The 144,179-nt window shown below is 41.3% G+C and overlaps 5 protein-coding genes across 23 annotated transcripts in view; 3 read left to right on the forward strand and 2 right to left on the reverse strand.

The window, feature by feature from the left end:
• Positions 1-10,355: 10,355 nt before the first annotated feature.
• eda2r (ectodysplasin A2 receptor) lies at positions 10,356-27,672 on the forward strand. 3 transcript variants are annotated; one of them, XM_064350443.1, is made up of 9 exons: positions 10,356-10,521; positions 13,640-13,739; positions 14,397-14,575; positions 14,861-14,949; positions 20,506-20,670; positions 20,862-20,972; positions 21,134-21,654; positions 22,361-22,409; positions 26,900-27,672. In XM_064350443.1, exons 2-9 carry the CDS (start codon positions 13,656-13,658, stop codon positions 27,190-27,192), a joined length of 1,491 nt encoding a protein of 496 aa, XP_064206513.1. In that variant the 5' UTR covers positions 10,356-10,521; positions 13,640-13,655; the 3' UTR covers positions 27,193-27,672. The 3 variants fall into 3 exon arrangements, with proteins under 3 accessions (XP_064206513.1, XP_064206511.1, XP_064206512.1); XM_064350441.1 differs by lacking the exon at positions 10,356-10,521 and adding an exon at positions 10,694-10,852; XM_064350442.1 differs by lacking the exon at positions 10,356-10,521 and adding an exon at positions 10,713-10,880.
• A 5,985-nt stretch (positions 27,673-33,657) lies between these two features.
• LOC135262968 (ras-related protein Rab-39B-like) lies at positions 33,658-40,603 on the reverse strand. 3 transcript variants are annotated; one of them, XM_064350446.1, is made up of 4 exons: positions 40,395-40,603; positions 40,201-40,285; positions 38,689-38,915; positions 33,658-37,333 (listed from the first exon to the last, which is right to left on the reverse strand). In XM_064350446.1, exons 3-4 carry the CDS (start codon positions 38,901-38,903, stop codon positions 36,907-36,909), a joined length of 642 nt encoding a protein of 213 aa, XP_064206516.1. In that variant the 5' UTR covers positions 38,904-38,915; positions 40,201-40,285; positions 40,395-40,603; the 3' UTR covers positions 33,658-36,906. The 3 variants fall into 3 exon arrangements, with proteins under 3 accessions (XP_064206516.1, XP_064206515.1, XP_064206517.1); XM_064350445.1 differs by having other exon boundaries at positions 40,201-40,603; XM_064350447.1 differs by lacking the exons at positions 40,201-40,285; positions 40,395-40,603 and adding an exon at positions 39,200-40,181.
• A 598-nt stretch (positions 40,604-41,201) lies between these two features.
• On the forward strand, positions 41,202-45,944 carry LOC135262967 (ras-related protein Rab-38-like). The gene is made up of 3 exons (XM_064350444.1): positions 41,202-42,025; positions 43,004-43,284; positions 44,615-45,944. The coding sequence occupies exons 1-3, from the start codon at positions 41,833-41,835 to the stop codon at positions 44,780-44,782; spliced, it is 642 nt and encodes a 213-aa protein (XP_064206514.1). The 5' UTR covers positions 41,202-41,832; the 3' UTR covers positions 44,783-45,944.
• Positions 45,945-49,297: 3,353 nt separating this feature from the next.
• Positions 49,298-95,091, forward strand: LOC135262971 (phosphatidylinositol-binding clathrin assembly protein-like). Of its 7 annotated transcripts, none has more exons than XM_064350459.1 (20): positions 49,298-50,805; positions 62,953-63,095; positions 66,201-66,276; positions 66,396-66,498; positions 66,698-66,791; positions 67,786-67,897; positions 68,673-68,779; positions 71,159-71,200; positions 72,989-73,074; positions 73,431-73,554; positions 76,858-76,985; positions 78,428-78,528; positions 79,105-79,209; positions 80,620-80,736; positions 85,085-85,115; positions 85,275-85,437; positions 86,121-86,144; positions 88,915-88,971; positions 89,378-89,494; positions 90,571-95,091. In XM_064350459.1, the coding sequence occupies exons 1-20, from the start codon at positions 50,676-50,678 to the stop codon at positions 90,583-90,585; spliced, it is 1,875 nt and encodes a 624-aa protein (XP_064206529.1). In that variant the 5' UTR covers positions 49,298-50,675; the 3' UTR covers positions 90,586-95,091. The 7 variants fall into 7 exon arrangements, with proteins under 7 accessions (XP_064206529.1, XP_064206527.1, XP_064206531.1 ...); XM_064350457.1 differs by having other exon boundaries at positions 49,299-50,805; positions 80,605-80,736; XM_064350461.1 differs by having other exon boundaries at positions 49,301-50,805; positions 80,605-80,736; positions 85,302-85,437.
• Positions 95,092-97,708: 2,617 nt separating this feature from the next.
• Positions 97,709-144,179, reverse strand: part of LOC135262970 (diacylglycerol kinase delta-like) — a 54,613-nt gene continuing 8,142 nt past the window's right edge. For 4 of the 9 annotated variants that reach the window (XM_064350451.1, XM_064350449.1, XM_064350450.1 and 1 more), the window contains 28 exons: positions 118,713-118,823; positions 118,453-118,533; positions 118,222-118,326; positions 117,599-117,722; positions 117,096-117,202; positions 115,996-116,121; positions 114,797-114,899; positions 114,397-114,556; positions 113,803-113,911; positions 113,356-113,495; positions 111,959-112,043; positions 111,634-111,725; positions 111,273-111,372; positions 110,436-110,652; positions 110,154-110,252; positions 109,881-109,968; positions 109,429-109,536; positions 108,943-109,039; positions 108,502-108,609; positions 108,300-108,413; positions 107,736-107,870; positions 107,188-107,351; positions 106,893-107,007; positions 105,414-105,503; positions 103,739-103,858; positions 103,273-103,390; positions 101,963-102,093; positions 97,709-101,429 (listed from right to left, as the gene is read on the reverse strand). In XM_064350451.1, the coding sequence (XP_064206521.1) occupies positions 101,355-101,429; positions 101,963-102,093; positions 103,273-103,390; positions 103,739-103,858; positions 105,414-105,503; positions 106,893-107,007; positions 107,188-107,351; positions 107,736-107,870; positions 108,300-108,413; positions 108,502-108,609; positions 108,943-109,039; positions 109,429-109,536; positions 109,881-109,968; positions 110,154-110,252; positions 110,436-110,652; positions 111,273-111,372; positions 111,634-111,725; positions 111,959-112,043; positions 113,356-113,495; positions 113,803-113,911; positions 114,397-114,556; positions 114,797-114,899; positions 115,996-116,121; positions 117,096-117,202; positions 117,599-117,722; positions 118,222-118,326; positions 118,453-118,533; positions 118,713-118,823 (3,222 nt within the window). In that variant the 3' untranslated portion in view covers positions 97,709-101,354. Of the gene's footprint in view, positions 101,430-101,962; positions 102,094-102,563; positions 103,391-103,738; positions 103,859-105,413; positions 105,504-106,892; positions 107,008-107,187; positions 107,352-107,735; positions 107,871-108,299; positions 108,414-108,501; positions 108,610-108,942; positions 109,040-109,428; positions 109,537-109,880; positions 109,969-110,153; positions 110,253-110,435; positions 110,653-111,272; positions 111,373-111,633; positions 111,726-111,958; positions 112,044-113,355; positions 113,496-113,802; positions 113,912-114,396; positions 114,557-114,796; positions 114,900-115,995; positions 116,122-117,095; positions 117,203-117,598; positions 117,723-118,221; positions 118,327-118,452; positions 118,534-118,712; positions 118,824-144,179 lie in introns of all 9 variants that reach the window. The other 5 variants (XM_064350452.1, XM_064350454.1, XR_010332363.1 and 2 more) reach the window with 5 other exon arrangements.

The following is a 144,179-nucleotide window of genomic DNA, read 5'->3' on the forward strand; positions in this document are numbered from 1 at the left end:
GAAATACAGATTACACTTTTAGGTTTTAAGGGCTGTTCCTATTCACAGAAAGCTGCCAATTAATGTTTTTTTTTTTTTTGAAAAAAATTAAAGGCAGTATCAGATGTATCCTTTGCGAAAGTTGGATTCACAAATTTTAGCAATGACCATACAAAATGTCAGTTTCCATTAAACCAATGGTTTTCCTCAGAAGGTGGTTTACAAGTGTAGCGAATCAGTTATGCAGTCTAGTTACAGTATGTCCAAGAAAGAATTCATTATAATTGTAATATGCATTTGAGTAATAGGTTGGATGTTTTGATACTCCAAGAGCTTTCCATACTTTAACAAACATAATATTAGCCTTAACCAGCGAACTGTGTCAATATACTGTAGGAGGGCTCAATTGCGCAAGATAAATTATTGTCAATTTTTAATTTTGAAAAATAGTCATTATTCATTTTACTGAACAAAGTGGCTTGAGAGTGTTAGAGATTGCTTAAAAATGTGTTATTTTTTAAGCTCTCTGTAAGTCTAGTGCAAGCTGGTGTAGGCCTAAACTCTCCTGTGTGAGGTACAACACATAATGACACTATTTGGTTAAGTGATGTAGTAGCACATTGACTTTCCCAGAAGTGCAACTCACTGTGTTCATATACAACACTGTTGTCAACCCCAAAGTCAAGGTTAGAGTTCTTTGTGTACTGAATAGACTGAATATTGTCTCTTTACTGGAAATTTTCCTATACTGTGGCAAAGAGCATATGTTACATTAGATACAGAGAACGTGTCCATCCTACATGAAAGTAGAAATTATCAAAAGCATGCATAATACTTGTGGACATCTCAAGGAAAGTCCTGCATAGGTCACTGCTTTGTACTTTGATTTGCTTGTCGTAACACACTCCTCACAGCCACCAAACAGCACCAGGTTGCTGGAACTTCAAAAAAAGTTGGCAAAAAAGTGAAAAGACTTCAAACAGCATTATCATCCTCTCATTTCTGGAGGCAGTGCACTGGCCCATGCATTCTTAGAAATGTGAGCAGAGAGTCAGTTCTTCCCTTCACTCAGCAGTCCACCTGCTGAGCAGACATAATTGCCTCTCCTGAGGATTATATAAGTGCCACAGTTGTTGCCGGCAGACTGCAGGCATGCCATTAACCACAAGTGTCATTGTTGTATGAAGAGCGGAGGAATGTGTTGCTAAACCTTCTAAACTCCCTTTCCTCGGGCAAAGTTATGGCTGATTATTCATTTCCCATTGACCACTGTCAGACCTGGAATGTTAAGAAAGTAATCCAGATTGCAGAGTGCATCACTTTATGAAGACCAAGTGCCTGAGCTAAAGGTGCCAGTTAGGACCCCTGTTTGCTTGTTTGATTGAGTGTAGCTATAATCTTGCGCAGGTCAACCGCAGTCATAAAGTACATACGTGACTCCAACATACATGCTGATGTCAACAAAGTGCTATTTTTTGTGAGCACGGTAAATTAACAAAACAGGACTACTGGACCTGTTGCATGTAATTGATCATCTATGCTCACTGTGCAGTTGACACCTCTTAAATTGGCGCAATGTGAACAAATACAATGTGAATGCTTAGCTGCTGAAAGAATGGGAGTGTCAGTTGTCTTATTGTATTTCCTTGTTCGGCAATGTAATAAACAGTTCTGAGCACATGCTGAGTAAATGGTCACTAAGTAAACGGCGAATTAATCTGCTCCTTGCATTATTCCTTCACTGCACAGAAATGACTTAAATGGACGTCTTAAAGTCTTAAAAATTAAATGACATAAATTGAATAGAAGTTACTACTGATTTTTTGCTCAACCATTGAAAAATGGAAAGATCCAAGCCTTTCCCAAACTTTCCCATGAGGACACAATACAGAGCTCACATTTAAGGCTATAAACATAAACAGAAAATGTCACCTAGCCAACTACCCCTCACTTAGACAACCTACCAAAATATGGATTAAAATGCAATGAAAACAGTATTGAAAGCTGGAATGTAGATATATGTTTTTTTTTCATGCATTTTTAATGGATCACTTTAGCGGCAACATGAGAACAGAAAAGGAACAATTGACTATAATTACTGTCCTGCATAAATACAGCAATAATAATAGCTCTAAAGGTGTAAAGTGCCATCTGGTTTTTGAGTTGTTTAGTCAGCCAAAGGTTTCCATGGTTACCTTAGATACCTTAGATAAAATCTTTTCAAGGAGAAATGAAATGTCATAGAGTGTCTTTCAATTTCAATTTGTTTTTGTAGTTGATTGTGTTTTTATTATTAGGGATCAAATAAACCAGTACAGATAGTAGTTGTTAGTGTAAACTATAGGTTGTTATATGTTACTTTGAACAAACAATGAATTTACTGAAAGAATTTGTGCATGCTGAACATAATACTTTACTGAATGTAATTCATTGAAAAATACTATGTTAACTGTTGAATGAGGCAAAAAAGCCCAGTATTTACAACAACGATAGATCCTTTTTATAAAACCAGAGTGATTTCTTGGGTCCATAGTTTCCATGGTTACCTGAGATTTACAAATGCTTGTTGAATGAAGCTGGACCAGTTTTTTTTTTTTTTTTTTCAAATAAGGGAATGGAAATGATTCATTGTGTCATTTCAGTCTCATCTTAATTGACAACCTCATAGACAGTATTCAGCAAAATAATTTAAAGCTATAAATTATGCAAAACAAAAATATGGAAAAGGTAGGTAAAGAAATGCAAAGTGCAACATTTTTAAAGTAATTTCTTCAGTCATAACAAATTCAACACGTTTCTCCCATCCTCTGCTCCCGCTATTTGGAGTACGCTTTAACACACACACACACACACACACACACACACACATCTCTCTCCTCTTGTTCATCACACATGCATCACATTGGTGGTTTGTGTGAGTAGGGACTACACACAAATTAGTTGCATTTCACACCCGTGTCATGTAGTCTTCAGTTTACTCAAGGTCTCATAGGCATGTTTGTTTGCTAAGTGAATCCTATCACGGTTTTCAGAGGATGCATTCGTTTCCCACAAGGGAAACTTATTTGACTGCCAAGGATGCGCATACAGACTGACACCCTTCTCCAGCATTCCGTGTATGAGCTATTGGCTACAATATATCAGCGCAAATTGGCGCCTGCTTTCAGGAATTGGAAAAATTCTCATGCAAAGAGAGGAGTCACAATTAATGCAGGGTTTAGTAAATTAGACAGAATATTTAATTGGGCCAATTTACATAATCCCCACCCTGTTTTAGCACCTTCGCTCCAGGTATACATATGCATGAACACATTTAACTGTGCATCAAAAAGAAAGTCACAGAGTGATGTAATCCCCGCAACATAATCCTAATAGTGATTTTGCCCCATTGTGACCTTTTAGTAAATTCACCGTAGATATTGCAACCTTGTAGCAACTGCTTTTGCGTCAGAAAAGCAGTCGCAGTCCTTTAATAAATATGGCCCTGAGATCTCAGAAAAAATATTTAGGGAAAAATACAGTTAATCAGGAATGTTGGGTGCATCACATTAGTCTGGACAATCAAATCATTATTCTGTTACAACACTTGTTTGAAACCCAAGTAAATGTCAGAATATTCTGACGTGCAGAAATCTGCAGTGTTGGTCTCCTATACTTTTCACCTGGTAAAAAAAAAAAATATCCCATTTTCAGGCCTCTAAAACCCCCCACCCCTCTAAGAGCATGATGTTCTGTGCATCCATTCTACAGTGATATTAAAAATAAATGTATCGTAACATTTATTTTGTGATATATTGCCATTGTAATCTAGTTATGTGATTTATATAATTTAAAAAATGTATGTATATCAGGCAGATATTCTTAAATAAACTTTCTTTGTTAATGGGTTTTGATGACACTTAATAGCTCTCTGCTCTCTACTCAGCTATCTGCTTTCTACTAATGGCTCTCTGCTTTCTACTCAGTATTACTGATATGTTTTTTAGGCATGTACTAGAACCTGTTTACACGCATTATGGGAAAAGTACTCAGTAAACTATATATGTTCCTGCAAAAATACAATCCTTTTACCATGTTCCTGTATTCACTATATTGTAGGGCCATATACTAAGTCATATAAACGTCTTAATTCAATCCCAAAACCTCTGGTAAAACCCCAATTGTGAAGTAAAACTCCATCTAACCTGCTTTTCCTGGTCAGGAAGGGCACCCCATGGTCGCAAGAAGGCCATCCCAGCATGCACTGGGCGAGAGGCAGGAACACACCCCTTACAGGTCGCCAGGGCACACCATTCACTCATGCACTCACACCTAAGGGAAATTAAGACTCTCCAATTAACCTAATTGGACCATGGGAGGAAACCAGAGTGTGCGGAGGAAACCCACAGGAACATGGGGAAAACATGCAAATTCCAGGCAGAAAGGCCCCAGGCTTAGATTCAAACCAAGGACCTTCTTGCTGAGAGGCAACAGTGTTACCCACTGCACCAGAGCGCTGCCCTCCATTGTGAAGTGTACAAGAGAAAGTGGTAATTACCAATTATTATCAATACTTACGTCCTCCCAATCGCGTTTCCCTGGATGGACATTCAAAGGGCTTTTTTCCAATTTTCATGACTTGCTAATCAAGTTGCCATCTAGAAGTTGGCACTCAACTCACACTCTTGGCACATTTTCTTAAGAATTTCTAAGCCTTTGAATGCTCCTACACATCCCTACTGGCCAACTAGTTGAATCAGTGCAATTTACCAATTTTTGTAGTGAGCCCATTGCACATTCAGGAAGAAAATAGCTGTGCAATTGCAATTACTCCCCAACTTGGCCCTGGATTCATTCAGACACAAGACTGGCAGAAGCCCAACAGAACTCAGCCATGCTAACATGTGAATAGATCAGGCACTGTATCTGAGTATGTATTCTTTCAGTTTGTCTCTATATAGTCTGGACGAACGCATGTACTTTCCGAAAAGGGAGGCGCTGGGAGCTAGCGGCGGCTTCCCTATTGGTTCCCTATTTGCTAAAAACAGAATTATGGACAAATTCGAAGAAGATTTTAATTCTGTTATATCACAGACTTGCCAAATACATGGCGTGACTTTGTTGAAGGACCTTCAGCGCGTGTGTTTGGATACGTTGTTATCGAACAGAGATGTACTCGCTTGCTTGCCTACAGGATTTAGCAAAAGTTTAATTTTTCAAGCGTGGCCTACGGTATGCAGTCTGCTATCAAATAAATACATATTATATTGAATATAAAAATATTCTATATTGAATAATAAGTTGTTATTATGGTTTTTCCACAGAAAATGTTCAATAAACTACTGAAACTGGCTTAGTAGCATCTCTACACCTTTACCCTCATTGAGATTGGCAGAATTTATGAATATGAAAATTGGTAACACTTGAAACTGTGGTCCTGTGATATATAGTAGGCATGACATTCAGATTCAAAATCAGTTTATTCGCAAAACCCATCAACTTGTGCATGACGTTCTGGAAGCAGTCATCTGTATACTGAAATTACACTCATTTTTGTTTTAGAATGGACTCCTTTGGTAAGGAGTGGAACAAAGTTCCGACTTTGGGATTACAACTGTGCAGTCTCCCATGTTCAACACAGTAACTGATACAACAATGTCACTTAACTAGATATCTTTCTGTGCTTTAAGTTTACCACATTGATTTTCATATCTTTGCATAGTGGACCATGATAGGTTCGACATACTCGTGATGACGCAAATTTTGCTCATATCTGCACATTTTCAGCTTAGATTTCAGGGTCGTACGGAGAAACTCTCCATATACAGTGGAAGAATGCAAAAACGGTGCTCTGGTGACAAGTTCTACACAAAAATCTATATATGTGTGAAAGTCATTCCTCCAAGAAGAGTTAACCATTAAATGCATGTTTTTGAGTGGAGGGACTCTTTAAAGATAATAAATGTTCCTTGATAAGAAGGAGAACTACAGTACATGTTTGGATACCATCTGTTTGCAACAACCACCTCTTGGACCACCTGTGAACCTCATCCACCATCAGAATTTTTATGTTTTTTTTGGATATTTTTTTGTGTATTTGTTTTTTTTTTCTTAAAATTGTCCCACCAAAACTAATTTTGACAAAGAAGAAGAAACCGTGCTGATCTGGAGGCAGTGCTGATCGATCCTGTACAGTCATTTTTCTCTCAACCGATGATGAACTGCCTTGGTCGATGTGTTGCATTTTGTTTCTGTTTTCATGGTTTGCTTTATACATACACCACTACACCAACACAACATACACTAGGTTAGGGTACAAAGCTTTAGCCATAGTTTCTAGCCTTAATAAGAGGTCTAGCTTTTGGATTATAGCTACATGGTAGGCCATATTTACTCAGAGCCTGTATGTGTGTGGATCATAACAATCAATCGAATCCAACCTGTGCAAGTGCTGACTGTGGCCAGGAGCCCCACAGCGGCAGTGCATAACTCAATTAATCAATCAATCAAATCTTATTTATATAGTGTATTTCAAAGCAATTGTCACAATACGCTTCACAGACAACCCTGGCCTAAACCCCCACAGGAGCAAGCCTAAAGCAACGAAAAACTCCCTGTGGAAGATGGGAAGATACCTCAGAAGGAACTAGGCTCAAGAGGGAAACCCATCCTCCTCTGGTCGGCTCAGGGTGCCGACTGTTGACCAACATGGTCACTCAGTCAATGTTTACATCGTTCAAATTGGCATCACATCGTTCAGGGATTTGGAGGGAAACAGTCCGTAGGGATATAGTATTGTTTATTGCTTGAGCGACTTCGGCAGGCAGTCCGGGCATCTGTGGCTAGCTGTCTCTGCACACATGTATGAATGGGTCTCCCCCATGGGTCTCGATTCTTTTTCATTTTAAAAACGCAATTATTTTAAGCCCAAATATTTAGGAAAGTCGTGGAAGGAAGAGAATATAACATTTATGGCATTGCAGTAATTTCAATTACAAAGTCCCCAAAGCGTGATAGCATGGCTCTGGCCTATCGAGTGTTAAAGAAAACTCTCACTCCTGTCTCTCTGCTGGTGTGCATGTGTGTTTCCAATAGAGAAACTTGAGATAGGAAAAAATATCAGAAAACAAATAATATTGGCCAAATTCGGGAGGAGAAACCATTGGAGAACACATTTTTCAAGTGTTGCCGAATATGGTATTTGTATTTGTCACCATCACTAATGCCTATGTACACAAGTATACAAAAGACAGACAATTGTTCACGTGTTGCATTCATTTGAATTTGGTTCATTTTGATTTTACATATCAAATTCATTTGGATTTTGATTCATTTTGAATGAATGCATTTGAATGTATCAATGGTGTTACAATTTAACAGCTGTATTCTGCACTTGTCGTGGTTTCCAGCAAAGCGATCCAAAAATCATCCAAGGCACGAGACTTTGCTCATCAGGACTCCACTTAAAACACTTCACTATACTGGCTGTCCATGATGTTGTGACAGAAGTGATGGGTCTCAATCATTTTCTAATTTTCTTCAGCAAATTATACTTCTTGTATCAAGCAGTCCGGACAAACCAGAGGGAAATGACACACTGTGTGGGAAAAATTAGCCAGCAGGTATAACGCCCAGTGAAAGATCCATGAAGGTTGTGTGGGAGAACTACAGTGTTCAACAAGAACATTTTTCGAATGCCTCTGCTGATGAGAGGGTTTCACGAGAACTCGATGACCTCACCTCAAGGCAATTTGTGAAAAACTGAGGGCTCATGTACGACGCACTGGTCAAATTGAGCAACCTCTCTCGCTATTGTCAAAAACAACAAACTCTTCCAGGTGCAGACAAGCTGCTTGCCCGACGAATCCCCATATTTGAGCTGATGGTGCATACCACTGGCTGCCATTGGGGGGAGGGGGGGGGGGGGCAGACAGAGGTCATTGACTTCTAGCTAGTTTTTTAAAGATGATGCATTTGATTTGTTCGTGTCATCATTGTACTGTGACCAAGTAAAACTCTGGAACATCAAAAAAGTTACTGTGCATGGTAAAAAAAGAAGAAGCAGTGGCGCAAGGTAGTTTGGATGAACCCCAGAGCAAGATTTTTTTTTACGGGTCCCCTCTCACCCTCATGCAAACATGAGCATACACAGCACCATTAGGCCTAGATATCTTACAGTGCATAATGTGTTTGGTTGTATGACGTAGCCAATTGGGAAAGTAGGTCAAGTTAGGCATCAGAACCATGAACAGGTCTCAGCCTGGACAGTGCTGGGCTGCAGGTTGGTCAATACGTTAACAAACAGTCACCGGAACGCACACCACAAGTAGCTAGGCCAATAGCTTACTTAGGCCTACGCTACACATCAGACAAAAAAGCATAATTGGGCACAATGGCTCACTTGTTGTAGTCTAGGCTATGATTTCTGTAGGCTAAAATAATTATTTATAGATTTCCCAACAGCCATAACCTGCATGAGGTTTACCCATTCTAGCTAGCTAAAATTCACCTTACCATAAAATCTACCAGTTACCGCCTTGACACTTTTGCTCTCTTCAAAATCTCAAAAGCTGCAGGGGGCAATACAGTGCCTTCGCTAGCCCATGAAATGCTCAATCTTTGGAATATTTTACATCAAAACCAACTAAAATTGTTTTTCGGCTATGCTGGCACGTCAGAAAGTAGCCTATAGCCAGTCTATCCTACCCGATACTGCTCTTCGGGTAGTTGTTGATTAATTTTAATTTTAAACAGAGCTCTGGTGTTGCGACTGTGACAGACAATGTCATAACAACCGCAGTGTCCTACACACCTCACCAAAGGTTATCGGACGATGTTCCACACGAGAACGCACGAAACAGACTTACACCAGCAATGTGTATAAAACAGCCCAGCTCCTTCTGTAAACAGTGATAGACAGATCACTGGTGAAGTCCAAATGCTGTACTCTCACTCCTGGCCTGATGAAGTGGACATTCAGTATGGTGACAGGGATGTCAGGCACCTTTGTGAAGTCTTCAAAATCGATGGTACGGACAGCATCAGAGGATTACCTGAGTAGGCAACATGAACAAAGATGCACAAACACCAACTGGCAATGAGATGCTTTTACGTGCAACTAAAACAATTGCAGTATCCACACATGTATACCATTAGCCATCACGCAAACCTTATATTTAAAAAGTAATCGCCCAACACTGGAAAAATCCAATTCCATCAACTACGTGAGGTCTTGGCTGGCTAAAGGTCATCACACTGGCAACGAGACTGCTAGCCACGCTCTGATGCTACATGCCAAGATGAATCGTCTGTTTTGAGCAGGTAACTTAGGCTAGAAATTTGATTTAAAAATGACTAATTGTGAATAATTGTTAAGTTTATTTGATTTTAGTCTAAATGTTAATGTTTAAATCAAAATACATATATACATACATAATAACATATAATAAATACTAATATAAATATCTGGTCCTTGGGCAAAATGTAGGTTTTAGTTTTAAAAATTAATTGTGGGACTAGGCCACACAGTTTTTTTTTTTTTTTTTTGCCAGTGAATCAAGAACTTCTGTGAAGGGGAGAATGAGGGACACAGCACTGCACCCGAGAGGATACCTTATCCTCTAATGTTGCCTTTTGTCTCACACTGTTCTGCAGTGGAGATAGTTAGTAGTCCATGCTCCATTTTGAGTTGTGCTGTCATAATGTTGGTTATTCTCAAAACGTTATTTGATCATTTTGATGGGATTTTGTGGCATTTTATTTTTCAAATGACCAAATGTTTTAATGAAACATTATGTAATATAGTTTACATGAAATTATTTTACATAAAAGTTCAAATAAAAAAGATGTGCACTGCGTTTTATTTATTTATTTATTTCAAGTTTGCATGTTTTACGGGTCATCATTGAGCAGACCGTTAAAACAAAAAAAAATGTCAACATTTCAAAAAGTGAGTGCCTGCACTTATTTTAACCCAATTCAAGAACTGCCACACCATAATCTGCTACACTAAAAAATGTAATTTAGGATAAACATTTAATTCATTTAAACGAATTATTTCTTAGTTATTTCTTTAATTAGTTCATATGCGTACCAATGCAAGGACACTTCTCAGGGATAGAAAATCCACGAATCCCTCAAGCCAATTTAAACCAAATATACAGTAAATCTGTTGCTCCACCCTGCATGAAGCTGTTTGTCCATACATGAAAATAGAGGACGTCTGTCTATTTGAAAAATGAAGTGGTGCACAAAGGACATTTAGAGTTCAGCCATTTAAAATTGTAAGATTGTTTCAACAAGCCTACGACACATCGTAATAACTGAAAGTACATCGTCATGTAACAATTTTGATGCAGAACCTTGCACGGTTTACCTTCGGTTGACATGCGCACTTGCAACGGGGTTAAGGATCTACGTGGAAAGATTGCCCTATTATTGCACAGTGTTGCATCAATTTGTTCTTGTTAAGTACTACTGCGCTTATCCTTTCACGTTTGCAAATGTACCCCATGTAGCCTATTGCTGACAAAAGCTGAATCAGAGACGGACCGATTAGCAGAGGTAAAACAAACATTTTCTCGTTAAACCCAGCATACTTTAAACATGTCATGTTACTTAATATTTGTATTTTGGACATCGTTACATTTCCCAGAGTGGTTATTTGAAATTATGCAGAGCTTGCTGAGCCAGTCTCAACCATAATAGTGAATACTCATTTGTTAGTATCGCGCATCATTTCGTTCTGTAGAATAGAACAGTGATGGTGCCTCGGCTTTGAGTCTACGGCAGTCTGATAAAGGCATGCCTGGGCATGCATGAACAGTGCAGAGGACTTGAGTCTATTTTGGAAGACGCAGAAGTGGGTCCAGATTATAACGACGCAAACACTTTTGTATGTATCGTCGAGCATATGAGTCAAGGTACTGTACTGAATTTAACGGAAAATATTATTAAAGATGTGAGTTTAGTTGACAGTGGTGGGAGGCGACTTGGATGACTAATTATGATTAGTCATTCGCCCGGCCAGTTCTGTGAAGGAGGGCATGAACCTAAAAGGAGCAAAACTTTATTTTTTTCCCGAACCTTAATGTAGACACAGTGATGCCATGTTTTGCTCCGTCATACTTTGATACTGAATTTAAGATTAAGAGGTTTAAGTTTTATACATTTAATAAGATATTAAATTCTGTGGGCATGGCTTACAATTCAGAGTTAAGGTAGTGTAGGTAGTGAAATGTCTGTTATGTGGTTGTTTTTTTTATTTTATTTTTTCAAAGCAATAGCAGAATTGTAAAGCTAAGTCCGTGTAAGTCCGTTGCGATGTTTTTGCCACGATTGTTTTTATTGTTATTGCTGTATTTGTTGTAGTTTGTGATGATTAGCGTGCTGATGATGATACTGTATTTAGTGGTGATGACGATTATAATTTAATTCCTACTCAATTTTATTTTATTTATCATTTACTATACATCTTTATGAAGGTCAGATGCAATACACAAGACAATTTAGAATGAGTATTTTTGAGCATCAAGCCTTTCAGTGTGTGGACCATAGTTTACCTTTCTGCCTACCACGTGGAAGGCATGTGTGGCAGCGCTCCTATGGTAGAGTAGTCTTCTGCTCGACATTTGAGATGTGTTTTAATATGATCCCCTTTGCAAGGCCCTTCCAGTTCTATTAGTAAAGGCAAACACTGAATTATGCCTGAAATATGTTTGACGTATTGGCAGTGATTTAAAATGAAAGAAGCTTCCAAACATACCCTATTTAGTCTTCAAATATATCTATAAAGGCAAGTACATTTGAAATTACATTTTGTATTTTGCTTATCAATATGTAAATTAAAGGGACATTTAATGTTTATAACCTTTCCTTTAAATACTAATCAGTAAATATTTGGTGAACAGAATTCAGTATCCATCCACTTCACTATAAAAGTGAGATATGGCCTACATTTCAGTTCAGAAATACATCTGAGTATGCTTATGAATGCAGAATAATATTAGCAGTTTTTTGTGCATGTATTTTTTGGATTGCAAAACAGGAAAACACAACACATCTGTTTTTGCAATATGTCAAAATATAGTGTATTATTATTATGCTATGTGGGTTTTTCTCCGTCTGTTTCAGTCTTTGGGGTGAGTGAGGTAGCAGTAGTGTCATTCTGGGTTGTAATTAGGGTTGTTTTGGTACAAAGATCGTAGTCGCTACTTCATCGCCTGAGGTCACATAAACAGGAATCCTATGCTGTATGTATGTTGCTTTAGATATTTTAGGAAAAATACTTTCAGAATCCATGCATTTTTGCATTGTTGTCTTTTAGTCAAAGCCATTCCCTAAGTTGTATAGCCATGGAATGGCATCACATGCATTGTGAAATGTGGCATGTACACTGCATGTAGAAGCAACTCTGCAAGCCTGTGTGTATTTACATGGTGCATTTGTTTCACATTTATTGTTGTGCACATTGCAATCGGGTCATTTTTTTGATAGCTGCATTTTGCTTCAATTTTGTGGAAGACCTTGGGATTTGAAGAGCAGTGACTGAAGTGGTTAACATTTTGTAATTGTAATTAGCCTATATATTTTTCGTGATGTATCAGTATCGTCTTTCATTTCATTTGAATGTTAGTATTTGGAGGCCTGTCAATTTTTTTTCCTCCAATCATTTTCAGTCCCGCCCAAATTTGGAATGTCCAATTCACAAACTGTGTACAAGCATTCTCATATACGGCAGTCTCTTCTGAAACACGCGCCTGCCAGCCAACTACTTCTTTTCACGGCGTAACCGCAAGTCGTGCTTGTGCAGAGCAGCGTAGGAGACCCATACATACACATGCACAGAGAGAGCCAGCCATGGGTGTACAGACAGGCCAGCAGGACTCACTCGAGCAAAGACAAATGCTATATCCCTACCCACTGCATCCCTCCCATATCTCGCTTGCTAAAAGTGATGCACGCCACTTTTACCTAGTGAGCTACCCAGCAGCCTGAGACATGTCAATGTTTAACAGATTTCACTTAGGAATCAATTTTGTTTGCATCGGCTACAAAATCTATGTAAGGGGAGGCCTATAATCATAACTGCTGTTGTCTGCAGCCCATCAAAATTTATTGCAAAAGTATTTGCATCGTTGCCAAGTAGTACATGTTTCCAAACTACACCAGCCTTTCAACCAGCCAACACCCATTCCCATGGATTTCCCATGGACCCATGTACTACTCATTTCTCTAAAACGTCCTAAAGTAGCGTTCCTGTCGACAAACTTAAATATATTGCATTCAGCTTTTTGCCGTCTGGAAATGCTGCATATCACGTATCTGGATGCTCTCAATTTTACTTTTTTAAAAATGAAAGGAAAGATTTGGAATTAAGAGAACATTTATTCATTTTATGGCAAATGTATGTTTATAAACAGTTGAAGGCCTTTCAGCAAGATGAAAAGATAGGCCAGAAGGATAAAACCATGGTTCAGTTTACTTATGCTGCACCCAGGCTTGCTCCCAGTCCACACTGAATCCACTTCTGGTCCACTGCCATTTCAATAAGTTGCCATGTAGCAAATCACAAAGTTTTATTGTGATTAGTGACTAGATGTAAACCTGGTGTTGATTGCCTTTGGCTGTTAGACTCAGATGTTCCATTAAATAAAATTCATGATGTGGTCATCTTCTACAGGTTCTTAACTATTGCCATGGATTGTTCAGTAAACCAGTATTACTACAAAGGTGAGTGCCACCTTTGCCAGCAATGCGGACCTGGGCAAGAATTGTCTGAGGTGAGTATTATTTGGGAAAACACATTGAAAACAACTAGGCCCTAATTCCCGCTAATTCTCCCTACAGCCACACAACAAGCCTGTTCATTTTTTAAGTAGGAGGTTAGGAGGAGGTTGTCATGGACAGACTAGTAATCAGTAATACACCGAGCACAGCTTTGCTATGAGAGAGGTTTTTCTTGCAGACCAGCAGTGAAGAGAAGGAATTCTCATTACTGTATAAAGAGTTTTTTTTTTTTTTTACTGTGACTAGCTCATTCAAAAAACATTTGGCTGGCTGAAAACGTTGTTCCAAGTTCACACAAGCAGACTTGGCAGAGGTGCTGTGGAACTTGCATTGGCTGCAAAGGAGACCTCCCTGCCAAGGGAGGTAGCCCGTGACCTGAAATAACCCTGGAACCCAGTTTCTTTCTTTTTTTTCAGTTGGAAGCGGCAACTGAAAGCAGGTCAAATTACAAACCTCCAGTGTTTGCACAGCCTGATCTGTGCTCTGAACTATATCTCTGATAGAATATATGATAATGAAAAATGACAGAAAGGAGTATGTCTGCCTAATGGCAGTAGAAGTTTAGAAAGTATTGCATGAAGTTAAAAAATAAAAATTTGAAAATTTCGACCTTGCATTTTCTGTTATCTTAATTACCTGTTTCTTCCCAGGACTGTGGTTATGGAAGTGGAAGGGATGCTTACTGCACCTCATGCAATGCAAAGTCATACAAAGAGGAATGGGGCCACCACAGCTGCAGACTCTGCCAGTCCTGCAAATGGGTTAACAGGCATGAGAAGTTTCCCTGTACCACCAAGAGCAATGCAGTCTGCGGAGACTGTTTACCGGGGTATGTCTTCCTTTACAGGTCTCTCTTGCAAAATGTATTTGAATCTCAATGAGACAAATCTGGTTCAGTCAAGTTTACATAAAAATACAGCCCGTGACTGATTTACCTTAAATATGTGTTTTTGTTGAAGTTCTGTATGTGAGTGAGATTTGAGATATGCGCAGCATTGTCAATGTAGGTTAGTGACAGATAAAAGAATGAATATTGAAAATCTAAAAATGGAAACCTGAAAAAATGTTTAAAATATTGCTACTCAGTCCCTTATTTTTTTAAATCTAATTACAGGTTCTACAGCAAAACTAGGATAGATGGTTTGCATGATTTGGAATGCATGCCCTGTGGACTATCATCAGCCAATGAGCAACAATGCATCCGTAAGTTGTAGAAAACCAGCCCGACCACTTTGTGTATCAAATCAGCTTTGTGTGACAACTTGCATAAAAGTGAAAAATCCGCAGCAGCTCACATTCTTATCTGAATCAGAAGGTAATTATCGGGGAGTTTTAAATACAGAGCCTTTTGGAGTCTGTCAAAACAGGATCTCATCAAACCGCTTTACACCAAATTTTTATTAGGATAAAATATAGGCCCTATATACAGACAAGTTGGAGTCTAGAACACAAACAAAAAACCCCACAAAAACATCAAACACAAGAAAAAACCAAGCCCCCCCTGCAATCCCCGCCCAACACACGCCCCCTTCCCAGTATCCTCCTCTGTACCAACAACACAGTGTGATTGACAGTGTTGTGCATTATCATGATACATGTCATCAAGCTCCTACTGATTGTGATGTTCTCTAATAAATGTGTTTAACATGATTGTACTAATGTAAGCCAACATAGCAAGAAAATCATATACATATACAACCTTATATACACACACACGTATATATGCACAGATGAGTGAAAAATTAAAGGAAATACCTGAATAAATGCATGAATGGAGAAACAACAAATGTGGATGTTTGCATGCAGTTTTGCTGCGTGATTCAGTTAAGCAATTAACATCCTATCATGCTCTTGTGGCATGTATAAAAATGCCGAGCAGGCCCAGTTGCCCTCAATTTTGGATCAAGATGGCGAGAGGAAAAGATCTAAGAGATGAGGAAAAAAGAGATGTGGAAAAAAGTGACATGGTCAGGGCGAGTGCATTTCTGGCGTACACCAAGAGAACGGTACAGGCCTGAATGCATGACCCCTACAGTGAGGGGGGTCCGATGGCTCTGTTATGCTGTGGGGAGCATTTTCCTGGCATGCTTTGGGTTCACTTGTCCCGTTGGATTGAAGGGTCACTGCAAATCAATACAAATGTTTCATCACCTTTATCCTATGATGAAACATTTATATCCTGATGCGAGTGGTCTCTTCCAGTATGACAATGTCCCCATCCACAGGGCACTTGGGGTCACTGAATGGTTTGATGAGTATGAAAATGATGAGAATCATGTGCTATGGCCTTCGCAGTCACCAGAATTCAATTGAACACCTATGGGAGATTTTGTACCGACATGTTGACAGGGCTGTCCACCACCATCATCCAAACACCAAATGAGGGAATATCTTTTGGAAGAATTGCATTCCATCCCTCCGGTAGAGTTCCAGAGACTTGTAGAGTCTATGCCAAGGCACATTGAAGCTGTTCTGGCAGCTTGTGGTGGCCCAAGGCCTTACTTAGACACTTTATATTAGTTTGACCTTTAATTTGTCATCTGTCTGTATGCACCTGTAGTTGCCTGGGGACATAAAAAGCAGCTGGGGAATGATTTGGTGAAAACCTAGCTAGCGTCCATGATGTGAGATGCGTAATCATAACAAAGTTGCGATGCATGATTAGGTGATCTGGGTTTCTGGAGACAAGTCGGATGTTGGACCAAACCCTTAACCAGTTAATATTAGCAATACTTAGATCACTGCTCCAGATTCTGTAAACTGCCAGCTGTTGTGAGATTGTTTGAGTGAGTAATGAGACAATACCAAATTGAGTGCCAGACATATAAATTCTATGGATATGATGGCTGTCAATATTAGAGCCCCAGGGACCCCCATAGGTATTAAGAGCAGCTTTATAAATAAAAGAATGTGGTTCCAGATAAATTATATGATACTTTTGGATTATGGATGGCTCTTGAATTTATCTTGTATAACATCCAGTAGGACATTGATACCTTTTTCTGACCAGTGTGGGAAAAATACTGGCTTACAACCCACTGTAATTGTATAATTATTGTGAACAGATGAACGATGAAGATGATATTTCTTGGGAGATTCGGAAATTTTCTCAATGGGCCACGACCATTATTATTAACTGAAAAACAATAGGGCCAAATTTAGACAAACAGAACTTGTGTGGGATGCTGGAATAGACAATGTCTTGTAGTCGATGAGGTGTGACTCTGTCCTATAGAGCACCATTCAGTGTGAGATTTAGGATTGAGCTGTCTAGTCAATGCTCGCATGGTGCAGGACCAGAAATAAAATTCTAAATCAGGTCATTTTGCCCCCCCCCCCCCGTGTTTTTTGAGCATTGAAGTGTGGAAAGATTAATTTGTAGGGGTTTAATATTCCAAATTAATTTAGTGATTGTGGAGTGAAATATATTCCAGCGGCCTTCTATATGCAAAAAGCGTACCAAGCACTTACTACAACATGCAAGTACAGTAGGCTATGTGTACCTCAAAGGCTGCCTTGGCTAACTCAATTCAGACAAGCTAGTGCCAGCAGCAAGTTAGCCAAGCTGTTCCTCATTTAAAATTGCTTTATGTACCAGCTAACATATAGCTAACATTTGCTGTAGTACACAACTCTGCTTACAACTTTGCTACGCGTCATTACAAGAGAGACTAGTGCAGGAAACTTTAAATGAGGAACGACTCTGCTAACTTGTTGCTGGTGCTGGACGTTTTTTGTTCACTTTTATATTTTAAGTAGGCTACCCAGATAGCAAGCAACTCCATGCTGGATTTGTGCCAATTCTGCCCGCAAGGGATCAGTGACAGGGCTTTTCCTGGCTCAAAATAGGGTTTAGGTGGTGACTTTGTGTGACAGCAACTGCGGTCGGTCTGGGTTTACTGTCACCGTCAACTCACATCGTCTACCTATGTTAAGCTACATTTAGACTGTAAAGTTCTGGTGTGACAAAAATAAAAAATTGGAACAATTAAAATATTTATAGGTTTATATATTGTAAGTGCCAGAATTAGGGGACATATAGCCTATACTAAACGGTTGACACATTTGTAAGAGTGTCATTCTACAGAAATAGTGGTATTTGTAATTGTAATATGTCTTGAAACAAATTTTATTTTTGTCACTAAAAATTTAGGATACAATTTTAATTAACCTTTTAACTTAATGAGTCCACAGAAATGCCAGCTTACTATATTTTAATTTGTTTTTATACATTCACTGAAATAATTCTTGCACCATCCTTTTTGTCACTGGTGTTATTTGTATCCTATACAGTATCAGAATTTTATTTCTTTGTAAGGGGCACTAAGAGGGCACCCTTGTCTAGTGCCCCTAGAGATGGAGAAAGTGGTTCCGGTCATGACTGGCAGTAGGATTGGAGTAAAGCAATTTTATCGTGGAAATGAATCAAGGACAGAAGTCATTGCATTTAAGGACCTGCTAGGGATATAGTCCTTCAAGGCCTTCTTTTTATCAAGAGATAAAGCAATGCATGGAGAAGCGTTACTGGTTGCACCTTCAAGGATATTTCATAGTCGGTGGACATTATCAGAGGTCTGATCGTAGTGTACTGATAGTAAGTTATGATAGTAAGTGTATCATATATGGATCATGTCTCCTGGCTAGAACTTTAGAAAATAATTTTATTTCAGAATTTAGGAGTGATAGAGGATGATAGCTGGACCAAGTCATGGGGGCCTTATATTTTTTAAATTTAAATGAATATAGCTGTATTTGTGTGGCTAGAGAAGGAACCTCAAATGAGAGCTGAATCATATCCAGTAACAAAGGCCCTAAGTACAGCCAGAATGTGACAAAAACTTCAAGGGGGATTCCATCAGGATGTGGTAATTTTTCCCTGTCTTCATGGATTTCATGGCTTCTTTGAGCTTTGCAATTGTAATGGGTGTTATCTAACAGATCTGCGAATGCTTGAGGGATTCCTGGGAGATAAACATTGGAAAGGATAGTTGTGCATCTTTTATAATCTGAAGAGGAATCTGAACTACATACTTAGGAATAAAAGTCAGAAAAAGCAGCTGAAATGGCAGCAGGGTCAACCAAGGAGTCATCTTCAATGCAAGAAAAGTTTGATAGGTTTTAATTCATGTGTAGTTTTTAGCTAAAACCCAACTAGGGCGGGAGCCATTATAATAGAAAATTGTAATGTGATTTGTGTATCATAAATTCAGCTCTGTATCTCAATTAGGACTGTCAAAATTGGCCAAAAATGGATGTTTGAATATTTCTTTTAACGAACACATACGTTTAAATATATTTGAATAACAATCTTAAATTTATTACATGCCAGAATTTGACCACCTCTCAGGCTGTTTTAATTGTATGTTACGGCCACAAGATGGCATAACTTGCACAGGCACACTTCATTCGAATGTAAACATGAACATTTGAAAAAAATATATATGAACATTCAAGATGGCTGAGCAGGTGCTAAAATGTGAGATTTATTTTTTGTTTAACACAACCCAAGTTGAAAGGAAGACAGCTGCAATGAAGATATGCTGCATTTTTTTCTTTCACATTCAAATGTTAATTTTCACACTCAATTTTTTAATAATTCGAATACCATTGGAATATCAAGCCATCATTTGACAGTCCTAATCTCAATTGAGAGTTTAGTTCCAACCTTATTATCTCTCTTGTAATAGTTGTGTGGAAGGGGCATTGCATCACAAGGAGAGATAATTTATTATCAGTTCTTTGATTTTCTGTTAACATCTTTTTATTTAGGTAGGAAGCAACGCTAATTGAGAAAGATCTGATAAAAGCTTGAACTGCCTCCCATAGCACTCTCGGGTCATTGACTGAACCTTTATTGAAAACTGAATTCTGCCAGTTGAACATTCATTTGTACATTGAATTGTTCATTCTGTTACAGCAAAGTATTAGAGCACCAGCTGGCTGCTCTTGGTTTCTCTAGTGAGAGGTGGATTTTGGAAAGAACGTTATTATGAATGTTATTAAGAGGTACTTGGAGATGTAGCGAATTGTGGACTTTCCCAGCAAGATCTTTGGATGAAAATATTGTAAATTCTCGAGAAAGCTGGCATGCAGAATAAAAATCCCTAAGCAAAGGATTAATCAAGTGCCAAGTATCAGTAACAGTGACATCAAAGGCTCATCTATGTAAGGACAAAGAAGTAGGTCGCTGTTCTCTTTGTTCATTCAGACGTGTTTTATCCAATTGATGTTCCCTACAAGTGCGTTTCAAAAGAGCAGTGATTAGCATGGAGTGCTCGTGCTTCCTTAAGTTGAGAAAGCTCAAACTGTAACCAGTGAAGGTGATGTTCCATACGAGGAAAATGTTCTCTGGAGCTCGTCCCAACTCGGGAAAAAATGTTTCTCAAAAGCATTGTCGATTGGAGTGGTAAATGCCTTGGGTGTTCCCATAGTTGACGTGGCTGCCACAGTAGTTTGGTCCCACGTGGATAAAAACTCCTTGGGAAAGCTCAAATAGAGGAGCCTATAATCTTAGGTTGATGATCAGGTGAATGGAAAAGTATTTAGAATGAAATAACTTAGGGAGGTACGAGAGAGGGAAACACTGTGTGACCTTCTTGCGCAGAGCACACCAAATTGTAACTACTTACAAATGTGCTTACTGAATATTATTTTTGCATATGTGTCATTTTCTCAAGGCGTGTTGTGATTGAATGATAATTTTTCAGGCCAGATCTAAGGGCAGCCTTCAGAGTAAATGATAATCAAACTGTTTTTCAGGAAGCAGAGGAGAGGGAGTGCAGAAAGTCTGGAGCACCCAAGCTCCACCACAGGGGATCGCTGCAGCTGGAATTATTGGCGGAGCTCTGGTTGCTGTGGCGATTGCCGTTTCTGTCCTCTTGTTTGTGTACTGCAGACGTACCTCACTGAAAAAATTGTTTGAAGGTACCCTTCTCTTTCCTCAGTGAAATGTCTCTTTTCTTTGGCTTCTTTGCAATTTATATACAGCGTTTTGAAATATAAATGTCTGCTCTGTTCCTGTGCTTGATTAAAAGGTCTACATTATGACGTAGAGTTGGTCTTAAAAGTGCAGTATACTTTCACCTTGTTTAATGATGATGTATGTTTTCTGACAGCATGTGCTGTGTCAAAAAAATGCAGCCCCTGTGAACATTATCAGGCTACAGTTACTACTGGGATTGGGGATACTGTGATCCTGAACCTGGAGAAGGAAGTACAGGTCTCAAGTAGGTAACATAACTGTACCTCACCCAACTTGCATTGTATTTTCTAAATGTGTGAATTTGCATCAGAAACTGTTGGAATGTCTTTTTGCTGATAACCTAGAAATTCTTTCTTTAGTATTTTGTTGTCAGTGTCTAGAGTGCATATGCTTTCTGTCCCACAGGTCCGTGTGAAGGCTTGACTTCTGTGGACTCACCGACCAGCCTCAGGACCTGTCTCAAGGCTCATGCCTTTCCTGGATCCATGGTGACAACCTCTGAACTCCAACCCTGCTACCTCAGTAGCTTCTCCGAGACCCAGCCTCTGATGAGATGTTCCACCTGTAGCAACTGCTTCTTGGGGTGGGTCTCTCAGAGGTCGTCTAGCTCTGCAAACAGCGGAGAATACCTTGTGGAGCCATCCCCCGTCTCATTTGATGAAGCCAACCTTTACTGTGCCTCTGAACAGAAGGAGAGGCACCAGCACGCACCGGTCGAGTGCACAGAGCTAGACATTCATAGCTCTTTCCTTCCTGATGGCAAAGCTGCGAGTGTTGAAATTAAAGCATCAACAGAGGTGGCTGAAGACTCCACCCAAAATATGTCAGTGGAGCAACTGAACAGCCCATCTGTCTGCCCCTTGCAAAACACCAACAGCTGCTTGAATGGCAATCAACAATTCTGCAGCAGCAGATGCAGCAATACGGTAATAGGACAGCACTTTTCAAGGCTGGAAACAAATCGGCCATTTTCTGTCACCTGTTGCTTTTAAAATGGTGTCCATTCATTGAACATTGAATCAAATGTCTAGTGTGACCTAGCTGTAATACAGCTTTTCCACATTTTGGAATGTAGAAACAGAGTATATGTTTCAGGTTCTTAACTGGATTAAGATTCTCTTTGCAGATGTTAAAACTAAGACCTCAATTTCTGAGGGTCATGGAGGGTCAACTGTTTATACACTGCTCAATTTTACACTGCGCTCTAATGCCATGCCTTCTGTTAAGGCCAATTATGTATTAATTTAATGATTTGAGTTTTGAGTCCTTTACCTGTTGTTACTCCCACACACCATCTTCTGCATAACCTCACCACGCCTAACATTGTATTCTGAAGTGAATACCAATGTCCCAGTGCATTTCAATGATAAGAAACATTACACTTAAATATTGAAGCGTTACCCCATATTGACAAGGTGAGTGCACCTCCAAGTAGCACTGATTAACTTGAACAGGAGAAAGGTGTTTTGGATTTTAAACTTATAAATATCAACACCCAAGGGTCTAATCACATAGTTTGAATCTGAAATGTTAGATTTTGTTTATTTCATTTTACCTTAATATATAATACCATAATATTCAATTAACAAATTTATTTTGTGTATTACAGATTACATTCCTTTGTGTTCACAGGTGTCCAGTCTCCTGAGTTTGATGAAGAAGTGTTGTAGTCTAATGCAAGGTATGTTTCTGGCTGTTGCTAATGTTTAATTCCATTTCTGTGTATGTGTGGATCAACTATATAACTAAGAGAAACCATTTAGCTATTAATTTTCTATTTTAGCTTTAAAATTTTGTAAAATGCCTTCGGCCAAGATTTCAAGATTTATGTTCTGAAGAACCCTTACAATTTTAATTCAGATGAAACGGATATCCCGACATACAATGATCCCGACTGCTAAATACTCAATAGCCTGGATTCAGTCAGCAGTTGTATGTAGTATTTTCATGAATTTTTGAATTTTTCATTGCTGAACTCACTAAAACTAAACTTATTAAAAAAGACAATAAAACAAGGACATCGGATATCACACCTGTTGAATGAATCCAGGGTGGCACAGTGGCGCAGTGGGTTGCCCCCAGCTGAGGCCTGTCTGTGGGGAGTTTGCATGTTCACTCTGTGTTTCCTGACAACTCTGGTTCTGCCCACAGTCCAAAGACGTTCTGGTTAGGTTCATAGGACAGTTTAAATTGCCCCTAGGTGTGAGTGTGTGAGTGAATGGTGTGTGTGCCCTGCAGTGGACTGCCAAACTGTCCATCTGGCCAGCCTCTTGCCGGTGCATGCTGGGATAGGCTCCAGCACCTCCTGTGACCCTGACCAGGAATAAGCGGGTATAGATAATGGATGGATAGATGACTGAATCCAGACTGTTTATTAAAAATTTCACAAGCATCAGTAAAGAAAAAACACATTGAATACATCAAACAATAGTCTAAATGATACTTACAGAAAAGGCATAACGAAGCCATGGGCTGGGTATTTCCAGATTACATTTCAATATTCCTTGTCTACCTGAATTTAACAATAAAATTATTGACCTTTTACATTCAGCTTTACTACACTTGGCAAATGTATCTTTATAACAGTGAGCTAATCAGTGATAATAAAATGGAAAAAAGTCCAGGTCTGGAGGTCAAATTAGCTCAAATGTCATGTAAGTCATTCATTAAGTTTCATTTCAGTCTTCCTCAATGCACCACTTCAAATTAAATAACATTAATCAGCCAATGCAAAGGAATAGTTCCTGCTGTAAAATTTAAAATTGTATCATTGCTTGGAATTGAGGCAGTTGAACTTTTCCAATCTGGATAGAGATTCTGCTTCAACTGCCTCCTGGCAGCATTGTAACAGTTAGCCTCTGCTTTGAAAGTGCACATGTGAAACTGCAAAATATGAATGGGTAATTTTTATGAATCCAAAAGTGAATTTCTCTGTGAAATCAAAGTGATGTGATTGGCTGTGTTTGAATTTTGAAGGTCAAACTAAAATCCAGTAAAGCTCTGAACGTTGTGGAGAGGGTAGATCTTGTTTACCTTAGCGTGGCACTCAGAGGCTTAAGTACAGCCAAGTGGCCATGATGTAGCTAGCAGAACATGCCCTGTTCTACTCAAATTACATCTCTCCCTAGGGTACCACTTAGTCGCTCTGATGTTGCTAAATATTTTTTTTTTGAAATTGAAATATATTGAAATGAGTTTGGAGGGGTGAAAAGGGAGTATGTAGTGCAATTACGGAAATGAGATGAGCACCTTGGTCTGTGCTCAGGAGCGCAGTAGGAAATTGACACCTTCTTAAACCGCACGCAGTGTAATGGGGTGCCAAGTGGTAGTGGTGTGAAGATGAGTGCCCCTAGAGAGCTGCCATTCATCTTAGGTGCTAATTTCTGATCCCTTTGCAATCAGTGTTTATTGATATTCTACCTGCATGTATTTTTAATGTCCCTGAAGAAAATGGTTTGGATTAGGGTATTATTTTTACAAATATTTTTTTTTCCCTCTGTGGCTGCTTTGTTTCTTGTATTTATCATGTCATATAGTACATGCTTCATTTCCTATGCTTTCAGAAATATCAGCAACCAAACAAAGAAAGGCAACCACCTCTGCTCACTTTGAAAAAATGTTTTACAGACGAAGAGAAACCTAGCAGCAATACCGTATTGTGATTTCTATGGTTAGAATAGTGATTTTTGTGTTTAGAATGGCAGAAGTTTCTTTTAATTCAACTGTGTAGTGTATGATGTACCCAGTCTGTATACCTGTGGGTTGCAAAACAAAAAAGACAAATTGTCTGGAGGGCTGTTAACACATTAGAACAAATATTTTTTACGGGACAGTATGACAGCAAAATTTTCAGATGCATTTAATTAGCATAATTTTGGCCTTTTGGAGTAGTGAAAATGACTGAATGGAAAATGAGTTTACTGTTGTCCTTGTTTTTCTTTGTTCAGAGTATTTGTAACAGCTTGATCACCCATTTAGTGGGGATTGGTGAGCATGTGCAATTTAATGGACTTAACAATTGACCATGAAAATAATCGCATAACTTTGATAGGAGCTGATAATGAGGATAGTTAAAGCATGTATTGAACATGTTTCAGAGTTGTAAGGTTTTATTTAAGAATAGTACACCCATGTGAAAATGACCTTTATAAATGCTCTGGGAGAAAGGGTTAAGGAACGTTGTAATTTTGTTTTCATCTGTTTGTGTCATATTTTAGATTTGTTGCTTACTGAACTGAAATATCCAGGATGTCTGTCCCTATCATTTAGCATTCTCACTTCCATAACTCTTGAATATCAAATTTTCATTTCCTGTAAAACTTAATTGATGGGCAGATTATTGATGTGCTTTTTGAATCTATGAGCATGCAGGAACAGCCGACCATGGGAAAAGGGGGCACTTCATTTCATAGAAAGAAACACTGTTTTATGTTATTTACTCTTAGTGTGAAGCTATTGTGTCCTTTATGAGATCATTCTTTCCTACAATTTAAAACAATAAAGTTCCCTGCAGCTTCTTGTTGTATAGATACACTTCCTTTTAAGACTTAACAAAATATCTAGTCATTGGCTTTTGAGGCATTTCCTTTATTCCAGTCAATCTGCTGAACTATTTATGTGCACAGTAAAAAGTAAAAAAGCAGCTTTTGTAGTTTTCCATTCTGCACTGCTGTGTCACAAGATTTTTCTTCATCTTGGCCAGAAGTGTGGTCAGGCCTACAGCGCGTCACTGTTCTGCAGGCTACAACAGGGAGGAGACGATCACTCTGCTGAAACAGCATAATTGTAGGCTTTATGGTTTTAATTAGCCTAATGGAGAGAAGAAAAATGAAATATGCAAGCTGAAGCGTTCCTTAGGGCTGCTGTCTGATAATGCACTTAAAATGCAGCCACTGCTCTTTATGAAAAACCTTGAACAGGCATAATAATCACACACAGGACCCCTGTTGACCTGATGTCTAATAGCTACCATCTCAACGTTTATTGGTGACTGAATTAACCCACTTTTTAAGGTATAACTGTTATTGTGCATTACCTCAGATTGCATGTGTTTCAAAGGTCGGTTGTTTGCAAAAAAGTAAAATGGCACAGTGTCAAGAGGCCATCACACAGGGAACACAGGGAACTCACACAAGCTGTGTTCTGTGTTGGCTTATACTTTTGTTGTTGAATTTTCTCTGTGTAATTAAGGTACCAAATAGATATATGTGCAAAATGTTCATCATAAACGTAAAGAAGTTGTTAGTTTTCTTAGAGCAACTTTTAATGATTATACAATGTAATGATTTATAATTATATGTATAGAAAAGCAAATTGATATTGCATAAATCAATTTATGGGGAGGCCAGAAGATGCTTCAGAACTTATGCCACGCAGGTTTTGAACTGTGTGTAATGGGATATTGGACCATTCCTCAAGAATGAGAAACAAAATTTAAAGTTGCCACAGGCTTGCGGTGTTTAAAAACTATCCTGTTGTTGATGAGCTTTGACTTGAAACCACCGTTCGTTTTTGCCGGTGCAGTTTATTCAGTTTTGGCATATGGTGTAAGAATTTTCAACACTGTTCCCCATGTCACATTTTTCCATTTTGGTCTCTGGTGTGTCTGCTATTTGGCCATTGACTATTTGGCCCCTTGGGAACACTCTTTTGTTTGCTTCATGTTGCTTTGGAAACTGGCATATCAAAATGCTGATTGTCAGACGTTGTTTGTAGCTGATACCTACTGCTATTTGGCATTCACCTGGTTATGACTCACCTGTATGGCTACCTTTGTAATTGTGATTTAGTTACTTCAAAGCTCAAGTCCTTTTTTATTTGGGGTTTCTCTTTTTTCAAAACCCGTTTCAACATGCGGTTTATTCGCTGTCTAAACAAATCACTGTAAAGGAAGTGACATATCTGGATTATGGTAATTGAATGCTGTGTACCTTGTCATGTCTGGCGTATGAATAAAGTGAAGGGGATTTTCAGTGCTTCAATTTTTACAGCATTTCTAGAATGAACATGGTGGCTTTGTCAGCTCAGAAATTAGATGTAATAGTTATTAAATTGCTCTAATGAGTTCCGTCATTTGTTACTTTTGCCAGTCTGAAGGTTTGAGTCAATCTTCTCCCAAAATTCCTTGCTCTGTGTAAGTTGTGTAACATTCATTAGTTTTTTCTTTTTCAGGGGTCCACCTTGGAAGACTGCCTCATGCACTCATTGAGTCTCTGGCCTTGAAACTGAACCCGGCATTTCCTGGGGTTAAGAACTACCAGCAGGTAGCACTGGAATTGGGTGTCCCGCTGGAGGTGCTGCAGAACCTCCGAGGATTTGAGCATGTTTTCCAGTACCTCTCCTCCTGCACGTTGCACACGGTGCCTGACCTCCTCAACACCTTCCACCACCTGCAGAGGTTCGACGCCTTGCTTCTGCTCTGTGAATATGCCTCCATGAGCCAGCTCACAGCTTGCTCACACTAATTGCCAACAGTGGCAAAGGGCTATAAAAGTGTTTTTAAAAGTTTTTATACATATAAAAGAAGGCAAACTTGAAACTACAGGATTTGACTTGAGGATTTCAGGGACAGCAGATGAAAATGTATTTTTTATTGTAATTTCTCTTTGCGTTCTTTGATATAAAAGTATTTTATTATACTTGTTTTACATATGCTAATATGAATACAACATATGGGGCAAAAAAGGAATACTTTCTTATGGGACAGTTTTTGTGATGTTACCGATATGTAAATTGAACCCGTACGTGTTTTAAAAATGAGTTCTCTAAAATAATCAATTTCATTTAATTTGGCAGAAGTTGATGTGTTTGTTAGTGGAACTTATTTTGTTAGTCTACTGTGAAGTAGGAAAGGTCTGATCACATTTTGGGGTTTTATTTTGAGATCACAATGTTCGGTGTCCTCTAAACAGTATTGTTCTGTCATTAAATGAAAATGTTCACAAGATTGTCCCACTTGAGTTTTATTATCACCTCTCATAGGGGAGAAACTGAACACAATTTTTCTAAGTTAACCAAATGTTTAAATATGAAGTGGAAAAGTTCAAGAATGAACTTTTCTGGGTACTATATTTATTTACTTCATACTACATTAGGGTCACAGACATACTTCTCTTTGCCAAATTTTATATGTGGTTAAAGTCTAGAAATGTACAAAATCTGGCATATTTATCATGATGGGTATGTGTTCATTCTGAACTTGAAAAGAGGAAACCATATTTTTGTTCCATTCTGAAAATTACGTTTTTAATTCATGAGTAGTCGATGATTCTTGTTGGTTTTAGTCTAAATTAATTACACAGAAGGCAACTGAAATGTTATAATTAAACAATATTAGGTGACATTTTGAAACTTTGACATTTTGAAACTTTAATAAACATAATTTCACTCATACAAAATTAGTGTTTGTTTAGCCTTTTCAGTGCAGAATAAAACTAGACAATTTAATTCCACTCTTACCCTGATGTCTAATTCACTGACAGTGCTGTGTAATTTATTTTTATATTATGCAGCACCATACCTTTATCATCTTTTATTTTGGGATATGTAGTTAATGGCAAGGGCTCCTATTGAAAAATCAAAATATATTTTAGCGTGTTAAGTACGTATATAATCTTTGCACTTGTATGACTTGGAAAGTACCCATTTCGCTGTGTTCAATACATTTAGGAAATCTTTTCACCTGTATAGACTAAGACAGTTCATAAACACACCATCATTACAGTGTTATAGCAACTCCAGCATTATTATTTTAAAGCATATTAAAACAACTACAGCATTTCAACAAATACAATGTCACTACAACTACAGTGTTATGATACCTACTAGTCCACTACAGGAAGATTTCATCAGTCATGTGGAGACCATGGCCGTGACCGAATCAGCAGGCTTGCCTACTATTGAGTATACAAGTTGTATGAAACTTGTATACTCAGTAATATGCACTGATTCAGACACATGTTTGTTCTATAAATATCATGGAGTTTACATTTCAGCTAATCAGTGATGTGACTGTTTAGTGGGCTGCCAATCAGAAGTTAGCTTGAAGTGAATATCCATGCAGTACAAGCAGAATCTCCCTCTCATGAGATTTACATCAAATTAAAAATGTTCCTGTTCACACATTTATGAAAGGTAAGTATACATCTTTATCTTGAGGCTTGAAATGCTAGAATAAAGTACCGTGCAAGTCTTGAGAAAATTTGTAAAAGTATATCCTAATTTAATTTTTGTTCATTGTACAGTTTTGTTCATTGTGAAATAACTTGTATACTGTACATGCAATAAAAGCAAGGCAAGGCAAGTTTATTTATATAGCATTTCATTTCATACAACAATGGCAATTCAAAGTGGTTCAAAAATAAAAATACAGAACAAATACAGAAACTTTTCCTACTTAAATGCAATGTTAAGTAGAAAAATTTGGAAGAAATTTTATAATTAAATAAGTGTCAGTAAAATTTTAAAGAGGGAGGACACCAGTCACCTAAAATAATGAGGTGTTGAAGTTTCAATTTTTGAAAAAATGCAGCCCTCTTGTGTTCTTTTAGTGTAGCCTCCAAGTAAGGAGTTTGAATTTCCCAGTTTGTGTAGATGCTCATATATTCTCGTGCAAGTATAAATTAAATTACTTTTAAATAAGCAATAAAAATGCAATTGTGTTATGAAGTTTCTTGTGCGTCAATGTTTGTGCACAGTGTTTTTTCATAAATGAAGCCCCGTGCTTCATAACTTGAGGGTTTTGGTCTCACGTTACCATGAAATGTGTTTCCTTGATTAACAGTATGTGCAGAAAAAACCTCTGTTCATGCATTATAGGGCATTTTCATTTAGTCTTACAACTATTCCACCCTTCTGTTACAATTATACCGACTAGGTCATATGAATGTAACATTGGACTGCTTGTACTTTGATTTAAATTGTATCTGACTCGCTTAAGTTATGAATGTACAGTAATTGCTAATGACTTCTGACATGTCAAAGCTGTATGAAGTAAAATTTCATAGTGCTAGGCCAAATATTTTCCGAATAAAAGAACAAAATCTGAAAACTCAACTGTTACATTTATGGTGACTCTCCACTACTCTAACATGCTGACAATATGCAAATGGAAACGCTGATCTTGTACTGGGGAAAAAAAAACACTTTTCGTCGATGTTAAAAAACAGATGCAATTATCTTGCCGCAGTGGCCACCAGCTCTGATAAATCACCTCTAGCGGATGATATGAATCCATTTCCATTCTCTCCTCCCTTATGATCTAACATCAGAGCGCCCTAAAATACATATGCATTAACCCAAACGCTCAAATTTTAGGGATGCTGCATTTCTTTCATTTTCGTAGTGCAGACCTCTGGTGTGTCACCTTAGTAAATATTTAAAAATGTGATTCGCCTCATTAGCGTCTATAAAAGCCCTGCAAATCCTTAGTAAATAATGCCCTTAGCAAGCCTCAATAACTTTCATGTATAGCCTATTCAGTTACCAATCATCATACACTAATTGACTTTATCAGGCACACACACCATATACACTATATGACCAAAAGTATCTGGACACCCCTTGGTGTGGGGCTGTTTTTCATGGCTTGGGCAAGGCCCCATAGTTCAAGTGAAGGAAAATCTTAATGCTACACCATGGAATCACATTCTAGATGATTCTGTGCTTCTCCAACGGTTTAAGGAAGGCTATTTCCTGTTTCAAAATGACGATGCCACCAGGCACATAGTGAGGTCCATATAGAAAGTGTTTTATCGAGAATGGTGTGGATGAACTTGAATGTAAAACCAACTGAGCCAGGCCTAATCACCCAATCAGTGTCTGACCTCACATATGCTCTTCTGGCCGAATGGAAGCAAATCCCTACAGCAATGCTTCAACATCTAGTATAAAGCCTTCCCAGAAGAGTGGAGGTTTTTATAGCTGTAAAGGGTGGACCAACTCCATATTAATGCCAATAATTTTGGATGAGATGTTGGATGCCAGGTGTCCATATACTTTTGGCCATGTAGTGTACTTATAGTATAATTATATAATTATAAGTCATGCTAACGTAAACCTTTTTCAAATAGGATGGTATAACACCCACAGCAGTTTTATGACTGACAATTTCCACAGTGGAGCTTTTCCCCTTGTTGTCTTTCCAGGAAAAAATAAAAAATAAATGATTCCACAAATTAAACAGACATTAGAAGTGTTAAGAATGAAGAAGAAGGTTAGGAATACACTGGTGATTTCTGTTACTGTTAATCGGTCTTACCTGTATTTATGTTCTAATTTAAAAAAGAACTTTTTATTCCTCCCTGTACTTCATTCCTAGGAAACCACATATCCCATGGAGACACAGTTATAACTGGCAGACGACTTGCAAGTCAAAGCCTCTATACCACCCACAGACAATGTTTGCTTATGGCTTGGGTTAAATTCAGTGGAAATGGTCCACAGGCCAGCAGAACTTTCTCTGGAGTAGCAGACTTTGTTGAAATACAATTTCCTTTTTTCTTTAAGGAGAGCGGGATGGTCTGCCCTCCTTTTGTGTGTTTTTCTTCATGCAGACAGGTAAAATGGAGAGAGAGAGCAGAAGGGACTGCAGCTGAGAAAGTGTCGTGGCAGGGGATTGAACCCCTGGCCATGCAAGAGGGCTTGCATATGGCTTGAAAAGACTGCATCACATGTTTTTACATTTTTCCTTTCGTTATTTTTCACTGAACCTAAACAGTCCAGAAATTATTAAGCAAAACATATTTTATACCTGAGACATTTATTGATGAGCAAACAGCAGTCTCTTGTGGCTGGCACTGGAATAACACCACCAACTTGGAAGAGTTTTCATTTCCGTTGGTAAGTCCAGTTTCCTGTGTTTGAAATGAATTTGTTTAGGGGAGCAGTTCCAATGTGAGCCAAGCATTGATGTTTCTCTTGGTTAGCAATGGTTCCTTGCTACTCACCCATAAATCCCTTTTCTGTCCAGTCTCTTTCTTTTTGTGGAGTCATGACCACCGACCTTAGCTGAGGTTAGAGAGGCCTGGAGTTATTTGGATGTTCTTTTGGGATCTTTTGTGACTTCCTAGATGAGTTATTGCTCCACCCTTGGAGAAATATTGGCAGGCCAGCCACTCCTGGGCAGATTCACCACTGTTCCAAGTGTTCTCTATTTGGAGATAATGGCTCTTACTATGGTTTGGTGGAGTCCCAGAGCCTTATAAATGGTTTTGTAACAGACTGATATATTTCAACATTTTTTTTTCTCATTTCCAAATCTTTGAATTTAGTTTGATTGTGGCGTACTGTGCTGGTAGAAACTTTGTGGTGGCTACTTTACTCTGTTTAATATGAGTAAATTAGGGGGGAATTACTTTTTAACATGGGTGATATGGATCTTTGATCATGTTTTATTAAATACATGAAATAATCATTTATATTTATGTTTTGTGTCAGGCTTTGTTTGTCTGATTTTACATTTTGTCTAAAGATGTGAAACAATTCAATGTGACAAATATGCAATTATAGAGGAAATCAGGAAAGGGGATAATACTTTTTCACTTGGACACTGGGAGACTCATCTATGTTTTTAGCAAATGTGATACTGGAATATGATATAGATGACACAGCACCTTCTGGACACCAACCTTAGATCTGCCTCCCAAAGCCAGCTTTTCAATATTGACATATCTTTGGCATTTGATGTGGTTTGATGTGGAAGGGGCATGATTGAGGTTAATTAAAATGGATTGCTTGTCATGGCAATGGAAACTGCAGCTGTTTTCTTTAATCAAAAAAGCAAAGTTGTCCTTTTACTGAATTCCTTCTGTATCTGTTACATTAATAGCCATGTTATAGTTTTTTTTATTTTATTATTGTTAACCATCTTAGGTATATCCACAGGGTCAGTGAACAGACATTTTAACCAGCTTTGGTACTGTATATCCACAGGGTCATTGCACAGTCTGTTCAAGCTTTTAGCATATTATTGTTACATTGTCATGATTTTTCACATTTTGTGCCATGCTAAATTAAGGCAAGCAAGTACACATCACAGAGGCTTTCCAAACACATCACGCTGGGTTCTCTCAAGCAGGCCCTTTATGTAGCTGTACTAGTTGCTTGATTAATGTCAGGTGTGCTCAGTTATCAGGCATGCTATTGTCTCCACTTATAGAGAGTGGATATAGAAGTATTTTTGTAGCAAAATTACAAAATTTGCTCTAGTTGATTTGATTTGAATTACTGAGTTGACTTAGTAGAAGTTTGAATCTGTCATTGCGAGTATTCTCACATTAATTTACACTCTTGTGAATCCGTTCTACAGATTTGGGAGACCATTTACAGATTTGTGAGTCCATTCTACAGGTTTGGAAAACCATTTAAATATTTGTGAATCCATTCTACATATTTGTGAAATCCATTTACAGATGTGAAATCCATTCTACTGATTTGTGACTTTTGCTACAACAATACCTCCATCGTGGAGCCCGCATGTGCAGATTGTCAAGAGTGGTGTTTGAGTCAGATGTTGGGGCGACATAGCTCAGGAGGTAAGACCGATTGTCTGGCAGTCAGAGGGTTGCCGGTTCAAACCCCGCCCTGGGCGTGTCGAAGTGTCCTTGAGCAAGACACCTAACCCCTAACTGCTCTGGCGAATGAGAAGCATCAATTGTAAAGCGCTTTGGATAAAAGCGCTATATAAATGCAGTCCATTTACCATTTACCAGATGTTCAATACATTAGAAGGGGGGAGTTCATGGCTAGTTTAGAGACTTTGGAGAATATTAGTTCTAAAGTATTTGAAGTAATTATACAATTGATATTTCAAATCTGCGTTAATTTCTTTAAAATAGTATTTGAATCAATCATTGGAATTATACCAATTATTTCAAATGAATGTTTTGTTCTATTAACCATTTATTTAAAAATACCTCACATAAAAGGAATTGGTCTTCCCAGTTTATTTGCAAATAACTGAAATACATAAAACAATATTTTACATGGAAATTATTTGATGCGGGTCTGTATTTGGCCCAGGTCTGGACCTCAGTGGGGTGGGTTATGGTTTCCAGGTAGATCTATATGAAGATATCAGTCACAGAAGTCCTTTAAATGTTGTGTTTGTTGGTTTCCATCTTATTTCAGTACACTGCTGCTGAACTGGATTAAATGCAAGAAGAGTAACTGACGTGTGGGACACGTCAATGCTGGCGGATGTCACTTCGATAATGCTGAGACTTCCATACTGATTAAACTGAGACAGACTTTTTTTTTGCCAGCATCCACATCCCCCGCCGCTCACCCTTAACCGGAACCTGAGAATGTTGGATGGATGAGTGTCTGGCTTGACTATTGGCCATGAAGAAGCTTGTTGGGTTTCACTTGGAATGAAAAGTAAATGTAACAATGATCCAATGCATAGATAACTTGGCTCTTCAATATAACCATAAACCACCTACTTGTGGGACATTGAGGGCCACAGAGTAACCTCTATCTCTTTATTTATGTGTTGAAGGAATTGGCATATCAATGATTTTCAGGGGGTGATGATTAAAATTTGGGAGAAGACATGTCATGGACCGGTTTGGCCTTTCTCCCAATGATCCCAAAAAGGCAATACTATAAGAAGTGCAACATTTGAATATGTTAAGAAGTAAATGCTCTGTCTTAAGAACCCTCTGTTACTTAAAGTTGAGGCCAAAAAAACTATGATGTGAAATTTGTTAAAAGAGATATAAAATAAAACAAATCATCACACTGAATTATGTCTGTCTTTCAAGTAAGCCTGTTTCCTTGCTCCCCTTGCACAATACAAACTCTGCACTTTAGACTTCAAAACTTAAAATGAGAGTTTAAGAATAAACTGACCCATAAGCAGATTCTGATACAGTGCTTTTACATGACAAGTGTGTCCATTTAAGCAGGAATCACCTACCCACAGCAGATTCACTTCACAGCTGATTTAATCAACTGTAGTATTGCATTACCTTTCTTCACTGTGCATTAGGTAATTAATGGCATTGTTCACCATACAAATGAGTGTTCCTCATTTTCTTCATTATCTTACTTTGAGAAATGTCTTTGGGTGTATTTTTTCCATCAAAAAGGATCCACAAGGTCACATTTAAAAATCAATTAAAGTCTACGAATGACAAAATACCCAGCCACAGTTATGCTTTTTGAAATATAAAAAAATAAATTAAATAAAATAAATAACATATTCCGTTATTAGCCAAATGTAGTCATTCAGAGGCTGTATGTGTAGTTACAACATATCCATAATGATTTAACCTCTTCAGTTTATCTTGTTTTCATGTGAAATTGCTAACCAGCTAAAGTGGCTAAGCGCTCAAGACACATTTGTCAAGGTTAAAAAAAATTATAAAATTCCTTTATACATAAGGAGTACTGCCCCTTTAAAGCAAAGAGTTTAGATCAACTAATTTTGATTATAAGTAAGAAACTGTAGAAAACAGGAAAGGAACAAGCTGCTAAACAGTGATCCTTATTTACATTGCAGTAAAATGAAAACCATCCAAAACAACTTTCAGACACTTAACCATTTAAATACACATTTCAGGCTCCCATTTCAAAATTTCAAGCCCACTGCTTGTCACACATTTAAACCTGACAGAAAATACATTGCATGCAAACAGAAAACCAACACATCATAATTTAGAGAATCAAATAATACCACTGAATTATCAACCACGTCATTCTCATAGACAAGTAAAAAGGTTTAATTGTCAGTAGTTAACAAGTTTCACCGCTGCAGAGATGATTTAGGTCCATATGAGACACAATTTAAGTGGAGGATCTCCAGAACCAGAAATGGATTGGAAACCACTGTCCAAAACACTGTGAGTTGCTTTCTCAGGTTGTGCGTCCTAGTCAGAGACTTAATGGCTTATGTAGCCATTCTACTTTTAAGTCTTACGTCAATCCAAGTAAAAGCCCTTGTAATACTGCAAGGGGACTGGAAAATTCCAAGATGGGACTGGCCTGCCAAGCATTCGAAAGCTTTGATTAACAAGCAGGAAATTTCTGATCAGTAAATGAGTGGATTAGGCACAGAGACAGGCGCCAAGCAGACACGCTGAGGTACAGGTCATACACAGGTAAGAACAGTTCCGAGCTGAGAATGAAATGGTGCCACAACAGTGGTTTCGCTGCCGAATGTGAACCACAATATAAAAATAAGTAAAATAAAGTATATGTAACTAAAAAAGGTGTTATCTCAGCAAGCAACACAGCATAACACAGTTTCTACTTTAAAGCTACGTCATTGCATCTCATGTAGCACAGGGTGGTAATATTGACCTAGGAATGTCATGAAAAAAACCATCAGACAAAAGAAGAGACACAAAAATCTTAAATGTCAAAAACCTTTAAAAACTTCAAGGATTTTCAGCAATTCAGAAAAAAGAATGGCTCCACTGATTCAACAGCAAGGCCATGCTTTATGTTGCCCAACTCAACCTGCTCATTTATATCACTGATGATAAAGCTGATTACCTTTATCATCACTAATATAGATAAATGCCTCATATCCGTTTGAGACGTCATAGATTTATGAGTAATGTAGTGTTTCACAGTGCATTCTTCTTCCTTTCCCTATCAGGGTGGTCATGGAGAAGCAGTTCACTTGATTTGATACTGTGCATTTTCCTGGTGTGTGGATATCTTTGTACCTTACAAGAAACAGATATGCTACCAATTGTGTCTCTTGTCAGTTTCCATATGATGCATTCCCTGCAAAACTATACACAGAAGAACTGAAACAACTGATCCAGGCCAGTTTCTGTCTGGGAGAACTCTAGAACTCTCCTCAGACACTGTTTGCATTTATGAGCTGTAGATGCAGGCTTGAGTGATGTATATGTATACAATCGGGGGGGGGCAACTGAAATGAGGCGTATGAGAGGATAATGTGGGTCTATGAAGCAAGTTCTTCAACTCCTCTGAATGATAGGGACAGAGAAGTTTGAGGAGAAAAGGAAAGACCACACGGCCAATGAACTGGTGAAAATGGTGGTTTGGCTTAACCAGGATTGACGAGGACTTAGTGGAGGAAGGCAGAGGCAGGGTAGCAGCAAACAGGGCTGGGATTTGGGGAAGTGAGGGGAAATGAGGTAGGGCGAGGTAGAGGGATGGAGACATAGGGCAGAATCCGAATGACAGCTTTGCAGGGCGACTCAGCAGAGGCACCGGCGGTCACTCTTGGTGACCTCCTCGGAGGAGTGCACCACGTTGGGGATGAAGCCGCTCTTCACCCCCTCCCAGCCCTCTTGGATGGTGATGTCCCCGGACTTGACCAGCTCAAAGATGTCCCGCGTCAGTTCTGTAAAGGCCTTCTCGACGTTGATGGCGTCTCGGGCCGAAGTTTCCACGTAACGCATGCCGTAGGCCCCCGCCAGCTTCTCCGCCTCCTGCTGGCTGACCTGCCGCTGGGCCTCCAGGTCGCACTTGTGGCCCACCAGCAGGAAGACGATGCTGTGTGGCTGCACGTGGCTGCGCGCCTCCTCCAGCCACTCGTGAATGTTCTGGAAGGAGCGGCGGTTAGTGATGTCGAACAGCAGCAGACCGCCCACTGAATTACGGTAATAGGCTCTGGTGATAGACCTGGGAATGCGAGGCCAGACGGAAGGGAAAGGTAAAAGGAGAGATAAAGAAGGAGAAGATGTGAGGTAAGAAAGAACAGACAGACAAAAAAGAAAAAGAAGGCAAATCAAGAGGTTGTACAAAGATCAAGTGGAGTGAGAATTTAGATGGTAAAAATGTGAGGAAAGAAGCCAAGAGGGAGAAAGATGGGTGGAAAATGAGAGGATGAGTAAAGAGAGTCAAATAAATGAGAAACTGTGTGCATTGCTATGCTATTCAAAATAGGTATTTAGGAAGTATTGTTAGCATTAGACAGGTCAGATGGGTTCAGTTTGCAACATTGCTTGAACTGAAGGCACATTATCTCAAATAATCACAAAAGATTTCAGCCAATACTTGTAAAAGTAGTCCTTGTAAAACAATGTTGTGCTTGTTTTTAAAGTACATGTGTATTAAATAAATTTGGGATGTTAATTCAGGTTTATAACCTGGTGGAGCTGGCCAGGTTGCACTTGAAGGTGAGAGAAGACCACCCAAATTTTGGGAATGTGCTTTGCTAATAAACCAACAGCCTATTACTCTTCTGATACAGCAAAAGCTGATGTTGGTGGCCCTCCATTTGGACACAATTTCAGACCAGGAAATTATTCACTGGTACATCAGTAAACTCATATGCTGCCTGAAACTGCCAAGACTCAAAGAAAGTGCTTTTACTGAAAGGATTTTTCAGCCAATTTCAGATGGTTTCAGATGGTCTAGAGCTGGAAAGTCAGGGATCCAGACTATAAGAAAAATAACTGGAAATATGTTACTAAATCCAGGGAAACTAAAAATGTAATAATTTTCATCCCCTACTGGTCTTTTCTTGACAGCTAGGGCATATCATTAATAAACGTGTATTCTTCTCTTGAATACAATATAGGCTATTGTATAGGAAGGATTTTCCCCAAATCTTTACAATGTGTTTGGGTGCCAAAGTATAACTGCAAATTATCCTAACTCTGTTGCTCATGTGAGAGGGGAGCTTTGTGTACTTTTCATGCAAAGGCTATTCTGTATTCAAGAGAGATGAATGAATGCTAACTCTTATGATTGTCTGGAAGAAACAATAACAATCTCACAGAAAATAACCCTTATGTTCTAACTTTTTTTACACTATGCAAATGCACCTTTGCCCATGCTCATGTGCCTTTGGTTAATATTTTACAGGCTCATGACTGCCCCCACCCTCTAAAACACATGGAAAGAGACACTTGAAAGCAGTGTATTGTGATATAATAACTGTAATATAATAGCTGTTCTGTATAGTGGCATCTCCAAGAATAGGTTAATCAGTTCATCCAGGTCTCCCTGTCCAAATGCATATCACACTGTACCTGAAGCGCTCCTGTCCAGCAGTGTCCCAGATCTGAAGTTTGATACGCTTCCCGGGCTCTATTTCCACCAGGCGCGAAAAGAAATCAACCCCCACTGTGGGGTCAGACACCTGTGCGAAGCGCCCCTCTGTGAACCTCCGGATCAAGCAGGATTTCCCCACTGTTGAGTCGCCAATAACGATCAATCGGAACTGGTACAGCCATATCGCTTCCATGTCTCCCTGTGTCTGACAAAACACATATAAAGAGCGCTGATGATCCAACCTGCCTCTGGATTAGGACAGCTACACATTACTGTCTCCCTCCTGCAATGTTCTCCTGAGAATGGTGCATGTGAATTTAAGATTAGCTGGAAACAGAATTAGAGAATGGAGAAATGTGGTCTCTAGCTGTTAACGCTTCCCCCAAACAATGAGACACCAGAGGTAAAGTGATAACATTTGTTTTTACTACGTGCCCTATATAGCCAGCATGAGGTCACAAGGGAGAGTAAAGGAATAAAGATGCATACCTTTCAGTGCAATACACTAGGCCTACTGTCTCTCATTACTTGATCCTTGTTTCCTTTATTTCTTTGAGACCTTTGGTGATTTTGACATTTTTTCACTATCCTCAGGTTATTACAGATTAAGTTGTTGCATTTGCATGCAGACCCAGGTAAAAATAAGAATTTTTGTGATAAAGTTTAATGCAGCTCTTTACAAAATCTCTCTCTCTTTCTCTCTATCCTAATAACATGCAAATAAAATTATATTCTATTTGCCATGTTTGTAAAAAATTATTATAATAAGTCAATTTAAGTTCATTAAATTCATTATTGAAACTTTTTGCAATGCTTTCATATTTTTCAATCCATTGTTCATCTCCCATATGGCATAGAAGACTAATCCGCCTCCTCTCCCACCAATTTAAGCACAGCCCTGTTCGACTATGCAAACACATAGCCTACTCGGCTTCCAAATGAACACTGGTTCTGTTCCATTGTCTAATCATAGCGACTAACTAGCCAGCTACACGCAGACTGTGTATTCACTGTGCAGTGTATTTTGTAAAAAAAAATAATTCGTTCATGAGTTATTAAATCCTTTTTTCCCTCGTATCACATAAACTCCCAAGGTCAGTTGGCCACCATTTTGCAAACACCTAAAGTATCCTGTTTCAGTCGCTGCAGCATTCATTATTGGTTCTGTGTTTTTAACATTTACAAATGAATACTGTCCGTTACATCAATAACTGTTCCTAACAAAAACGAAAAGATAAAAAGTTCACGATAAAAAGAAATATGCTACTACATTAAACAACTGGCAATACGAGCCAAAACTATGTTATGTAAATAGAATGACTTTAAACATTTTTAGGTTTTCCGGAACGCCGTGAACACAAAAATCAGGACACAGCAGAGGCCTATCGGTAGCCAAATTGCCATACATACAGACCACCTTAACATATGCAAACCACATTACAAAGAATTAAATTCAGTAATTAGTCTTGAAAAAATGATTTTGCGATTACCGGTTTTTGAATAAGCTTCTCAGAGCTTGAAAATCACAAAGTCCATGGTTCTGAAGAATCCTTTCCCTCGGAAATGCGCACCGACCTAGCGATCCCAGCACAAGCATATAAACTCATTCAAATACCATTTGCCATGGAAATTGCCACCTATACTACTATTCTTTATTGCGAAGACTGAAAGCAACAAACCCTACCGTTTCGCCTATACATCCCCGTGTATTTATGCATCAATGTCCTAATAAATTATTGTTTTATGTCTATGGATCGGTGTGGAGATAAAATATTCCACTGCCTTAACGCTGGTTGCATTGTTTTTAAAATTCCGGACCATTTCATTCAATCATTTAAAAACGGCGAAATATTTCGGAAATCACTGATGAAATGGCAGCAGCAACAGCATCATATATAGCCTGACTCATCCCGCATCAGCACCATTACCGTAAGACCCACAATAGCAGCGCATTATTTTTGACTCCAGAGTAATTATCTTTTAATTTATCCGTGCCATATGATTAACTTCTAATGGACTTTTAGGCTATAATGTGCGAATTAAACCAATACATTCATACTATTTTAATACGTTACTGTTGGGCTTTTCTTGGCTTTCATTCAGTTCGCTAATCTGTACGCTATCTTACACTCTAAGAAAAGGGTACCATATAGCACCCATAATAACTCTTTTTTATAAGAGTGTATGTAGGCCAAAGGCCTAAAATATAATTGTATGCATTAAATGCTTTTCGTGCGTGACAACTTCTTAAAGGTGCTTGCTTAGGATATCGTTAGTAGACCATGTAGGTGTACAGCTTAGCGTGTATAAATGTCACAACTCAATTGAAAGTGGAATAACTAAGGCGAGTCATTTGAATGTATTACGATATACACTGGGATTGTAACATTCTGTATCATCGGTGGAACCGGATGGGAAAACTCAAAGTCCCATCCCGCAAAGTCCCAGCCTACGAAAATGGGTGTGGTCGTGGTAATAGTGAAATTCCTGTCGATGACAGCTGCTTGGTCCTAGTGATCATGACTTAGCCGCAAGAAGCTGTACTGAAACGACGTTAGGAAGTTCAGAATGAAGTAAGCTATTAGCGAATCTTTTTGGCGATTCTTTTATGTAAGTTGTCCTTGTGGCAACATATGTGTAAGGACTATGATTGAAAACGAAAACGAGTGCAGACAACTTGTGTAGGCTACTGCTGTGACGGCGAATCTATATTTTAGCAAAAATGTTGAATAGTTACTTCGAACCAGTGCTGAATTTAAAAAGTGAACTTACATACTAGAAAGAAACCGCACGAGATACTTTCTTTTAACTTAACTATTCGTTTTGGAGGCAAATTTGGCTTACAAATAAGTTGCGCGTTTTTAGTGTTTTTTCATTAAAATGTTTTTACAATGCAGGATGACTATCAGCAGAACACTGGCGATGCATGTGTGGAAATAAAGCGTTGTAAAATATGCCCACCTATAAAGCCGTTAGCAAATTAATTTACAACAAATTAAAAGAAAAACGCCGACCATATAACGGAAATATATCGAGGAAACAATTGATGTTTGTGCTGAAGCAATGTAAATGAGTATATTTGTATAGGCAGATTTTTTAAGGCAGTTTTGCAGACAGGAGTCATGCAGCAGGAGCACTTGTTCAAGGTTCTCGTGATCGGGGACCTTGGAGTCGGTAAGACTTCAATAATCAAGCGCTATGTCCACCAAATCTTCTCTCAACACTATCGTGCTACCATTGGAGTCGACTTTGCGTTAAAAGTCTTAAACTGGGATCATCAAACCGTCATCCGCCTACAGCTGTGGGACATCGCTGGTATGTGCACTGAGCCATTCTTTTTCGGGATTGTTATACTTGCAGTCAGAAAGTCGTAGTTATACATTTGTTGAGACTTGTTGAAATATCTCCATTTATCAATGTTGCCACTGTAGTATTGCTGAAATTTGAAAGGGAAAATTAGAAATGTTTTTTTAAATGTTTTCTAATCTAGAAATGGTGTCATGATTATAGTGCCATGAAAAAACTTTTGAATTCAAGCTTTGACAGTTTGTTCAACTAATTTAAAAGTATTCAGCCAGTTGATCAGATTAAAGGAAATGGGTGCTGCATGTGACAATCTAAAGTATGATGAAGTGGCCTAAAGTGCTATTGATGAAGCAGTTTTCACTGTGACCTTCTTCATCAATCTATCCCATTTGTAATTGTTGATTATTTCACACTTAAAATGTGTTTTCCTAACTGTTAGGACAGATTAAATGGTGGCGGTATTATTTCAATTGTGCAATCTTATAGAAGTTATGTAATGCAATTTTTGTACAATAGTCTAATAACTTGTGTGTGCATGCATCTGCACACATGTTATTCCATTGCTTTAAAAGTCAGGATTGTTATGGCTATATGGTAAAAGACTTTATCTTTTACCCTCATTCTATTTTGCCTTCTTCCCTTCTTACATCTTATGTGTTTCTCTTCTCTTTCTTTCTTCTGAGTACCTTCAGTTGCTGTTGGAATGTGTGTCTTGTGTTAATCTCAGCTGGTCTCATGCTCATATTAGTGTCACATGAGCAAGAGCTTTAGTGCCAGGAGTCTTTCTCCCCTCTCCCTCGTGCTCACATGAGGACGCTCAGACACAGGCGTATACACACATACGTACTCACACAAATCTGCAGGCATTCACAGACAAATTGCATCATTCTTAGCAGTTTAGTAAGGAGAGAAGTTTGAGGGAATAGCACAAAAGAACACTTGACCTAGCTGACCCCCTTACTGCCTTCCTCTATTTGTCTGTTCCAGGACAAGAACGCTATGGAAACATGACGCGGGTGTATTACCGCGAGGCGGTGGGTGCACTCGTGGTGTTCGACGTGACACGTGCCTCCACCTTTGAGGCGGTGCTCAAGTGGAAGGATGATCTCGACACCAAGGTCACCCTGGGCAATGGCAGACCTGTCCCTGCTGTGCTCTTGGCCAATAAGTCTGACCAATCACGCGAAGGCCTGTGCTCACAGCTGCCCAAGCTGGACACATTTTGCAGGGATAATGGCTTTGTGGGCTGGTTCGAGACCTCTGCTAAGGTGAGGGTAGAAGCAGTGATGGAGGTTAACGAGAAGGGGAGGTAGAGGAAGGAGTGGATGTATATCTTTACCTTTTATCAGAAGTCTACAAGACTTCCATCAGTAATGGAAATGGGAATCTTACAAGCAAATTCTGAATTCTCCTTGATCTTGTCTAGATACACAACAGTAATGTTACAAAGCATGGCACTTCTTGCCATTAAATGTAAGAATGTACGAGAGCCTATGACCTTGAGGTTAGGGTATTTTATAAGATATGTGCCTCAGTGAGCCTGAGAGAGTTTTCAGCCTTACTTTTACTGCACTAGAGTCTGTTTCCCTCCCCTGAGGTCATCCTGCTTCCTCCAGTGGGTGAAGGCAAGGGTTATTCTTAGCTGCGTCCAAACATGCCCTTCTGCTACACCCACTTGATATTTTAGTAGGAGTCTGCTTTTCGCGCAAGCTGAGATTTCACTAGATAGAGGAGTAGTATGGCCTGATTTCTTAAAGCCTGTATGTAATTCTGCTGTGCTCCTTTGTATCTGTGTGTACAGTTTGTTTGTGTGTGTGTGTGTGTGTGTGGGTGGGTAGATGAATGCTTTTGTGGGTTCAGATAGAACTAATCTGTGGAATGTAAACAGGACTTTCGCATTTCCTTGCTAAATGGCTCCACCTTCCCCAGATGGGTTGCACTTAAGAGCCAACATCTTGTGATATGCTCACGCTGGGTTGCTTTGTGATGTGAATTTAGAGGAGTCGGTGCCAGCTTTTATGTGAATATTGGTTATCTGCCCACAGATCATTCCCTGAGCAGTTTCTTGATGCTCTGCTGCCTTTCAGCAGGGGAGCAGGGGAAAGTTAACACACAAATATGTAATGTTTGGGTGCTGGTACTTGATATGTATCTATCACACACATCAGAAAGTGCTGTCAGAGCTGCTGTACTGAGAGTTGAATAATTACTACATCATGTCCTCCTCACAGGTCTCCTCTAATGAAATGCACCAGAGGGTGTGAGAGCTGACAGTGTATGTGTGGGGAGGGGACAGCAGGAATGTGCTTTGACTAAATTTAAGAGGTGGCATCCTGACTGAAAGTAGAAGTTTCCTGGACTAGAAAACCATTGAAAGGCTGAGGGGTAGTTTCTGGGGGAACTACGCTGGACCTTCTGAAGTATTGCTTGCACACATATTTTCTGTTGACCAATATGGAATCTTCCAGAAATTATTATCTTTCAGCTTTAGCACTGCATATTGTTGTAGGTTTAATAAGCATGGCCACTTTTTCTTTCCTGTCTGTTCCCTGACATTCATTGCTCTCCTCGACCCCACCTTCCCTCTGTCTCTCTCAGGAGAACACAAACATTGACGCCGCAGCCAGGTGTCTGGTGGAGAACATCTTGGCGAACGAAGAGAGCGCAGGCGTGGACTCGGACCCTGATGTTCTGGTCCTCCCTGGCCTCAATAACAACACCAAAGAGCGGGGTCATTCTGGCTGTGGCACCTGCCCCAAGTTCTAACCACAGGAGAGGAGTGACTTGGGAAGGGCATGCAAAATGGGTGACAGTGGGAAAGAACGCAAAAGAAAAGTTGAGATGGGGAGAGGGAGAGCGAAAGAATGCAAATGCTTGAGTGTATGTGCGTGCTTGAAAGTTCTGTGCTTTCATTATGTAGATTGTTAAACACTGTATAGCTGTATCTTTTCTGTCAAATGTAAAAACAAATGGCAATCACTGAGATTTTAAAAAGAGAATACGTGGGACAAGCAAAGATGGATTAGACCGGAGCTTTCTGTTGCCATGGTAATACTGGCTGACAGTTGCTATTACATCTTATGAATTTCAAGGTCTTTGCCTCCATGGTGTATTTTGATCATTTGAGCATGAACATCAAAAAGAAGAAGATTTTTTTTGCCACCTCAAAAGAAGGGCTAGCAGATGCTGACAAAAAGCAAGCTATCGCAGGTTTGGGGCATTTCAGATCATGGTGTGCCAATCAAGCTTAGGAATGCACCTCCCTGGAAACAAGACGTTAGAGAGGGCTGAATAATGGTCAAAACACTGACGTCGTCTGTGCCTAATGCAGCTGAATGGCTGAAACGGTGAGGACGAGAAGCTCATAAGAGTGGATCCGTGTATAATGTGAACGACATGACCTCAGACACAAGGCTGTTACTGCAGCACGTGAAACAAAACCCCATCTCTTCCCAAATACTGGCTCTAATTGTATTTCTCTTCACGTGAAAGATAGCATTTAGATTCCTGTGTGAATTGATGGAAGACTATTATTGCTCTCTTGCTTTTATATTTAGAGTCATTGTCTCTTTTCACTGCTTTCCTTTCCCTATCTTGCTGCCTTGCCATTGCAGTTTTATGCAGGGAAGAAAGATCCTAAGTTAGTAGTTTGTGATGGTATCTAGAAGGCCTTTTAAATATACTGATGTTTTTATCGTAAGTCTCTATGGGTGCTTGAAAGGACCTATTAAATATTGAGGGGTGGAAAGCCATGTAAGCCAATTTTGGGAAGGAAGAGTTGTTTGTGTGAAAGACTTGACCCCCTGTGTATAGGGGGGCACTAATGGAAGTCTAACCTGTTTTGATAGCCTTGTGTCATAATGCTGTCAATACTGAAACAATAAACATGAACATGCTTTAGCATGTCATCTGCGGTTGGTCAAACGAATGCATTTTATTAGTTTATGTCAATGCCCTGTTTATTAATGTTTCATTTATAATGCCTATATTGAAAATTGAACATAACATCTTAGGGGAAACATAAAAAACCATTGAGTGTTAGTTTTTCATGAAATTAACTAAATATTACCTTTCATTAGCTTCTTGTCATGGATTATTATGCATAACATAGTGGCAGAAATACATGTAGTCCAATTTTCATTACTTTTGTTGACTTATTAAAATATATATATATTATAATTGGTATTTTTCCTATGCATTCAATCAATAGTTCTTTGTCTTACAGACTCCTGTTTATGGAATAATTCTCTTTGCATGTTTGGTTTAATGCAGGTTCCGAATTCAATATGAATATGATACAAAAGTATAAACAAACAGCTTTTATTTCATTGTATTTACCGGTATATATGTTTTACCATTTTACAGAAACAACTGTTTTTCTGTTGAGTCCCCCATTTTCAGACATAAAATAGTAAGTTAACATATGACTGACAAGTGTTTACTGTCGCTCAGGTGTTTCCTTTTGCATGGATTGTTCAAACATAAAAAACCAGTGAGTGTTTAGTCTTTGGCAACTCCAAGTGCAAATTACACAACTAGAATCAACTCTAGACCTTTCATTAGCTTTCTTGTGCATGGATTATTGATGCAACAACATAGCTGGCAAGAAACAGCAGAGCATCCAATTTTCCAATTACTTTTGGTCCCCTGACTTATATATATATATATATATATATAATTGTATTTTTTTTCCCTACTGCAAATCAATACAAGGATATTCTTTGTCTTACAGAACTCCTGTTTTATGGAATAATCTCCCTTTGCATGTTTGGGCTTTAAATGCAGGCTCCCCAATTACCTCTTTCGTCAGTCCTTTTGTTAAAGATGTCTGGGAAGGGTACATCAGTACCACAGAGCTGTGAGCTGAGCTGACTGCTGTTGCCTGCCACTTCATACAAATGCTCAGGTTTGCTTTTCGTGCCTTGTATATACCGCCTTCCTTCACATCTTTTAGATATGCTGTCATACCATAGCACCCTGGAGCTTTTCCATATTACACTCAGGCCCCTGTATATGCAACAGTTAATCATATAATTACATAGTGCCTAATCCTTCTTCTCTTCTCTATTTTCTTCTCGAGGGCTTCTGCCCCTTCCCCTGCCTTGAGTTTGCGGACCGCTCCAGCTTTGCCCCTCTCTTTGCCCCACGCCATAACATAACCTGGAAGCCTAGATGCATCATCCCGGCCCTCTGAATTGCATATTAATATACATCTCTCTGCTTAAACTGCCTATTTTACCAGCTAGTTAACTACCTAATACTGTCACCTATCCAACTCTTTTTATTGTTTACTCTGATAGATCCCTCGTTACCACTCATTCTGTCTTAAGTTCCCTTAACTATTACACCAGGCTGGCCAGTGGAGGATGGGCTTCTTCTCTGTTGCTGGGTTTGTCTTGAAATTTCTTCCCACTGGGGAGTTTTTTTACACTACCGTTTGAGTGTTTTTTTCCCCACTTCGGGAGTTGTTTTTAAAATCACAAATTGTTTACTTTTTGGTGGTTTGGGCCTGGTTTTTACACAATTTTCTTTTGAATTTCCACTGTAAAGCATCTTTAAAAAGCATTATACAAATAACATTGAATTAAATTTGTAAATTCAAACTACCAATGTATAGTGCAGGCTATCCCTAGAATTGTTGAAAACACAGCTTGAACCATCTAAAACCAGCTTAGAATCTCAGCTGGCCTTAGCTGGAATTTTCTGCAGGCCACGGTATAATTATTATTTTTTTTAAACAAGGTCTGTTATGATTAATTGTGAACAGCTCTCAACAGCTGTAACCAAACTTGAGTAACCAACATTATATTCCAATGCCATTGATAGGCAACCCTTCCCTCTGTGCTTATTTATTGGGCTTATAGAGAAGAATGTTTTTGCAACATTGAACACCATTATCCTCATTTTATTCTCTTTACTATTTTGACAGGCAAATGATGCCTATATTTGCAAAAGTGTTCAATCTTTAATATGTGCATGTTATCATTTCACAATAAACTAATTTGAGCTCATTGTATTTATACCAAAATCATTGCTCTTTAAGGGTGGATGCTTGTCTCATTGTCCAATCTTAAATATCATTTCCATCTCCTTGTAGATAAGTGACAATATACTGTTTTATTGCCTCACGACCTTACTATGTATTAACTACAGCTAAGGAAAAATTGCTGTCTTGAAACCTGTCTCTGCAAATGATGGAAATAGAATTCCATATCCACACATTAAGCCATGTCTTTTCATGGTTTCTGTTGCCATGGACACACTTAGATAACTACTGTACCTGTAGCTGCTGTGGAGGCTGTTCAGGTAATTAACCAGTAGATGGGGCTGTCTTCTCATGTAACAGGTCTCATGACTTCACACTGTCTATGGACAACAAATTATTTTTTTGAATAGGTGATGGGGGCACAGCCATGTTTGCGCATTCCTGAATCACTTTACACAGTGATTCAACAAAAAATGTGAGTGTGTGTGTGCTCATCCTTTGAATCTGATTAATGGCCAAAGAAGCTGATAAAAGCCAACTGCAACATTCCATTTATGGTTTATCCCATGTGGGTAATTGTATACTACAGAATGTACAGACCACATGTTTAGACTGCCATTGCGGTTTTGCGTGCTCTGATTTCATTTTACTGGTGTGTTGCGGAGGTCATTCTGGGTTACACTCTTTTCTAAAGTGCAATGTATCCTGTTCTGCACCTCATCTCTTGTATACTAAGTGGCACCAGTAGCAAAGGCAACTGCCCAAGTAAAGCAAACATCATGTGAGTAGGGCAAACATTGTTGAACTGGACATGATGAAAGCGTGTATATTGATCTGCTTTAACAAAATGGTCTCCCTCTCCTTTACTTTTATCATTACCCTCTTTCTAACCATCTTCAGACAATCGTCTGTTGCACAGAAAAAGCAATTTGCAAAGTATGCAATAAATGAGAGAATCTTGTAAAAGTGACTAGTTATGAGGATGGACAATAGGCTATGGCTTTGCCACATAATTCATATTTGCCCTACGAGATCTTCAGATCAGACAGGGATCGACCATATGTATAGTGAGTCTATTATTATTTTAAAAACGTTAGTTCACCTACAAACATCCTTCGTCTACAGCAGATAAAGGGCCACCGTCTTCATTTCACCGTTCATCAGGCACACAAGGAGTCTGTGACACACGTTCACAGGCGAAGTGAAACTACAATAGTCTGCGTGTTAACGAGCTACTGTGGTCAATCAAGGACACGGTTTTTACATTGCAGTACGACCTTAAATTGCGCTCAAGCGCCTACTGGATTGCAAATGCACGATTGTCGCATTTTTACGTGAGAAACTAATGATCTCAAAATATCCAACTGATCAGTTGGTTTAAAGAACGTTGGTTATTCAAATCCAACGGCATCTGATGATTTTAAACCAAGACCAGCACCTTGATGCAATCAGACCGTTTCGCAAACTGGCAACGTTTCCACCTTAATCCCAGATTCCTGACTCCTACGAAATCCACCCAGCCGCAGATCACCTGACTTCCGAACAGCCATTTTGTCTGTGGTTGGTAATACATTCAGAAATCAACCGAAGTGGTTACCAAAAAGCTGTTAAGGGGAAGATGAAAAGAAATACTGAGAAAATGAACAACTGACTGAGTTTTCATTGGAGAAAGGGGTTGAAATACACGGCCTGACACGGGAACCCAGCGGCCGAAAAAGGACTACATAACGTTAGCCTTACTAGCTAGCTAACTTGGCTGTCTAGCTTTTCACAGTGAAGTGTTAACAGCTAGGTTTTCCACATTATATAGCTGGTTAGCTACTGTTTGATGCTGATTCTCAGTGTTAGCTAACTAGCTGGCTAGTTGCCGTATTCGCTTGTTCTCATCTGAACTCCGGTAACGTTATATCTGTTTTCTTTCGTGATCCCAGGGATTCTGTCAACCAGCAAACGAGGTTACAGTGACAACCGGTATATTAAGCGGTTGATGAATGAATGTTGATTCCCTTTCGCTGTAATCAGCTCGAGTGGGGTTGTTAGCTAATTAGCTAACTTGGTCATTTGCTGTCCTCTCATTTGGAGCTACCTGCTCAGATAACTAGCTAGCTAACTGCCTGAAAAAAACGTAGATAGCTAGCTATCTATCTGTTTTGCAAGCCACAGTCATACCGTTAGTGATGTCTCACTGCTTTCTTATTGGACAGTTACCATTGGATGAATTTCATTTTCACTTTTGTAACGCTAGCTACGTTTAAAACCAGACTGCTGTCAGTTACAGTTGGTAACCTAGCTCTTAGGTAGTCGGGTAACTGTTAACTTACCGTCTATACATTGAAGGTAGCTAGGTAGCTAGCAACTTATACTTTTTTCTTGCTTCTCCGCTTCCATCTTTTTTGTAGTAGCTAGCTAATAGTAAGGTGATTTTGTATCTGCAGTTTAACTTGGACAAAATTTTTAGTTCACTGGGGCTTAATGTGAGCTGGGTGGTTGCAACCTAGCTGGCTGTCTGATTTACCGCATGCTTCCCTGTGTAGTGCGCGACTCGGTCTACGGTTTTGTTTCCAGACAGTCATCAGACGAAGAAAAAAGCCACCTTCCTGCCAGTTAAGGATTTTTTATTGAGAGTTTGTTTGCCAATTATTACAGTCTAGCTAGCTACCTAACTAGCTAAAAATGTCGGGACAGTCGATCACTGATCGGATCGCAGCGGCTCAGCACAGCATGACTGGATCTGCTATCAGCAAAGCAGTCTGCAAGGCCACGACGCATGAAGTCAGCGGACCGAAAAAGAAACACCTTGATTGTAAGTAGCTAGCTGGAGAACGTTGGCTAGTTAGTAAGCTAACCAGCGACCATTATATTACACCATAATGTATTGCAAAATACCAATATTTCTAGCTAACTGCTTTTCGCAATACATAGAGCTAGAATTCAAAAGGAAAGAACTGCCCGTTCAAGCTCAGCGTGTCCCTGTTGTGAGCCAGTGATAGAATTATTCACACATAATGACTGTGTATGGCGCATCACAGCATCTGGGCGCCAGTTATGCATGCATCAAGAGATCAGCAAGACCAGCCCTTCGTTGTCCGTTTCTTCTGATACCGAGCTACCGCCTTTTCCATTTTATTACCGTTAAATATTTAAATCTAGTTGCAAAATTTACGGGTATCATGGAAGAATAACAATCCAGTGAATATTTGGGGTAACGGTGCCATAAAATAGGGCTTAAAACAAATACAGGTCGACTGCTATAATTTTAGTACATCATAGCTATAACCCTGCATCACAAATTGACCATGGCGACGGTGCTGATGAGCTTAAGGTCTTTACACCTTGCAGTGCAGTGCCTCTTTGACTGTGACAGCTTTACTCATTACCCCCATTCCATTGTGCTGCCTACCAGCATTTCACACCCCCAATTATTTTTTGTCACAAACAACACCAAGCACATCACTTGAGTGTTTCTTTCATGTAGAAATGCAAGTTTTGCATTATTAGCTATATTCGACAGTCATTCGAAAATTGGGCTAACGTTAACGTAAGCGTTGCCTGAATTGAACTTGTGGATCATAAGGTGCTCGTCGGGTGAAATCATGTATCTTTATGTCCGTCGTAACGTTTCTTTCGCACCAGCATGAGCAGTGCTGTATAAAAATGACCTGTTTTCTTGTTGCAGTTTCCTGTAATTTTATTTTATGCGTTTTTGACATTACACGATATTGGTGAAAATTGAATGTCTATATGATAGATCTTTTAGTTCAACAAAATTAATTGGGTTATATAGTGTTGGAATTTAGACTAGCCGATATAATTCTGTGCCGTTTTGCGGACATGTTTAAAATGAGACGTTTGTAGTTAGAGTTGAGAACATAAGCTATGACTGTTACAAAGATGTCCAAATTTACATGTCCAGTTTACATGCGCCTATCTAAATTTAAGTAAGATTCGTGATGGTTGGTATGGTCAATGCTAAATCTTTTTCTGAAATGAATAACCTACATGCCGTCACTTTTATGAATAATTTCTGTCCCCCACCCTGATTACTTGATTTGTATGTGTCTTTCCCATGATGTCTCATGAGGGGCCGCTAAATTGCAAAGCTATTATAATGGTTGGGTTGAGTTTGAGGGCATAGGCTTGTTCACTTTGCCAGATGTCTGTTGTACATTTTTATTGCACGTTTGACGATTAGTGAGGGCAAAAGAAAGGTAGGTGGTATACAGTATCAATTAGCCTACACATTTTCTTTCCTATTTTTTGAGGACCTGCACATCCTCAGGGATACTGTGTAGCTAAGGCTGTGCCGATGATCCTATAATCGGGTGATGGCGATTATATGAACTGGGGACAGTTAATAAGAACCCAAATGCACCTGTCTTGCATTGTTTTGCTATTTTAATAGTTTTAGATCAACTTCTTAATCAAACGTGCGCTGTGGTGAAATTCTTTAACGTTATTTACGAGCGTGCACAGCGCACACTCTTTAAAATGTACTGACACCAGATAGCCTACCTAGAACTGCAATAGGCATAGTGATAAACTGTTTTTTTTTTTTGTTTTGTTTTTTTTTAATTCATTGCAAAGCCCCACATTTAGTGCTCAAGCACAGACGAGAACCCAACAGCTCCTCTGTGTACAGTAGGAAAAAACTGCGTTTAAAGTAGTTCTTTATATATTTGGCCTGTTATGTATATAGGATTAGTCTATTTTAAGTATTGTGTATGACATAATCATAACTGTCCCATGTGCAATTTATTTTGGTTTACAAAGCACTAAAAGTCAAGCACTTGATTATTGAGTGTTCATGTTTATGAATTGGTCTTCCTTAAAGGTGTGTTATTGGAGCAATAATAATTAGGCCTGCACTGTATCATTAGTTAAAACAAGACAATTAAGTTGATAATAACAATTAGTTGTCACAGCCCTATGTGTACCTTCCCTCAATACTGGAGGCTGTAAGGAAAATGTCAACAAGGTTTTTCCTGGCTCAAAATAGGGCTTATGTGGTGACTTTGGTTGGTCCGGCTTTGCTGCCAATGTCAACTCGATCTATTGTCTCCCTGTATTTAGATAGATTTAGAGTGTACATTTCTGTGAAGTCTTCTAGAGACGACCACAATGCATTAAGATGTAAAAATTTGTTCTGGAAGTTAATTTTTGGATACAAGGCATTATTTTTATCTAGAAAAAATCAAATGATGCACCTGTTTTAGCAGTCACCTGTCCTTCAAAAGATGGTATGGTTTTCTGAGTAGCCTAACTTTTAGCAGGAGTTGTTCGCTAGGTGACCAAAATTGTCATGTCACAGTGTATAAATCTAATTATGCCACCTCCGAGTTGCTTTTGCTGTTCTATTTTAACTGAATACCATCTAATGAGAAAACAAAACGGTTGGTACCCAGGGTGGTCTTGGAGAGGGCTTCAGATTTGGAGATTACGGGTTCTAGATGATGTTTAAAACCATCTGATTGTAGTGTCCTTTTGAGGGAGACCTTAAATAGTGTTTAATATTTGTTAAAGAAGTGATTTGTACTCACCAACGTGTTTGACACTTTAAGGTTGTTAGTTTCGTGTTTAATGTTAAGTGTGTTCAGCTAATTTGCTTGCTGCGTTGACATAGCATCATCATCTGGATGTTCCAAGCGATTAATCGAAAAGAAACAGCCGTCCGGTCACATGCATTTATAATGAGAACACACCAGATTGGTCTGTATAGTATGCTATTTTCTTTGAAAAAGTTTACCTGGGTGTTAAGAAATAAACCAAAACAGCTTTCCTCATTGATTTGGACATTATCACAACTTACTTCATGGTAAGTTACGAAGCTGCCTGTGTGTCAATGTTTGCACACAGTTTAAAAAATAAAGCCCCATGCTTCATAGTCTGAGGATGTGGCTGGTATCACGTTCCAATTGAAAATGTGTTTTCCTGATTAACATTAGTATCCTACGAAAAAAAACTCCATACACACATTATAGGGCGTTTTCATTCACTGTTACAATTATTCTGCCCCTCTGTTACAATTATACTGACTAGGTCGTATGAATCTAATATCGGACTGCTTGTACTTTGATTTAAATCGTATCTGACTCGAATAAGTTATGAACGTAATTGAAACGGGTAATGACTACTCGCTTGTCAGAGCTGTTTGAAGCTAAATTTCACTGTGCTAGGCTGAATATAATCGGTACATGAGCAAAATCCAAAAACTCTTTTTTATACCCACTCTCCCCTTTCTCATAATTAGGGTTTTTGCATAGAATTTCCAATCCCAAGCCATTTCCCATATGTTTAATTTTAAAGAGATTGTATATTTGCATAAATCATTATTGCACATTTCTGGTATTTTCATGGAATTATGTCCAACTACCTTGCAGAATGATCTATAAATATATGTTAAAAGTAAGCAGGTGCCTTATAAACTGACAGTTGCTCTATAAAGACACAAAACCGCCAACGTTTAGGAAGGTAAACAATTTCTATTGAAAATCGTATCTAGCTATAGCGGATGGCTGAGTTGTTGACACTGTGTACTGTCTCATTCTGTCTCATGCAATTAAGCAGATTCTACTGTAGTTAATTTAGCGTGTGTAAGCTTCTAGGTAAACTTCAAGACATAAAATACAAATGCAGGATCATTCATGACCAAATTGTACCAATAAATGCATGGAACCATTTGTAATTGTTTTAGTGTTTTTTTTAATGTTTATTTTTGCATGATTTCGCTTGTAGGCGGCTTAGGCAGCTTGACAAAAACACTTTCATTGCAAGAAAAACCCTGATCAATGCTAAGAGCACTTTAAATAGGCTATATCTTGCAGCCACACAATGAAGAGGACCTGTTTGGTGTCACAAGAAAGTTTACATAAAACTGTAATTTGATTGCACTTTCTTATTAAATCAAAACATTTGCACAAGTTCCTACTACGCTCATACATGCTTACCATTTTCATTTTACATTTATAAAAGTTTGTACCTAACTCTCGATAGGACCGTACTTTGGGGAAACTGATGAATTGGTCATCAGAACATTGGTATTACAATGAAATTATTGGGGCTGAATAGGTTGGAATATAGCCTACATTCTTGTTCAAGCCTGTCCTTTGAGTTGGTGTCTAATGGTTTGCACGCACCCTGCTGTTACATGTCAATAACATTTCTGAGCCTGTAAGTTCATTTGTGGTGTTGTCATGGTTTCCATCAGACATGGAGCAGCAAGCTGTAACTGTTGCTGTAGAATTGTTCTTCCATTTTCACGTGTTTATTTTACATAGTATTAATCCAGTGCTGTATTATATTCATATAATGCAGTCATATTTAAATAAACTCTGTTAAGCATTCAACCACTAAATTTGTCACATACACAGAGGTTGTAAACCATTGAGTTTTTATGAATGTATATAACATGGTTATATATCATGTGTTTTATTACATATTTGGTAAGTAATCTTAAAGCAACTCATTACTGTCAATGCAAGTCACCATTGCCTGTGTTTTTGGCTGAGTGACATTGAATTGGGAGTAGCAAGCACAGAAAACCGCCATCCTCAGTCTCGGATCCTGTCCTGGAAGATTGTGTCATGAGATGGGGTGTGCTGATGCTCCCAAGGAGAAAGAAGGATGCAGCTCGTGTGTCTGTTTGGGTAAAGACTGCAGTCATTTAACCTCCAGTCTGAGACCTCAGTGTGGGTCCCCGGCCCTCACTTGACGCTGAAGAACCGTCTGGAGCCGGGAAACTGAGCTGCACCATGGAGACAGTGGGCGGTGGCCAACACCGCATTGTTTGGCCTGTGTGTTTTCCCGAAGTCAGAACTGATAAATGTGTAGGAGTCTCTCGCAAGGACTCAACATATTTTTTCTCTGAGGCTTCACCTGTCCTCCAACCTTAGAACGGCTCGATGTAGAACACTGTTGTAGACAAGCAGACGTTGTAAAGCAACGCAACAGATTATTTGTTGAACCATCGTTGGAACAGTGACAGATGGTATGCTCAGGAGAATCAGCTTCTTCCCTGTCAATCTCAGGAAAGGACTGCACAAGGCTCTCCTCGGCACTTGATGGGAATGTACTCTCAGCCTTCAAATTCATGTGTGATATTAAGCATTCGGGGGTCTGTGCCAGGACTCCGGCTGATTTTCCCCTTAAAGAATTTGCTGTGAAACGTTGAATGCTGTTGTCCTCACATGCCTCTCTGGGTGTATTTATAGCTGTGCCAGCTTTTTGGCTGGTGCGACTAGAGTGTGGTCTGTGTACCTTCTGTGATGCGATGCGTCGTCGCTGTATTCAGGTCACTGCTGGCAGCAGAAGTGTATGGTGGGGCTGTGGAATTTGACTGTACAGCACACAGTCGCTGGAGCAGGGAATCAATGGAAGCATGATAGAATTGAGTCAAAACCTCAAGGTGATTTCCTGTTGTTGCCCCCCCCCCCCATTAGATCAGAGAGATGAAAAGTGCAATTAAGTGGCACAATGTCCCTTATTGATTCTCTCTGGAATTGCTCAAGGGGAAGCCAAGTGGAAATGTTGTGATTCCGGAAGTTTCTTTTATTAATGCAGCCGCCTTATTTTCTTTCAGCCTTCTGTGAGTCACTCAAAGGCTGTGTAAGAGGTTGTCCAGCACAGTCATCCCCTGACTTTGTTTATCCAATTGTCTTATCATTGCCTGAACTGGGGGCTACTTATGTTGCTTTACACTTTTGTGAGTGCTGGCGAGGAACTGTGTTTCTAGGGATAACAATTCCGAACAAATTCGTTCTTGGAACAAATTGTGTGGAAGGGTCGACGGAAAGGCAAGTAAACTAGAGTTAAGTTCTGTAAGCAGACTATCAAAGGAGTGCTCTCTGGTGCTCTTTCTGACTAATAGCAGATGTGTTGAGGTGTCACTTTATGGAATAGTGTCATTGAGCAGCTACTGTGGGGAAAGGACAATTGTGTAAAAACACATAACTAATAGGAAGGCTGACTTACAGCCTGAAGTAAGCTCTGAGGTATTCTGCTTTACTTGTTTACGCAGTTTGCTATTGTTCCGAATATATTGTTCCATCTCATCCCACTGATATTCGGTTGGATTGAGATCCGGTGATTGGGCCAGCCACTGCATTAAGCTGAATTCATTGTTGTATCTGTAGAACCATTCCTCGACTGACATAACTTTGTGGCGAGGGGCATTATCCTGCTGACAAAAATAAATTCTCAGAGGGATACACTGCTGCCAATGAAGGGAAGCACCTGATTTTCAGTAAAGTTCAGATATTCTGTGGAATTCAAGGGTTGCTCCACTTTCATCAAGGGACCCAGTGCATGCCATGAAAGCACATCCCACCCAATCACACCACCAAGACCAGCCTGCAATGTTGGCACATGGCTTGATGGGTGCATGGACCCATGAGGGGGGATGACCCAAAATAATAAAACCGGTCTATTGGTTATATTAAACTGTGCTGTACTGTATGGAAAACAAATTACAAAAATAGATACATGTACATAATTTTAGTGATTTTCATACCTTTAGTTAGAATGACTTTTGACCCTATAGTCATAGTAGCGATTGTCACCAATATTTTTCGTTGTGTGATAGCAAAGTTCCGTGCAACATATCTGGACAAGTCCAAACAGGGAAGTTGTCTCCTTTGTGTTGAAGGACTGCGGGGTAGTATAGTGTGGTAAACGTTAAAATGTTTAATTTTACTGACTGAATTTCACTTGGTTTTGATACAAAACTGTATGGTTCCGTTTCTGAAATATGTTTTAGAAATCTGTAATGTATTAGAATAGGCAGGAGTGAAGCAGTGGCAAGCTTTTGTTAAATAGGGATATGGTTTCTGTCGAAAATCTGATTGATGGCAGACTCCTTTTTTTGTTGCACGATTTCTCCTATGGGCGGCTTGAAAAAAACACTAGGCCGGCTTGCCTTAGACATTTCAATGCAGAGAAAACCCTGGTGTGTGTGTGTGTGTGTGTCTATATAAGTGACTTCAGTATCACTGACAGATGGTGATAACAGTACTGTTAAAGGAACATTTCAGCCAAGTGTCGTGGGTGGAATAGGTCCTAATTGACCTAATGGTTGGTCATTTGTACCATGAGTTATTAAAATGACTTCAGCGTTCGTAGCAAGTTAAGAAGGAACAGCTGTGAGCGACTCAGAGTGCTGCAGCCTGGCCAGGTGCAAATGTCAACACCTGGCTTCCTGGAAGCAGAGCCACTGACCAGCTGCATCCTGCCAGCAACCTTGTACTGCACATCCAGATCGTAGGATCGTTATAGACCCCAAAACAGGAAGTCATTAAGGGTCCTCTGTAAGGTACGTGTGCATTTAAATGAATGGTGAAAACTCGAACATGTACCAGAGCTAAAGTCTTGGTCTTGAGGGAATTTGTGCCTGTCAGGATGCTCTCTTGGTCTAGGTTGTGCATATTATGGTCTTGGACTGGACCTCACAGTCAGCACATTGGCCCCATTTGAGACAGAGACAGTCTTGTGGTTCGGTTTTATTGCCAAAAACCTTGTTGCGCCAGAAAGAATGGGCTTGCTACCGAGAACTCATAGACAAGAAATAGGCAATATTGGATGGCTTGTAGCACCAAATCCGTTTTAAATAACAAAACCAGAACTATCAGCATCTTTGCGATACCAGACTTCCCGTGCCAAATGATGTGCTTGTTCTAGAGAAACGCAAATAAAAATGGCAATTTTCTGTGAGCAGCAGACCTGGGGGACATCCACACTCCGCAAAATGCAATGGGAAAAATCATCTGGGGGTTTAATACCTTGGAAAAGCATGTCGACTTTCTAGCTCCATATGACTGGCTGCAAGAGGCAGAACTCGCATGCTGTCTCACATCAGAGGTACTCACACCAAAAAAAAAAGGAATTCATATAGCTGAGATAACAAAATGTTCTGTTTATTTTCTACAGGTGCTCAGTGCCAAAGAGTAGAGAGTGCTCAAGTGCAAAAAAAAAAAAATGGAAATGGCTGTAAGCGACTTCCCTCAGTGCTTCGGTTTTACCGAGTTTCTCACTTCAACGTAACTCCTCCCTGTTTTGTGCCAGCTTTCGGAAGCCTTTGAAACTGACATTAATTACATATGTGTGCTTCAGTCCCTAATGGTAATTGCTCTTGCAAAGTGTAATGCTCACTATAGTTCAGTGAGCATTACGCTCGGCCCTGTAATTTGTCGAGCAGTATTTATTTGACTGTCCTTTTAAGGCCTATAGCCTAAATACAAAAAAAAAGAAAAAAAAAAAAGACCTCATTGCCCTGGACACAACAGTGTGTTTTTCTTCTCTAGAATGGGCTACAGCCAGAAATAGCAAAGTGCTAAGTTTAATGTTTTGTGCAGTGACATTTATTTCCTCTGGAATGAAGGAACTTCTACTACAGGTAGATGTATAGACAAGTTTGAGTCTCAAGGGGCTATATTGATTCATAGACACATTCATCATCCTGTGTTTAGTGTTTCGCATCAATGAGTTTTCTTTCATTTTTTTTCATGTCTCTAATTTAGGTTCCTCTTTTAAAGTAATGATGATGTACCGCGGTAACGGACCATAATTGTTGTATTCCTGCTTTTCATCATTTTGCTTGCTCCCTTATTCCGACATACCCAATGCTGCTGATTACAAGGCCCTTATGACATTAAGGCCCAGCTTTCACTTGCAACAGTCGCCAGATGGGTCAAGAATTTCCTTGCCTTGCATCCTTTTACGGATACTAGGAGCAAGGAAAGGATAAAATAAGCAAATGGAATGAGCGCAAAGCATGATTCCTGATGTTAATTTCATGTATTTTTGACCCATTTGGCCTTCCATGCTAGAAAAGGAGGCAAGGATAGGAAGCAAAAAAAAAAAGCGGTTGGAACCCACCCTATGTAGATTAGATAGCGTGGCAATCAGCGGTGTCAATCTCCCAATCAGCAGTGACAATGCTGCGTATGTTCACCTGTGGTTCAGCTTGAAGCAGGCAAGCAGACAGATTGACAGACCAACATAGTGGTTTATACTAGATGCTGGTTGGGCTAGCATACGACTTTAGATTGGCAAAAAATCGGCAGAATAAATTTATCCATCACCGATTCCCAATGTATTCATCCAGTCACCCAATATGAGGCATCTGCTGACTCTTGGGGTATGCTTATAGATTATTAGAAGAATTATTATTATAGAATTCCGTGAAAATATCAGAAATATGCGATAATGGATTATGCAAATGTGCAATCTCTTTGCAATGGAATGTATGGAAAATGGTTTGGCAGTTCTATGCAAATACCCGAATAGTGCCATAGTGCAATTAAGTGGATTCCTCTGTATTATCATTGACCTACACTTGGTAAGCACTTGGTGTTTGCTTGGTAAACCGAGGTAAAACACCCCCTTAAAAATTGATTTTCTTCTAAAGTAGAAGTAATTTTAATATCAATGTAACATGTACATAGTTGTACAAGTAGCTTTTTTTTTTTCCTCGGTAAGGGCTGTGTCTGTCGGCTACGTTGGCAGTGGTTATAGCTTGCCTCTCTGATCTCTCCTCTAAGAGCGGTTTGTCATTTTTGCGCCCGTCGAGCTGGCCGTCAGGACGTGCTCTCCCTCTACGGAGAGCCGACCAGCACCACGAGGCTGAACGGCATCCCAAGCCTGGCCTTTTCTCTGCCGCGTGCGACAACGGACACCATAGTGTGAAACGGGGCCCGAAACGGGGGGGTAAAAAAAACCGCACGGCGTACGATTCACAGCCCCCCCTCCCCACGCTAACGCTACTTTCCCCCGCTGTTTAATTGTCCTCCTGCGTTGAATTATTTATCCTGGGTCTCTGGACGCGCGCCGCTCCGTGCCGCTCCGCGCCGCCGAGGCCTCTGTGTGAGCAAACCCCTGCCCCTGACCGCGTTGGCGGCGGTCGGGCGCTGCGGCGAGCATCTTTAGCGGGCAGATTTGCGCCGCAGCGAGACGGCCGGGCCGGGGGGAACCGTTAATGCCGCGGCAGTGCGAGATCGTCCGGATAAATGTGTCACATTCTCTCAAACACAACAGCCTTTGCTATTTCAGCCAGGCTTTCGGTCCCCTCCCCGTGAAATAACTGGCTTTAACTGGTCTGTGATCGATGGCATCCACATATTGCGGTTTTTCCCCTCTTTCCCCTCTACACACACTGTTTAAATCAACACATCCCCACATTAAATCAGACTCTTTTCTGTCTCCAAGGGCCCAATCAGCTATGTGCTGGCTGTAGGAAAATAGCAGGACTGCAGTGGAGAGCTGGGGAGAGAGGGTGGTGAGATTCTGATAGCAAAACGGCAAATCCTGAGCGATGCGTCGACACACGCCAGCCTTAGAACGCAGGTTTTTCTGCCCTTTATCCTGAGCTGGATCATGCTTCACCTTGAAAGGCAGTTGTAGAAATCTATAGATGCCTCCATTGTAAAGATGGAGGCAACCCAGTGGTGTAATGAAGCATCACCTCCTTTATTACCAAGTCTGTGCACCACACCGCGCTGCCCTGATGGGGCTGGGGGAATGCTGGTGCATGTGCTTGTGGGGGAAGGGTGGCTTCATAGCTGAAGGGTTTCTCCACATCCCTGCATCTCTCCAGTCTATCCTAGAATCCCCTTTCTTCCTCTTTCGTACAGTAAGATAGACGAAGGAGGCGGGCACGGGTGCTCTGTTGCATTTTTCTTCTCGGTGTGGAGCTATTGTTGGGGACTGCAATGTGAGAGTGTGGTACCTGTGTGCGAAATACCAGGCCCTTGTTGCTTGGTTTGCTCAGAGTCAAAGCAAAATAAATCTGCATGAATGAGCCTGAGCAGTCCGCTGGCTTGCAGCACTTACTGGTTTATAATGCGAATCGAGCTCATGTTATTGCCTACACCAGTCAAAAGCTGTTTTTAAACGGAGCTGTACCTTGCGAGGAAATCGGCTTGCTAAGAGAGTACGACATGAAGTGATTACAATCAGGCATATCTGTGAAGGCCAGGACTGATAAAATGAATAGCAATATTTTTCAACTGCAATGTAATTTGGCAGGTCTTCTACACAGATAGGGCTCTAAATGTACTCGTTGCTGGGAGTGTAATGGAATTATTGTCCGATGATTGTCTGAGCGTTTTCTCCTCCTAGCTGAATCCAGTGTTATCAGTGATGTGTTTTTGCAGTCTTGCACCAGCAAAAGGAGCATAATATTGACTTCCAAGCACAAGATGAATTGGCATGGCAATATTTCTAGTACACGCCTGTTTTTGTATGTTTACTTGATAGGATGGAAACACTAGCTTGGAACCCAGACATGTTGCATTGACATAGTTACATATATAGTGCATTCATAATTATGTACCCACTGGATCTGGTTATGTTCTATTTTGGCCCTTAATGACACCATTGTAAATAAAAATAAAATAAAAAATGCTCAGGCCTGCTATTGATTGGTTGACACACAGCGTTTTTTGAGGCTGGCATGATATCCACCAATATGAAATATTATGGAGTGGTCCCCCTTTTATTGTTGAAGCAACTAACTGAAATGTTGAGAGGTCCATTTCCAGACCATTTAAAGGGGAATTTCACCCTGAAATAGATTTTTAATGGTAATTGTATCTGTCCCCTGAAAATATATAAAAAAAGGTGGCAAAAATGTTATAGATATGTCTCCTATCGTTGAAAAGTGTGTCACAATGGCATGGTTTGTATCACTGGGTAGCCACACCAACTGTCAACACAGTGAAGACACACTCCAAATCTAAGAGGTGTGTTGGGTTCTGGATGTGAGAAGACAGCCAACTAGTTAAAGAAACTGTTTTAACCTTCTAACAGGTGGAGGGATCAGTAACATACAATATGAGGTTAGGGTGAAAGTCCTGTGCTGTGTTTGTAATAGTATGGCTAAAGGTAGCCTATGCGTTTGAGGCTTTTGGAACATGGAGGTAGAACCAGAGCCCCTCACCGTGTTTGTGCTCGTCTCCGGCAGACCTGATCCACTGCACCAACGAGATGAACGTGAGCATTCCCCAGCTGGCGGACACGCTGTTCGAGAGGACCGCCAACAACAGCTGGGTGGTGGTCTTCAAAGCGCTCATCACCACTCACCACCTCATGATGTACGGCAACGAGGTGAGCGCACTTACACAGGAACTCTATTCAACCAGACAGGCAGACTGAGAACTCTTACTCCTCTTACTGCTGCTGTAGTCAGAAATAATAAGCGAAAGATCAACATTATTGCTCTGAAGGTGCGTAATTTATGCAGCCAACTGGAATACATTTGTAAAATTAATTTTATAGTGTTAGGAATATATGAATAAATATGTTCATTTTTTTTTGACTGAGCTGGTATGATTATAAGGTAAGCTGTAGTCATGTAGCTACCTGTTTGACCGCAGTTGGTCTTGAACAGTGAGATGGAGAAAACAGTGAAGACCGAAGCCCTTTCTCCTTAGGCAGCACTATGGCTATTATCCGCTGGTTACAGTCGGCGCTGGCACGATTGGGATTCTACAGCAAAGCCCCCCTCTGTACTCAAACCCAGTGTCGAGCAGGATGTCTCTAGGCCCTCAGGATTAATAAATCTGACATCCCCAGCCAAGCCTACCAAGGACATTGCCTCTTAACAAAGGTTCCTGAAGTAACCGTGACATTAGGTTACACTTACTGCAAATTAATAACGCTCCGCTAGCAGAAAGGTGAATCTGATGATTTGATCTCTGTCCTCATTTGCATTCGTTTAGTCCTGTTTGCTCATCGGAACCCGTAGCATCTGTCAACTGAGCCTAATGAACACAGGCGATTATTTACCCAGTTTCTTTGAATAGCATTACCTTATCTGTTTAACCAAGGTTCTGTGGGTAAAACTGCGGTGTGTTGTGTTTTATCTCTCTTATATTTGGGTGGCAAGGCTCTGTTAGGGACGAAGGCTCTTGTTGGCCGCTGAAGATTCGTGTGGACACGCGCCTGTGGACGGTTCAGCGCGCGGACTCCGCCGGCGTGGGTGAGCCGGGTGCCGCACGATTCCTGCGAACGGCGTCGGGCTTTTCATCACGCTGGCTACGCCCCCTCCCCGCCGACACAGTGCTCCCCCCTCTTGCTTTCAGGATTTTCAGATTTAGCATCCTTTGTCCGCCCTAAAACCGCGGGGGTGAATCTGGTTTTCGGCGGAAGGTTCCGGCGACGCAGGTGGAGACGGGCCCCTGAGCGAAAACAAACAGAGACACAGAAGGGTAAATAGGGGGGTGGGGGGAGCCCTGTGCTCTGTCTCCTGTGTGGGGGGCATTACGGGCGCTTCTGGGGTCCTCCAGCCTGCTTATGCTTGAGCAAGGAGAGAAGCGCCCCCCCCTCTGTTTGCTGCCTGGAAATGGTGCAGAGCTTTTGAGCTCCTTATAATTGATAGTCATAGTCATAACTCTGACCTCATTGTCATTGGCAAACTATTTTTCTGTAGCTAAGTTAAGATTTGGCATGAAGGTTATGTGATTACAATTAGCATTTTGCATTATTATTATTATTATTATTTGATTTAGAAGACATAGTAACTGGCTAAGTCCTCTGGGCCAAGCTGGTCAGACAGTCGGTGGACAAAGAACTGATTGTGATCTGATGAAAGTGCTGATCGTAGAACATTGCATAGTGTGTGTCAGACAGAGGGAGGAAAAGAGAGAGAGAGAGAGAGAGCGGGAGAGAGAGGGAGGGGGGGTTTGGAGCGAGGTGAGAAATGCGATTATTTTCTGAGTCATTCTGAGTCATTGTACTGTCCCAGATCAATTCAAGAATCGGGAGAGTGACGCTGCAGGAGTGGAATTGCGTCAAAGACCGCACGCAAGGAAAGAACAGGACCGAGGACAGGATGACTATGAGATTTACGAGCGGGGCAGAATGTTTCAGCGTTACGCAGGCCTGACCGGAGGCTCGCTGCAGATCCGGGGTGTTTAGATTGGGTGTTCCCGGAAACCCTTGAAGAGAATAAAAACTTTAGACTTTGGAAGGCTTCCAGTGGGCAGGACTCGCAGCAGACGGAAGCCAATCAGAGTTTAAGCACACTGTTGAAAGGCGTTAAGAGACGTTCAGTAACCTGTCATGTGAGGCCAGAACAGGGCAGACTGCAGTAAGGAGAGCCTCCCGATGGGCGTGACCTTCAGAAGCCCACCAATGGGAGAAAGGGTCAAGGCATGATGGGCAGGGAGGGAATGGAGCACACAGGTGTCACGGCGTTTGGTGAAGAGGTGCTCCATATCACACAAAGTCTATCGGATGCATAGCATTCGAGCACTGCTTTTGACCCTTTCAAGGGTTAGGCCTGACCACAGAAGCAGCCAAGCTTCGTTTCACGCCTCCCGCATAGAAGGTTTGAGATTTCTTCAGGAATTTGAAATGTCCTGTCCTCACCTGGCCCTAGCGTCCCTCCGTGACCTCTCGAGAACTACAGCGCTGTTTTTAAAGGACGTTGTAGAAGATCGTAAACTCCATTCGGGATATTTAATGTGGCCATACCGCCTGCCTTCTCCTCTTAGGAGTTTATAAGAAAAAAAATGGTGCACACACACCAGAAGCAGTTTCTCAGGCAGAGTGCTTTGACCTCTTGTCTCCTTCACCGGAGGCGGAAAACATTACAAAAACGCTCCCAATTCGCCGAGCACATTTTCCTCTGCTGGGGGACCCGTCTCAAAGCACTAAAAACCTTGCCGTCCTTCCCCCCCTTTCCCCGGAGGTGGCCGACGAGAGCGGAGCTTTCGCAGTCAGAAAATGAAACTCGAGCCCGTCCCCTCACGCTCGTTACAGAGTGTTTGGTGCGAAGCCCGTTCGTCCTCAGATGTAGACCGAGGCTCCGTGTTGGGCTTGAAGGGAGGGTAGAGTTCCGCCTCGTCAACGTTTTTTTTTTTTCGCCTCCCGCTGGCCCGGGACTGATCTGTTTTCCTGTGGGGTTCCTGGCCCCCCGTTCCCTCCGCCTCAGAAGCCGAGCCGAGAGGCGGAGCTTTTCCATTCCTGCGTTTGGGAATGTTTGAAGGACACTAGAATGTGCTGTTAGATGCCGATAACGGTAGCGGTAACAGTTCATGACGCACTTTCCTCCCCTTGCTTTGCTGCCTGGTTGATTTTAAAATGTGTGTTCTTAGCTTTCCATTTTATCCACCGAAGTTGTGGAGTCATGATCGCCAGTCAGAAAGATTCATCTGTTCCCTCCCCCCCCCCTCCTTTTTCCTTTCTTCCTTGGCTCGTCCCTCGCAGCGGTTTATCCAGTACCTGGCCTCCAGAAACACTCTCTTTAACCTCAGCAACTTCTTGGACAAAGGCGCATTGCAAGGTAGGATAATGGGACTTCAATGTGACGGCGTACCGAAGGACTAGCTTAGCATTGCGCAGTGAATATGTCCAAAGCCAGTATTTGCGTAAGGTTAAGGAAAGATGCGTTGTCTCTTCCAGGATATGACATGTCGACCTTTATCAGGCGTTACAGCCGATATCTGAACGAGAAGGCGCTTTCCTACAGGCTGGTGGCTGTGGACTTTACCAAGATGAAGAGAGGGTAACCACCACTCTGATTTCCCCAGCTTCCCTTCAGAAAGACCTGTTAAGAGCTTTGCTCTGATCAGCATTACTGCATCCGGAGTGAATTTGAACCCTTTCCCCTTTTCCTCTCTGGGATTTTGTACAGTATATACAAATATACAAGTATATTTCAATATATATATGTAGACTTTTGAAAAGCTGCTTGCATCTGACAGGATTGATGGAGTGATGCGCACTATGAGCACAGAGAAGCTGATCAAGACCCTCCCCATCATCCAGAACCAATTGGACGCCTTGCTGGACTTTGAGGTACTGAGCGCTCGCTTTGAAACTCTGGGATTTATGGGTAGGAGTGCTGAGAACGTCAAGCCTGAGAACGTTAGCACATTTTAGGGGAACAGATGCGCACACACTATTAAATGCTCACAAAATGATGCAAATAATGCTTTTTTTAATGGCGCAAGCAATGTTTTGATCTGCGAGGCCTTGTCGATTATGCCCATCACCTGTTTACTAGTTTCTCAACTTTCAGCTCAACTTTTAAAAAATGCTGACTACAGGAAATCCATCTGTCAAAGAGCAAGCGCAGTTATGCAGTTTAAATAGATTTTATAGTAATTACTTTATTGATTTGTTTTCTTTTGAAGAAAATCAGAAGTTTTGATCAATTTTACTGCAGACCAAAGGTGCTACGCATTCATTGTCAATACTGTGGTAAAATAAATTCTTGCAGGAAGAGTGATGGATTTGAATGATTTCATCAGAGTGATTTAAAAAAAAAAAAGTAAAATAGTTGTGTGCTTTAGTAGTCCTCGCAAAGTCCTTACTGTTAAGTTGCGTACCTGGGTTCCAACCTCCTCCTCCTTGCTTTTCTCCTGTATAAAACAAATGCATTCTCTTCCCACCTTGCAAACACAAAAAAATGGCTGTTTCTTTTAACCACAGCCAGCCTCTACACTATTTACTCTGCTGTAGTTGGAAGACCCATTGGCCTGAATTCAGTCAACATTCATCCTTGACTTTGGATGTACAAATAAATTCAACTGTTGCATCATTTCTTCACCAACAGTTTGTCAAATTATTTTTTGGTATGCGAACAAAAAAACAGAGAGAATAAAGAAACTGAGAAAATAAAGAAAATAATAAAGATTAAATAGAAATTATATGGAATATGAATTATCACATAAATATGACGAACCAAAGGCTGTTTTATATTGGAAGTTTGAACATCACAGATTGTTCCCCTCGTCCTGTACATCCTGTAGCAGATTTCCAAACTAACCTTTGAGCCCTCCCTTCCCAGGCCAACCCCAACGAGCTGACCAATGGGGTCATCAATGCTGCCTTCATGCTTCTGTTCAAAGACTCGATCCGCCTCTTCGCAGCATACAACGAGGGCGTCATCAACCTCTTGGGTAAGGAGCCCAGGTGGACAGTCGTGCACTTTCATTGGGCTAGAACAGCCCCTGGCCCGTGCAGTGCACTTACTGTTTAATCATTACACATTAAGCAATTCCACAAAGCTTTGTATGAAGGGTATCTGCATAACGGATATAAAAAACTTTGTATGAAAAGGACACGTGCACAGTTAAAGTTATTGTTAAAATGGCGATAAAAGTTTCTGACACCAATACATTTTTCAGTATTTTTTGTGTTTTATGTCTATTTTTGATAAAATGAGAAATGCCTGGCTATTCATTTAAAAGAGTGTTTTCTGTATTTTTGTCTATGACATTGTTGAAGGAAAAGCTCTGCTGTACTTGCAGGTAATTGGGGACAGTTACATGACTTAAAGTATTGTTTAAAATCTAAATGCCTCAAAAATGGAAAATACAAAACAAAATAAAATAAAGAAAATACAGCTCAAGGAAATGACCTCATATTATAAGTGAATGTATATGTTTTGTGTATGTACTGAGTGTGGTGGCTGAACACATAAGGATGCAAATCGTGGCTGCATATTACAAATAACTGGAGTGCTTTCAGACTCAGAAATGCATTGTAGACCATCATTATCCTAACATCGGCTTCTTGGAAGAGGAAGCTATTCTTATGTTGCTGAATTTAATTATGGTACTTGTCTATCTGAAGGAACTTTCAGGTAATTGCACGTTGGAAATGTGTATTGAACATATTTTGCTGTTATTGCATTCTTAATGGCTCTCTCTCTTTCTCTTTTTTCCCTTCAAGAGAAATATTTTGATATGAAGAAGAACCAATGTAAAGATGCTCTGGACATTTATAAGAAGTTTCTCTACAGGATGACAAAGCTGTCCGAGTTTCTCAAAGTTGCCGAGGTAGTTTCACGCTCTCTTTTTCCGGTTCAGGTGCAAGGAAGGATAAAATTCTTTACAGGAAGGGTAAATTGTTTCAGTTGACTGTGAGAACGGGGTTGGTGCAGCACTGTCTTTTTAGGGTCCCCCTCTCTTTTTTTCCGCCCACTTTTTCACCCTTAAAACCAGCATCCACACCACCGACAGCCACGATCGGATCTCTAACCGCATATAGTATTATAGCATAGAGTAGGTGACACATCCACCTTTTCTCTTCCATGAGCTTCTCCTGCACCTTGAGTAGGCCTGGACCGTAGCCAGTATTTCATCTCCGTTCACCTCAGCAAGATTGGCATGTGATGAAAGGCTATATCCCCTGGGACACTATGTGACTGTCCCTGTCACGCATCGATAGGAAGACAGTGTATTGTGTCTGTGATGGAGTCACATTCTACCCATTTGATTTTTCTTAATTTTAATTCTAGTACCTGTACTTACATTGTATTTCTTTTTTAGCACAGGAGTTGTGAATATAGAGTATTCTGCTTACAAATTATACTCAGGGGTCCCACCATCCTTGAAATTCCTTGTAAATTTTGGAAAGTCTTGGAAGCACTCAAATATTACGCCAAATATTATGCCTTGAGAAATCATGGGAAATTTCCCAAATGCATAAAAAGTATTCACAATAAGCTACTGTACATTTTCCTCCTCAAAACACTAGCTTTCTTCCTCACACAGTAGCCTTCTCACTTGCACGCTAGCTCAATTCCCTGACCGTTGGACCTTTTCGTACATTTATCCTTGAAATTTTGAACAGTCACGGAAAATATACCAGAATACTGGAACATGCGTAGCTGCCCCTCTGTGTATATTAGTCTATGGAGTGTTTTCACTGATCCTAAGCTCCTGTTCACTGAGACCACGGGAGGGCCCTGTCCCTCGGTTGCTGGGAAACAGGAGTGCCGAAGTCATTTGGCACAGCAGGCCCCTCTGTAAGCTTGTCTTCGTTGACTGTTAGGTGCCTGATACCCTTCATCGCGTGCTGCAATGAAAAACACGCCCTTCCACTGTACTAGAAGACCCCTGTTAATCATGCGAGGGTATGGTAGATAGGGCTGGGGGCCAGTTGCCCTTTTCAATTCAGTCAACTTGCAAAATCAATGGAAAATTTCATGAAATTGAAATTTTCGTGAACATTATAAGCATCTTGTGATTCTTGAATTGAATTAGTTCACCGAATATGGAATCAACCCCAACCCTGGGGGGTCTCTCATTATAAGCATCGTTTCTATCACTTTGTTTTCTTTGCCATAGGATCATAAAAGTTGAAAAATAGCCAATCATTTTTCCTCCACTTTTGATAAAGTTACTTTGGCTAGCTTAGAAATAATAAATTATTTGCTGTGGGAAATATTTTGAAACATTGTTCCTCCTGCATATCAACACTGTTAGACAGGAGAAACATCCCCTGGCTGGCTGTGTGTGGGTGTGGTTGGCAGGGCTTTCATATCTGTCAGTTTAAACTGACTGAGTGGGCCCGGTCATATTAATCTTTTAGTCATCTTGTAGTCCTTTTTGTTTTTTGGCTGAATCTGGGCTGTCCTACCTCGATTTCTCCCGGGTACAAGAACCGCTCGTATTCATACCTCCCGAAATGCTGGAGACGTCAGACAGCTGCAACATCCCTCCCCTTCTCTAAAAAAATAAAGACAACTGAGCACCCAGTCCGCAGTGCTCCCTCTCTTTCCCTCTCTATCTCTCTCCCCCTCTCTCTGTCTGTCTGTTGCTCAGTGAAAAAATGATGAATCTACGCATAATATTCTGAACAGCTTTTAGCTGCGTTTGTGCCATGGTTTTTTTCGGATGTTCATTTGGACACGCTTTGAAAAATCTGTTATTTAGAAGTGTTATTGTACCAACTTGCTTTCTTTGTAGGAGGGCAGGGGGATCTATCCAAAGACGAGTTAGCTTTTAGGGTTCACACATTCAAAAAAAATGTCTACCATCGTGTGTCTTGTGCATTTTTTCCCCCTTAAGTCACCATTATTTGAGTGTTTATTTCTGGATGTTTCTCAAGCCACGGTCACATCCCCCATCTCTCTGTGCCCGGCCCATAGTTCTGCAACAGTCCAAGGCATTTCTGTGTGCAAAACCCCATTCCAGTTGTGTGTGTGTGTGCGCGTGTGTATATGTGTGTATGTGTGTGTGTGCGTGTGTGTGAGCATGCAAAGACCCCTTTTTTCTGTTGTTTCGTTTACAGTCACTGCATGGAGTAATGGATCCTTTTGTTATATTCTTTTCCTGTCTTATTTTCTCCCCCACTTCCCCCTTCCTTTATTCTGTTTCTTTTCTTTTCTATTTTTTATTTTTTTTCCGTTTTTCCCTTTTTTTGTGACACAGCAAGTTGGGATTGATCAGGGTGACATCCCAGATCTAACGCAGGTCAGTGTACATTTCATCTCAATTTCTCCATGTTGCTCCATTCAAAACGCTGCCATTCCCTATTCACCCTACAGATTTACACCCCTCTCTCCTCTCTCTCTCTCTCTCTCTACCTCTCTCACACACGCACTTCCTCTGGTTACTTCTGTGTTAGCTACAGGTCAGGGCCTCTCCCCTCCACACTGCAGCATTGTGTCTTATCAGATGCAATTTGTAGCCCTCTCCATTAAAAAAAGAAGTGGTCAGGCAGGCAGGCTCTTTAATTCATAAAGGATTTGAAAGTGCATTGTTCAGCAATCTAGGATTAAGGGTTGAAAGCAACTTAAGAGCGTACCAGGTGGTGTACTACAGGAGAAAGACCTGTAATTATTGAAAGATGCAGTTCAGTTGACCCTCCACAGTCTACGGTAGATCTCATCTTATTTATCCAACAAAGTGTGATGATGTGATTTTTTTAAAATCCAACTAAATTGCATACCTTGTGTAAGGTTGCTTTAGGATGCGTTTACCAGATGTTTGCGCATATGCGGATCGTGTGTGTATGTAGACAAACAGATTGGCTTGTAACATGACATGGGTGAGGAAATTGATTTATTTAAAGTTTGTTTTATCATCTCTCTGAAATTGACACGCAAGCACCACCTAGCACACACAGCAGAAATGCGTCAGTATCTTAGTCTGAAGCATCAAGCTGCAGACAGGGCAGCCGAATGGTTCTGTTTTTGAGCAGGGCACTTTTCTCCTTTCTGTTCTTTTGTCTGGTTATTTATTTATTTTAATTATTATTATTAATAATTTATTTAATTAATTTTATTTATGGAGAAATTACTTTCCTTACTTTATGTAGGTTAAAAGTAAGGTACGACATTCCCTCATAGGAAGATACAAACATACTTTTTAAAAACATGATGTTTCGGCACCACATATAATGTTCTTTATCCGATGAAGGCTAGTTTGGCCGTAACGTCACGCTTTTAGCATAGAGGTAAGTTTGTATTTTCTCATTAGCGAATGTGAGGCTTTTCCTTTTGCCTACGCGCAGTATCGTTTGGAAGGTAGCGCCGCGGCTCTGTCGCTGGAGCGCAGACTTTTTCCCCCACGTAGCTCTCCCCTCTGTGCTCATTAGATTTCTCAGTAGGAGGACATCCGTGATCTCTTCCCTCTTTCCCAGTACCTGAGAAATCCGTCCTTTCTGCTGTTTGGCCTCCAGAGTCTTTGTGGCAAAAATAACTATGTGAAGTGGATTAGACGTCAAAACTGAGCATGTTCATCCTAATGCAAAAACCTATAGCTAATAAGCGTTTAAAACGCCCAACCTACGTGTGGGTTATTGAAGTGATGTGATTTCCCACAAGGAAAAAAATGGAAGAAAAAAAAAAGACCACGGAAGAAAATGGAAGCCAAACGCTAATCGTATGTAAACATATTGTGGATGTGCTTTTTTTGTATGTGAAAGCATATACACAGGCCTGTGTGCTCAGCAGAAAAGCCCTTCCTGTTATGTCAACATTAAAGGCGGGAGCGTCCCATTTGCTGGATATGAAGCAGTATATGACTTCACATGCCTGTGTGTATGCTTGTAAGAAAAGAGAAGTGTGCATGTTGGGCTCAAACCACTTTTCCTTTGACTTTTTTGTACATTTTTCCTGGGAGCTTGATAAGCTAATGCGAAGGGCATGTAACCATGGTTATTGGGAGAGTGGCGTTTTGCGTGAGGCGCGTAGGCCTCAAGCCCTTTACATGCGTGGGCTGTGACCTTCCTCACCTCTGCCCCGCTTCACCCCACAGGCCCCCAGTAGTCTGCTGGAAGCACTGGAGCAGCACCTGGCTTCTCTGGAGGGGAAGAAAACCAAGGAGTTCTCTGCAGCCAGCAGGTAGAGTTCACCTCGAAGGGCGCCACCTGCAGGGCAGGGCCTGTAGAGCAGTTGAGAAGCCCTTTTGGAACATGGTGCTTTGGCGCCGTGCCATACTGTGCAGATGCCAGTGCCCTGGATAGCAAGCTGGTGTCTGTGCTTGTGAAATGTGGCTCATTTGGAGGTTTGAGCATTTTCGGTGCCTGGCAAAGCACCTGTATGTGAGAACAGCCATTTGCAAGGCTGTGACTGACTCCTCCCCCTTTGAAGTGACTGCAGGTTGGGATTGGGTCCAGTGGAAAAACACCAGGCTGAGCGTTTTGTGTGTGTGTGTGTGTGTGTGTGTGTCTGTATGTGTGTGTGGTGTGCCCCCGCAGAGCCAGCACCCTGTCGAGCGCCGTGTCTTCCCTCTCCAACACCGGCATGTCCTTCAGCCGCATGGACGAGAAGGAGAAGCACCTGGCCTTGGAGGAGGAGCAGACCAGGCTGCAGTCCCTCAAGGTGGGAACCAGTTTCGCTCACGTACTGTACTAGAACACGCTCATGCACACACGCTCACACACCCTGAAAAACCGATAAACAGACAAGGCATGCTGGGTGGCGTATTGACCAGGTCGGGCGGTGCTGCAGGCAATCTGCAATTTTTATTTGCTTTCAAATTTTGTTTGCTCTGCATATTCAATACTTAAAAAAATGACCACAAGAAAAGGATAGCTTAATACACTGCGTTTATTGCATAAAAATAAGCTGTGTATCCTCTGCCACATTCTAATTAAGACTCCACAATTGCCTACAGAGCATCTTTAAGAATGTTACAAACTTGTGACAATATTTTTTAGAGCATTCAGTAAAAATATATTCAAAGTAATTTGTATTAGATTAAATTAAAATGCCAAGGAGTTGCCGGGTCTGAAGCAATACTATTGGAGGACACATACGGACACACCTGGCATTACTTTGGAGGTTTTATTAACTTTGTGCATTAATGTTAACATCCTCTAACCTTCATAAAACATAAATATAGGAGAAAAATGTTTAATACGTGGTTATTCGTCCATTGTGTTGGAGTTCTTTCTTGTTTTGGCCATGCTCATATTGTAAATCACTTCTAACCATGAAGAATGCCTGACTAGTTTACATTCTGGACAGAGGTGAATGCAAGCGAAATCTATTGCGGTTACCATCGCAGCACATTTGATACAAGCAATGCTGGAAGCGCCGTCCTAAAATTTCTTCTTACCATGAAGAGTGCCTGACCCGCAAGCGTGGGAAATGTGTTCCCACGGCGGCACAATTACATCGAGAAATTCCATTTTGGAAAAATAAGGCTATAAGCCATCACTCCATTTAGATCAAACCTTCTGCCTTCTGCCATCTGCCATTATTTTATTTTATTTTTTGTGTGGCAGCCCACCAGGTCTGTACAATTATAGGGGAAATACTGAATATGGAAAACAAAGTGCAATTATTTTGTATCTCACGGGCAAATGAGAACCACCTCTTGAAATACTAATAAACAATGGACTATTTTTTCCTTTTGATTGACAGGACATAATTGGCCATCAGTTGTTGTCAGACTATTGGCCGATGGCCGATTGCATCATTATTCGCCGATAATGATCGGTGGCCGGTCAGATGGTGCATTTCCATTTTGTGTTTTTAAGTTTATGCTCAGGTTTTTGTTTCTTTGGCGCAGTAAAGATTTGAGTCTCTCTTTCTTTTATTCATTCCTTCATTCATGAGTGATTTTTACATTGTCGGAATTGAGGAATTATGTCCCGATGGTTTTGGTTCCGTATTCCGGTAAATTGGCCTCATAAACCATACAAACCCAATTCACACACGTACACAGAGCTGTGATCTGGCAGTGATGCATATCCTCATCCCAGACTCCCCCTCACCCCCTCTCAAGACACCGCCTTCTAACTCATACCCAGCCCGCATCACATTCCTAGCCAAGCAGCAAAGCACAGAGGTACGCACACGCACGCACACACAAACGCAAACACTTGGCAGTACTCCAATTGAAAACAGCAGAGTGCAAGAGGAGGCCAGAGAGCAATAAATGCCACAGGGCGTTTTCTCAATATGATTTCAGTCCAGTTTCTCCGCCATTTATTTGAGCATCCCCGGGGCAATACAAGAGGACCCTCCTTGGGGGTCTCTGTTTTGTTTTTCCTCACGATTCATTGCTCAGTTCATTGAAAGTCAGCAGTCCTGCAATGGCAATACATTGAGCGGCAGAGACAAACCGACCTGGTGATGTCACAGCCTAGCTTGTTCCAAGACTGCTGCACCCTAGTGCCAGTAGCTGCAAAAGAAATACAAGTCAGTTTCAGATTTGAATGTAGGGCCATATCTTAACAAAAAAAGCAAATGAACCAGAGTCATTTTACTGTGTGCTCACATCTCTTTTAAGAACATAGTAATAAAAAGGCATTTAACAATGCATTGTATGATTACCTTAATCTCTGAAAGGAGCAGCTTCAAATGCAGGCTTGTTAAATACCCTAAACACAATTTTTAGCTCTTGTTAAATCACCTTGAATCTTGCTTGTTCAGTTTTGACGGAGTTGATTTCACTTGTATGTAAACATCCTTTCATGTACTCCATAATATCCTCCATTTTCCCTGCTCAGTAATGGAAACATTAAGAGGGATGTCCTGTTTTAGAGTGTGACATCCTATACCCGTAAACACACTGTTGGTGTTAGCGCGCAGCGATGTCACGGTCGACACGATTGGGCTCTGTGCAGGATGGGGGCTGGACGAGGCGGTGTGGGAATCAGTCGTACCAACTTTGAGTTATAAGCCCAGTTCCTTAACCAAAATGCTTCAGTGCTGCTGTAAAAACCACCCAGGTGGTTTTCTGGTTTTTTAGGTTCACCCTAAAATGATCAACCAATTCTGAATTTGGGTGAGGTGAGCTGCGTAATCAACTGGTTCAACTGTGCAATTAAGTGCAGAGACATTATAAAACATTAGCCAAACTCCTACATTCTAAAGCAGTGGTCTCCAACCCTGGTCCTGGAGAGCTACAGGGTCTGCTGGTTTTTGTTTTCACCTTAAAATCAGCACCCAATTGAGACGCAAGACACCAGGTGAGTTGAGTTAACTGTGTAATCAACTGCTCTAATTGATTCATGAAGTGCAGAGTCACTATGAAAACCATCAGACCCTGTAGCTCTCCAGGACCAGGGTTGGAGACCACTGTTCTAAAGTCTTGGACCCCAGCACAGTGATATTTGCCAGCCCTCGGTCCCTCTGCTCTAATGCTCACAGGCTCCCTCCATAGGGCAAAGCTGGTAGTGCAGGAGCCACACCTGACTGACAGCAGTTGATGGCCTGTGTGACCTTCAGTCTCGCCTAGCCCAAAATTCCTTATGCTTGAATCCACACCACGATGCATGATATCAATTTTGGATGATTTCTAAACGCACAAAATCATTAAACGTTTAGATGGATCATTTTTAACCATTGGAAACATTTAAAGGGTAACAGAAGTTAAGATCTGTATATGTGTGTATAAGTATGGGTGCTTGTGTGTTGCCGTGGGCAATAATGAATGCTTGCAGTGTATCCCATTTCACCCAGAAAACAACATTGTTATTAGCTCATTCAAAATGATGCAATGCCAGGCTTAATAAAAATACAGGCAACATGCAAGCCATTCTGGGAAAGTGGTAAAAATGCACTAAATTGCTGTTTTGAGTTTTAGTGTAAACTGTGAAGGATTAGATGTTGCGGGTTGTTATTATATTCTTGACCTTTAAAGTGACGTAAGCGTCTGTGTTTGTCCTGCAGGATCAGCGGCTAAAGGAGATCGGCATGCAAACGCCCACCGTGTCCCCGAGCACTCAGTCAATGGGCAGTGCCAATGGTACCAGCTCTGGCATGGACCTCTTTACCAGCCCTGCCCCCTCTACCAACAGGTACACTGAGCTAGCTAGCTAAGCCTTCACTGTGTTTGTGTGTGTGTGTGTGTGTTTTTGTGTTTGTGTGTGTTTTTGGTGTGTGTCTGAGTCTGTATTTGAATGAGAGTGTGTGTGTATATGTGATATATTCATCATCTTTGCATGGACCTTTCAGAAGAGCTAGCGAATGAAGGCCCAGATTATAAGACAGTGTTAAAATCCTGTCCCAGAGAAAATGCTCTGTTTTCCAAACCTATTATTTCAGGGGTTTTCCCGGATCGAAATGTCTTAGACGGGCCGCCCAAGTGTTTTTTCAAGCCTCCTAAGCCACCTATAGGAGAAATTGCACACGAGGCACTTGTTAAACAATTAGAAATTATCTGCGAGTTTATTGGTACTATTTGGTCGTGAATGATACTGATAAGTTTTGACTGCTTCCAAGTTTAGGTGCAACCTTGGACACACTAAATTAACGACAGTCGAATCAGCTTAATTGCTTAAGAGAATGAGACTGTAGACAGTGCCAACCACCACGCGTGCCCCTCAGGCATCCGCTATCGACGTGATCCACCGCCTGCCTTCCTCAGTTTTATCTGTTTTTAGCTGCTTTATAGGGCAATTGTCAGTTTATTTCTACCAACTTTTAGCGTATATTTGTAGACCATTATGCGACGTCATGGGACATAATTCCATGGACATATCCGAAAACTTACTGGTTCGTGCAAATACGTGATCTCTTTACAAGGGAATGAATGGGAAATGGTTCGGGATTTGGCAATTCAATGCAAACATCCAAATTATGCAATAAAGTGGATTCCACTGTATTATCATTAACCTAGCATGTTTTTCCTGTATTTGCAGTTTGAACTGAGAAATAACATTCTGAAAAGTCTTTAATGTTAAGGTTCAAGTAACACTGATTATGAATGGATGGTGCAAGCAGTGTGTAAGTCCTTGAGTACCTATGGGCTGTATTTTCCCCCAAATTCTGGAACTTCAAAAAAATTCAAAAAAATTGTTCCAGTTTTTTAAATCTTTGTCACTTGTTTAATTTTTTTAATAGCCTACATCTCAATGCAATGTGGTGGCCCCTTTGAAGAACTTGCTACATGTAGAACATGCTACGTGTAGCTAACTACAGGGAGATGCCGCGTTGAGCTGGTGGTGGCAGTAAAGCAGGCCCGACCACAGTCGCTGTTACGCTAAGCTATTTCAGCCAGGAAAAACCCTGCGTTTTTCTTTAGCTAGATTATGTTCTCTTCAAGTGGAACTTTATATAATTTGTCATTTATTTAATGAACAGGACACTCATGTGAAGCAAATTTGTTCCTGTTTGTAAAGGGATGTATTGTATTGGGTGTGTTTTTACTGGAGAGGCTTCCTGCACATTGGCTGGTCTTTCACAGCGAGTGGAGGAACCCGCTGTGCCTTACGGCTGTTGTTGTCCTTCCCCCCCGCAGCATGCCAAACCTCACCAGCGACCTGTTTGACCTCCAGCCTGCCTTCGTCCCTACCGTACAGAGCACACCCACCATCTCCACCGTTAACAGTGCCTGGGGAGGTGAGCTCCGCCCACCAGACCCCTCACTCACACGTCTGTCTGTTTGCCCATACATGTGCCCGTCTATGTGTCAGCGTCTGTCTGGCTGTGTTTTTTTTGTAATCGGTATTTTACTGTTGTGTGACTGCGTGCATCTATGTTCATCAGGGATGTAGTACTGTAGCACTGTCAGGGCCTTGTTGCCTGTCTCCTGTGCTGGTGCACACAGGAGCTTACTGTTGTCGCAGTTTCAGAGAAGCTCTGTGACTACACTCAGAGCCGATGTACGTCCTGTGGAGAGTGGCAGCATTGGACAGATCAGTTTGACACAGAAAACGCAGGAGCACTTGCCAGTTTATTGACATAAGCATTTATGCATTTTAAAATAACGTTATGAAGACTCATTAGTATTTCTACACAAACCCTGGACCTGAAGGTGTGTTGGAGGGGAAGTGCAGGGAGAATCCCTGTGGGAGAGGGTGAATTTTGCAGCTAACGTTGAGATGTAAAGGTGGGATTATGAAAGCAGAATAAGACTGATTTGGGGGAGTGCCAGTTGTGACACGTTCTGTTCTCCCCCCCCCCGTTCCCCCCCAGGTATGGAAATCGCCCCACCGCCTGCTCCCCTGCCCTCAATGGGTGTAGATTTCGATGCCGTGTTCGGGAGTAAAGTCACCAATAACGACGCGGCACCCACGTCTGGTAAAAGACAAAAAAAAAAGTCAAAGAACACTCGCCAAGTGCCCTGTAAAATAAATGAACGTCAGATGGCCGTGCCTCGTTCTAACCGGAGAATGCTCTTCTGCCGTCGCTAACACTTTGCTCACTGTCACAACCGCAGCTGTTGTTGCCTGTACTAACGATGCGGCCTGTTTGTGGCGGGGCTTTTATCCTGAAGAGCCGTCCAGAAGTGCAGGCAAAAAGCATTGTTTACTCGGGTTCACAATCCAGCATGTTTTTCGCAGAAATAGCCTGTCACAACACAATCAGACCTCGATTGCGGTGTGTTGATTGTGCTGCGTGCTCAACGAGAGTGTCAGGCGTTCCTGCCCAAGCTCCTGCCGTCTCATAATAACACTGGCTTCCCCTTAAAGAGCTCTCGGACAAGACCCAGTGAGCCATGCTTTTACTAATACAGTTCTCTCTCTTTGTCACTCACTCTCACACGCACTCTCTCTCTCCTTCTCCCTCTCTTCTCGTCTTTTCCCCTGGTTTGGTTATCTGTGCTTCCTGCTGGTGTTTCCCCCTGACTGGTGAGTTGGGCCCGTTTTATTTATTTATTTATTCTTTTTTTTTTTTTCTTTTTTTTTTACTCACCGTCATTTTTCCTGATAGTTCAGAAGGAAATGTGGTGGATTTGGGGGGTTCTGTGGTAAAAAACCCACCTATCAGAGTTAATGAGCACAGCCTGTGTCAGAAGTCTACCTTGAAGCAGTCTACCATTTCCTCCGAAAAACATGGTTCTCTTATGATTGTGTGTGTGTGTGAGACAGGTGGGTTTGTACCACAGAATTCCCAGCCACTGCACGGCTCAACATAGTAAGGTGCATGATTGTCAGAATGAATCCTGACAGAGGCTGTTTTCAGAGCACATTACTCTGCACAATTGGCCATTACTGTTTATAAGGGGGGCAATCAGGCCGCTGACTGTAAGTGGCAGGCCCGTGAGTGCATTCGATTAGCCCTCCGACTGCATGGCGGCAATCCGTCACGTCAGCGCTGGGCTTGGGGGGTGGGGTTCTTCAGAAACGAATCTGGTCCTCTTCCTTCCTGTTAAGCCTGAAGCCCGTGCTGTGGGCTGTTTTATCAAGCCGTGTATTTTGCGCTCGAAAAGGTCCAAAAGTAAATTGTAAGAAGGGGAAATATCCCGAACACAGTTTAATGCTCTCAATGTCAATTTCTTCACCATGCCACAAACATTTAGAAGACCTGTTGAGGACTTGGTTGAAACATCCTCGTCGTGGTGCAGCTAATAAATTGACTTTGGAAAGCGTTAAATGGTACGCGGAACATTTTGCCGCACTGCCTAGAACGTGTTGCCTAGCACCTGCTGCGTCAGGGTGTGTGACCCCGGCTCGCCCCTTCCGCCCCACCCAGGTTCGGACCCGGCAGGGGACCTCCTGAAGCCCTCGGTGCCCACGCAGAACCAGGCCCTGACCATGTCGCTGCACCCAGGAGGCAAGCTGCTGGCCAGCGACCTGGACTCCTCCCTGGCCAGCCTCGTGGGCAGTGAGTACCGCTGTGTGCACCGCTGCAGGTCCCATTCACTCAAAATGGACGCCTACCTAAAGCTGTAATCCTTCATTTAGTCTCATTAAAAAATTCCATATTTGATACCTTATCAAACTGCCATTTTTGGAACAATGTCCATTCAATTTATGGTATTTGCATTCTGCACTTGCTCCTCTATACACTATCTAAAAAAAAAATGCATTTTCAAGTACTCAAATGTGAAGTTCCCCACGCATACAAAGCACTCTATAAGTCTATAAGTCATTAACTTAGCTGTAAATAGTATTGATATCAAAATGAGGCCAAGTATTTTGGCTGTATTAGCTCGCACAAATTAAATAAGTTATTTTCCAAAGTAATGCTACCTAATATTTTGAGCAGGGGATGCTGTCGACGGAAATGCTAAATCGTGAAAAATTGGGTTTTATATGTTGCTCACTGTTACTGTGCTGGACCACATTATTGATCATCTCTAGGCAGTCTTTTTCTCAAAAATATGATACAGCTGGATTGTATTGTAAGGTAATGAAACGCACAATGTGCTCCTAGTGCTACACTCCAAAGCCAACCATGCCATTTTGTTTGGGGTGTAGCTTCATTTCGAGTGGAACTACCAGTCACCACAGATGTCACTAAATCCAGAAAAACAGAAAAATTACGGATTAGCCCTTTAAATAATTACTTATGTGACCACTATGAAATGGCATTCCAACCATGCGCTTAAGCAATTACCTAAGACATGGAAGTACTACTGTGCATTTTTGGGAAAAACAACCGTTTGGCCTGAAGAAGGGACCTCTTGCTCAGGCAGTGTTCATTATTGGGAACATCGCTAATATGAGCAATACAGGTCCCCAGTGTAGTGCTGCTCTGCTATCTTTTAACTACACTGAACATACCGCGGTGATGAACAGTGGCGGTTGAACCATTTGAAATGGGCATTTGGTTGCATCTGTAATAAACCTTGCGACCTGCAGGAAGCAGCAGGGTGGAGTACACTTTATAGGGTTAAATGCTGTTAACTCTTCGTCTGGGTGGCAAATTGCTGTCAGGTGGTTTTAATTGGACTCGCACACACTCGTTACATCTATCCTAACAGAGATTTACAGTTCATTTTCAAATAAATTACATTTATTTGCCAGGTGCAAATATATAATTGCAATGTTTACAGTGTCCAGGGAAATAATATAGAAGCACACACTTACTGTGCTAACAGTGTTGTTAATGTGACGTATAGACCCAAAAATGGGTCTTCCTCAGGCCTATAAAAGCAATACAGTATAACATGCCTAAATGCTGCAGCACTATTCAGAAAGTACCATTAAGCACAGTGTACTTGTACTAAAAGTGTTAATTGCAATACCATATTGTACACTGGTCAAGGAACTTGACTGATAGCTCTGAGGTTGCAGGTTCAATTCCCACGTGGGCCACTGCCGGTTGTGCCCTACTTGAGCTACTTAGCCTGAATTATTTCAATAAATCGATTGCATGCACGTGGGGAATATGCTGAGTGGGTTAATGACTTTGGAAATCCACTAGCCACAGTGGCTGGTGAGCCACAGAAAGTTAATGTCTAGCCTTGGATGGGGTGGAAAAAATGGCCTCTCTTTAAAATGGCCACTGATCTCAGTCTGTTTTCATTAATTTTCCTTGGCTAAAAAGCGTGCCGACGACCTGAATATTCAGTTTGTATTTCAACACTATTTTTAAATATTCAAATAATTCAGTTTAAAAAAGTTTTAATCGTAGGCCTTCACTTAATGGAAAAAAAACAGCACTCTGTTAACTACCGCATCAGCTTTCAGCGCAACATCATAAAGGCAAAAAAATCCGCTGTTGAAGATTGTTTAGCCTAAATTGCATTCTGTGCCATGAATATGGTCCGAGTGTGAGTGCAAGATGAAAAGTACATCTATCCACAATTTTAAATACTGTCAATCAAATGTGTACAGTTTTGCCGTGTAAATAAAAATGATTTTATACTTGCCTGATGGCCTAAATGAGAAGAACCGGCTATATGTATCAAGTAATTTGTGGATTAATTGCTGTATTGTTAATCAGGGAAAATAACTGAAAACAGGTCGAGACCAAGAATCTGTTTAAGGTAACGTTTTCCACCCTGTTAGTTTTCAGCTCAGCAGCCACTGGTTTTTAGGCTGCTTCTGGTAATACGCTGAAAATACGGGAGAGACTTGAAGCCGCTATTGATTTGTGCAGGGTTTTCTTTGTTTCATAGGGGGATAATTTCTCGCGCACGCAGTAGCTTTTTTATGTGCCATTATGACGGGACTTCAGTTGTTTTCCTACGCTGTTGAATAAGCAAATTGATTATCCTGTGCCGCGCGTTGTGCTGTCTGCTTGAAAAAAGGGATTGTTTAAAGTCTCAGAGCAATCATCAAAGTCCTGCTTATATTCTCACAGAAATTAATTGTTACAGTTTTATTGAGCAAACTTGTAGTCTGTTGTCAGTAGCCTAATTCCCTTCGCATAAGCTCTCCAAAGGCGGCAGACGCTGCAACTGAGTATCTGCATCTTTGCAGTCACTTGTAGAACTTGTGTGATTCCATCCACACTGCTCAGTACATCGGGTATTAGTATCAGCCGACGCTGTTCACGAGGAATCAGTATCGCGGTGCCAAAAAATGCAAATCGGAGCATCCCTAGTATTATTCCAGGCATTTCAACTGTTGAGTCCATCTGGGGGAATATTTAACTCCTCAGTCCAAAGTTTGGCGCAGTTGTCAAATGAGTGATGAACTGTCGTGTCGAGAACGTTGTAGAAATGCCGTAGCTCCCCCCCCCCATAGTGCCAGTAGTTTTGTTTCATATTTATGGGTTTAGTCCATGAAATTTAGTATTTTAACAGATCCCTTCCCTTTGAATTATTCCCTTTGATTTGGCATAATTTAAATAAATTGTTATGAGATATTGAATGTTTGGTGGGAATGAAATTAAAGTAATATCATTAATTAGACCTTGTAGAATGTGGAGACCTTGAGTCGCTCAGAAAGGCCTACTGAATAGTTTATTATTCATTGTAAATTTGGGATTTTCCATATTGGTACAGTTGTTTTAAAACATTGTTTTAGCATTATTTTAACAGTGTTGACACTGCGCCCCAGAGTACTGGCTGCTTTGGTTAATACTTTGTGTGGATGTGCACAGTTGGCATACTTGGGTAGAAAAAGTAGTTTTCGGTGAAATTGTGCTAAGCTCTGTGGATGTTCGTGAATAGCCGTGGCATTATATTTGAAAAGAGACATTGTCGATGAGTTGTTTTTAATGTAAATTTTGGCACTTTAATGCCACAAAAGCTATGGACCCGTTTAGGTCTGTTGTATCAGGGTGAGCTGCAGTGACTATTTAGAAAATTTGTAAAGTCTCAGCAAAACTCTCTGGATGGATAGATAGTATTCTGGGTAAGTCAAAACATACCTTAATTTCATTTTTGGGTGAACTGCCACTTTCAATTTCACACTTACAAAATGTGAAATTTGTAGATATAGATGCTTGTGGATAGGTATATAAAATACTTTTTTCCATTTTATGAAATTCAGACCTATTCCATGTGAAGCAATAGGCTAGTTGTTGGTTGGATTTCTATTAGAACCGGTCAAATGCTTTTTCAGTTTCTAGGTTACATACCGCTGCAGAAAGGTGTGACTATTTTTCTTGATGATTAAGGTTGAATAGTTCCCTGGTGTTGTCTGAGGAGATTCTGTTTTTCCATTAGGCCTGTTTTGTCTGGGCGAATACATGTGTATTTCAGCTAGATGAAGGGAAATATTATTACCTATATTATTTTGGCTAATATTTTATTGTCAATGTTCATGAGTGTTATTGGCTGATAGTTTTTGCAGAGTAATGGATCTTTGCCTTTTTTGTATACAACAAGTATTAAATATTGTTTAAAGGATGTTGACGATTGCCCATATTTTCTTGTAATTGTGGAGCGATTATTACTTGCAGTGTCTGATAAAATTCAGCTGTGTAGCCATCTAGAATGAGCGATTTATTTATTGGATGGAATTAATGGCTGTCTATTTCCTGGAGCCAGATTGGATTGAATGCTAAAAAATTAATCTGTTTAGGTTTATAACAGCGTCTGCTAAATGTAAATGGTAAAGCGTGTGTGATTTTAGTGACCGTGATCATCATCATCCTCCTGCCACATACATGTCCCACAGCCCACTCAGTCTAGGTAGATACAGGTGGCCCAAAGAGGACTTCTGTTGCTGCCCTTAATGAAACACCCGCCAGTACTGTGAGGAGGAAGAGGAAGAACTCTGCGAGTCTCCGTTAAGTGTCACACTGAATTTCTTTCTTTCCTTTTCCCACTCAGACCTGCAGTTTGGAGGCACACCAGCTAAAAAGTAAGTATTTGACTCCAGGTATTATTTTTAAATTCATTTTCAGTAATATGAATGGTTTGTTCTTACCCTGATTCTTTATTGCCTTTATGCTGTGTCTGCTGCTCAGCTGCGTCCCTCGAGGTTCATTAATTAATTGGTCTCTGGATTTGCGCGGTGCATTTTGCCGTTCTGTGTGCCCGCGTTCAGGCCGGACATGCAGTGGACCCAGCCGGGCGAGAAGAAGCTGACGGGCGGCACCAACTGGCAGACCAAAACCATGAGCACCACCACGGCCTGGAACCCTGCCCCCATGGGTCCCGCCCCCATGCCTGTGCCGCAGATGGTGAGGTTCAGATGCACCTCCTTCCTTCTGAAAAGCCTGCTGGTCACCCTCACAGTTCTATCATGTTTCAGTAAATGGTTCTTAAATACAAAGCTCCAGCTTTAGTTCAGTTATTCAGTCTTGTAACTGCCTTTTAAAAGAGTTAAGAATTTGAGCTGTGCTTGGTGTAAAAAGGAAGAAATTTAGGTTTTATTGGACATAAAAACCAATGGGTTGTACGTCCAATAAAACCCACAGTTTTGTGAAGTTGTGTCAGAACACCCCATTAACACTGTACCATGGGTTTCTAGTCTTGAAAAAACAATATTTGTCTTTTCTTTTGTATTGCCAAATATCCATGTTGAGTAGAATGGGGTTGTCCCCTTACCTCAGTGTCTTTGCTATGCCTGTACTGAAAATCGAACTGAACATCAACTCCTGCTATTACCAGTAAGGGATGCATTTCAGATCCTTTTTGACGTTTTTTCCTAACAGCGATGTACAGTGTGTTCTTACTGTGTGACGTTACCCTTTTCAGTGCATGCCTGCCTGCTTCTAACTGATTGTTACCCATTTGATTTTGGCACAGATCTTCCGTTTCATTTACTTCCTGTCATTTCCCATGTGTTCGCTGACTCACTCCTTTTATATCTTTGTCTGCGTCTCTCCCTTTTCTTTTCCTCTTTGTTCTCGTAACGCGGCAGAATGGAATGATCTATACTGGTTATGTAAGTACTCCTAACATTTCTGCTGCATTTATGTGTAATGTGGTGTAATTAAAATTCAATTTCACCTACTTTAAAATTGATATTGTTCCATCCAGTGTTGCAGTGCAGCTATTAACCAGCACAGTGTAGTCTGCTTGGGCGATTCGGTGTAATACTTTGACGTTTCGTAAACATTTTGTAATGTATACGATGCGCACCTTTCTTTAACACCATGCCCAGTTTCCACGGTGTTAATGCTGTAGTTGTAGTTAAGAGTGAACACAGTCCAGATTGAAAGTCAGAGCAACATTATGCCGAACACTTTACACTAAAACCGCAAGTGAAGTTTTGGTCTATGGTTTGTGAGCCGTGTATTAAAGGGAAAATAAGTTGTTGGAAAAAGGAAGTGACAGAGGAAATTCACAGGTAATGCTCAAAGAGGTGCCTTGAAGAGACTAAAGGAAGCTTCAGAGGGTTTTTGTATTTGTGATATGCTGCATGCAGACAGTTCTGCTGGCCACTGGGGAGCAAGAGCGAAGCGAAAACAGTATTTAGCAACAGGAATAAAGAGAATGGAGCTATTATTCAGTAGCGAGTAAATGGAGTAAGTGGCACTTAAACTCCATCAAACAATTTATTACATTTTATATTCACATTCATAAAACCTTATTGGGCATTAAATAACACACAAAACTGACACATTCCAATGGCTTGTCTCGCAATAGGACACGCAACCGAACAGGCATTTTCTAAAACCGGTAATGGGAAAGTTGGTACTAAACTTGATTGCATGTGAGAGGACGTTTCTTCAGTCAGATTGTATAGTTGCTATAAAAGTATGTTTTAATGGTGCTACTTTTTATTTCAGTTTTAATGTGGTCCAGACAGTATTTGTGTGTGATGAAGGATATTTAGGTGTTTACAGTGACCTCATTTACATTTACAATATTCCAAATAACAATGTTTATTCTAGTTATGGTCATATTCTGGTTATGCCATTTACATGAGTCATGAAAGGACGAACCCAATTTTATTCCTGTGTACGTGGTTAGCTGAATATTGGATTGACATTCTTTGGGCAGTGCTGAAGGATGGCATCCTAGTAATTATTTGATGTTGAAATTAGCTGGTTGTGTACCACTGGTATTGTTAGAATTAGATCTGTCAACATAAACATGTTAAGTCATCATGTGACTAATTTGTTATGATTAAAGCCTTTTACATACCCAATGCAAGCAAACATGCACAACAGTGCAAAGAGCAGTGCAAGTGGTGTTTTAAGAATATAAAAACTAAGATTTATTTTTATAATTGTGTATGAATGCTATATTCCACTCGATTTCTGTTTTTAGTTAAATTTAAGCAGTTTAACTTCTGCAAATAACCTCATATGACTCAAAGTTAGAAGTGAATAGTCAGAAGTTAAAAGTAATCTTTTACTTCTCAGGATAGTGACCTACATTTTGCTCAAGGTTTCGGTTAACACAGTTACACACAGCATCCAAAGACACATTTCAACTGGCAGAAATTTGTATTGGAAGAGAACTGGCGGATCCGAACCCACAACAAAATCAGAGGCCAAATCTGAGTCATCTACTTGCATGAAATGCAGTTAATAGCATCACAACTTCAAGCACCGCTGAACACTAACCAATGTAAACAAGTCTCAGTATCAACTGTGAAGAGGAGACTTCCTGACAAGGGTTTGAAAGGTCGAGTAGGAATGTGAAAACTGTTGCTCAGGCGTCAAAATAAGACGAAGCCATCTTTGGGCCAAGAAACACAGAATTTTGGACCACTCCAGATTGGTCTTTTAGAGCGATGAATCCACGTTTCAAACCTGGTTCCTCCCAAAAGGTTTTTGTATGGAGTTTGTGAAAGTCCGGTTCATAGTGGGTAACACCACCAGTCTAACATGGAGGAGGTACCGTAAAGGTGTGGGTTTTTTTTTTTTTTTGCTGGTTCTACAGTTAGCGACCTGCGCAGAGTGTCTGGTATCCTGAACAAATAGGGTTACTGCAGCACTTTTGGACACAATGCTATGCCATCTGGTGTAGGAATAACTGGTCAGCCATTCATCATACAGCACGATAATGACCCAAATCAACATCCAAGCTGTGTCCGAATTACCTGAGGCGAAAAGAACAGGGAGGCGAGCTGGGAAAACAGGCTGGAATGGACACCTAGTCTCTATTTTTGTACGCCATCAAGCTAGTTTGGGACAAATTGGACAGAAAGGTCAAGGAGAAGCAACCCACACATCTGTGGGAACTTCTACAGCACTGTTGGTTTTTCGCAACCACATTCAACTTTCCTTGTTGAAAGAATGGCACGAATATGCTCAGAAGTTATTACTGCAAAAGGTGGCCATTTTGGTGAATCTTCTGTAAGATCTTTTTTGTTTTGTGAAGTAAAACATGCGTATCTCTGATAGCTTGGTTACATTTTACAATTTGGGACTATTTGTGGTCAGTAAACTGCTTAAATGTCAGTAAATAAATGGTGGGTGTACTGAAACTTTTGACGGGTTGTGTACGTGCAGCCTCTGGAAGCATAACGTTGCTGTTGGAAAACCAAACCCTAAATGAACCTTGCTGTTGTCACAGAGAGACTAATACCAGCATGGAGACTACTCATCTCTGCTGTTATTATAAGCTCTGCCCTTAGTCCGCATGGTGGGAACCAAATAGCTTCACAACTGGTTTGATTTGCATACAGTAACGTACTGGAACGCCTCTGTCTTTTGGGAAGGCACTGTATTGACAGTGGCGTCTCCTCCCCATCTCCCCAGGCCCCGGCTCCGATGGCTTTTCCCATGACGACACCTCAAGTGCCTGTGTATGGAATGGTGAGCTTAAACCCCGCCCTCGTATTGCACCGCCTCCACCCTCCTCCCGTCTGTACGTCAGCGCCAGTTTAATCCCCTCTCTCAGATCCCTGGCCCAGGGTGTCGGTTCTCAACCCACTGGCTCAATTTTCCTGAGTGACTGGCCCGACTCACTAATAAAGCCTGTATTTTCCTATGATTTAAAAAAATAAATACATTTGATTTATTTAATGGCAGTGGGTGCCATGTGGCCAGTAGACACAACCTGGGTCTTTTATTCCTTTAGTTTTCATGTTGATTGGGAAAGGTGCTTTATCAGTTTGTAAATCTGCAAATGGGGAAGGCCGGTTTATGCAAATGCACAGGCACGTGATTGGACATCTCTCCTCGATGTCCTCCCAGCTGACCTGCGTTTTCCCTCTCTCAGCTCCCACCGCAGATGGGGCAGTTGGGCGGAGTCCAAGTGATGGCACCTCAGCCCATGATGTACAACCAGCCTGTTCTTAGACCTACCAACCCCTTTGCCCCCATTCCTGGAGCCCAGGTAAGCCCCTGCTGCCCGCAGACGAGGCATCAGGCACCAAAACATTTCATAAAGCTGGCCCACACACTCTCAGCAGTGTACATTACAAAGTTAGCTGAAGCAATCTGTGTTTGAACCCTTATGTTCGGTTTTGGTCAAATTGACCCGTTTGAAACTTTTAGTGAAAGAAAAATGACACTGTTTGGATATGTATTTCATAACCAGTGACTAAACCCGTGTAAATTTGGTTCTTGTTTTATGTTCCTATTTGTAATTCATCTTCTGTATTTGCTTTATGTCTTTTTGTCTATGTAGTTTATTTGAATAATAAGATGAGGATGAAAAGTAATTCAGAATGTCAGTTCAAAAAAATAAATATCAAGAATCTACTGCATGAAAACCTTTTATTTCACTTAAATCCTGTTTATCTGTAAAAAAAAAAAATAATGCCCCCATGTCTTTATTATAGTGGATTTATACAAATCACACCTTTATCACAAAAAAGAATGAGCCAGGCTAACAGTTTCACTGGTGCTAATAAGTAAACTGAAAGATCAGGTTCCATTCCTTGAATTGTTTTGCCGACCCTCTATTTGGTCAGTAGAGTCTGGCAGGTCGGCCTGGCCACTAAATGCTCGGTCTTACTCATGTTGTTGGCGAGGGGCAGCGAGGCCCAACAGACGGTCCGTAGACTAAGGGAGCCATGGAGCAATTTTGGACCAGTAAAGCTGCACACGCTGCTGTAGCATGCATTATGGTGCTTTTTTACTTATGGGGACTGGTGTGTAGACGAGTCCCCGTAGGCTTGATCCAAATGTCCTTTCATCCGAGGGAACCTCGTCCTGGTCCTGGAGGGCCACGGTTTCTGCTGGTCTTCATTTGTCCATTGGCACTTAACTCCTCACTTGATTCACCTCGTGTAGTTTCTCGGGTCTCAATTTGGTCTGAAGGATAAAATGAAGTCAGCAGACCCTGTGACATTTCAGGACCCTCATTTTATCCCAACAGCTGCACTCGTTGGGTGGGGTTTTACTTGAGCGTCCCTCCTTGTTAAGCCTCCCGCTGAACGATCAGCCACGTTTGCTCTCTCGTTGCAGATGCAGTTCATGTAGTACCGGCGAAGGGCGTCGCGCCAAAGGTCGAACGGCGAATCATCCCCCTCCCCTCAACAAAACGAGCAAGCGAAGAAGAAAAATCAAACCCACGCCAAATACAGGGAGAGGGAAGAGAGAAGCGAAGGAGACCAGAAAAGAAAAGTGCGCACAGACTGAAGATACGTTCAATGTCATTACCGTTCCAGCGCTTGTCATCCATGTGTGAAACACGGCGCCCCGACCCCGCCCCGCCCGTGACCCGGCTGCCCATCTGCCCCCTTCACACCGGCTGAACTGGATTTGTATTTCCGCCTTTTCAGGCTAGCGTGGGGGGGCTCCGCATGGACACGCTGCTGTCTGAGATTTAGAGAAAGAGTGTAGATCGCGAAACGCACTGAAGACTGGTTGATGAAGCTTTTCTTTGGCATTTTACTTTTTCTAGTCTACCTTCCTCCGCCCTGCCCTGTTTTTTCGAGAAGGTTCCGGAGGTCGAGCCGCAAGGCCCTTTTCCACGCTGTCTTGTTACTATGGATGCATCTGTTACTGTGATTGTTCGTGAGCACTTTGGTCACTGTCGAGAAGATTAAACCTAGCTACGGATGCTGTTCATCTTACAGATCCGTCCGGCCACTTGCGAGGCCTAAGGCTGATCTGGCGCCTCTGGGCCGATTGGTTCGGTCTGTCCTTGAGCGTTCGGTCGATCCGTCCACGCCAATTTTCTCAAAGCGTTTTTATTCAAACACCTCTCGCCTCACATCCAAACATTTCGGTTTACTGTGCACATTACATGTGTGTTGGTGAGATGAGTTTTTTTTTTTTTTTTTTACATTTTTTTTTTTTTTTAAATTCAGGTAAGGAAAAGGTTTCGCTATCTGAATTGGTGCTTTGTACCTTTGAGCACTTTATTAGTGAGTTAGCGCGCGCGCACGCTAGTGTGTAAGTGAAGGAGCGCTGTCGTTGCCTGTCTTGTCCTGACCCTCCGCATGGTCAGTGTGAGAGCTGTGTTCTGCATGGTGGTGAATCGGCCTTGATCAGTTAGTGTCTGTGTGTGCGCATGCATGCAAGCGTGCCCGCCGAATGCCAGTTACATTGCCCGCCCCCCCCCCCCCCCCCAAACCTCCCCCCACTCAAACAGAAATATTAGCAGTCTGAGATGGCTCTTCTAATTTGTTAGTTTACCAACCCTCTGCTGTCAATTTTTATTTATGTGTCCAGAATGGAGTTCAGTTGAAGTTTGTCCCCATTTGCTTTCCATCCTTGTCTGCCATCATCAGCACCATGGGAGTTTTTACTGCTGTGGTAGATGAGGACGGGCGATGTGTCCTACACACGCTCGGTGCATGAGCTGCTGTTTCAGACTGGCTGAAAACCGCCTTTTCAGTCATCACGAAATATTTCCATGTCTCCATACCGTTTCCTAAAAACGTCCGTTTAACAACTGAATGATTCAGTTATTGAAATTCCCTTCGTGTTTTTGGTTTAAGCTTGTAAATACTGATTTCCCTGTGTTTGTAGTGTGGAGACATGTCCTTCTGCTCCTGTCTAATGGTGCATTGGTGGAGCCTGTTGATGGTCTTGTCGCATCAGTCATACAATGACAGTAAAATATTCATATTATTTGCTACGGTTATAATTATTATGATATCGCGTGCATCTTTATGTGCAAACGCTCACCCGACTTCATGAAATGACAGAAGGTTCAAATGTAACTTCAATTTTGAGTCCTTGAAGAGCTGCCATATTTGTGAGCGAAGGGTTGTGGGAAAAGAAGGTGCCGGTTGCGATTAGATTTTGACTTTCGTTCTTTTGCTATTCTGGAAGTTTAGGTGAAGCCCAGCTAGCTTGTGCCGTGAGACGTGAAATGCGCTTTATTTGTTTCAGGGCCCTGGAAGGGTCAGGCTGCTTTTAGCAGAGGCAGCGCCGCGGGGCTCGCGCCCGGCCGACCCTCGTCTAGAGACGCAGTAGCCAGCGACTGCGGCACAGCGTCCGCAATGACACGCAGCGCTGGAGGGAGTTTCACCGTGAGGAGGTCACCGAGACCCCACCCGCCCAGCCCTCGGCTGTAAGCACGAGGTTCGGCGAGGCGTTCGGCCAACGGCGAGCGCCACAGGCGCACCCCTGGGTTCCACGCAGGCGCTTCTGGAACCGAACTTGGCCGACGTACTGCGTCGCCAAAACAGATGCATGTTGGGAGTGAGCTCCTGGTTTGGAAGTGCGCTGGGTCTCTGGGCCAATTAGTATTTTGCCATGAACCGCCAGGCAGAGCCGACCCGGGGTGGGTATTTCCGATTTATGAAGTTTGAGGGTTAGGGGAGTGGGGGTGGGGGTGGGTGGATTTGTAAGGGAGGGTGGGGAGTGTTTTTGTCATTGTCGCTATCAATGTGTGTCAAAGTCAAACCTAGATGTGCCAGCATCACTGTTGTACAGCGTTTAGCACAAAAGAGCAAGCGAAAAATGGATAAATGAACAGAACTGCACAAAACCGAATTGTAGCTGCTGCAATGTTGTGTGGGGAAGTACCCCCCCACCCCCACTTGGCTGTTATTTTTAGAAAAACACAAGTACAGAGTACAGAATGGCATATCCTGTCCTGTTTTTGAACACTCGGTTAAGGATAATTGAAAGCGAACACGCGGTGAATTTAAACTCAAATCAATCTTAAACAGGGTAATCCCAGCGAGGCGTCCGTGTCCCACAGGGCCAGTTGTCAGTCATTGGCTTGTGTGCACATGACCAGTTGTAGTAAATGGTGAGTAGTCCTGTGCTGTAAATGTGTCTGAACTGTCCTCTGTCCGGTAGGTAGTTCTAGAAGTGTCCAAGCCGCCTCTTGTCGTCTGCTTTAGGACCATCCCGTTCCATCGCCCTGCGACCCGAGCCCTTTCCTCCATTTTTGCATATCGGCGCAGTAAACGTACCCACGTCTATGTCCACTTCCTGGACTTTTGTGCTCAACAGGAAGTCGACCAGTTCTGTCTTGTCCTCTTGTGCGCCGCCTCATGCATTAGCGTCTCGGTTAGGCGATAGCATTTTGCGTGGAGAAACGTTCACGTCAGCCCGATTAGGTGGCAGCGGGTAGAACGTTCGTAGGTCGAAGAGCCAAGCTCTTACCAGTTCAGGGAGGCGATCCCTACAACCCATCCGTGAAGACCGTCCTACGTAGTGATGTCACTGAGCCCATGGGAGGAAACCGACGCGTCAATCAGTCTGGGAGCTTCTGACATTGAGGAATAGTTTCTCACCTCTCTTTCTGACTGCAGTTTTTCTTTTTTCTTTTAATTTGTCAGACCTTTTCTTTATTTTATTTTATGCATGGATTCCCTTCCTGTCTGTATAGTGGAGGTTGTACATAGCGCTGGCGGAGATGAGAAAGCACAAAGCTCCCAGGGCCATGGAGACTGTAGGAAACCTCCGTCTTTGAGTGCATGGTCAGTGTCGTGTTTTTTTTTTTTATACGGGGGTGCATGATATTGTATGTAGTCACATTGATCTGTGAAGTGTGGGCCGTCGTCGTCAGGCTTTCGGAGCTGGTGGGGTGGGAGGGGTTGGGGCTTCGGGCCTTTCCGGTCAAAGAGCAAAGAATGACAAGGGCCCAGCCTGTAGTTAACGTCCGTCAAATCAAAGAACCAGCGAGTTTCAGCCAGCCCGGCCATACGCATCAACGTCATCCAGGTCACCTGATTTACCGCCCCGGAATATCTTCAGCGCCATCTGGGCTGCTGTGCAGTTTCTAATCACGTTGTGGGTTTTTTAAAGATCTGTATGGGATCTCCGTATTTGCATCTACAGCGCCATCTGTTGGCGACTGAGTGTCCTACGCCATCCTCGTCTCCTGTTGTAACGTCTTGGTGTTCTGATCCTTTCGGTTGACACTCAGCTTCCACCGCAAGAGTCTGCCCGGCTCACCAGTCAGCTTCCTTTAATGTATTGTACAGCTATGCTGTTTGGGAGCAGGTGGTGTCCGGGTCTTGACCCCTGCGCTGGAAAGCACAGTGAAATGAGCAAAGGGTCCTCCTTACCTTGACACCATCAGGGAATACAAGTAGAAATGATGAATATCTTTTTTTTTGTCATCATTGTCAAAACTGTACATTTTTCAATATGTACTTTCAGCTGCTGCCTCAATACTCTGTATATTCATACTCTGCAATGTATTATTTTTTGCATTTTTAATTTTCTGAACATGATATATAATATATATTTGCTTTATATACTCTTTAAGGGAGAGCATTGAAACACTAGTCCATTTGGTTTTTTTTTGACACCAGGGAAAGAAACGCTGCAACTTTGTCCAGGTCATGTTTAAATGCCAAATGATACTCAACAGTATGGATGTACCCACACCTGTTACTTTTTTCTTTTCGTATTTATAAACGCATAATGTCAGGATTCCAAGACTTACAAAAGAGATTAAAGGCATTGGGAAATAAACATAAGTTTTTATTTTTATGCATAATTTCATACTGGTTTACATATGGTTGTTTTTTTTTTAAGGAAAACGAATAAAAAGGTCATTTGTCATTCTTAGACTGTGTTGTACAGATTTATTTGCCTACAGCAGTGCGTCTTTTGTTCATTGCTCAATAATGCCTTTGTATCTTCTGAAACCAAAGCAGGAACTACCTGTGTTAATGGCAGATGAAGTCTGGTCTATTTGTTGAAGAACCTGGAACGTTTGAAATTGCACTTCATATCCCTGCTGTACTGTCCACTCCAGTGGTCTCCAACCCTGGTCCTGGAGAGCTACAGGGTCTGCTGGTTTTTGTTTTCACCTTAAAATCAGCACCCAATTGAGACCCAGGACACCAGGTGAGTTAACTCTGTAATCAACTGCTTTAATTGATCCATGAAGTGCAAAGTCACTATGAAAACCAGCAGACCCTGTAGCTCTCCAGGACCAGGGTTGGAGACCACTAGTCCAGACTGTACATCGGCTAGTGCTGGCTGTCAATGGGAATTCATTACACCAGCTGTTCTGACCTATAGTGGCAGCACTTGAAGCAGTTTGACCTCATGGTTCCTTAGGCAGATCACAGAGAACATGTGTTAGTCAAATGTATGAATCTTGGGGAAATGTCTATGAAGAAACCACCACCTAAGGCCTTGTGTCCAGTGCTAACACTGGCTGAAGTTTTGACTTGCGTGTGAGACGTTGCAAGCTTTTCTACTTAACACAGATGTGAAAATAGTGGACTGCTGGACTTTAAACATGGTTCACTTTAAACCCATCCTGAACCTTTGGGTTTACAGTGAACCAAATATCTTAAGCATTAAGCGCAGTAAAGTTTTCTCTGTTTTATGTGCTATTTGCACAAGAGGCATTGAAGAAACACAATGAGCAAAGTATTAAATATGTCCGTTCTGTATTTTTGGAGAAATATGCGTTTTAAATTCATCGTCCCATTTTCAACCGGTTGAGAAAGTTGTCATTTTTCTACGTCACGAATACAGTAACCACTCCTATTTCCACGCCCCGTAAAGAAATCTGACAGGACACACCGTCCTGCTGTTCAGACAATGCAAATATTTGACTAACGTTAGGTTCACTTAAATTAGAGTTCCTTTAGATTATTTCTGGTTATATTCATTTAGCCTAGCTAGCTAACGTTAGCTAGCTAGGAGGTTTGCTTTCATAAGGCAATGTTATCGATAACGTTAGCTTGCTAGTTCGCTTTTATGAGGACGTTATAGTTGTGCTTTTATCTTAATTTGGCTAGCTAGATAGCAAAAATTGTAACTGTATACAAGTCAACGTCCTTACCTTAGCTATCTATCGATACTTGATATACTACTAAGCTAGCTAGCTTGTGAAAATTCAGTCTCCCAAAGAGAGCGCGTATCATGGGGGTAGCTATGGTAACGGGGAACGGTCTGTCAATCATAGCTAACTGACAGTTCTCATTACCACGCCCAGACGGTTCGGGTGAATTTTTATAGTGGGAAATTTAGGCTTAGAAAAATACGTTTTAAAGTACATTGAAATGACTGAAGAATAAAAAAATTATGCACATTTGTTTTGTTGTTGCCTGAAGACAACTGGGAAGTGTCACGTTCAACCACCATGGTACTCCTTTAAGATATTTTCTGTTTTGTAGGAAATTAAAGACGCATGAATTTTGATTCCACCCACTAATGACAGATCCCCAGGCCTTGATCTTCTGCCTGCTTTCTCTGGTCAGCTTGTATTTCCCATCTTTTTACAACATTTCCCATTTGTTCAGTTGGTTTCAGATTCTGACCTCTGGCTGAGGTCAAGTTACCTGGGAAATCCTTTTAAAACATTTGCATGCAACTTTTTATCTGGCTTGCCCAATAATGAAGCTGAATGGAACAGCTTGCTGTTCCTGAAAGGTGAATTCAATTTGGTGCCTTTTTGTGTAAACTGTTCCCCATTTTGAATCATACTGTTTAATACCTGCTCTGACCCTAACCAGTAACCAATCCCATGAAACAATGTTGGTAATCATGAAATTCCGTTATTTGGTAAATGGAAGCGTTTGAGTGGTTTTGTGGGTGAGGCCATCGGGGTTCTTGCCTAAATTCAGTCAATGTTTTCCAGAACAACAACAAAAAACACTACTTTAGTTTTTATTCTTGAAAATACAAGTATATTTTCATGAATGTTAGTCCAGTTCGGGCCTCACATCACCCCTCTTTTCTTATCCCAGGGATGAGTTGAGTCAGCTCAGCCATCAAGTATGGAAAGGCTTTGTTAATCGCCCAAGTTTTGTCAGAAGCATTAAGAAAAAATGTTTAAAACGCCACTTGGTCAAGGAGCAGGCTACTGCCGCTGCAAAGTCTCAGTAAAATTCCCTGAAAAAATGTCTGATATAAAGTGTATTAATATTCGTTAGCCCTCATTCTTTATTATTTGGGTATATCATTGTTATATTGCTTCAGAAAGAAACTTTTGAATAATATTCCGGTTTTTGGTTCAAGGGGAAGAGTAGCATTAAGAGACAGGCAGGAACGCTTTGCAAACTGTCAACGTTTAGTTTTCACAGATTCCAATTTTTGATTATGATTCAAGCAAATATTTGTATATGTTTAACCATTTTATCATTTTTGACAGCAATGACTATCAATCGCATTTAACAAAAATCCTTGAAGTGGCTTAAATATTGACAAAGGTTGTAATCTGGAATTCCATGTACTGGTGAGTAATTTTCTGTTTATTACCATTGCATTAATAATTTAAAAAAAGAAAATCGTTGTGATGGGAAGGGAAGATGCCATTTTTTCAGTATTGTGAGGAAAATTAACTTCAATGCTGAAACATGAAAGAGGAGGAAGGAAAAAAGCTGTCATGGCCAGAACAGAAAGACTAGTCAGTTTATCCAAATCATTGTTCAGTATAAAATGAGTGCAGACAATCATAACCAATACAGTAATGATCCCTATGAGAAGAGCATACAAGGGTAACTCATATCCAAGAATGTATTTCTGTTTTCGACCACATTCCCAGGTTAAGTGATTGAGACGGAAAATATATATATAACAGTACGGTTTGAACTACATAGTGAATGGACGTGATCATATCCATGTCCAATGTACTTCAGTGTTTTTAACAACCCTGTACCATCATGCTCATACCATTGTGGGTGTATTACCAAAGACTTTTAATAAGAGATTAACCAAATGAATAAAGGATACATTAAAGGTACCTAATAATTTGTCAGTATACTTTCGAACATCTCTTAGCTGCTTTATGGTTTTAGTGAACAGGAATTAACTGGATTCCTTAATATTCAGTATCTAGTCTTGAAACTAGGCTTTTGATTACCTCTGAAGTCTGGTCCTTATGCTGACTAACGCCAAAAACAGAGTTGTACCACTGAAAGTCAAGGATGCCATTATGAGGCTGAGAAATATGAAGAAAAAAAACAGTGAGACACTTGGGCCAAACCTAAAGGCCTACCAAAATCAACCGTTTGGGTCTGGTGAGTTATTGGGCCTGCTAGGCTAAGGAAGAACTCTACAGTTTATGACTGAAGAATTCTCACCATAATAAGGAAACACTCGTCTGACTGATCAGAAACATTCTTCAGGGGGCAGATGTGGATGTTTTTGTGTTTACTGCACCATTTTCCTAGTAATGTTTGTGCAGTTGATGTTATTCACCGTAGTGTAAAGCCATCTGAAAAAAAAAATTCCAACACTTTATTTTTTACTTTGTTTTCATTGGGTTCTGCAGTGGATATTGTCTTGTTAAACAGAAAAATAACAATGAGCATTCTGAATGTTTCTCAAAGAGAATTCCAAAAGTACATTCATAAATAAATATTAATCCTGCAAAGTATTTTTTCAACACCTGTAAATAATATTCAACATAGAACATCAACAGCGTTTGAGACATTTCTTTAGCCACAGCAAGCTTCCTGATTTTGCAAACCCAGTCAAACCTCCAGTCAACAAGACTTTTACAGTGTAACTGGTGATCTCATATTGAAGATTTAAAGAATATGAAGAGTTCCTGTTATTCTTCAATACCAGAAAAGACCAGTAATGACAACATTGAAATTTAAAAAATACATTCCACCTTGGTAAACTGTGTAATACATTAACTGAAATGGCAGTAAGTATTTGACAATTGAATATGTGTATTATTCAACACCGTTCTGAGAATTGTGTAAGCCCCACTATTTTCGCATTACTTGTGTTTTAATATACAAAAGGACTTTCCTTTTTTTCCCCATTTCTACATGAATGTTGCATCAGTGTTGGATTAAAGGTAATTGCGATTGTCACAAGTATACCTCTGCTGGTGAAATTTATCCCAAAATCTTTCCAGTTAAACACAATGATAAAAACAAAAATAACAGGGCTTTAATATGCTAAATCTGTAAGGAATTGTAAGGAGGAAAGGAATTCCCACGTACCGTTTTACAAACTGTTAAAAAAAAGCATTGGAGTCAACCACATTTTGACATACAATGGTCTTTGTCAGATATAGCTACACCACATGACCATAAGTATCTGGACACCCCTTGGTCTGGGGCTGTTTAGTCATGATTTGGGCTAAGCTCCTTCGTTCCAGTGAAGACAAATCTTAATGCTACAGCATACAATCATGTTCTAAATGATTCTGTGTTTCCCCAATAGTCTGGGGAACGGCCTTTCCTGTTTCAGCAATGCAATGCCCCCCAGGCACACAGCGAGGTCCACATTGAAGTGATTTTGTCAACAATGGTGTGGAAGAACTTGACTGGCTTGCACAGAGCCCTGACCTCAACCGCATCCAACACTCTTGGAAAGCCACATGCGAGTCAGGCCTAATCGCCCAATCAGTGCCGGATCCCACTAATGCTTTTCTGGCTGAATGGAAGCAAATCCCTGCAGCAATGCTCCAACATCTAGTATAAGAAAATGTGGTGGTTGTTATAGCAGCAAAGGGTGGATCAACTCCATATTAATGCCCATAATTTTTGTGTCAGGTGTCCACATAGTTTTGGCCAGACAAAGGCCATTTAGTTATACCTGACAAAGGCCAATTTATTTTATACATTTTTATTTCATACAATAATTTCTTTGGGAACATATAAAACAGTGTGAGGTCATTCATTGTTACTTTATCAATCCTACACCAGCCCCAATAGCTTTGTACAATGTTTTTTGTTTGTTTTTTGTTGTTTTTTTAAGGAATGTCATGACTTACATTGTAATATATGCAACTGGAATGTACCAATTCGTTACCTCATGCACTACGTCAGTTTCACTTTGGCTCATAAAATCCTTAAATACATCATTTTGTGTCTTACATTATTTTCTTTTGATGTTTAGACCTGATCGCATCACAGTACGTTTGGTTGACTTTAATGGCAGAACACAGCCATTATTAATATCACACCAGCTTCTGACTATTTTATGCTCATCATAAACTATAGAAGATTCTTCAAGTTAAAAATAAAATAGTAGCACATTAGTACCTCTGAATGTTATATTTTGATTAAACGCATTGTGTATCCTTTATATACTTCCCATAAAGAAGCAATAATGAAGAAATGTAATAATAGAGTTTTTCTATAAATTTATATGAACCTTTTTAAGTCTTAAAGTGCAACATAGTACAACTTAAACGCAAAACATACATTCTTCCAGTATCATAGTCCACTGTGCTTAGCACAACATTGGCACAAGCACAAAGCACTTATCAAGAGCTCTTCTAGGACACTAGTTATACATTTGAGACTACTACCTGCCTGAGCAAATACATAAAACCCGTTTCTGCTGTGACGCCACTGAGCAGAGAAGCCATGCATCGCGTAATGTCAAAGGGGGCCTCAATAAGTAGCTGGATGGAATTTGTTTGCCGTAAGGCCATTTATACAAAAAAGAACACATTACCAGCAAGTACGCTCCTCAAGATGCTGTTTATAAAGGCATTGTTGCTTGCCTTTTCTGAAGGTCTGTATGTACAAACGGGTTTCTACGTATTGATTTTGTGGTTATGGGAAAAGGCGAGCTGTCCTTTTACATTCAGACTTGTTTCTTTTTGTTCAAAACCGCTCAATAAAAGTCTAGTCTGTCATCTTATGTTCTTGCAGGCGGCCGTAAAGCTGGAGCTAAGATTAAAATTACCGAAGACTGAGACCCCCCTGCACCATCGCCATTGGCTTTGAACACGTGCCACATCTCTGAAGGCGGAGGAAATATGAGCAACAAAAGACAAAGAGGGAAAGAGGTTCCGCTGTTCATGTTCAGTCCACCAGGAGCTGCTTCCTGTCTGAGAAAGGGGCGGAGATACAGGCCCAGATGCTCCTCACAGGTGAACGCCAACTCGGCAGGTGACATTAGGGCTCTGAGCTCAGTTCCTTAATGGCCTGTTGAATTCGCTTCAGATGCCCCACCTTTGAAATCCCAAGGTCCTGAGAGAGTCAAGCACAAGTGAAAATGACTGTTAACAAATTCCTTGAATTTGAATCAAAATTTTTTAAATGCATTTCACTGGACAGCAGCACATAACTCACGTGCAGTCTGCAGGACTGGATACTTGTTTGCATTGATATATACTGTACAACTAAGCAACTCACCTATTAAACAGAGAACATCTACTGGTTTGGCAGTGCAATCATGGCCTGGATTATTCCAGCAAAACATATGTAGGTTTCCTCATGATTACAAGCAGGGTGATAACAATGGGTTGACACTTACGAAAAGGTGCTGATAGACCTTAGCACAAAATTGTTGGAATGTAAATATTAATGCATGGTGTGTCAATGTTACCTATAGTAATATGAACAGCATCAATTATTTCTGTGAGATTAAGACTGAGCTCAGATACTAAAACAATGCAGACACATTTAATTAAAACAAGGAAGCTTCCTTCAAGGTCTGCAGCAGTGGGATTTTGGGAAGGAAGAGCCCTGGTCCCACTGTGAACACACGGCCCTTCCTGTACCTTCAGGTCCTGCCTCTGAAGCAGTACCAGCTCCGAGCCCTGGATGTCATGGCGGACAAATATCTCTGTGTACTCCCCTAACCCCAGCGCGTCCAGCCACGCCGCTACCTCCTCCTTGGCCCACTTCTCCGCTTGCACGCCGCAAACACACAAAAAACACAAAACAATACAAAAAACACCCACACAAAAACCCCAAAAAGAACCAAACACAGAACCCGTAGGCCAGAAAGAACCAACTACAGAACCCACAGGACAGAAAGAACCAATCACAGAACCCAAAGGACAGAAAGAACCAATCACAGAACCTACAGTACAGAAAGAACCAAAGAGAACAGAGAAGATGGAGCAGTAAAAAGAGGGAGGAGAGAAAAAAGGGACAAGAGACAATAATGGGGCAGATGCACAGTAGGGAGGAGAATGTTGAAAAGCAGAAGTAGGACATACGAGGTACAGAGGTACATACAAGGGCAAAGCACTCCCTCTGTCTTTTAGAGTAAAGGAGGTAAAGGAGGAAGGGTTTGATGGAGAGGCAGTTTGGGAAAAGGAAGCACAGAAGCACATAGAGCACAGAAAAGCAACCCCTCACTTTCCTACAGCTCACCTGGTCCTTAGTTCATCCAGTTGTATAGCATAGAAGAGAAACAGCAGCATAACTCTGAGCAGTACTCTTTCAGGAGAAGGGCCTTTTGAGGTCAACCAGTAACAGGAAGCTATATATGATTCTAAAGTTAAACTGTAACAGGAAGCTATGTGATGCGGATCTAATGAGGCTGTTTCTTATGCTTCTGTTGTAAAGCAAAAGCACTTTAAATTTTTTGTTATATTTTGATTTGTGTTGATTTATGCAATTCTAGAATGCCTATTTCTAATGTTGTGTAAATGCTCTAAAGACCATTTTTGGGCCATAATGGACAATTTACATTATACAAGTAAAGTGTTTTAATGAGTTTGAGAAAATACAAAAATAGCTTGTTTACAGGCAAACAAAAGTAAATGGAAACAAACCATATTGTGCACTTGAGCTGCACTAGAGAAATCAACCATTCAGTACACCGGCTGTACTGTGTGGAGCCTGCTCAAATCACTCCATACCACTTTTCCAGAGAAAAGGTGATTCAGAAACACCTGTCCTGGTGCATGCTATCTATGCGCATAAAGTGGTGGATTTTAATGATTCGCAGTAAATTCACTAGTACATTCAGAAGGAAACGGCTTATGTGGAAGAGAAGGAATCTTGTGATTGCTGCTCTGTCTGTATTGTAACTCTGGCACCGCTCACTGTTAGATAAACAGAGGAATGGTTCCCTTACCCGACAGAGAGGACAAGGAACTGTTGGATTTCTGCTTGTGCAGCTTCTCTCGCTCCTTCTTGCTTTTCTGCATGATCTTCATCTTTATGCTGCTCTTACGGTTGCCCTTGGAAAGCTCCTGGAAGGTAAAGGCCCCACACAGATTGATAGCACTATTTGAAGTGGGTCTACATAATTCCGGCATCGGCTCTAAAAAATTACATCACTGAGCATACATAAATGCTCTGACCTAATTATAATGCCTGACATGAGGTTATGAAGCACTTAATGGTGTGCAACCTGACACCAATGACATAACGCCTTATGTCATTTTGCACAAAGACCATTTGGGTGCCCTGAGTATTGTGACAAGTGTTTATGACGCATTACAAAGCTATTATGAATGCTACATAAGACCAACCAGCTAAGTAAAGTGCTACCCGCCCACATGATAGGCACTACCCCACCCCGTCACATGCCCACAAACCTCCTCTTCGGAGCAGTGTATGATGGGGCAGATCCAGTGGATTTCTCCCAGCCTCTGCAGCTCGGCGCTCAGGCTATTCAGAGCAGAGAGCAGCGCCTCCTCCTGGGGGGGCTCCAGCTGCTGTTAAAGAAGAGAAATCATCAAACACCGCGGCCCTGACGCAACTAAACTGCTGCCAAACCACTGCCAGCACGCGGCCATTTTCAGCTGTTTTCGCCAAAAGTCCGCAACCTCACCTTTTCAGACCACCGCATTAATGTTCATCATTTATAAAAAACCCTTCCCTCCCTTTATTGTTTGGCATGCACCTCGATGGTGGAACAGACAGAATTGTAATTTTGCCTGTCTAGCCCTTGTGTTTTCTTACCATGTAGAAAGCAGTATAAGGTCTTAGTGGCTTGCAGGAAAAATGTATTTAAAATCTCAACTGAATAAAATATCTCATATCAATTCATATCATAGTATTTGTTTTCTTTCTGTGTATAGCTATTTAAAACCTTTTAAAGGAGTACCATGGTGATTTTCACACTTTCTCTATTTTATGTGCTATTTGCACAAGAGGCATTGAAGAAACACAATGAGCAAAGTATTAAATATGTCCGTTCTGTATTTTTGGAGAAATATGCGTTTTAAATTCATCGTCCCATTTTCAACCGGTTGAGAAAGTTGTCATTTTTCTACGTCACGAATACAGTAACCACTCCTATTTCCACGCCCCGTAAAGAAATCTGACAGGACACACTGTCCTGCTGTTCAGACAATGCAAATATTTGACTAACGTTAGGTTCACTTAAATTAGAGTTCCTTTTGATTATTTCTGGTTATATTCATTTAGCTAGCTAGCTAACGTTAGCTAGCTAGGAGGTTTGCTTTCATAAGGCAATGTTATCGATAACGTTAGCTTGCTAGTTCGCTTTTATGAGGACGTTATAGTTCTGCTTTTATCTTAACTTGGCTAGCTAGATAGCAAAAATTGTAACTGGATACAAGTCAACGTCCTTACCTTAGCTATCTATCGATACTTGATATACTACTAAGCTAGCTAGCTTGTGAAAATTCAGTCTCCCAAAGAGAGCGCGTATCATGGGGGTAGCTATGGTAACAGGGAACGGTCTGTCAATCATAGCTAACTGACAGTTCTCATTACCACGCCCAGACGGTTCGGGTGAATTTTTATAGTGGGAAATTTAGGCTTAGAAAAATACGTTTTAAAGTACATTGAAATGACTGAAGAATAAAAAAATTATGCACATTTGTTTTGTTGTTGCCTGAAGACAACTGGGAAGTGTCACGTTCAACCACCATGGTACTCCTTTAATAATTGATATAAGCTGTGCTATACAACCATGCATCTAAAATGAGGTCACATTAAATTAATAATGGTGACCATAAGGAATAGCCACATTTCTTGTATGGACTTTTTCATTGCCACAGTAGTATTAGCTAATTAGGTACAGCAGTGTTGATTTATGATCAGCTATTTTCACAGTAAACAACACATACTTCCTTTGCACCTGGAAATGGCCTTGTTAGCATGCCTGTCCATAGATAACACTTGTTATAGGGAAAATAAATTATTAAATGCCAGCTAATTCAATTTATTATATGTATTCCAAAATTAATTATATGTATTCCAAAATAAGCAACACATAAAGACAAGAGAAGGTGCTCTTACCAGAAGCTTCCCATCTAAAAGTATTCTGGTCTCCTGCTGTAGAACCTTGGTGCTATTGACAATGTCCACAACAGCAGTCCGACTCAGATACTAGAAGGACACATACAGGAAATTTCTGATGATTAAAATAAAGAGAAAGTCTTAAATCAATATCTTTTTTTTATTTCCTGTTCTTTTCACACGCAATTTTAAATCCATCCAATCACAGCAATATAGTCTGGTGATTCTGCAAAGCGCAGACTAGGATACATATCTTCCAAAAGCATGTGCAGCCAGCCTGTGCTCCATGGTCCACCAGCTGAGCCACACAGTCATTGTGCTGGATTGTGCTGTGCTTCCTGTGTATGTGGTTCAGGCAGTCTGTTGTAGGCACTTGAATGAGCAGAGTTGCCCAAAGCAGTTGCTAATGGGCCTTTACAAGAGGCAATATATTCATTCAAATATAAAAAGCAAAATGGCTATGTTGTGTCAGATATGCCTTCTCTGCAAAGATGAGTCAAAATAACTATTTAATTTCCCAATTCTTTATCATACATCCCACTTCTATTTTGTTGTTTACAAACTCTGTGTTCTGCATTGATTCATTTTAATTTACATAAATTAACTAAGTAGCAAAAACACAAGCTGTTCATTCATTGGGATGTTATGGAATGCTTAAAGCTACAAAAAAATCAAACAATATGCAGATTTCTAACTCCGGCTCTCAACACACTTCTGTACAGCAGTGACTATAAGGAAAAGGTCACGGCTGATGAGGGCTGTGTGGGAAGCTTTCTAGAATGGAATAAAGAGAACCAGGCTTGTTTACACAGAGAAGTGAATGTTTCAGAAGATTTACAAATTCTAACCAATAAACCAATCAGAGATAGGTATTCTTTTGTTCACAGATATAAGAATGATGTGTGCCCTTTGCACTAAGCAAAGCTCACACAATCACTAAGTTTAAGTTCTAATCACTAAGGCTCCCTTGTCTACATGGCTACACAGAGGCAATAAGAAACGAATTAAGAAATTTATTAAGCTTTGAAATCTGCAAATGTTCTCATTAACCATAAAATCATAAACCTATAACAATAGAATAAGAACAGCCATGAGAGCTTAAAATGTATTTAAGCTGCCTGTTCAGATAAATAAAGCCTCTCATTTCTGGACCACAACAGAAATCAGGGGCTACATCAATCACATGCTTTACCACTAAGCTTAGTTTTCCCCCACTTTTTAATCACTATTTTTATGACCTTACACACAAGTTATAACACTATACTGTAGACAGATAGCAAACATCACTTACACACTGTCACTCTCGTGCTGGTTTTGGGTTCTGGGAGGAAACGGTTCCCATTGTGTGACTGGATGCTTGTCCTTAACTCAAGACTGCAGCAGTGCTCAGTTCTGGTTAAATCTGTGCATGTGGGCGAGTGTAAATGTGCTTAATCTGTCCTATCTGTGTGAGTGAGCGTTAGCAGCATGGCTCCTCACCTCAGGACTGGTAGGTTTGCTGGAGAAGGCCTCGCTCAGGATCAGTGCGCTGGCGTTGACCGCATGGGCCAGCTCCTGCTCCATTACCATGTGGGTCTTTGCTGCTTCCCTGATTCTGCACAAAACAGTAAGCCCGTTAGCCTTCTAAGATATGCCCTCCCACAGCACCCTAACGAGACGAACGTCAGTGCGCTAATGGCAACAGATGGCACGCCTCGCATTCTATCCGTTTCGGAATCACAGCAGATGAGGTAATTAGGCCCCGGCCGCGCTAAAAAGGCTGGCATTCGCGCACCTGGCGATCAGTGCGTCGGCCGCCTGCCCCAGCTGCTTCACCTGGACGCCCTCCTCCTCCGTCAGGTACTCCATGGACTGCTGGGAGTTGAGGCGCGGACGGGAGGAGCGGTAGCTGTCGCACTTCCTCTTGTCTTCCCACGACTTCAGCGTGCTCTCGAAGGCCTGCGGACGCGACAGGGAGGTAAAGCGACGCGAATGCGCGGGAGGACAATCTTGTGATGTGGGAAGCTGTTGTCTGTTGGATGCTGCAGGCAGGCAGAGATGTAATGAAAGGCTCCTGTGTTTTGCCTGCTCTGCGGCGTTCACTCTGACATCCCCACGTAGTCCCTGTATGATGGTTAGGGAACAGGGCTTTATAACCCAGAGGTTGTGGGTTTGATTCCAAGCTGGGGCGCTGCAGCTGTACCCTTGAACTAGGCCCTTCACCTCAATTGCTTCAGTTCACCTGTATTTTATGTTAAAATGAAAGTTGCTCTGGATAAGAGCCTTTATTAAATGTAAAGGTAAAAAAAGTGAATGTGAGCTCTCCACTGGCCAGGCACTGACCCGGTCTCTGGTGAGCATCTGGGCCCGGTTCTTGTGGACGATCTTGACGATTCCGGGTGGCTGGATCCAGGCCTCGCCGTCCACCTGCACGGGTACGCCCTCCTCCCCCAGGATGGTGATTTTCACCTGCCGGCACTGCCGGAGCAAACATGAGGAAGCCGGTAAGAAGGGCTGTCTGCATGCACATTTGTGTGCGTGTGTGTGAGTGTGTGTGTGTGGTGTGTATGCATGAGAAGCCGATAAGAAGGGCTGTCTGCATGTGTGCATGCACATTCGTGTGGGTGCGTGTGTGTGTGAGTGTGTGTGTGTGTGTGTGTGGTGTATATGCATGTGTATGTGTGTGTGTGTGTGTGTGTGTGTGTGTGTGTGGTGTGTATGCATGCATTTGTGTGCGTGTGAGTGTGTGTGTGTGTGCGTGTGTGTGTGAGTGTGTGTGCTTTTGCCATGTATGCATGCATTTGTGTGTGTGTGAGTGTGTGTGTGTGTGTGTGTGTGGTGTGTATGCATGCGTATGTGTGTGTGAGTGCGTGTGTGCAGCTGCTGTGATACAGGACTGAAGCTGACCTGGGCGATTCGGTGGTGCTGCAGATTGATGACGCGGGACATCGCCATCTGCATGCTGCCGAAGACCGCCACCACCTCCAGCTTTTTGTCATCGAAGGAGGGAGCCCCGAAATTCTGGAGAAATAAAAGAGGTGAAGTAAAATCAAGGCCGAGACCACCAAACTCACTGAGAGGCTGGCTGTGAAAATGCACGCAGACTAACGTTGTCCTCCTTGGTCCCGCCCCAGAAGTTGATGCCCCCTGCATAGCTGGGGATGTTGAGAACGGCCAAACCCTGCAGGCTTGGCAGACACATAGGCACGCTGTCACACTGGAGACACACAAGAAAACACGCATCGTGTGTGTTACATACACTCTGTACATATTTATTATGTGATACCATACAATGCTTTACAGCCTATAGGGTCTTCAACAGTGTTTTTATTGACCAGCAGGGGTCACTAGAGAACGGCGAAACACGAGTCCCTACCATTTGAACCATCCTAAACGATACGCTACGCTAACTATGCACCGCCATGCGGGACTACCAGCCACAGATGGCACACACCACTGCATCAGATTGAAGCATAGTTACATTGTTGACCCTGATCCAAACTAAGATGACATGAGAACGAGTCTTCTGGAGTCTTAACTTAAGCAATACCTCCAGGTGCACCCGCTGCTCCAGGTTCTTATACGTCTTCTGCACCAGCTCTTTGGTCCCCAGCACCCCGTACCACATCATGTTCTTGGTGCGACTGCTGTTTTGGGTAGTGACACAGACACAGTGCGCTATTGTATGTGGCTCACTGGGAAACAATGCCAGCTAACAATCATTTGTTCCTGGCCTTTTTCTGAGCGTCCCATTAACATTACTTTTACGTCACATGGAACACAGCAAGAATACATACATCATTTTATTGGAAAAATTATCAATGTTCAGAGAATCTGGTATTTTATTACAATGATTCTGAACATTCTAAAAATATCAATGACATGTATTGTCTAACGCTTTATTCATGCAACTCCGACAAAACTTGTCGAAAAATAAATAAGACTCTTCAGTGAAAGTTAACATTTAACAAGTTTTTGTTCAATGTATCGGCCACTTTAATCCGTACAGTACAGCTGGATTAGTTCTATAGGATACCTGCACTTCTTGGGGTGCACATCTCTCTTGTTGTTGAACTCCAGGGAGATCTTTGCATCCAGTCCAATCCCAAAGTAATTGTTCATAACACACTTTTCAGTGCACAGTCTGCAACAAAAATCCATAGAACCAGTCTTATTATGTGGTGCCAAAGTAAATATGAATTGCAGTCAATCTCAATCTCAGGTAATGTTTCAGGGTAAACGTTCATGAAAAAAATCTGTCTTCTGTTACTGGTGCCCAAGTTTATTGTGCTGCCTGTTTTAAAAGATCGTATTAGCTGTATTCACATGCGCGGTAAAATATGATAGTCTCACAGCATTCCTAGAACATTTTCCAACACATTATTATATTTATAAACACATTATTTTCAGGAGCAACTTAGAGGTGGTGTCCCCTCTGGCAACTGAGGCTATGCGTACAGAATAGAACAGTACTGGAAAGCTTCTTACACAGAGTCATCGGAGAGCAGCACAGAGCCGAAGCTTTCTGATTTCTGCAGGACAATGGTGGAGGTGGAGGAGCTTGTGGTTCCATGTCCTGCATGCCAATGCAAAAGAGAACAGGACTTAATGTTATACATATAAGGATATGCTCAGCAATGTGGTTAATTTAACTATTGAACATTTCATAATTTCCCACTGATGGTAAATTGGAGAACTGTGAAGTGCCTGGTAATTTGCCTTTCTGTACTGGTGTGCTGCTGAAAGACGCACACCACTCACCTGTGTCTGCCTCCTTCAGGTCCTCATTGTTCTCCATCTTCATTGAGGAGGTGGAGGCCATGTGGTACACTTGAGTGTGCCTGTTCTGTTCATCCACCACTGATGAATGAGGAAAAAGTAGGAAACGGAAGAATGCACATGTTTTTCATTGAAGGGTGGTGGAAAAAAAGAGGGATGAGAAAGAAGCAGGGGGAAAAAATGGGAATTGGTTAAATTATGTCTTGAAGGGAAAGTCTCCAAAAACTGTGAAACTGGGCCTGCGTGAGCATTTGCTGGTCCTACCTTTCTCGGCCTGCTCTATGATCTGCCGCACGGCCTTCTTCAGGCTGTTGGCCCTCAGCATCAGCTGCTCTTTGGACTTAAAGGCCCGCGGGATGCTGAGAGGCTCGGGCTGGCCCCCCTCGCGCGGTGGCTGGGTGCCCGCGGGCACCAGCTGGGCATCGGACTCCTCGCCCAGAGCCTTCACCAGAGAGTCCAGCTTCTCATTCAGCGTAGCGCACTGTCGGACAGACAACACTCTCACAACTCTCTGCCTTATGGGCGCACACTCATCTCACAAGCTGTATGCCTCTGGCAGCCAATGAGCTCAGAACAGAGGCTGCTGTCTAATCAGGAAACTAATCTTTTCTCTCAGCGTGGTGTCATTTGTTTTGCTTTGCTAACAATGCAGCAATTTAATTGTTGAAGAAAAATCATCGCAGCAAGCAGCTAATTTCCTTTCTCTTAATTGATTTCTGTGATGAAGCTTTAATTTCTTGTCAAGAAGAAGTGCTGCACAAATGCAGAACACTCTAGTAATTTTACCATTTGGATTTACTGGAATTTACTCTTTGCTTCCCTTATTCACAACCAAAGCATGTTGATATAAAGTCAGTTCCAAATCAATTGTATATATATATATAGAATGTAAATTCTGACGTTAAGCGCAGGGACATGAGGCGGGCTATGAGCTTATCAAAGTTGTGTGTATGTTGTATGTAACATAAATACACTGAATTGACGGTTATTGTTAAATTGGTACTGCTTCAGTGTAGAGGCATCTCCTTGTCACACCTCCCCTCTCCACCACCAATGTGCCACAACTCGCAGGTCCAGGTCATTCCCGCTGCACAAGCTCACCTTCTTAGACATGATTGCAGCCTCCTCCCTGTTCTCCGTTGATCTCTCGTATGTCCTCCCCACCTCTGACACAAAGTCATTCACTGTCCCACACAAATACCTGTAAGTGTAGAGACCATAGTGTTGCACGGACTTCCACACAAACTATCACACCACACAGTTCTGTGTTTTATCACAGGCTTTTTAATTATGAAAAGGGAGCTTGTAAGGCTAACACACAGCTGCAAAGCCTACAGGCCTGGTTCTAAACCCAACATCAGTATTTACTATGTTGTAAAACAGCTGCAGTTTCCTGTTAAAGAAATCACTTGTGAGAACACAAGCACAGCATGGAGATTTTGTGTAGTCATTTTTCACTCACTTAGCTGAGGAGATGACATCACTATGCTTGTCTGAGTCCAGAATCTTGGTCAGGTGGGAGGCCACAGAATCAGCATACAGGGCCATCTGTATCTGTACAGAGCAAAGGCATGAGAGAGCAGCCAATCAAGAGGGGATCTCTACACAGAGCTGAAACATTCCCACCCACAAGAATCTACCGAACATTCACTCCCACCTTGACTGTCTCCATCTGCAGTCAGTCTGAGCAACAGAAGTGCATGACACTCACAAACCTGTTTTTTTCAGTGCAACTAATAGTTGTGGTTGTCTGGGATTACTGTGTTCTGGGTTTGAGGGTGCTCTACCTGGAGACTGCCATCCCCTGTGTCATCCACCTTCACCACTGGAGGGGAGTGTTTTGTGGGAACTTCGTATGTCATCACGCTCCACCTGAGGACACACACATACACACACACACAGACCTGAGTGAGTCTCACAGCACATTAAAAACCATGCAATAGCTATTAAAGCCTGCCAATCAGAGAGCAAGTGTGGGTACTTCTGAGCCATGGCTACGCTATGGGTGGAAGAGCTCTTTCATATTGTGAAGGCCATGAATCTTAAAGGGAACCGATTCTACTTGAGAATGTCAATCAGATCAATAAAAAAGAGAAGACGAAATTGGTCTGCACTCTGAGACAAACCAGTGTTGATCCATTAACCTGACATAACATGAGTCTAAGAGCAGCAAGGAAAGCTGCAAGCAGAAAGGAGCTGAGGAGCATACCAATGCAAAAAAGAGCCTTTGCAAAATAACTGTGTACACAGCGTCACCTACTTACCAAACACACAATCACAAAACGGCTGAAATCACAGGCACGGTTAAAACTTGCCTGCACAACAGTCACCCACAGATCCCAAGGTGATTATATTATCTGTTATAATCTATTACATCTTGAGACATTACTGCTCCTCCACCTGCTGTTTCTCTAAGACACATCTCCTCCAGAGCTCACCTCTAGACCCTTGTAAGCCATTGGCGGCTGTAAGCTTAAAATTATGGAGGCAGAAAATTTCCCCTTAAACTAATTATTGGTCTTGGCCTGTTTTCAACCATTTTCCTTGATTAACAAGTTTGCCAACAATCTGAATAATCCATTGGAAAATAAACACATAGGTGCTTTCTTCACATCATGTTAGGGAGATTCAATAAAAATTTCAATTTTGAAAAATCAGCTATATTCACAAAGAACTCAAAAAAAAAAAAAAATACACCACTCTGTTAACTACCATGTTAGCTTTTGGCACAACCTGCAATAAAGGCTATCTAACAAAACCTGCGCATCAAGATCTTTTAAATTAACAAAATCTGCATATTGTAAATATTTGCCATGAATATTCTTCAAGTGTTAGTGCAGAAAACAAACAGTACACATATCCATCATTTTGAATAATGTTGAATGCAAATAGTGTTCTATTGTTAATCAAGAAAAATAACTGAAAACAATTCAAGACCAAAAATCAATTTAAGGGGAAGTTCTCTGCCTCCTGAATTTTAGCTCAGCAGCTGTCGCTGTAAGCCATATACAGATATATTCCAGAGGCACACGAATGCAGGTCAGGGGTCAGACACCTGCCATACTTGGACAACAGGCCCTTTGGTAAAACTTGTAATCTTTTTAAACTCTTTGATTATTTATTCAAACAGCCTAACAGGAAATGCTTCCTACTCGACCTCACCGTTCTCCCTGGCAAAACTTACCTGTCCAGCATCTTAGTAGTGGCTCTCTCCAGTTTCTCCAGGATCTGCAGTATCTGGGCATCATCGTCACAGAGCCCTCCCCAGCCCAGTACCCGCGCCAGGTCATTCCCAGTGCCCAGAGGAAGAACACCCAACTGGCACTGCCATGGACACACAACACAGTGAGTGGCAAAATAAGGCAACATTGCACTCTCTCTCGCTCTCTCTTTCAGACACACACACACACATGTACACACATGCACGCACGCATATACACACAGATTATCACAGAGATCCAAAGCTATTTTGAAATACTTCTATTTTATACCTGCCTTCATTGGATATGATAGCTATCTGTACAGCCTGTGGTTCTGATATGTCCTTATGTGAGTAGTGAATTCTGATGCGTGTCAGTATCAGCACTCCTACAGATATCTGATTGTATAATACTGACTACTGCTGCTTCACCTGCTTGTGCAGCCCAAGTTTGTCCAGCTCTGACAGCACCCAGCCGACACTGCCATCCCCACCACACACCAGAATCCGGAACATCGCAAACTTCTGGAAGAGACGCAGCCTATGGAAAATAGGTGAGAGGTTGTTTGCAATTAACATTGTTTAATAGAGGGTAAGCAGCACATAACGACATCCCTTGAAGATATGAGACCAATTTGTTTTATTCTAGAGGTTTTGCATTACATTAAGCTGAAATTGTTAGTATGGCTTCAAATTTGACAAATTGATCACTGCCAACGGAAAAACCAAAAGTCGCGCCGGAAAATTACTTCTGTGATACGTGATGTCATAGGGGGAACACAAACAGCTCTGCTATTATAGCTTCAGGTTTAACAAGATGACAGAAATGGACAGCATTTGGTTGAAAAGATGACAGAAATAGACAGCATTGAAATATTTGTCAAATGACATTATCAGTGACTCGGATGACTCAGAATCTGATGAGTCCGTAGAAGACATAGTCACTGATCCTGATACAGCAATACAGGTTTCAAAAAGGCACCACCACTTATGGCCATGAAAGCTGCCCCGTCCTCCCCCTCCTACCCCTGCTGCGGACCGCCATTCATCAGGTCGAACACCTGGGCCGGATTCAGCAGCTGCTTGAACTTGCGCAGGAACTTGACCCCTTGGTTATCCCCACTCTTGGAATTGACCAGAACCAGCAGTGGGCTGGAGCAGGGCGGGTTAGCAGCTTTCCAGAACCCTGAGGAAACGACCAATGGGGAGCAGACAGAGGAACTTCAGTGACGACGAAGATGATGATGATGATTTTAAAACAGCATAGTTTACACAGAAAATGAATGGTAGTGAAAGTGTGCCACACCTTGCTTAACAGGTTAATAATAAAAGCCTTAACTGCAGTTGGTAATGCCCTCCTTACTGACAATAAACCACTAGAGTACCAACTATGGTAAACTGACTTTACATAAGTGGAGGCGGTTACCATCAGAGTCAATGCTGTTGAGTGCAGGGGGAGCGATTATGGAGACCTTGAACTGGCCTAAGGGACAGCGCTTCCCCATGTGTTCCTTACAGCTGTTGTGTACCTGCAGAGAAACACACACACACAAAGGCAAACATAAACACACACAAATACACACATGCATATATAGACACATGCACAAATGCATGGGAGCACACAATCAGACAGACAAATGCACACAGGTTAGAGGTATTTTGTCTGGTGTAATGCGTCAAGGTTTGAGTCTTCATGGAAAAATAAGTGGCTTGTACATATATGGAAGCACAACAGACCCAGAAATAGTTTTCTTGACAGAACACAGACTAGCATAGCCAGGCAGAATGCAGCAGTGCTTTCCTGCCCTTAACATCAGGTGTTGATACCCAGAGAGAAGAGAGACCCAGAGAGACAAGACTGACGGCAGTAACCCACACACCAAACATCATTTTAAAAATTACTTTTTAGGTCCTGGAACGTTGTGAAAATATGATCTTGTGTGCTAGTCAGGTTGCACACACATTTGCAAAAATAACAGTTTAAGTGTTATGAAACAGGAAAGTTGTGGTTTGGAGGTTAATAAAATTGATAAAATAAGATAAAAAATAAAGGAAGAACACTAGAAAAAAATAGGGATTCTACACCCCCTTGGTGCTTGGGCCCCGATATAGCATTGTGGAAATAGAATCATGGTAAATACTATTATTGGAAAGGCAAATCATGGTAAATACGCTGCTTGAGAATACAGTCCTGGCATAAAAGCTTCAAAAATTGAAACATAATCAGGGTAAATATTCTCTCTTGGAATACAATAATGGCAAATATCCTCTGTGGAAATAGAAGCTTGGTAAACACCACTTTTGATAAACATCCTATTTCATAACAGGATCCTGGCATTACAGCTTCAAAAACTTGGAAGCATTTTGAAATGCTTTTCTGATGGAGGGAAGTTTTCTGAGGGTTCCTGTCAAATGTACTGCAATGTTGCACAAAGTTGGAGTAAGCTATTGTGTTAGCAGGAAAGACCCTAGAGTGGGAGGCTGTGATTTCAGCCTTCTGGCTAGGTTCATTCAGACTCAGGCCTTGGTTTTATATTCAGGTCCTCCAAGATCACAGATTGTAATGATGATGACAGTGTGGAGGCGCAGACAGGGACAGGGAGGCTGTGTAGAGGTCAGACTCACGATGACCCTGCACCAGAGACAACGCCAGTCCTGGAGCCGCCTCACGCTGCCGCAGTTGCGGTCGCACACCCTGCACTTGGCGCTCACGGGAAGGTTTCCCTCCATCCACTGGTGCGGCATGGAAACCTAAGGAACAGACACGGCACAAGCGTGTCAGCAACACACCAGCAGTACAGACCTGGACCTGAGGCTAGTGCTAACCGCGCTGCAGAATATCCATGAGCAGGTATGTTCATAGCACTTCATAACCATCCATAATCGTTATGTTACACTGCCACCTTATGAATTCACCACAAGCCCATTACATTTATCTGACAGATCCTGTGTGAGAGAGGAGCATACTCTCAGCGAGCCTGAGCAGTAACCTATCAGAGCCTTCGGGGCCTGTGCCGAATTCCAGCGCGGAGACGGGAGGATCCCCATTCGCCGTATCCCAGCCCTCCGTCAGACTCATAAATCAAAGGAGCGCTGAAAACATGCGGGTTCGTGTGAAAGTATATGTGCTGACTGCATGCATGTGTAATCCCTTACAGAAATCTAATATACCACATTATAATCTAAATAGGATATTTTTTTGAAAATGATAAAGGATAAATATATTTCACAGTGTGCAATGTGTTTTTAAAAATATGATACAATATCTGAAATGAGCAGCAATTTTCACATTTACCCATAAACTGTGAAGCGTTGCAATATCTTGATAATGTATTCTATTTCAGTTTACTTTTGGTATATTCCATTTCTTTAAGCACTTCCTCGGTGGAATGGGCTGACTGAAAACCTGCCACGCTTCGGTGTGTGACACTTGAAAAAACTATTAGTCAGAAATACTATGGAACTGAAATAGGCATGGGAGACTATGAGGGCAATAGTCCTCTAGTGATGATGTGTTTCCTGTGCTAGCATTGTTCTGCAGCTGAAACTGCTGAAACAGGAGTTTTTCAAACAAATATATTATAAAAACATACATTGCAATATCTGAAGGTGACAGCAACGTATGCAGTTTTGCATACGTAGTGAAGTTTTCATTTTAATTAAACGTTTAATTCGATATATTTCGGTATATTCCATTTCCGTAAAGCAGCACAAGAATTACTCACCCCCTCCTCATCCTCGATTATGTCGTTCCCGATTGATGCCAGCGTGGTCCACTTGCAGTTGTTGGTAGACCGCACAGCACAGCGCTTGTGGGCCTTGAACTTGCAGACTAGGAATGCACAGACAGAGGGCTCTATTTTCCAGAATCAAGGGTGCACGGGCGCAGGTGCAACATACGGGCGCACTGCCAATCAAATGATCTCTTTTCATTCCCTTTAATAGCGGGGCGTACTGTCAATTTCCATGGTCTACTACTGCCATCCGCACATCAATTTAGTATTGCTATCGCTAACGATATATAGTCACTCTAACACTGCATTTATTTCACAAGGTAACATCTATAATCGGAAACTATACTTGTACCAAGTGCTCAATCAGTTCAGATTGGCCAATATCTAATAATATTGCCAGAAACTGCAATCCATAATTTTTCTCCTTTGTGATTATAATCTTGTAGACCCCAGACGGTGAATGGGGTGAATAAGGGTAAATGTTAGCGCTGTACCTTCACAAGACAGGCCGTGAGAGGTGACCCCCGGCAGAGCCTCTCGGCACACGTTGCAGAAGGTGGGGCGGGCGTGAGAGCAGGCGTACCAGTTGTGCATCCCGGAGAAGTGCTCCATGTTGAACTGAGGTATGGGGAAAGAAGAGCTGTCCATCACTGGGAGGGGAGGAGCATTAACTACTCTATCCAGTCAAAGCAGAAACAAACTCACAATCCAAATAGCAGAATGCATGTGTGCCAAAGGGCATCATTCACATCATATAATATTCTTGTCAAGCTACTACCTCCAATCTGTGAACCAGACATTTATTCTAAACTTTATTTTGTGTGTATGTGTGAGAACATACATGTATGTGTGTGTGTTCTCCTAGAATGTTTCTTTTCAGGTTAATTATTTTTTTTACCTTACACCTTCATGTTCACTATTAAAATACTATTTACATGAATTTTGGGTTATTTTTGTGCAGATTAAGCTTCATAATGTTTGGGACAAAGACATATTTTCGTTTTTAATTTGGCTCTGTACTCCACAACTAAACTATAATAAACTATAATGCAATAATAGAATGATTAATTCTAAAAACAATCCCAGCAGTGGGACGAGGGCAAAAGAGACTACGCACCTCGTAACTCTCCCACTTCTGCACAGACTTCAGAGCGCTGATCCAGTCTTCCATCTCCTTCCTGCTCTCAGCACACAACATCAACTTCCTGAAAGGGGTGATGACCTGAGAGAGAAAGACAGAAAGGGAGAGAGGTAGATACTTGCAGTACACAAACAGCAGGTGTTACACTGGCTACTGATAATAGCTGAGATTCTTTCACATCTGTGCACTGAGTGTGACTGCTATTACCGTGAAGCTGTTGTTGATGTTCTTGGTGCTGGTTTCCGCCATGCTGGCATCTGAGAGGTCTACCTCGTCAAATATTAGAGACTGCAAAACCACACACATTATGATCAAATAGAATTCAGCATGCACAACTTACAGATACAATTATAGGTACAAATCAGTATTTGAAGACCATTTTAACCTTAAGAGTTTTATGAGAATTATAAGCAATATAACCCATTGAAACTTGGGATAAAGTGACAGAAAGTGCCCCTGTCTGTAACCTTGGAGTCTTTGGCGTAGTACAAAGTCCGTCCTCGAAGCTTGAAGTACCTCCTCTTCCATCTTTGGAAGGAGCTGGTCTGTTTGAGCAGGAGTCCCTCCTTCACACTTCTCTGAGAGAGAGAAAGGGAGAGAGACAACACAATCACTTTGGAGTTATTTTTAAAACTAGTAATACCATCTCGCGGTTGTATGCTTCCACCAACCAGTAGGCAGTTTGGATATAAAATGTCATCACTTCATCATTTTATCCTATTGGACATCTTGAAACTTTGTCATAATTAGCATATGGATTCTTGAGTTATGGCCAAAAATGTGTGTGTGAGGTCACAGTGACCTTGACCTTTGACCACCAAAATATAATCAGTTCATCCTTGAGTCCAAGTGGACGCTTGTGCCAAATTTGAAGAAATTCCCTCAAGGTGTTCCTGAGATATTGCGTTCACGATAGAATGGGACGGACGTGAGGTCACAGTGACCTTGACCTTTGACCACGAAAATCTGATCAGTTCATCCTTGAGTCCAAGTGGATGTTTGTACCAAATGTGAAGAAATTCCCTCAAGGCAAAAACGTGTTTTGTATTCCCTCAAGGCAAAAACGTGTTTTGTGAAGTCCCAGTGACCTTGACCTTTGACCACCAAAATCTAATCAGTTCATCCTTGAGTCCAAGTGGACGTTTGTGCCAAATCATTTTCTACTTTGTGGACACCCCTTCTAATTAGTGGGTTTGGCTACTTCAGCTGTACCCATTGCTAACAGGTTCATAAAATCAAGCATATAGCCACGCAATCTCCATAGACAAACACTGTCAGTAGAATGGGTCATACTGAAGAGGTCAGAGACTTTCAACTTGGCACTGTCTAAAAAAAAAAACACAAAAATGTTGGTTAATCGTTCAGCATTATTAAGCACTAAATCAAAGATGCTATGTTCCTAATATACTCATCTGAGGTAAACCAATCAATACAACCAGTAGCAACTAGTGGTGTGTGGTGCAACAATACAGACACCCACAGTTTCTGTTCGTGGCAAGAAAGAAATGGAGTATTTATAAATCAGTGTCAATGTCAGGCAGGTGATGGTTTTCGGAATCCCAGACAAGTTATATAAATATTTGTTGCTTTTCCCATCAACCATGTGTTTGATAATGTGTCTGAGTGCCAACTTCCACAGAAAATTCCCAGACCATTATAAATGAGATAGAGACCAATTCAAACTTATAAACAAAAGTACAATTTTTTTTTTTAATGACCTTCGAACAGAAAACAGCTTCAAATTTCATTAGGGAGCATGTGATATGGCCTCCTGCTATTAATAGTATGCCCGTTGGCCTATATGGCCTTATATGGACATAGTTCTATGAACTGGCAGTGATCAAAGATGAACAGACACTCAGCTGTGAACTTAATCTTATTAGAGAACTGGTCCATGGGGCATACAGAGACAGTGTAGCATAATGGTTAGGAAACTTGGCTGGTAAGTTCAATTACCAGGTGGACTCTGCTGCTGTGCGGTGTCCTTGTGCAGGATAATTCACATCAGTTGGTCCAGTAGTGTGTGTAAATAATTGATATATACACTAAAAGTCTGCTAAAAAAGTACAATAAAAAGTCTGGAACAACATCGTATAGACAGATGAGACAAGAATGTACCTGTACCAAAGTGTTGAAAAGAAGAAAGTATGACTGCTGACTGCAGGAAGAATTCTGCGGTTTCTGAAGTACACAGGAACATCTTATCTGCTCAGATACAACCAAACGCCTCAAACCTCATTGTACAGCACTTTGCCTTGCAGAATAACAATGACCCCAAACATACTGCTAAGGCAAGCAGTGCAAAAAAGTGGAATGTTCTTGACTGGCCAAGTCAATCATATCTCCTGAATTCAATTTAACATGTGTTTTGCTTGCTGAAGACAAGACTGAATACAAAATGCCCCAGAAACAAACTGGAAATGAAGATTCAGAACAGGCCAGGCAGAGCATCACCACGGAAGACACTTGTGTCTGGTGATGTCTCTGGATTGCAGGCAGTCATCAAATGCAAAGGATTTGCAACCAAGTACTGAATATGAAGATTTTTTCAGATTACGTTAGCAATTAGGTTTGCTCCCCTAAAATGGAGGGACTATGTATAAAAGGGCTGTAATTCCTACAGAGATCTCCTGAAATACCTTAAAATACCTGCAAATTAAGCAGACATTCTGCACTTTAACCTCATATTCATGTTTCATTTCAAATCCAATGTGCTGGAGTACAGAGTTAAAACAACAAAAATTGTGTCACTGACCCAATAGTTATGCATTTAGCTGTAAAGTTGACAGAATTAAAAGATCTCAACTGCTTACTTTCATTGAAGGCTATATTGTAGTTAAGTTCCGGCCCACACAGCCTTTAGTGGGTTTCAGTGCTCAGCCAGGATCACATTCTACAAGCCTGTCTTCCTTCATCTTATCCATCAATCAATCAACTTCCATGACATGTCACCATGCGCACAAATCAACCAGCAAAGATCTTTGAGCAGAGCTCATTGTCACCTCTGTACAGCACTGTTAAGATGTAGTTCCAGTCAGTTCTCCATTTACTGTTCCAAATAGGAACACATGCAGTATAAGAGTGACAATCAGGTTGAGCGTTTCAGACTGATCTGACAGTTAAATCAATCAGCCAATAGGCAGGCCACAGGCAGCAATTACAAGATGGCCAATGAGCACGGACATGTTATGCCTGTTATCCCAATCACCACCGAGGTCTGAGACTTCAGTCTGGATATCTTACATATAACTAAACACGTAACAATGCAGTCTAGATAAAGAGCTAAAAACATTCAGGAAAATAAATGCATCTCTAGTCAGCCTGTTGGACATTGTAACAAAACAATAAACCATCCAACAGATTTACAGACAGGCATATAGATGGTTAAATTTAGGGAAAATAACTGCTTAAAGCAGTCGATTAATATGCAGTGTTCAGACTGGCAGGCCAAATCAGATTGTTTTGCATATCCAATCGGAATCTGATTACTTTTATTAAGTCTAATCTGACCAGCAAATACCATACGAATACTGATTTTTTCAAATCAGATTTAAACCACATACGAATGTGGATTGAAATGCAATTCACATTTCTGAAGCTGTGTCTTGGTGTGATTGCTCTAGTTGGACTTAAAGTTTTTTTGTCACTCACTACGTGACACACATTTGACATCACATAGAAAGTGATGGGACGGAGTGTAGCACAGTGGGTAAGGAACTGGGCTTGTAACTGAAAGGTCGCAGGTTCGATTCCCGGGTAGGACACTTCCTTTGTACCCTTGAGCAAGGTACTTAACCGAAATTGCTTCAGTATATATCCAGCTGTATAAATGGATACAGTGTAAAATGCTATGTAAAAGTTGTGTAAGTCGCTCTGGATAAGAGCGTATGCTAAATGCCTGTAATGTAATATAATGTAATGTAAAAAGTAACAAACAAAATGAATGAGAGGCAAGAGAACTCCAAAGAGTTGGAAAACACCAGTTCCTGGACAAAAATAAAATTAAATATCTTGTCATAGCTGTCACTGTGGTGGTGGGCTGCCATTGTACCACAGAGTTCAATCCGATCTGATTACATGCAAATAACAGTGCGGACAGTTATAATGACTAGATTTGAAAAAAGAAAAAAAAAGGATTCGCCTTCTGTGTGAAAACAGCCATAGACATACAGTAATACATACAGGATCAATAGACAGATAGTTGTCTTCCACTCCGATACTACTCTGATACCCTGGCATCACAATGTTCCACTTCCACCATGACTGTATATAATGTGGCCGTGCCATATTGTAGCCCCCAACACTTTGACACTTGTTTCGCAGAGGCTGTTACACTCCTTAAAGACATAAAAAGATATATTAAACACCTAACTACATCGCAATAAGACATTAGGGCGTCCTACCCGGACGCGGAAGTGTCCTACCCGGGAATCGAACCTGCAACCTTTCGGTTACATATATATATATATAAATACTCCTTAGTAAATATAGTTCACCAAAAAAACCTTCTCTGTTGACAGGGGTTCAGAGCTTTATTGATGCTCTGGATGGTTAAACTATGCGGCGTCTCTGCTCTTGCTGCTGGAACAGCAGGATCTGATCCAACAGAGAGCCAGAATTCAGGGACACTTTCACCATTGTTTATGATAACAGATACATCTGTATTATATGATCTGATTAGGAAAGGAACCTTATTTTTGCACTGTACTGTACCTGCAAAGAACAGTAACAAACCTTTTCAAAAGAGGATGGAGAAAAGTGACAAGGACACGTCTGTTTGCAGGGAACATGAATAGTATCTCCTTGTGGCCACCAGGTGGTACCTACAGCATACTGTCTGCGAATTAGTAGTGCAGACGTGCATCTCTCTCTCTCTCTCTCTCTCTCTCTCTCCTCCCTTGGTTGCACCAAGGATGTGTGCATCAGATCCACTGGTTTCTAAGGCAATATACACCCGAAAGCATTCTTCTACATTTCCATGTGTGTTGTAATAGGGCATAGAGTCATATCAGCTCTTTAAAATTAAAAAAAAACTTCCCCTTGCTGATTATTGTGCAAATAAATTAAAAGCGAAAAGAGTGAGTTAAAATCTTTAGAAAGAAACTAAAAGAAAATCATTCTGAAAGGACTGAATGTTATGTGTTCTTAAAAGGAGGTGGAGGGTGGGGTGGGGTGGGGTGGGGGGGGGGGGGGATCACCCATGCAATGAATAATGTAGGATCAAGGGTCCCATAATTAACCAATAATCAGATTGCATATGTTAGTCTATTGCAGATAGACTAACATTAATGTACCTTACAACTGTCTAGTTATAATTTTAACCAAGAATACAATGTAATATTGAGGGAGACCATGCATACTCACAAATACCTGTTTCAAAGTACAGACTTGGAAGAGAATTTAAAAGAGAAGGCCATGTAAACAGTTTATTCAGAATGAAAATTCCAAGTATACACATTCATAGGTTTCTAGCACGCATAAATGCTTTGCAAATGTTTAGCGATAACTCCCAAAACTGCAAAAACTCGCCACAGAAGCCCCTGTGCATAATTTTAAATGAAACACTCGTATTAGCATTACATAACATTACATAGCCCAGGCACTTCACATGCCCTCATAGTCAAATGTCTCCCACAAACCACTGTCGCAAAATCCAGCTGTATGAATGGCGGCCAGATTCTGTCTACCGGTGAGCCAGGATCAATGTGCCGAGACATTGGCACGCATGATTACCATGAAAACTGGCAAACTTGCATAGTAGCCCCCTGCCTCCTTGACGAGGATACAGGTGATAAAGAGTAGCTACAATACACGTGTGCACATACTTGCATATCAAACAATACTGAGACTTGACTTTTTGCTACTTGTTCTCTATATGGTACAGGTACTGCACGCTAGTTGCAAAAATGGCCATGCATATTTTAAATGAAATACATTAATTATTTTCTATCATGTTTGCCCATATGGATTTTACATTGATGACAGAAGCCATTAGGTGCAACAATAAGCAGTCTGTACTGCACTGGAACTGACAGTTCTTGTTCTGTGAACAATGCGTAGGTGCACTTCACACCAAAATAAACCACATCCTTTCAGACATGCTTCAGTACTTTATTAATAGAAACAGTCACGCTGAAAGAAGTGAGATTGACTATTTTACCGAAAGGGGTTTGTCGCTAAATTTGTCATAACTAGTAATACAGTGATAGCACAGTCATCTTTATAAACAGAGAGCCCCTTACTTTGCTTTACTTTGCCTTACTTTGCTGACAGATGCTCTCATCCAGGGGAACTTACAATGCAAACACAAGTGCAAAGGTCACGGATTAAAGTGCAGTAATTATTCAGATGGGCATAGTCCTAAGAGAGACAGTAAATTCAAAAAGTGCAGGCTCGATTGATAGCTTTTCACCAACCATACTGTACGTTAAATTATACAAACAAGAACACAGCTACCCTAAGGACCATTACGCTACATTATATGAACAAGAAAGAGGCTCTGAAAAGAGAAGGGAGAAACATGTGTATGTGTCAGAGAGAGAGAGAGAGAGAGAGAGAGATAGAGAGATCACATTTTCAGTTGACAATTAAAGACAGGGCCATGAGTAATGTTCATCTGGACATGAAATGTTTTATATGGATGCCACTTTCAGGTTTAAATTCATTATAGTGTGGCCCCTTATGATGGGATGCTGAACTCTGTGGGGTTGAGTTTGCAACTGCCAGCTTGTGCCTTATTATTATTTAGAACCTATGCCTATAAGCAAGCCTTTCCGGATGACACTTAAAAAAGACTACCAGTACTGAACTAATGATACCACTAGCATCTTTTCTGAATAAAAAATTATATTTAATTTGATATCTCCATAAATGGATGAAATTCTGATTAATGGATTTTCAAATACCATCCTTCTTATATTATAGCAATTGTCAGTAATTGTTTGATTTTGTAGTACTTTGATGATACCTGCTTTATCAAACAACGTCTTACATTATAAAAAGAGAAGAGACATGAGCTGGTCAGCTTAGCGGAGTCAGCTGGCCTGGACATTCAGCTGCTGAGTGGATCTCTGGGTCTCTTATAATTTACAGCACGGTAGCCGTGCCCCTCCAGCATGGAGCCTAACTCAGGACTCAACACTTCAGGGGCAGAGTGCAGGCTTTCAGCAAACACACAGATCCATCAGGGCAAACTGAATCGCACTCTTACTTCTACAAAGTGGCTGTGGGTCTCGGTCGCCGGAGGCTGAGAATGGCGCCTCCGGAACGGGTTGTAAACGAGGCGCAGCTCACACATTGCTAGAGATCACCCTGCAGTGACAGCGTTCTCAGACCCTGTCTGCAGCAGTGACAAAGGGGGGGGGGGGGCTCCTGAGAAACGGTGAAATGCAGTCAGCCTGCTGGAGCAGGAGATACACAAGAGCGGCGCGGCGTGAGCAAGGTCGGCCGGATAAGAGCACTCGTCACGCCCGCCAGTCACGCCATACCATCCGCAACCCGGCCCCGCCCTCACCACTTCCTCCCCTTCACGAGCGCTGAGGCTGTACAGAGTCACGACTCCCTGCTTCAGAATCCGAGAGCTGTCAGTTGCGTGGTCTCTAGGAGACAGCCACTTCAGACCCTCCTTCTCACTACAGCACCGCAGCAGGACACAACCATCAAATCCCTCTCCTGACAGTACCTCTCATGAAGACAAAAGTGCCCTGCAACACCAAATAAATTAAATCCCAACTACTTCTGGTAACATCTGCTTACTATGCAGCCTTGTGCATGTTGATGGCTCACTAGGTGGTTAAAGGAGCCACTTCATCAAACGAACAGCAAAAAATGCACATATTCAAAAACTGGTTCCGAAGGTCATGGTGCAACAGCAAAAAATGCAATTCTAATCACTTCTAGCACAGGCTGTGCATTATGCTAAAGACGGAAGTGGTACACCAAACCCGAAGGACCGTTGTCGTGGTCTTGAGTGAGGGTGTGTTTGTTAGATATATAAATAAACAACACTGCATAATGCGAGCTTTCTCCATCCTTAAAGAAGGGGGGTTTTTAGCTGAGGCCAAGAATACTCATTGGTTGACACAGAACAAAAAAAAACTGTAAAGCTGAAGCCTTTCTTGTACGATTGAAAACATTAAGTGCTGAGACTGGCAAAGAACACACTTAATGGGTTCAAGACAGATTTCTTAAAGCTTTCTTTATCAAAGATCCCGTCACAGTTGTATTATAGGACCTAGTGCACAGTGGCAATATGTTCCAAGGGAAGAACTGAAACACCACAAACCCTCAAACTAAATAAATTGTGAATTGTGAAGAAAGAAGCCATCTAGAAGTCTGAATGAGCTGTCTCTTTGTGGATGATCAGTGAACTGCACTTGTTACACTTGGCAGTGTAGTGAACCTGGTCACCACCTAATCATCAAACAGCATGAAAGGCTGAGAAACATGTAACATGGTCTAGCAATGTGCCATAATGACCCAGTAGTTAGCGCAACCGTTTACCTACTGTAAGGGGACTTCTTTGTCACCCCCAGGTCAGAATGATGAGGGACAATCACCTCAAATTGTATCCCTCTTTCACTGACCTTTGCCCTTGTCAACTGGAAAATCCTGCTATTCCTCCAAGCGGAGTTTAACAGGGGCACAGAGTTCTTCTATGAGTATATAAATCTGGGGTGTTAGCTTGTATGGACCAAGTATTTATTTTGCCTTAAAACAGCCATTGGAAAATTTAATTTCAAATTACAGTGTTAATTGTAATAAAACCCACTGAGGCTATTTCCAGGGGACCTTCAACCTATGAGGTTCTAACTAAAGTAATGTGATTATTAATCACATTGATGAGCCTCTATACAGTATACACAGGCAAAAGCACTAACAGAATTCTGCCTGAGTATGTAGAGGCCCAGTCCATGTGATTAATAATCTGCTAAGCAGACTGCAGAACATACACTTGAACCTTTCCCCTCTTGCTGGAGGACTGAGCAAATATAAAGTCACTTTCTCATTCAATGTGGTTGATTACAATAAATAAACATCTGGTGACAGGCCACTCAATACTGTTTCTGTGAAACAGGACAGCAATGCAATAGGCGCGCAATCACTGCAAATATTGTTTTTCCTTATGATTATTATTATGTCCATATTACAAAATTTTACAAAATTGATTTTTATTATATTTAGTTATATTTTTGGATTATGTATTTTCAAAATCTGTGTAAATAAATTATTACATTTAATAAACAGACGTTTTTCTCTTCTCTTTTTTCTCTTTCATTACTTTGTTTATTCATTAAACTTACCAGGCTTAAAATGAGATTTGCTCTCTGAATAGCTACTGTAGCATGCCTCTAATGCAGGGACAGACACTGCTGCGATTCAAAGCCTTTCCCCAGGCTCAAGGTATTCACGAGCGACTCATTAATACCTATTTCCCAATGATCAATCAAACTCCCCCGGAAGACGTTAAGGTGGCAGTCTCTCTGATTATTTATTGGGCCAACGCAAGGGCAGAGGCATTGACCAGCCTGCTAATTAAGCCGTTATCGCCAGGGGGAGTAATCCCGCAGCACACTAACAGGCAATTGCCTCGGTGAGGACGAGAGGGAATTCTCCTCCTGACCCATCGTCCCACTGGTCTGCCAAGGATAAAGACGTTTTCCAGCCTGGATACACCATAGTATATGTGTGTATGAATGTCATGCTAATATAACAAACATTTGTGCAGCCCTTTAATGACTGCACACCCATGCATTTTGTGAAAATCTCTCCTGGCAAATGGACAATAAAAAAGCAAATAAATAAATAAATATATAAAATCCATTCCCCACCCAAGCCGAATCATCCTTGCATAAGTGGGCTGGGTTAAGAAGAACACCATGGCGGGAATGATAAGAGGCAAAGGGGTAATATCTGCGTTGTTCTTGCTGACACGGCATGCCGCGTTCTGCTAGACTAGGGCCTTTTATCTCATCAAGTGGAATCTGTCACGTACCTGCGCCGCTGAGTGCTTTAAGCTACTCGCGCCTCCCTGAGAATATGAGCCCCCCGTAACCGAATCAGTGCTCCATCCAAACGTGCGAGGCATGTGGCTGAGTGGGTGGAGTAGTCGTGCTTGCAGCCGGCACCCGAGCCTGGTACTGTAAATGTAACTCTATACTGGAATCTTAGCAGGAAGGACCTCGGTCCTGCTAGTGCAAATTCTGTCAGGCTGTGTTGGGCCATGCTGGGCTCTACTTTTCAGCTTCAAATGGAATAGGTGCCATGGGGAAGCCACGCCCTATGAGGGGAAGGGTCATGGAGGTGGTCCATTAGGACAGTGAGGGATACAGAACCTATACTGAGATATCAAAAGACTCAGCATAACCTCCATCACAGCACTGAAGCCCCATATCCACAGCAGGAGGAAAGCACTGACATGTGTAAGACACATAAAGTGAGCATTCATCACAGATGATAAAATCAGACTTATAAAAAAATCATACACAGATTTCAGTCAACAAAGTCTGCTAAATGACTAACTGTTAATGTACATAACAAACAAATAATTAAACGCAGAAGCCCTACTGCCAGCTTTTGTATACACAACTGGACTAATATCTGGTCTGTGCTTCAAAAACACACCTCTCTGTAGAATCCTTTAATTAACGTTTTGTGTAATGGATGTACTGTAAATGCTGTTACTGACAGGCCCTCCTGCTGGGAAAGAGCTAAATTCATCCTGAACCTTTAATTACACCAGCGCACAGAACTGAACGCTCCAGGCATGACAGGCTCAGTAGCTCACTTGTTGACATGATACATGATACCAAAAGCCCAAAAGCAAGCAAGCAACACGACAGACAATCAAAAAACATCAGTTAAACAAATACCATTTAAGAAAAACAAAACTTAAAAAAGACTCTGCAAGGCCCCATGCAGTAAGCATTTTTTTAAAGGTTTTTTTTTTTATTTATTTTTTTTTTACAGTTTTTTTCTAAAAGCTGCTGTTTTGGTTGACAGCTAGCTGGAGAATATCGTATCTCCTTTTATGATAATTTGGAAACAGTATGTACCATACACACTTACAACTTGTTGAATGCTTGTGTAAACAACTCTTTTTCAGTGTGATGCTGTAATTGGCGTGCTTCTTGTTATTTTGTTCCTTTGCTCAAACATTTTTTTGGCTCTTATGATATAAAATATTGCTATCTTGCCATGAGTGCCTGGTTCGGAGTTTGTGCTGAACACATATTCCCAGTTTTATTACTGCTTAGTCTGTAATGTGTGTGTTTATTTACTCTGCTGGTACTACCTGCACTCCCATACTATCACTGAATGGGAAGGAAACAATTGAACAGATGCTATTCAGTTTCCAGTAAATAATGGTTTATTCTGCTCAGTTCAGACTGGTTTTGACTGCAGTTTTGAAGGTGTTTTTTTTTGTTATATGCCATATGACCAAAAGAATCAGGCCACCCCTTGGGTCTGAGGCTGTTTTTCATGGTTTGGGCTAAGCCCCTTAGTTCCAGCGAAGGCAAATCGTTATGCAAGGTCATTCTAGCCAATTCTTTGCTTCCAACTTTGTGGCAACAGTTTGGGAAGACCCTTTCCTGTTTCAGCATGAAGATGCCCCTGGGCACAGAGTGAGGTCCATACAAAAATGGTTTTGTTGAGATTGGTGTGGAAGAACTTGACTGGCCTGCACAGACTTGAACCCCATCCAACACCTTTGAGATCAACTGTAAAGCTAACTGTGAGCCAGGCCTAATTGCCCAATCAGGGCCCAACCTCACTAATACCCTTCTGAGTGAATGGAAGAAAATCCCTGCAGCAATGTGACAACATCTAGTATAAAGTCTTCCCAGAAGTTTGGAGGCAGTTATAGCAGCAAAGATTGGACCAACAATTAATACCCTTAATTTTGGATGACATGTTGGATGAACACGTGCCCACATACTTTTGGCCATGTAGTATATCGAGATAGGTGACTGACAAATTAAAGGAAAACCAACATAAAGTGTCTTAGTATGGGTTGGGCTACCACAAGCGGCCAGAACAGCTTTGATGCACCTTGGCATACATTCTCTGGAACTCTATGAGAGGGATGGAACACCATTCCCTAATTTGGTGTTTTGATGATGGTGGTGGAGAGCACTGACCCCTCGTGCCCTGTGGATTGGGGCATTTTCATCCTGGAAGAGACCAATCGCATCAGGAACTCGCATCAGGATAGAAATGTTTCATCATCGGATGACGGTGATCACTCGGAATAACTTTGTATTGATTTGCAGTGACCTTTCCCTCTAAGCGGACAAGTGGACCCAAACCATGCCAGGGAAATGCCCCCACAGCATAACAGAGCCACGGGAACGCCTCACTGTATGGGGTCAAGCATTCAGGCCTGTACCGTTCTCTGGATGTATGCCACACATGCACCTGCCCACTTGTCGAGAATATGGTGAAGGATGATTCATCTGACCATAGCACAGTGCTTATGGTTTTTGCGCCACTGAACTCTCAAATGTGCATTCCTCTTTGCATTGAGGGGTTTATGCACTGCAACCCAACCATAATATCCCGCTCTATATAGTTGTCAACCGACATTTCTTACTACACAGTCTGATCACATCCTGCATTGACATTCTCAGTCACCTGAAGAAGAGTTAGTCTTCTGTTTTTCCTTACATATCGCACTAATGCACAAGCATACAACCTATTTACTGATGTCTTTCTCATTGATCTAAATGCAAATGTCACTTTTTGCATTAACAAACAAATAAACCCACATGGATACAACACTTCGTACTTTCTCTGTTTAACGGCAACTTTATTTTGCAGTTCCTGTAGGGCTATGCGAAGTACCACTTCACTACACGGAATATTTAGCTATTTTCAATTATTTATAGTTTCAACCAACTCAAATGAAGACACGCCTTTAAGGAGAGCTAACAGTCCACCCTCATCATGTATTTTTTCAACTTCATACAGAGAGACGTACATTTGAGAGGGTTACAGATAGAGACAGGATCACATTAAGAGCCATGCTGGGAAATCAAACCCCTGGCCACACAGTTGGATTCAAATGGGTTGACTGTCAGCCAACCTACAGGTTGAGACACACAGTCTCCTGGAATTGTGTTGCAACAACCCAGTGCTACATAGCCGAGGAATGAAATGGTGACTTGCATGGAAAACACATGCACCTACTGCTCAGTTACCCTGATATATCTGAGTCATCACCAAAACATTTCTGGTTCCAACTGTTGTGGGATGGTGGGGCTCAGGGGGTTGAGTAGGAGGTGCTGTCTCTGAGTAGGACAACCACTGTCCATGCAAATCAGTCTTACCTCCTACCCCAAATCTCCCATGATCGATTGCTCTCCCTCGATGAGCCTCTATCTTTCCCTTCTCTCTCCCACTCACCCAGCAGCAATACTGACGTGCATGAGCCGCAGAGGTGTGTGATGAAGGAATGAGGAGAAAAATGAGGGTCTGCTCTCCTCTATTGTCCCATCATAACGCCTGCACTGTTGGTCAGTGGAACAGGGCGTCACTAGCAGGAGGATCACACACAAAAATAAGGTGTCAAATTAATTATACACTCTTCTTCCTTGGCATACAATTTACAATACATGACAAGCAATTTCCCGTTTTAAACAATTATGCTGTCTGCTCTGAATGCACATCTAAATTCCCATTTTAGATTACTCTCTCTCTATCTCAAAGCCCTCTCACTGCCCAGCCACATCAGGCCAGTTTGTATAAAATCCAGAATATAGCAGGAAAACCGGCTTCACGCAATTAAATTAAAAGGCATTTTTGCTGAAACCAGACAACAAATACAGACAAAAGATTTCCAACAACGTTAATGGATTACTCTCAGACACATGTCACATTATCTGTAAAGACAGTATCGGTAAGTAGAGCTGCACTCTCCGGAATCAATCAAAAACCATTTAAATAGAGCTCGGCTCAGTGCGAACGGTGCCAGGCCAAAACGTTGAAGTGCTGTTCCAAATGCGGAATCAGGGCTTCACTTCCCCAAACCCACCCACCCCCACTGCCCACCCACAAATTCCCCTTCCCGCCAGCCTCATTTTGTTCCGCGTGCGAACACTCTCTCTCACCAAAACGTCAGATTTGCATGAATGACAAGATTAAATGAATAATTATTGCTTCTTTGTTGCTGTTGCGCCTTAGCTGCCAATGCAAAATGGGACTCAGGTCGCTTTGCAAACCAAATGCCAGTGAAATGTTCAGGGACAGTGGTAATGTTGGATGTGACTTGTTTCCGGCACCTCCGCTTGGGGTGGCACCATTGTGTAAGCAAACCAGGAGCATGTTCTCCACGAATGCAGATAAACTCCTGAGAGGAGGAGGCTGTGCAGGAGGTGACCTGAGGCTACAGGAAATGGAAGGTCAGGCAGTTTAACAGGGCACAGGAACACCACTTTCTCCATTTACCTCACTCACCCAGGCATTGATGAAGTACACTGCATGAGGTAACCTCATACATTGGCTGTGAAACCCTAGTCTTCAGGCAGTTCCTAACACATTTCCCCAGGTTCACTTTCTTTGGGGTACATATGCATGTTGAGCATAATTATTTGAAAGACAAGTTGAGACTGACTGGAGTAAATCATCTTTGAGGCCAGACGATGCTTATGACATGCCACATATCGGATCCCCTCACCATCCAGAGTATCAATTATGAGATATGTGTACTGGTCCACAGGGAGTACAGTATATCAGGAAAAGAGGAATACTGAAACAGGCATACCATTATTTTAGCAATTGATTTCTTGAAATCAATTTCAAGTGCTAAGATCTTTTGTTGCCTTCTGCTGCTGCTTCTTTACCCTTTGCCTCTACAAGTTTTTTCTATAAAAGAACTATGAACCAAAAACAAAATGTTGATTAAAATCACAAGCACAACAGTGAAATACAGAAGGAATGCTCAAGATGCCACCTGAAAAATCAAATACCACTCTGTTTTTATCAAAATGGCTTTGAGATATATAGCACTTTTATACTTTCCATCTTAATTTTATTCCCCTGACTCCAAACGGGGAGGGAGAGGGGTGGCTCTTTCAAGTATGAATCAATAAGGCATTCCTTCATGTAGACATATACATATGCCCCTGAGCTACACTGACACAAAGATAACAATGTGCCAGTTTCAAAAAGGCTCTCCAGCATTCTGTAGCATCGCTGCAGTGCACTGGCTGTGGATGGCTGGGGCCAGACTGGGCCACTCAAAGGACCCGCACAGAGCTTCAGAGCTACTGCAGGTAAGTCCTGCCCCCACCTGCAGGCTCTGTAGGGGAGTTAATCACAAGCAAGCACTTGGACGTTCGTTAGACACAGAGGAAGTTCTCACACATTTACAGGTTGCTGCCAAGAGTAATGAAATATGAAGCGTAAAGCCTTTGCAAGAATGTAACTGCAGGGCTAAATGGAAGACCATGTGGGGTATACACACCTCTAAGGTCATGATGGCATCAACTCAAAAAGGCACACAGGACTGACTGCACGAATCTATTAAAATACCAAACTGGTGCTGATTAAGCCACCTAAACAGCTGGTGTTTGAAATGTCTTGCTCAAACAGCTTAATTTTCAGTTCCATGGTAAATGTCAAGCTCTGAAGCGTAATTATAAGAATTTATCATTTCTCATTTGTCAGTCACTGCAAGCTCAGTACTGACAAGTGCATAGCATCTACACACACTATTGCACGGAAATATACGTGCATGTGCATCAGCAGACATGCAAGCAGTTTGCTTCAGCTTTTGATCCCCCCTGCTGTCTTGGCCACACCCCCTTCACTATTATGTTGAAGTGCAACTCATTCCGATCAGTGGCGTTGCCATGGACACAAACTGCCACAGGTGGAGACGTGGGTGGGAGGTCAAAGACATAGTAGTATATGATGATGGCTGTTCTGATGGGCTTCTTTCACACTTTCTCTGGGCTGGGCTGCACCCTTGGGGAAAATGTAACCTTTCTGTAAATATCTCCAATATTAGAAAATAGACCTCAAAACTGTGGAGACATGCCATGTGTATCCACAGTCACTCATACATGGTGCAGTTATAAAGGTAGTGACTGCTTCTCACGGTGTACTGTTCCCAGGTCCCCAGGTCAAGGCCCTGAAGCTTCACTGCTGGTGTCGTTTGTCTGACCAATTTCATCTCAGCTGCTGAATGGTAACGTTCCTCAGCTGTTTCAAAACTCTAATACAGGCATGCTCTCATAAACGAAACCCAACAACCCTAAAGAACCTTCTATCTGTCTGTTCCTCCCCACCTTTGTGCCTCTCCCCTCCAATTTCTTATACTCCCCTCATCCTCATCTCTGTCTGTCTACTTTCATTCCCTCGGAACAAACTGGCTCTCTACATCATTTACTGACGACTCAGTTGAGATTACTGTTAAGATTACAGATATGCAAATTAGTCAGTTGTTTTACTGACAGTGAATGAGAACACAATTTGTTGTTCTTGTGAAATGTTTTTCAGGTAACTGAATTTTTTTTTTTTTTAGTTGTAAACTATGGTGGTAAGACTTGTGACTGTAAATCTGCCAGTGCCAACGACCTGTAACAAATTAGGATGTCTTACATATAAACAAAACAGGAGTAGATATACTATCCTACTACATACTACTTCTAAATTTAGCACTATACCCTCAAATCTCTCCTGCTAGTTTGTCACTATATCAAACTTACTAAAACATCTTGTCCCTAATACAACTCTTAATGTTTCACTCTCCATGTAACGGTGCTTGCTATTGGTCATTGCACAAATATATCTGAATCATTACTGCTCCTTGTCTAACCTGCTTAAGCTTATAGACACTGTTTAAGCACTTTGTAAGTCACTCTGGATAAAATGTCTATTAAACAGCAAATGTAAATGCTGAAATATACTAATATGAATAATGGATGTTGAATGTCAGCACTGATCTTTACAGATTACAATGCAGACTGCAAAAAAACATGTTACATGGACAAACAAAAAAATGTCGCATTCTGAATCTCTGAACTTTTGCCGGGTCAAAAGGAAGAGATACATATGCAGCAATATGGAGTGCAACGATGTGCAAATCTCAATATACACATTAAAGGCAGCTGAAATAACTTGAAGAGATTATGCACAAGGTTACACGGCGTGTGTGGTTGGCACTTGCTGTACCTGACTTCTGAGAGAACAAAAGCAGCCGGGTCTTATCAGTGCCATCTTCGGGTTTCCTCACCCTGCACGCGGTTCCTCCGTCGCTCTCGTTATCGTCGTCGCCAGACGAGGGGCGCCTTTCCTGCGCGCCCCATCCATCTCACGGGACGACCCTGGCAGGTGTGCGCTACACAGAAGCACCACAGCGGAGCCCTGGCAAGCACCCGATTCGGGAGGCCCCACCGCACCCCACGCATTGAACCCCTGCTTCTGCGAACAGCCAAAACCCCAATCCCTGCTAAGAGCAGGTGACGGAACTCGATGAAAAATGTGAAAGCAGCGCATGCTCTTCTTTTTCTCAAAGACACACATGCACAGGGGCACTCTCGAGGTGTTCTTGAAGTTAGCACACAGGGCATACTCATAAAAACGTTCACAAGAAATAAGCTTCTTCTTCTTCTGCTTCATCCAGCTTCATCCACCAGGAGTTTGACTGCACAATTATAATAAAAATTAAAACAAGCGAAATGAAAATACTGAACACTTATTTTTATTGTACATAATGCATTTGCTTAAGAGATTGCACTGCCTACCAAATAAAATTACTGAAGCTTTTAAATTACATTAAGGTAAGTACCTCTCTCTTGCGCCATATGGTACATTTTCCCATTTTTTGCAATTAATGTAATCTCCTAAGTCTTCTAGGCTTTTGCTACATTCAGGTACTTTGGTCTGAGGTAAAACAAGTCTTGCCCAACTAAGCAGAGGATTTCACCCCACTGCCCACTATTCTGCACAGATAGGCTGTGTGAAATGAACAGCCAGGGGCCGCAGTTTTAACGGCACACTTCTGACTGACAGGTCACTCCCCCAGCCCGAGGACCAGTCGACCTGCAGGAATCCAAAAGCACCGGGAGATTCTGTTTCAGGAAACCTGAACCGTGTCAAAAACAGCAGGCACACAGGTACCTTTGCAGAGAACACAGGAGCATACGCTGGTTCTGACCAATTCGACGTCTCGACGGGTCGCTCGAAAGAGAGAAAACCTCAGCAGGCTGGCCGCCCTGTTGGGTCATCATGCAACTCATTTAGTTTTCACTTCATTCTTGATAGCAGTGCCATTCGTGAGTACCTCGAGGTGCTATCGTGCTATTCGTTGTGGAACAAAAGGTTTTCGTAGCACGTGCTCAGAGGGGCCACTTCCTCCCTTTCTCTTGCTTTGTTCCTAGCGTGATTTGATACTCCTTTCTTATTCGCGGGAAGGAATCTCACAGTCACCTATTTCAGAAATGGTACACTGTACTTTTCCATCAATGTTACTTTGGTGCAACAGTAGCCCCTATTTTGTTCTTCCAAGTGACTACAGTTGGAAAACCAGCACAAGGCATGTTCCCAGTTTCCCTGGGGCTACACTGTAAGGTGACATCTACAAGGGTGTTGGACCTATTTGAACAGAGAGGAAACTGCATACCTTGCTTAATCTCCATTCACTACAGGTCTTGATCTATGAAACACATCTAAAATAGGCCGATGCAGTACTGGTAGATTAAAAGGATAAAGTGCCCAAATCACCATTTCATTTTCTACTTAGTATTTTTTTTTTTTACCTACAGTAAGTGACTGAATTACCCTATGCAGCAATAAATCCTGGTGCTTATATATTATGGATACTGTGATGTCTACACAGTGAAAACATCAAGGTGACTCATACAGACTTTCTTCAGATGGTTCTCATTCTGGTCTGGGCTTTCTGTTTAAAGCAGTAAGTTGTTACTTAAGGTCAAGGACACTCTTGTACTGTGATGCCTTTCAGACCCACAATCCTTCAGTTCACATCAGGACCATTTAAATACACAATAAGTGCTTTTCAAATCGAAAAGTTCCCAAACTCAAATGGAAATCTGCATCATACTATCACAGTCCTTTTTTCATTTCAAGCAATAGGGCGGAAACGAGAACCCTTTTTCTCAGGCACATCCAAAGACAGCATCCCTCCCACCATATTCTAAAAATAGGCACTCTCTGTCAGTCGTCCGTGTTTTTATGGCTTTGACCAGGAGTAACTGGCATCATTTCACTCACAATACTCAGTAATGCCACACACATGCTCATCACTGTGCTTCCACAGCCAGGGTTTATCTTCATTATTTTGTAAAAAAAAAAAAAAAAAAAAGGAAGAAGAAAGCTGCCTTCCATAGTCTAGGTGTTTTCCACATCACCTCACACATGTTTCTCTCTACATGACAAAAGCACAGCGTGGTTTGAAATCTGTTAACTTCCATGCCAATTGCCAATTTCTAACCAGAAATCCAGTAGTCCTCATGGACTAATCAAAAATGTCTTGTACTGTGCAATTCCAGCAGCGTGGACACAGAACACAAGAAGAGAAGAGACATTCGAAAAAAAAGCTTCTATTACAGGAGCCTTGGCTACTTCTCTGGCTGCATCTATCTTTCATTAGCAAACACAAGCTGTTTGATGCAGATAGGGAACTTCTGCTTCATCCAACTGAAAAAAAATAAATCTATGACCTTTGACTGTTTTTTTCTTCTTTTTTAAATGAAACTCGCATGGAATTAATCTCTAAATAATGTAATGTTTTAAAATATACATTACTACCTTTACTACCTTTACTCAACTACACAAATAATCTGCATACAGCGGTTATGGCTGCCTTCTAGCATTAACTTCTAGTTTTCATGCAGCTGTTAATTTTACCATCTAAGAGGAAGTGACAGGAAATAATAAGCTCTGAAAAGTAACTGTGTCAGTCAAGCTTGATGTATGCTGCTAAAAATACACTACTCAGCTACACTTGCCACACACAAACTAAGCTAAGCGCAAAACCACTTCCTCCTCATCTTATCTGTCATTGTTTATAACCCAGTTACATTTTCACTGTAAGCCTTAGGAGAACTTTCAAACCCTCTCAGAAAACTTCTCTCCTTTTTTTCTGGCCTATAAAAGACTTGCGTTTGTACTTTCAGGTTGAGTTCAGGTCTTGTAATGAAGATTCATTTTTTGTGAGCTGTAGGTGCATTGCAGATATACAAACTGGTATGACAGCATGTCAGGCTGTGGCACCAATGGCCTGATTGCACTCATTTCAGAGGGCATACCTGAGTCTCTTCACATCCAGTAATAAACACTTAGAAGAAAATGGCTGCTTGCCTGGTCTCATTGTTAACCTGAGACACTTAACCAACGTATAGTTAATGTGACGCCAAACGGAGATCTTAAGGTGTCATTGCCACAAGACAGGGAAGGCCATCTGCAGCAAAGGATCTCTAGCCACATTACCATCACTCAACAGCTTCTGTTCTACAGCCGAGACAAAGCAAATGGCAGTACAACCAAACTGACCAAATTTTCCACAGTGGGTTTGGAATTTCAAATTTTTTGGAATTACAAAATGGACATAGAAAAAGAGGAAAAGAGCAAATGTTAAGTTCATGAATGTTTTATTAATTCATACCTAAAAACAGAAAACACTAAATTGTAAATGGACTGAAATTATATAGCGATTTTATCCAAAGCGCTTTACAATTGATGCCTCTCATTCACCAGAGCAGTTAGGGGTTAAGTGTCTTGCTCAGGGACACTTCCACACGCCCAGTGCAGGGATCGAACCGGCAACCCTCCGACTGCCAGACAACCGCTCTTACCTCCTGAGCTATGTCGCCTTTGTGAGCTAAATTGTTCCAAATTGGTTAAAATTTTACTGAAGCCTTCTGCTAAGAGTCTTGCGTGTGAAGCTGCTTTGTGTGTTACTGTACATGCCTGCTCGCTCTATCACCTACATGGTGAGGGGTCTGAGTCTTGGGACTTTAGCTATAAATCTCCATTACTGAGGAGATTGGAGTAATAGTGACCCACAAGCTTCAGCAATTTCTCCTTTACATCCAGACCACTACAACACACCTCTGCTCCTCCGCCACTGCCCACTCAAGGTAACCTTCACTAGAAAGCCGATGCGTTTATCTTCATTATGAAGAAACCACCCTGCCCATTTGTTCGGATATTAACAGACCCTTTCTAATGGAGAGGATTATTTTCAAATGTTTTAATCATTCAGCCCAAAAGCAATTTTTGGTTCTCATAAATGGTTATAGATTTATCTATCATTTTCCATGATAATTGGAATTTGACTTCCAGTAGATTTAAAGTGTTGAATATGAGGTGATCTCCCATAAAAACATTACGTAAATGTCCTAAGATAGAAACAGTGGTCAGACGGGCAGTGCAGCAACACGTCTATTCCTCATGAACACAGTTGTTTGGATGGGAATCACTTGTAGGAAAAAAACTTTAAACAGAGGTCTTCAGATAATTTTCATGAATGTCTCAGGCTATAGAGAGGGAGCCCATCATCTGCTGGCTGGCCTGGTGTAAAGGTAGAATGGATGTAACAGGTATGTGATAAGGGATCTATCACAGCAAAGATGGGTTGAACAGGTTACAGTTGAGGTATTAAACTAGTTAATAAAATCTCCAACTGAAGAGATGTATAATACGCAGTTCAGAGGGGCAGGGTGATGCATCAGGGGATCTACGTTAAGGCATAGGCTTGAGCCAGGGCAAGGACAGGGCAAGAGCGGCCCATGAACTCAGGGCAAGGTACAGATAGCAAGTCAGACAGGGCCCTGAAATTTTCATCGAGCTTCCATTCATTATTATATTAGACCTGAACTTAGAATAAATCATGCAAAATCCCCAGGTCATACAATCACCACTGCCATGGCAAACTGCCAATAGAAAGAGGAAGAAAGACAGGAAAATGCGGGAAATATGTTTTCTTTTCTTATTTTTACCGACAGACTACGGAAATATGCATTCATTTTCCAACCTATATTCAAATGAAAGAGAAACACCATAGCGGTATATTTTTTCCAATGGACATGACATAATGCGTGAAACATAATAGACTGTAGTGCAGTATGATGTTTTGAGGAACTGGGCTCATAACTCCATGGTTGAGGGCTTGATTCCCAGCTGGGATGTTGCTGTTGTGTCCTTGAGCAAGGAACTTTTAACATGAATTGCTTCCCCTGTATAAATGGATTATACGTAAAAAAGCAAGCTGTACGGAGCCCCCCAAGGCACCCTTGGTGAAAAAACATGGAAGCTCAATGTGGGACTCCGTACTCTCGCATTTGTAATCCAGGCACTCAGGTTTCCAATCCATATGCTCAGTTTTGCAATCTGCGCATCTGGTTTGCCAATCCATACACTCAGTTTTCCAATCCATGTACATGGTTTTTGAGTGAGATCACTCAGGTTTGCAATGTTAAATACATTTGTAAATAAAGGGTTAATTGCAAGAAAGTCAGACACAGAAACATTATAGCTACAATTCACACTCGAGGAAACAGGATGAATATCAATCTGGTACAAGAACCCATGGTAGCCTATATCATGAATAGTGGCACGTCTGGGGATGATGTTAGGCACGACTCAATGAGGAGAATCCCGGCAAACCACCTAGCCATGCCACTATGCATGATATCCATGGGTTCCAGTGCCATATTGCTTTTATAAAACGGCACATATATGGTATAATAATTCACTAAAGAAAGACATTTTAAAAATGACTTCTGACTGCTGACTTCATTAATGTACTAAGCAATCATCATTTCTTGTTTGGACCTAACATTACTTTAACCGGCTACATACAAACTATGTTAGCTGTTTTAGCTATTTAATCGAAGCCTGGCTAGGCTGAAAACATAGTTGAATTTTCTGGCACTACGTGTGTGTGAAGTGGTTGCGTCCCAGGCGACATGTTGTTCATTGTTCTGACTGGAGGCATAAAAGGGACATCTACTAAGCAGATCAGGGCATCTCTTCAGATGATTCCACCATCTTTCCTGGCTTCCTTGCGTGTGTCACATCACTAAGCAAAAAATATACTGCTCTGGGCGTGTCGAAGTGTCCTTGAGCAAGACACCTAACCCCTAACTGCTCTGGTGAATGAGAGGCATCAATTGTAAAGCGCTTTGGATAAAAGCGCTATATAAATGCAGTCCATTTACCATTTATACTGCCCCTGTGGTTTATGCAGGTATTGCGCCTTCCAGATGCATAGTGTAAATCTTTGAGGACAATGCACAAAGAACGCTCTGAACGACTGCAAGATATGCATAACAGTAATGAGTATGTGTTAGCGTAATTCAAATCAAGCTTGCTTCCAGCCTTATAAAACCGTGCACACAGATTACAAAACTGAACGTATGGATTAGAAAACCAAGAGTATGAATTTCCACGTTGAGATTTTTTTTTCACCGTGGGTGCCACACAGATTACAAAACTGAAATTAGGGTTCCTTAGGGGGCTCTGTAAATTTATGTACATACTCTGGGTGGGGCATCTGCTAAATGCCATAATGCAATGGTAAGTGCATTTAATTCTCTATGGGAAATCATATATAGTCATCATTAGTAGATGTGTAGATCTCTAGCCAGGCTTTTTGTAACCACAGCCAGTGAAACAGAAAAAACTTAACTGGCATGATCACATTCACATTTTCAAATAAACAAGAGGCTGAGATGACATTTACTTGCAAGTTACAACTGTAGGTTTGGTTACCTCTTCACGAGGAGATAATTCACCAAATTCATGTGAGGTGTCCAACTGTCCATCTTGGCGCAAAGCTTAGCTGACTCCAAAAGATAAAAGAGACTCTGAAAACCCAAAGCATCCATCATGAATAATTCAAACTCAGGCCATCTTAATACATAATGGGCCCAGGTTTTCCAAGCAGCCCTGTGTATTGGGTTACATCACCGAATGCCTGATGGATGCTTGGATGAGTCTCACACTGAATCTCCACATAGAGAATCAATAGAGACGAGGTTCGATGAGCTTTGATATTCAGACCTTAGACACTGTGGGAAAAGTGCACTCATTATAGCAGTAGAGAGGATTGGTAGGCTCCTTTCTACTTGAGGTTGATTGATAGCTCACTTAGCCTAATAGGAAATGTTAAATGTTGCCAGTACAAGAAAGTATGGAATGAACACCTAAGTTGAATGAAGTGCTGACTAACAGTGCATGCTTAACGAAACAAAAGATGTACACTATTCTAGTCTACCCACCCAGGCTCTTTATTTCATTGACATTTCAACCTGAAGTGTACCAAGGGTTCAACATTACATGTGTTCATCAGTGTACTAAAGTTTCGACATTACAGGTTTTCATCAGGCGTTGTACTCCCTGATGAAATAAAAAGCACTGGAAGACTACAGAAGCGTGCAAATTATTTTCTTCCTTTATCAGCAAAATGTTGATGCCATGCAGAAAAAACTAAAATATATTTTTCTGCCTGACAAAACAACAGACATCTTGCGTTTAAGTAGTAGTGTCCTGACTTTGTCTATCTTGAGATTACTAAAATGCCACGTCACTCTGGAATATAGCATTCTGGTCATCACATGTGGTTGCAACAGCACACCATTACCAAAAACAGGAGAATCTATCTCCCTAATGGCATCATAGGCAGACTCTATCGTGCTTTGACCTTCACGATATTGACCCAAAGTTATCTGAGAAGTCCGCCCACATTACTGGATAGCCATGAACATTACTCATTATTCCTCATCTTCACCTACAGCCATGTGCTGTAATAGCACCACACTGTAGTAGGAGTGTGCTATCCTCTGGGTTTAAACACTCGGCTCGAATATACGCACTGGGAGGAGTGACACAATGACATATATGAGCGCTGAAGACAATGTTTTATTCTCAAATACCTGGGCTCACAAATAACTCCTGTTCACTTCTTCACTTGGCAGAACACCACTGCAAGCTTATTCCATGCTGTTCACACAAATTTGACCCATATTTCATATGAGAAGGTGTAGTTTATGGCTGCCAAAAACAGGGCTCTGAGGCCAGAATTTTCAGTCGATATTTAATTTAACACTGGACAGATAGAAAAACCAGAAGGAGAAAACTGGACCCTTTGGCCTGACACCGTGACACCAAAAATGGCATCACGCTGGCCACTGAAGCGAACCACTGTTAAAACACCTGAAGGCCAAAAAGCCTGTGTTGAACGTTTAACTGATACAAATATGCCGCATAATTTTGCAGATGCATTGATTTCATATTTCTTCGAAAAATATTATAATATAGTAGTTCCCGCAATACCATCCAGTGGCAGTCTTTTAAAGCTATCTAAGCCATGAAAAACACCTAAGTCACTGATAATGTGTCTATTTATAGCCCAATACAAATGCATAATCATTACACAACATAGCATTCTCTGACCAAATAAGCCCCAATGCTGTAGTGTGGTGACGGGGATGCTGTGCTGTAGGAAATGACATAATTCGGATGAGACGTTAAACGGAGGTCCTGACTCACTTTGGTTATTACAGATCCTATGACATGTTGATGACTTGAATCCTTTCATTTCTTTCTTGCTGGGAAATTACAATGACATGACTAATAACTCCCATTGTGAACCTCAAAGAAGTTGTTTTCTGATGCCATGCCCTCAAAATGGGCTAATCTAACAGACTCAAAGCCAAAACCAAAGTTTCCATTTGGATGGCTGGGTGGCACATTAAGTCAGAATTGCATCCTGACTGCAGGTAGATGCCCCGCAGGATGCAAAGCTGATGGGGTAAGAGTTCCATGCAGCAAGGCTGCAGTCTTCTCCTCCTGCTGACTGGGTGCCCACAGTCTCCCAATAAGGACACTCTCAGAAGAAAGGGTTCCAAAAGGCTCCTCTGGGTCTCCATAGAGAAACCCTATCATTCAAGGGTTCTTCGTCAGGC

The sequence above is a fragment of the Anguilla rostrata genome, chromosome 9, assembly GCF_018555375.3.
Source record: "Anguilla rostrata isolate EN2019 chromosome 9, ASM1855537v3, whole genome shotgun sequence".
Classification (NCBI taxonomy): Eukaryota; Metazoa; Chordata; class Actinopteri; order Anguilliformes; family Anguillidae; genus Anguilla; species Anguilla rostrata.

Coding starts and splice junctions, on each gene's coding strand:
- eda2r (XM_064350441.1), top strand. CDS start 10,776: ATGAACAGTGCAGAGGACTTGAGTCTATTTTGGAAGACGCAGAAGTGG. Junction 21,655..22,360: donor GCAGCAGATGCAGCAATACG/GTAATAGGACAG, acceptor TTGTGTTCACAG/GTGTCCAGTCTCCTGAGTTT. Junction 22,410..26,899: donor GTGTTGTAGTCTAATGCAAG/GTATGTTTCTGG, acceptor TTTCTTTTTCAG/GGGTCCACCTTGGAAGACTG.
- LOC135262968 (XM_064350446.1), bottom strand. CDS start 38,903: ATGGAAGCGATATGGCTGTACCAGTTCCGATTGATCGTTATTGGCGAC. Junction 37,334..38,688: donor GCTGGACAGGAGCGCTTCAG/GTACAGTGTGAT, acceptor TCGCATTCCCAG/GTCTATCACCAGAGCCTATT.
- LOC135262967 (XM_064350444.1), top strand. CDS start 41,833: ATGCAGCAGGAGCACTTGTTCAAGGTTCTCGTGATCGGGGACCTTGGA. Junction 42,026..43,003: donor ACAGCTGTGGGACATCGCTG/GTATGTGCACTG, acceptor TGTCTGTTCCAG/GACAAGAACGCTATGGAAAC. Junction 43,285..44,614: donor GGTTCGAGACCTCTGCTAAG/GTGAGGGTAGAA, acceptor TGTCTCTCTCAG/GAGAACACAAACATTGACGC.
- LOC135262971 (XM_064350457.1), top strand. CDS start 50,676: ATGTCGGGACAGTCGATCACTGATCGGATCGCAGCGGCTCAGCACAGC. Junction 68,780..71,158: donor AGTTTCTCAAAGTTGCCGAG/GTAGTTTCACGC, acceptor TTTGTGACACAG/CAAGTTGGGATTGATCAGGG. Junction 71,201..72,988: donor ACATCCCAGATCTAACGCAG/GTCAGTGTACAT, acceptor TTCACCCCACAG/GCCCCCAGTAGTCTGCTGGA.